Source organism: Uloborus diversus, chromosome 10 (genome assembly GCF_026930045.1).
Source record: "Uloborus diversus isolate 005 chromosome 10, Udiv.v.3.1, whole genome shotgun sequence".
In the NCBI taxonomy this organism is placed as follows: domain Eukaryota; kingdom Metazoa; phylum Arthropoda; class Arachnida; order Araneae; family Uloboridae; genus Uloborus; species Uloborus diversus.
This window is the reverse complement of record NC_072740.1, coordinates 128,405,477-128,549,655: the sequence shown is the minus strand read 5'-3', so window position 1 is coordinate 128,549,655 and position 144,179 is coordinate 128,405,477. Positions and strand designations below refer to the sequence as shown.

General features: G+C 32.5%; 4 protein-coding genes across 4 annotated transcripts in view; 2 read left to right on the top strand and 2 right to left on the bottom strand.

The window, feature by feature from the left end:
• LOC129230973 (uncharacterized) overlaps positions 1 to 17,329 on the top strand; it is a 141,509-nt gene extending 124,180 nt beyond the window's left edge. The window contains exons 12-16 of the mRNA XM_054865211.1: positions 1,790 to 1,982; positions 5,941 to 6,034; positions 6,113 to 6,274; positions 10,145 to 10,391; positions 17,087 to 17,329. Coding sequence (XP_054721186.1) covers positions 1,790 to 1,982; positions 5,941 to 6,034; positions 6,113 to 6,274; positions 10,145 to 10,391; positions 17,087 to 17,236 — 846 coding nt within the window. The 3' untranslated portion in view covers positions 17,237 to 17,329. The remainder of the gene's footprint in view (positions 1 to 1,789; positions 1,983 to 5,940; positions 6,035 to 6,112; positions 6,275 to 10,144; positions 10,392 to 17,086) is intronic.
• An 8,359-nt stretch (positions 17,330 to 25,688) lies between these two features.
• LOC129231176 (mitogen-activated protein kinase kinase kinase 13-A-like) lies at positions 25,689 to 83,699 on the bottom strand. Its single transcript, XM_054865423.1, is given in 15 exon segments — positions 25,689 to 25,720; positions 31,484 to 31,647; positions 31,726 to 31,778; positions 33,167 to 33,770; positions 34,605 to 34,721; positions 37,007 to 37,233; positions 40,691 to 40,799; positions 44,546 to 44,704; positions 50,817 to 50,899; positions 50,901 to 50,976; positions 56,840 to 57,031; positions 60,687 to 60,870; positions 64,760 to 65,058; positions 69,153 to 69,297; positions 83,565 to 83,699. Coding segments are annotated over 14 exon segments (2,424 nt in total). The 5' UTR covers positions 69,278 to 69,297; positions 83,565 to 83,699.
• An 11,597-nt stretch (positions 83,700 to 95,296) lies between these two features.
• Positions 95,297 to 113,319, bottom strand: LOC129231832 (uncharacterized). Its single transcript, XM_054866212.1, has 4 exons — positions 113,262 to 113,319; positions 112,965 to 113,152; positions 107,852 to 108,025; positions 95,297 to 95,485 (listed from the first exon to the last, which is right to left on the bottom strand). Exons 2-4 carry the CDS (start codon positions 113,095 to 113,097, stop codon positions 95,322 to 95,324), a joined length of 471 nt encoding a protein of 156 aa, XP_054722187.1. The 5' UTR covers positions 113,098 to 113,152; positions 113,262 to 113,319; the 3' UTR covers positions 95,297 to 95,321.
• A 9,028-nt stretch (positions 113,320 to 122,347) lies between these two features.
• On the top strand, positions 122,348 to 141,444 carry LOC129231557 (uncharacterized). Its single transcript, XM_054865910.1, has 8 exons — positions 122,348 to 122,420; positions 126,448 to 126,696; positions 127,100 to 127,351; positions 130,300 to 130,741; positions 134,167 to 134,527; positions 137,328 to 137,459; positions 140,967 to 141,039; positions 141,173 to 141,444. Exons 2-8 carry the CDS (start codon positions 126,538 to 126,540, stop codon positions 141,299 to 141,301), a joined length of 1,548 nt encoding a protein of 515 aa, XP_054721885.1. The 5' UTR covers positions 122,348 to 122,420; positions 126,448 to 126,537; the 3' UTR covers positions 141,302 to 141,444.
• Positions 141,445 to 144,179: the final 2,735 nt, after the last annotated feature.

The window sequence follows — 144,179 nt, the reverse complement described above, 5'->3', positions numbered from 1 at the left end:
CCAATGACAACACGAAAGAGGAGGAACTTTGACTAACTTTGCATAATTCATAGAGTTAGACAGTAGTAGAAGTCTCTATCTCTGAACACTACGTGCAAATAATTATTTGTTGAAAAAGCCTGAAAGAAGCTGTGTGGAAAGAGTGTATCTTCAGCCCGGTTCTCGCATGTCCCAATTAGCAATTTCCGTCTCACGCCAATCGTTTCAACGGCGCTTGCGAGCTTTCAATACGCTGATAAATTTGCGCTTGTAAAAAGTCGGTGATACCGTTTCCAAAATTTCAAAATTATCTCACTGTAATCGCAACTACAATCACTGCGGTATTTTAAATCATCACTATCTCTAGCGCATACCTTCAAACAACCATGGATAGAATTTTAATTAAATTGATTCTACGGATAGACTGCTAGGGCTTCATACATAGGGGACATATCTTTTGAACCACCCTATATGTATGAATGTACTTGTAATCGTTTTTAAAAATTTGCTTCAATAACATTTCTTTAAAACCGCTTATGTCTTCAGCACTAATGTAGGGTAGACCGGGCCACGTTTACGCAGTGCCCTTTTTTCAAAAGGAATTATAACTGGGGAGCCAACAGTCATAAGATTGATACTGCTTCCTAGCAAATATCCTCATAAGTTTTTAAAACATCATCTAGCATGCAGAAAGAATAATCTATTTTCTACCAAGTTGAGTAAATTTTGAGTTGAACGTTTGGAAGCTTATTGAGAATAAATAATACTTAGTTAAGAAAGAACAAATATATAAAAATTAGCAGAATTTTATCCTTTTCTGAGAATTGTATTTGTATGAACTGAAATGTTATTAATTTTTTTCGCAAATTAAAAATAAATCCAAGCTTGGCGACAAGGCAAGTTTACGCGTTGGTCTGAGCACCTTAACGCACGTTCTTATTCTTTCTTACTTCTAAACGTGCCCTGACGCTTTTTTCACTCATAACTGTCTCAAATCTTTTTGGTATTATCTGGCTATTTGGTTTTGAAAATCATCATTTAATTTTTTATTGAGTTACAAATTCGTATCTTATAGAATCATGTAATGCTGTCTTCATACCCATTCAACTTTTACTTTATACACTATTCAGTGTGTAAGAAACTTTCTTTATTTTAACGATGGTAAGAAATTGTGTTCAAAACACTAACGGAACCACGTTAGGCGTCAAAATAAATATGCTTAAACGTGGCCTGTGTCCGGGGCAAGTTTATGCAATCGACTTGGACTCAAAAATAACTTTTTTAACGAATAAAAACACAAACTGATCAACAACTGAATATACTAGTTTTGACTACATTAACTGCTTTATAAAACCTCAATGTCTAAAATTTCAAAAGTTAAAACAAAAAATTTAGAAAATTCATTGAAAAAATCCTCGTAAACGTGCCCCGGTCTCCCCTACTGTTGTTTTTGCTTAAATAGAAGTATAAAGGTGTTTACAGCTTTATAACACTGTGTCTTGGATATCAGTCTTAAACTTCCGTTATAAAGCTATTTGCCAAATATACTACAATTGAAAGATTAAGAGGTAGAGAGAGAGAGAGGACTATGTGACTTTTGTTTACATTTTGAGATGATCAGGTAGTGCTCTTTCCGTAAAACAGTACTATCTACTGCATCATACCAAATTTTAAACAAATGTGACATAAAACCATCTTCCACTCACTCCTTCAAATGAGAAAATGTTATAGTATAGAAATATCTCTTATAACTAAACTTTTTTCAAAATTTAGCTTTTTATTTTATTCACAAACCAATAATTTTTTATAGGTTCAGCTTTGCTTACCACGAAGTATAAACGCTGACACTCAGAATGCTTTAATAAAACTTCTATTGGAAGATTTAAAAGTTAAAGCCGTCAGCTTAACAAATCAAGCACTTCTTACGTTATATGCTCATGATGTAAGCACAGCAGTGATAGTTGATGTTGGAAATCGAGTGGATATCTTACCAGTAGTTGATGGTACGTAAAAAAGTTGTGCATAATTTTTAAACTCACATTCAAACCCTTTACCCGCTATTTTATAATTTGAAGACCAATAACATATTTTCTGAAGTATTTAGATTAATAACTTTTCACAAGCCACATTCCTCTTTTTTCAAATCAGGAAAGAATCTCTTGCACAGTGTAATGTTTGTTGCTCAAAAATCTGGAAGAAAAATTGTAAAGAAACTCGAGTTTGGTAGAAATTAAGCGAAAAAGGAAATGGCCTTGAACTTATTTAGTATTGAGATGTTTCATAAAACGTAATTTTAACTGAACTTGTGTAAATAATATTTATTATAAGTAGTATGTTTTATAAGGCTTAAAAATATGCATTGAAAAATATACGTACTTTGAAGCGACTTTGCTTTAAAAAAAGCATTCAGAAGATTAAATCGTAGTTATTAAATTACGGCGATTTTCTAGTAAGACGAGAAATCCCTTCTCGAACATTTAATACATGTATTATTTTGCAAGGAAGGGTCGTAAAAAATCATTAACTTAAGTTTTTTTTTTAGAATTAGTGACTCAAAGAAAGATCTAGATATAGAATGAATTGGAATTATCGTTGAAATAATATAAATTATAATCAAGTTACCAGCTAGCAACGAAAATGTAGTGATTTACTATGTTCCTCTGAAAATCTGGTCTGTACAAAACATTCGCGATAATGCCTTTTCTTGCTGAATGGGAGCTTTACGTAGCCTTCGAAGATATGACGCAACCATGGATCTCAACATGTCACTCCAGCAAGTAAAAGGCTGAACTAAACTGGTGGACAAAAATTAAGAGATGGAAGGCATTTTCCTAAATATCTCGAGAAATACTGGACAAAAATAAATGAAATTTGAAATGGATGTAACTTATTGTATGACAAAACGTGTGTAAAGCAAAAATTCAAATGTCATTCATTGGCAAGAGTTATTGCCAACAATCCAATGTGATCTGAACTTCATGATGAAAGAGGGCGATGAAAGTGAGGTTTGTATGGTGTGTGGTCATCTCTGACAGATAGACAGCATGCACAATGAGCATACATGCTGTTAATAAGAAAGTTAAGGAGTGCTTGTGGAAGACCCTCCCACTCTTCCACCAGAGCAGTTTTTAACTCCGGAATGGTTCTTGATGGGGGTTGGCGCATCGCAATAACCCTCCCAAGAGCATCCCAAGCATGTTCAATGGGGTTAAAGTCAGGAGATCTGAATGACCAATCCATTCAATGAATATCTTCGCTTTCCAGATATTCCTCAACCAGGGCTGCTCTATGTGGCCCTGTGTAGCATTACGTTCATAAAAACGAATTCAGGACCAACAGCACCCCTGAAAAGAAGCACATAGGGTTGTAGGATCTCCTCCCTGTACCTCTGGGCATTCACGGAACCAGTGTCAAATACATGGAGAGGTGTGCGAGTATCTTGCATGATTCTTGCCCAAATCATCACTCCTCCACCAGCATAATGGTCCCTTTCCATGATGTTACTGGGATGGTATCGAGTTCCAGGTTCCCTCCATATGAATATTTGCCGAGAATCGGGTTGTAGACTGAATTTGGATGCATCTGTAAAACGAACATTAGCCCATTGCGTCCAGTTTTGCTGCTGTCTGCACCATTATACACGCTCTCTTTTGTGGGAGTGAGTGAGTGGGGTGCAAATGGCAGGCCTCCTGGCAACTGTCTTCCTTGAAACTAATGTTCCTGTGCTAGCAGCGAGGTCCCTAGACAGTTGTGTCGCTGTAGACGTCCTTTGGCGCTTGGCTGTAAGTAACAAATACTGGTCTTCGATCGTTGGACGTTGTTGCTCTCGGACAACCTTGACCTACACTGTTAAAACTACAGGTTGCATTCGGCACCTTTCAGGGGTGAAACGCTTGTTCACCAGCGGCACCCAATACGGAGCCGAAATTGCACCTCTAACTAGGGTGAAAAACAGGCACCTTTCAAAAAGTAGGCAGCCGGGGTGAAAAGAATGAACCTACGGAGAGAGAAATGGCACCCTTACTGTAGATCCTCCTCCCCCCCCTCCCCCGTATTGTGTGCTTTTTTTGAATATAATTGTGTTTTTTTTTTTTTAATAGTTTTGTTTTGATTCATGATAGTCTACGTTTTGCACACTTTTCACATTGCATGAATTCAGTACTGGAAATGATTAAAACTTGTAATTACAGCATTTGATCATATTTCAGAGTTTTCAACATAGTTAAGGAGTGCTCATTGCTTTAATTCATCTGATCGTTCTCTACATCAGTGTTTCTCAACCTCTTTTGACCCACGGGTCGGTAAAAGCAAATGAAAAACATTGCAGACCTGTGAAATTTTTATCCTTTTCTAAAAAATAAATAATAATTATTATAATAGCTCTCGGGGCGGTAAAAAAAACTTGTGAAAAAACTCTGCGTACTGATAAGTTTTTTTTTTTTTTTTTTTGCAAAGTAATATTAAAAATGAATAAAACAATAAATATCTACAGACTTTATTTAATATCCAAGAATTGTCACAAATATATTTAAAGTTAAAGACGAGTAATTATTTCAATAATCATAGTTAAGTTAATGATTATTTGTGAGAAATAACCGCACCGAAAGTAAAGAGTAGATGTACTTATGGAATTATTTACATGAAGAGCCAAAAATATTCTGGGATATTAAAGTCACGGAAAAACAAAATCCTTTCTCGAACGTTAAAAATTTCAATCAAGAGTAACAATAAAATAAAATGCATATGAAATTTTTCGACAGTTGAAAAACCTAAAGAAATAAGAAATTCCTAACGCTAACGAAACATTATACGCTAACAGGAAATGATTCAAACACTTGAACGAAAAAGAAAAAAAAAAGCTAGACGGAGAGAGATTTCCTTTTTATTTTTTGCACTCGCTGTTGTGTAGTAATCTACGAAGCACAAGAATCATTTTATTTAGGTTCTCACTTGTTGATTAGTGATAAATTGCGGTTATTATTTTGGTGATTAAATGTTGCTTATCGAGTACTCAAGAAAATAATGATAGATATATTTAGTAGCGTTTTTAATGATGGAAATTTCACGACAGTAACGGTCAACTGAAAATCAACAACTAACGGTACTACGATATCGTAACGGACTAACGGTAACTAAAAAGCATTAAACGTACTTTTAACTATGTTTGAAAGCCCTAAAAGCTACGAAGTGATCAAAAGCTGTACTTGTTATTTTAAAGAATTATCCTAGAAAAGTTGAGATTTAATCCAATAGTGTACTTCATTCAATGTGAAAGACATAGAAGCCACGCTTAGATGCAACCTATCATTCGTCCGCCATATTGAAGTGGTTGAATGGTGAATATATGCCGGAAGCGCATGCGCTAGCAAGTCATTTTGCGATTGCTTGCTGTTTTGGCACCCCTGTCTACGATTGTCTGCTGTTTTCGCACCCCTGCTCTACTTCCTGGCTAGTATTGCACCCTTGGGCCTCATGCTTTCACCTTAGGGGGAATATATTCACTCGTCTGGAACCTCTGGTTATAACAGTGTAGTCTTCTAGACATTGTGGAATCAGTTCAAAAATAGTGGGACAGATTCGAAACAACACCATGGCAACCAAATATTCAGATTTTATGTGATATTTTCCGAGAAATACCTTCCATCTCTTAATTTTGTCCACCAGTGTAAATGAAGTAACTTAAAGGAAACTGTTACGATCGAGTTCAGCCTAGGCTAGTGGATCACAGATGCTAGATTCCTATGACGATGGCGAATATTCGACCAGATTGGGGCCGAATATTTCGTATTCGGCCAAATCAGTAGAGCGCAAGCCAAGTAAAATCATGACAAGAAGTTTGCGTGTAAAGTTTTTAATTGCTAACCAAATGTAACGATTTTTTTCGTCGGCACTGTACTGTAAGAATGTGTCTTTGTTTATTCAAACTCCTTCAGCATTTCATTAAATTTTATTTTTCAATAGGTTTTATTGTGGAGAATGGAGTAACAAAATTGCCATATGGAGGTCAAAGAATAATACATCACATGAAGCACGCGTTAGCTTCAAAACATTTGAGGTATAAAAATTCACAATAAATTATTAAATGCTGTATGTTTCATCGCATATTCATACATTTTTGTTACAAAAATTTCAGTCTTTCAAGTGAGATAGATTCTTTTATGGTTCAGTATATCATGGAAAACGCTGCATATGTAGCTCAAGATTTTGACACAGAAGTGCAACTTTCAACTGGAAATACAGATGTGATTAAAAAATCTATTGCTCTTCCGCAATTTGGAAAAGACAGTGCAATGCTGTAAGTACATGTTTTAAATATATTAAAATTCAACCGTGGTCACGTGAGTGATGACCGAGAAGGTTCGAAAAGTCGCTGACTTGACAACAATTGGCGATTTCTTGTCAAAAAGGGAGCCAACCTGACGACACCTTCAATTTCTCACTAATCTCAATTGACTTCAAATACATGAGGCAGTGAGAAGCAAAGGGATGTAAGTGGCAAAATTAAAAATTTGGAGATAACCAGTACATATGGTAGGTGAACCTCTTCTCTGTCTTGGGGCAAGAGATGGTACTAGTAGCCCTGGTAGTTTCTACTATACAGCATGATTGAGAAAAAAAAATTTAATGAAAGCCTATGTAGCATGTTATCTTTAAACGCGTTTTACTCAAAACTTGAAAATGTCCACATTCATCCCTTTGCTTCTCACTGCCTCACATGACATCATCATTATATGAGTCAACGAACCTAGCCGGCGTAGGCGACAAATCATGTTTTACTGGCATTATTGGAAGTATATGAATAAATTGAAAATAACAAAATACTTTTAAAATTTATTTGTAATATGAGTCATTTTTTTGTTTAACAAATGTGTTTTAAAACTTGGGAAAATAATGTAGAATTGAAATAAGGGGGAAACCGGTTTAGGAGGCCGAAATTTTAGTGTTTTTCGTGATTTTTTTCAACAAGAAAGCATTAATCAGAATTTCTTTTAACTTGGAGGATATTTTATTCATCTTTTGAAGTACACCTTGTAATTTGTGAAGTCATTTCCACCAGAATTAGTGGAGATAGAAGTTTCTATCAATGGGCGTTCGCCATCTGAGCTTGTTGCTGGGACGAAGCCACAATTTTTACCCATAATCATTACATTTATTCTTTCTCATAAGAAACATACACTATGTGACCAAAAGTATTGGGACCCTTTCAAAAATTCCCATTTTTTACGAATTTCTCTAGAAATAAACGACCAATTGCTCTGTAATTTTTTCACATAAAAAGTATACTCCAGCTGACATTTTCAACAAAAATTAAGTCTACTCTACATTTAGGTGACGAGCAACAAATTGAGGAATCAAAAAAAGGTTTTTGATCATCCTTCATTGTAAATAGCTGGGAATAAGCTATAAATTTCAGAAATAAGTTAAAAACCTATCTAAGTTTATTTTTATATTTTCGTGAAAGTACCTCTTATGCCTACGGAGATATAAGCATTTCTTTCGAAAATACAAATTGTTTTTGAAGGTTTTCCGCTCATATCACGAGGAATTTCCGTCAAACGCTATTAAACTTTCAGAATATTTGACAGCATATTAGAGAAAATTTTAAGATAAAATATTAAAAATTGAATGAAATATGAACGTTTAAAGCAATTAATTTTTCACTGCTCATGCGCGAAAGATAGCAATTTATAGACTTCATAATCGGAAGCCCAGTTATATTCTACAACTCATCAAAAAATTCCAACTTGATAACTTTAAAATGTAAAAGTGATCAGCTATCTAATGAGTCGAATTTTAATAGTTCTTGGCTAGACGACGAATCGTGAGGGATCATTCGCAAACAATCCGTACTTATCATGAATCACTCTGCAACGAAAACAGGAAGTCTTGCCAGTTTGCGAACGACCCCTTACCATTCGTCGCCTATCCAAGAATTATAGAAATTCTGCTCATTAGATCGCTGATAACTTTCTAAATTTTAAAGATATTGAGGTGTAACTATTTTATGAGTTGTGGGATATATCTGAGCTTTGGATTATAAAAATTATAAATTTCTATCTTTCGAGCATGCGCAGGGAAAAATTAATTGCTTTAAATGTTCATATTTTCTCAAACTTTCAATACTTTAACTTACAATTTCATTATTATGTTTCTCTAACATGCTGTCAAATATTCTGAAAGTTTAGTATCGTTTGATAGAAAACTCTGCGTTATATGAGCCGAAAATCTTCAAAACAAATTTTCATTTATGAAAGAAATGCTTATATCTCCGTGGGTATATGAGATACTTTCACGAAAATATAAAAATAAATTCTTGCTATTTTTATAACTCATTTCTGAAATTTATAGCTTATTCTCAGCTATTTACAATGAAAAATGATCAAAAACCTTTTTCCGTTCCCTCAATTTGTTGCTCGTCCCCTAAATAAAGAGTAGACTTTATTTTTGTTAGAAAATGGCAGCTGAAGTATATTTTTTATGTGAAAAAATTACAAAGCAATTTGTTATTTATCTCTCGAGAAATCCGTAAAAATGTGAATTTTTGAAAATTTTTGGTCATAGTGTACCCTCCTAGAAAATGAACTTAATTGTGATTTAAAAAATTGAAAATTGCACGTTTTTGCGGTGTTTGATTACTATGATATGTTTTTCTACCATATTTTTCACACTTCTTGCAATAAAAAATATTTTTATTTATAAAATCATCAAAGAGTTAGGTTCGCATAGAGTATAATTGAATATAGAATATTCACACAAATTTTCAGAACGATTGGTCAAAAATTCTTTGAGCTAGATAAGAATGCACACCAGTTGAAAAAAGTTGTTTCGAGAAAAATGCGTTTGAAAAAAATGCCGTGCACACGTTTTTGACAGGTCAAAACTGGTTTCCCCTTGAACGGTAAAAGGGGATACAAATTAGACATCTGTCCTTACGATTAATTAAAGACTTCAGTGCAGTGAAAACTCATGTATTTCTCATTCAATTAATCATAATTCCTTTCGATTGTCTTCTCTACTCCCTCAAAAAAAGAATAGGGGGGGGGGGAATTCTCGGAAACATTTTTTTTATCGATCAAGCTAAACACGCAACTGTGTTTTTTACTTCCCTTCATGTGTTTTTTCTTAAAAAACGCGATAATTATAATAAACATTTATCCAAAAAAAAAATAAATAAATAAATCAGCTAAACATGGCTGTAAGCCCATGCAAAATATACATTTGCGCACGCAGACCATTTTATTGTAAGCAAGTCAAAGTTCTTCGTCGATGTGAGAATGGCTTTCCAAGACCAATTCTGTAACATTAATTTTCAACGTATAGTTAAAACAGCTTCAGAAACTTTTGAAGATGCTATGAAGGTGTACAGTGAGTCCACGGTTACGAGATCGAAGGTAAACGAGTGGTATCAGCGTTTTAAAGGTGGATAAGAATCATTTGAAGATGAGCGTATTGTTAAAAGAAAAGACGCAGATAAAATTGAGACACTAAATGCCTGTTAAGATTCTTCGTTGAAATACTCTGGCATCTTCGTTTAGCGAATGGTCAAAGGTTTCGCAACAGTCTTTGTGAAGTTTGTTGCTTTTGGGACACCAACTTAGCATTTCCTTGGTCAGCGAAGCTGCAGTCTGGCTGGAACACTCATCTTCAGAAAGGGATTCATGTCCGTCTTTGAAACGTAAGCCCCATCTGCATATACCATTCGTTCATTCATATACCTTGACTCTCACCATCTTGGAACCATCATAAAAAAAGTTAAATCTAAATTTTCTGAAGGTGTTTTAACCAAAGGCTGAGAAAGCTTAACGTTACAGCGTTGGTTGTGAAAAGTCATGTTTCTCACATCGTCGAAGAGCTAGCTTATAACAAAATCATCTGGGCGAAATCCCATGACATGGATGAAAATATTAACATTGAGGAGAGAGACGATAAAATGCAAATCTCACACACACACACATTCAATTTCTGTTCAACTTGCTTTGGTTGTCATTGGAAACCATTCCCTGAGCTTTTGGAACTTCCTACGTGTAACCTCTACAGTTAAGACTGCTCCATGTTAATCCATCCTGGGACTCTTTTAATTCGTTTTGAGTTGTCAAAACATCATGATGCAAGCTGTATGTAATACCACATTAATATATATATATATATATTTTTTTTTCTTAAGGGAAATATCCCTGGATGATGCCCGCTTCAAGATACCAGAAGGTTTATTTAAGCCTGAGCTTTGGGGTCTTGACAATCAAGGAATACATCAATTAGTGCAAAAAGCAATACAAGCTACAAGTGTTGACGCTCGCAAAAGAATTGCTGAAAGTATCTATGTAAGCGGAGGCGTAACCATGTTGCCTGGTTTTGTTGAAAGGCTAAGTAAAGAGGTATCAAAGCTGAGCAAAACTAAAGTCATGCCAAAAGTAAGTCAATTAGTTTAAATAATTTTGTTAAGTCTGTTATATTATAAAAGATAATTTTATATTTATTACATTCAATCCTTTTATACACTGTCATGCATTATTTTGTACTTTATTTTCAAAATTATTTAATTCGCTCGTAGTTATGATTTCAATAACCATTTAAAGGTAATCTCAAAATATAGAAAAGTATATACGAGAAAGTCCCATATCGCATATTTTTGTAGAAAAGACCAACACGTTTGACATACAAATCTCTCAGATCAAATACGCTTCTACAGTCATGGCAAACCTAATCTGGCCGCATTGTGAAGGCTACGCAAATCCTAGTCACAGCATTGCAATGCTGATCGGTTAGGCTTGCCCCAACTATAGCTCAAGCTCTATGTATAAGGATTGCTAGTCTAGGTCATGTCGTTTTTACTACGGCACCATTAAGATTTCTGGTAATTAACTAACGCTTCAGAGATAATCTGGCTTCGCAGCTAATTATAGTTTACTTAACCCCTTGAGGACCAGCGCGCGGAAAACAAAACGCACTCACGGATCGAACGCTCCGCAATGGAACGTCGCCACGGGCCCACGCATTTTGAGCTGTGAAGCCTAATTTTACCAAAAAATCATATAAAATCAGAATTTCAATATAAAGACTCCAAGTTTATAGGATATGTAAATAATGTATAACTACTTAATATTTATTAACATCCAAGATATAACATTAAAGTAAAAGAATTAAATATGCAAAACACTAACCTTCTTTATGCACACAAAAATAAAGGATACGATACGCAAATAAACAAATACCATTAAAATCAGAATGAAAAAAACCTGTGCTTTACTAGTCTTTATGAACTTAATTTTTAAAATTCTGCTGCGTGGGGTATAGTTCAAAACAAGGATCGACACACAGTCCTACGTTGCATATTTTACACTCATAGTACGAAGTTTGCCTTGACTTTTTGTTTTTTGCGCAAACGACGCATCGTCTTCTAGCTTTGTTACCTTTTCCATCAATGTAAATTTTCGGAAAATGTCTACCGGATAATCGGAAAGGTTGAGTGTCCGGTGATTTTGGAGCTATCTTATGAGTCTTCGGTTTGCTAAACTTATCAGTTATTTGATGAACAATTCTACTTCTGAATTCCAAAGCTGATAGTTTTTCTCCTTTTACTTTCGAGTATATAATGTTTGCATTTAGAAGTGCCATATCTAAAAATCCAAAAAACAGTTTTTTATACCATTTAACTGTTTTTCTGAAAGCAGGATAATGGTGAATGACTGAATCACCACAGTCAACGCCTCCCATGTTTTGATTGTATTCAACAACACACAATGGCTTCGAAATGTCCTCTCCAGTCTTTCTGTCTTTCTTGCCGACTGGCACAATAACATTGTCATGAGCAGTTGACAGCATTAAAACAGTTTTCTATTTGCCCTTAAATGCAAATAAATTCTCACAATTTTTCTGCATCACAACAGTTTCATTTTTTTTTACATCAGGAATGATTTTCGGCATTCCTTTTCTGTTTCGCATGACAGTCCCACACATGTTTGTGTTGTTTTCATGCAGATACGAAGCAAGGTTTGGGGAATACAAAAAATCTGTCTAAATATAAGTTGTATCCTTTTCCCGACAGATCTGACAAAAGTGTTTTCACAACTCTCTCTCACCATAGAGACCTGCGGTCTGAATGATCTCAGTATCCTTTCCAGTGTAAACACAACAGTTCCATATGTATCCTGTCTGCGATTCACACAATTTATATATTTTTATTCCATATCTCGCTCTTTTAGATGATATATACTGACGAAAACTTAAACGTCCTTTCCAACCAGAGTTTCATCAATGCATATGTTTCTTTCAGGCTTCAAATTTTCTATTAGTGCAGTTAGTACTAGCTTGATTTTCTCCAGTTTTTTTCGTTCCGGTAGCGGAATTGAAATGCAGGAATCTCAAAATGTCTAGGAATCTGTTTTTTGCCATAGCCATGCTAAAAAATGGTGTTAAAAGCATTGTATTTGTAGAAAAATGCATTTTTAAGTGTTTTCGGATGATACTCATTAGAATTACTAATGAAAGAAATATCATAAGTTCATCCACTGTTATGTTCTGAAAAGGCTTGATAAGACAGCTAGTTGAGGGTTCAGATTCACTTTGTTTTTCTCGATTATTTTCTGAGCAAAAGCATTTGTTTCATTGACGATGACATCTAAAAGTCTCTCATCAAATAAAAGGTTAAAACAATCCAGTTCAGTCACTGACTGCGCAGTGGTAAAATTTGGTCCAGTTCTCACCGAAAAGGCAATTTGCAGAATTTGTTTTATCTCTGAAGACGAATTAGTGGCAGGCTCAGAGCAAGCATCGCTTGCAAACCTGCTTCATCATAATCTATATCCTTCAGTTTCTGAGGAAGATGAACCTTCTGAACCACTATAATTTTCTATATCACAGTCACTATCTTCGCTAGTTTCGGAATCACTTTCATTCATAATTTTTACTAATTTCACTCTCCGTTAAATATCTCGGTCTTTTAGCCATGAATAAGAAAATTTAACTACATCTCTTGCACATGCCTCAAAAATCCCACAAAATACACCCTGAAGAACCCCTTCTCTCCCATCTTAGCCATCTGGATTCAATAATCGAAGTTCGGCAAATGAAAGAAATGAATAAGAAAGAAGCGAAAGCAGAAAAGAAACCGAAATTAACATGTACTTCCAAATCAAGAGTGCGCTTCTAAAGAGCCATAAATCCTCAGACCTCTGCTAAGCACTTTGATAAATATTCAATTACCTTCCCCTCTCATGTATTAATCAGCTAGATATAGTTATTTCATTATTGCATTCGAAAAAAAGCAAAGCAATAAACAAACGCGCTGGCGTCCTTTTAAACTGTCAGTTTAAAGAGCCAGAATTCCCGGTTTGTTTACATTAATAAATCTATCCTCCTACCCTATCAGACAGTGCGAAAACTAAAACTAACGCCTGTACATGAAGGTCAAATGCCATGTGACTCGAGTATGATGAAAGTTACAACCATTTAGCGCCATCTATTATCATTTAAAAATTCAAATAAATCGTTCCGTTCTGAAAACGCGCTCACGTGCCGTTAGGATGTAAGCGTCGATAAAGCCCTAGTTTCCTAGCGAATCGCCGATCTACGACGTTGCTCCTCGCCGTGACGCTGAAATCAAAGTCAAGTGGATTCCGGCGTGGCCATTCACGACGTCGATTTAGCTTGGGCGCGCATGCGCAGAAGAATCAAGTTTTCGCCTCGGCGAGGAGCGACGCAGACGATCGGCGTGTTTGCTCCTAGGAAACCAAGGCTAAAGAGAGCGTCACGGTAACGTGCCGCTGGGAAAACAAGAGAGGAATCGTTCTGTCACACCGGCGTGCCGCTGGGTTCGAACGGGGTTAACGGACTTTAGTGAAGCTCTTAAAAGCTGTTTCGCATTTTTCCCCATAAGAATTTCTGATGACTTCACAAATCACAAATGTACCTTTCTCTTGGATGCATTATTCTTCATCAAAATGAGTTCATAAAATTGTTTTCACCGATCGTAAATTAAAGTTGCGTGAGATAGCAGAGGAGTTAGTATCAGATTAAATATCAGAAAGTAGTATTCACTATTTTGCATGAAAATTCGTCAGTAAAACTGTGCTCAAAATGGGTATCACGTTTGCTTACAGTCCCTTGTCTATGAATGTTGTTTCCTATGGTTTCAAGAGCCATTTTTAGAGATGGTTTTTTGGATAGTTGATCTTGATGTCGACAACTTTCGTAAAAATGTTAAGATGTGATACATGCTTATGAAGAGAAAAAGTGAAGTCTTCTTTTTTCTTAAATCTGATTCTTGTGTCCTTGAGTAGAGGTCAAAGTTTAAAATTATGAGCTATATAATCATTTTGCTTTTGAAGGAATGAGTGACCATTGCAATTTTTTTTTTTAAATATGAATACAACTTAATACCAGGTAAAAAATATTAGGATAAAAAAATTGGGGGGGGGGGGGGCGAAGGTCAATTGGAAATGCTATATTCTTTGCTTTTGTTGGCTTCTTTCTGTCCGGATATTTGCTAAAGCATGAGTGAATCTTGAAAATATCTATAGAAATAACTAGATACCATATTATAGTACTCAGAGAAACGTAACACAATATGGGTTACTTCTTTTTCTTTTACACTGGACGTTCAAAAGGAAGAAATTTTTGTCAAATTTTTGAAATTTTTATTTTTTTAATTTATTTGAGTATGAGGACAACTTTGAGTTTTGTTTTATTTATTATAGTACAGAGAATGACTTATAATAAGTTTCAGTGTTGTGAAATCAAAATAATTACGCAAGGGACTTTTCAAAGTTTTGTTAATTATTGTTAAGGTTATTTACATTTTTTTTAAATAATTGGTCTTCTAATTAAAATTTTTAAATGAAATTTTATAATTAAGCTTGTACTAGTGTTTAAAGTATATGGTTAAAATTTCATGCAAATCCATCAATAATTAAAAAAGTTTGTTTTCAAGGTTCAGTGTGTCCCCTTAAACGATCTCAAAGTTGGCGATTCTCAAAGAAAAAAAGGGGGGGGGGGTGCAAGTTCCAAGATCAATTACTCTGCAAGCCACGAGTCTATAACTTTTAAACACAGCTGTAAATTTATTTTCATATGGTTAGTTTAAGGTCCAGGTTACAAACCATGGGACCTGATCATCTTTTCTATTAATGAAACTATCTTAAAAGTTGATAATTTTCAAAGAAAAAAAAATTAAGCCAATAACTTTGAAACATTGCTAATTATGATCCTGTAGTTTCAGATTCAGGTCAAAAACCCATGAAATCTAATCAACTTGCTTCATCAAATGGTCTGAAATTTGATGATTTTGAAATAAAAGGTTAAGTTTCAAGATCGATTATACTGTCCAAGGTACAGCTGATCCAAGGATGCCGCTGGAAATTCAAGGAACGGATACAAATTTCTCGCCAAGACGGCTTAAGGTCAGCTTGTGGTGTGTGTGTGGGGGGGGGGGGGGCGGAACATAGTATCATATGGATTTGAAAGAATTCGATGCAGCTGGGAGTGAGGGAAACGTGGCGTCCCTTGGCAGAAAGCGTACTATTAGGCAAGGGTTCAAATAGACTCATTTGGGTAAAATTTTACTGTAATCCAGGAATTTTTACCTTTGACTTTATACTTTTAACCACGTTTCACGCAATGATATTCAAGTTGCCCATTTATTAAATAATATTAATTCTTTTATTAAATTTATGAGTTTTACTGGATTTAGGACTATTTTGTCAATAATTCATCCTTACTCAAATCAAAATAAAACTTAATTGGATTAAGTTATGAGTAAAAAAAAAGTTACTTTTTTTTTAGTTCATAATTTTGTCAAGAAGTGTATTTTAATGTTTGTTATTAATTTTGAAAAATAAAGCAACAAACGATCCTTAATGGCAACATTGTTTCGAATTTGGGCTTTAAATTGTCTTATTTGAACAAAGCTTTACTCCTATTCAGGATTTTTTACCTTTGAGTTAATAACTCTGTCTAGGTTTTCCTGTAATGATTAAATATTAAGGATGCACATTTTTTATTTGCTTTAAGTTTTTAATATAATTGATGAGTCATGCCGAGTGTAGAATTATTCTCACCATTATTTATCTTTATTTTAATGGAAAGAAAAAAAAGGTTCAACTCAGTAAAGTTACGATTAAAACAAAATAAAAAAATTTTGAGTCTAATTTTTTCCACCAATGTATTTTACTTCTCATAAAGAACGTAACTTATTTTCAGTTTCTTTTTATTTTATATGCAATTCACATTCCACTATTAATCATACTTAAGACACATTAATTGCTTTATATCGGTGTATATTAATAATTTAGAATTTTCACATTTACGTTAGTAAATATGAAAATTATAAATGGTGTTGTGGTTGAGAGGGGGGAGGTCTCCAAGATTCACTTTGGAGTATTACTTTTCTCCTACAACATCTACCTTTTAGCTTGACTTCTTCTGGTTTTTCGTAGGTAGGTCCAACGTAGCGCATTTTCAGGAAATTTATTAACAACAATACGCGACACTTCTGATAAAATAACTGCTAATTATTTTACGTGAAAAACGCATAGAATTTGAAAACACGAAAACTTATATATTTTTTCATTATACAGTAAAACCTATCTGCAACGATACTGTTGCAACCTAAAAAAAATATTGTTATGGACAGGATATCGTTAGAGACAGTTTGATTATTTTTAATGGCATTCTGCTGTGACTAAGGAAAATATCGTTATAGACAAGTTTATTGTTATATTCAGTAAGTTACCGCCCTATAGCCAGGGCTAAGGAAGAAATACATGAAATAAACCGCCAGCTCAGTCAATTCCAGCCGAGGACTGCAGTTTCGTGCTTATTAGCACTCATCAGCCCGGCATAGGACTAACTGAGCTGGAGGTGGAAAACCTCTAAAGGAAGCGAAGAGTGCCAAACAAACTGGTAGCTAATATAGAATTAGCACTGACCAGACGAGTGACCGAAGCAATGGTTCGGTTCAACTCGAAGATTGAAGGCAAGGCATGGTATATTCAGTAAGTTACCGCCCTATTACCTAATAGGGTTATTGTTATACACAGTATGTAAGTTTATTGTTATGCAGAGGTTTCACTGTAGAACAAACTAATCTAATCTTTCTTCTCTGCAACAGGTTTTTGCTTCAAAATATAGGTACCACTGTTCTTATATTGGAGCTTGCAAATTTGCAAGTATGAAGGAATTTCCTCAAGTTTGTATAAATTATGATGAATATAGTAAAGACCGTGTTGCATCATTGAAGAAATTTGTATTATGCATTTGAAAACACATCGTCATTATGTATACTTCGACAATTTATTGATTGTAATAATGCAAATGCTGACTGTAAACAAGAAATAAATTATTTTTGTTCGTATTCTTGAATTTGTAAAGCTGCTATTGTTTGTACAAAATGAAGTTTCAAGTACATGAGGGTTGCAAAAAATAGTTTTATGTATTTAGAATGGGTGTGTCAAGAACAAAAAACTTTCGAACTCCCTACCCTTTTCCTCTTGTTGTCAAGGCTACTGCAGTATGAACATTTTTCCGGACGCTGCTTCAGCAACACAAAGTTTTATATGTTGAGGAAGCAAAGCAGGGAAAAAGCTCATAGTGCCGTGACCATGACAACCAGAAAAGGAAAAAGGGAAGGAGCGTTAAAGTTATTTGACCTTGACAAGCCGATTCGAAATACATACTCTACGTAATTGCAATAGAGTGGAGGAAATAAAAACGTAACTTCCTGCTGAATTTCATAAGATCTAATGAAACAACACATTACACAAAAGATAAATATTTATTAACTAAAAATATTACAATTCTTTAAAAAGTACATATGACATTTCGAAACTGTAGTACAAAAATAATTGCCTGAGCGACCTTATATAATATCACAATTCACAACTGAGACACTATATAAACAATTATTACATAGAAATGCACACCAGCTAAGCGTCAAAACAGTATAAACATAGAGATACATAAATGATAAAAATTTCTCACAACCATAACCAACATGAACCCCAATGAATCAATAAAAATAGCAAAACAGAATACACACATACACAAAAAAAAAAAAAAAAAAAATAGCAGTATAAAAAGCAACCTCTTCCTAGAAATAATTTCTTTTCCACTGTTAGGAAGAATATCAAGTTTTGAAACCTAACAATTATTTCTTCAAACACACAGGAACGCTAACTAAAATATTATCAGGCAGTTTCCACATAAATGGGCAAAAATGGAAAACTTTCTTTGCATTTACCGAACAAAAAGAGAGCGGGAATTAGTTTCTTTTACAATTTTCAGATACTTATCTTCATTTTTATTAAAGTTAAAACACCGTTCTTTCAAAGATAAAACTAATTAGAATATAAATTTAGGATTGAAATCATTTTTATTCTACTTTTCGAATTTTGTCTATATAAATACGCCTGGAAAAAAAATTATCTTGAAATACTTATATCTGATTTAGCTATTTGTTATAGCTTCACTTCAAATTATGTAGAAATATACTTTCCCATTTGGCAAAAAGGAATCTGAAAAATAATTTAATCCTGATCATAAAATATAACGTTTTTCAAATTGCATTTCCTTTCCAAAAGATTTTAAAAAATGATTAATAATAAGAGAAACATTTCAATTCTAAACGTTCCTCAACATTCTCATTAGAATTATAAAAATTAGACTCAATGCACACAAGCAGCAAGATTCAATTCACACAATAGGGGATATCTTTGTAGTTTTGAATTCTAGAAATCAAGAAATGTTTCCATAAGTAATTCAGTCGGAGATGACAAAGTAGACAAGGAAAATACATGTTTTTGTACTTATTATACAAATGTATTAGAACTAGAGATAAAAATTGCCTTCATGCATTGTTGATTTGAAGACTGTTACAAGGAGTATTTTCTTTGTTGTATGTAAACTTATGAAACAATGGAAAATCTTGTATTGGCTTGGAAGTACATAATTCAATTTAATAATGTTATAATGCAGTTAACCTTATTCATTTGGTCCTTTTAAAATTCATAATGTGGTGGTTAGGTAGCTCAAGTGCTCAGTTCAGGTTAAAGACCCATTGAGTAACAGTAAGGCTCTTGCACACTCGAACTTGACTAAATTCCTCTCACAATTTTACATTGTGAGAACCCAGGTGTGACTCAATCCCCTCAATCTAGTGTGAAATAGTCAACAAAATTCTCTAGTGCTTAGATATCTATATTTAACCGTGGCACAGGACAGAATGGAATGAAAATCAGAGGTCCTTAATTGGTCTGCAATAGGTTATAGTGCTTAAACGATCCCTTTTGAAAGCAAACATACATTTTTCAGAAAACATATTTTGCTAACTAACTGCTTCCTCATGTTGTTTTTGATGAAATATTTGTACTGCTATAACTTATATTTAAAGAATATTACATTTTTACATAATTTTAAGTGATTTTGAGCAAAAGGGTATCTATGGATACCAAAAAATAGTAAACATAAAAGTACATAGTACCCCAGGGGAACTGAATTATGGTTCTTTTTTCCAGAACAGTAGTATCTTCAGGAGAAAAACCAACTATATATACACTAGCTAAATAAAAAGCTCTTTGTCAAAAAGTCGGCCATTTTCTAGCTAAAAAAATCTGCCTGTGTGAACTGCAAACATTTAAGGTAGTGTACCGCTGAACTCAGAAGCGGTCCAATAGTACTGGCAGGTTAAAAACCGACTGTAGTGAATATATGGTATATGCTAGTAGGCTAATCTAACTATGTACTTCTGACTAGGTCTGCAGAACCACGGTAGCTTTGTACCACCTGTGTGCATTGAACCTGAAAAAGATATGATGAGTACAGTTATTTTAGCATTCAAGATTAGAGCCTTTCTTTTTTCAATTGTCAGCAAACCATATTGTGTATAAAGTGAAAATTAAATAGTAAAGAAAACACAAGTAAATGTAGATAAAATAATTGATTTTTTGCATAAGATTTCTTTTTGAAGTATTTACAGATGCAACAAGCAGAATTTTAGAGCTTAAACAACACATAACAAAATAGAGAAAAATATAAATAAATTTGACACCCACATTTGTACATCAAACAATGAATATGAAAAATGGGATTCATAAATGGCCTAAAGTAACGTCTCATGACAAACATTTAATGAGCATCAATAGAATCAATGAGTATTTAACAGAGAAGAATATTTTGTGTAAAAACCAACAAAATGAGTATATATAGTAATGAAAATCACCATTTGAATAATGATATGCATAATATTTCAGAAGTTCACATAACTTTCTATTCCTCTTTGTTGATGTAGAAAGTTTTTTTTTCTTTTTTTGCAATTATAAAACAATTTTATATTACTTGTTTTATTCCTAACAGCACTTTAAGTTAAAAACCTTAGTAAAAACACCTTTAATTGTACCTCATTTATAAATAAAACCAGCTAAGGCTAAATGTATCATACTTAAGCATCCAAAATCAATTCACAAGGTTTTTTTATATTTTAATGAGTAATTTTACAAAGGAGGAAAAAGGAAATTTTGATAGGTAACGCAGAAGGCTTTGAAATATTGATAAATTTTTATTGATTAAATTAAATTTACCGATGTTTTAATTAAAGAGAGCACTTTGAAAATAATTAAATCCTCAAGACGGGGAACAACTCTTTCCTGTCGATCTTGAGCGAACATTTAGGGCTTAGGAGGCACTCAAAGTTAATCAAATGAAAAAAATTGAATCATAATTTTCAGATAATAAATTTGGATTATGAGCAAATTACAAATATTATTGCATATTGACGTTGGCCGCCAAAAAGCGCCAATATCTGTATTTTATGCTGCAAAATACACTAGGCTTAAAACCTTGCTTTATGGAAGATTTATTAAAAGTTGAAATTGGTAGCGGGAGCTCAAGATTGGGCTGAAATTGAGTTTCCTGATAAATAAGCTTCAATAAATTTCAAAGCTATTGTGCTATCAAATGGAATGCATCTTAAAATATATCATCTACTTATAATTCAAAGTTGTTTTACCTTTTTATAGAAAAATTTGTATTTTTAATCTAATTTTTGAATTGAATAAAAGAATAAGAAACCAATTACTAACATTGACACCTACAGGAAAAACTTTAAAGAAAGGGTATTTAAGTAATTTTTGATTAAACAAAAACAGTACCAGTTAACAAATTATTGAAAACAAAAATACACGTGGATGGAAATTTAAGGTGAAGAAAACAAATCTAAGCAATTTATAACAATTCTCAAGGCATAACACTACCCAAGCTATTCTGTTTTCAAGCTCCTAATTGCTTCCCTTTCTATACATTAGGGCACACATCAAGATGCCAAATAGTTAAAATTCTTACACAGTAAATGTACAACTTAAAGACAACAGCTAAAATAGTAATTAGAAATAAACAGGCTATGATTTACTTCTAACAAATACTACTATTGGTGTTAGATTCTTTTCTGGATATTGATTCATAATGTGTTACAAAACTGATAAGTTATCTTTTATACGGGCCATGTCTAATATGGAGTAAATTTACCAAGAGCAGAAATATTTGCACATTTAATTAAGAATACACAAGCGTGTTCACAAAATTTCAAGACTGGTCAGAGAATACAAAATTTATTTAAAATTTTTGTACAGTCTTTGAAACCTTTGGACATCAACACGCTGCTGTCAGAGGTTTTCTTTATAATGTTCATATACCTGCTTGATAAATAAAATGTAAATATCTCTTTTTACAGCCAATTGATAATTTTAATATTTTGAGCCATTGATTAACCAATTAAAGTGATAATTTCCTACTTTGACAAAATCTGCAAAATCTGATGCATGAAAAATGAAATTTGCACCAAATCACCAAAAACTTGGCACAAGCTGCAGAATGAAACAGCCTTTCCATGTTTTCCCCCTGTCCTTAAAAACCTTATTAAACGTATTATAAATCTTATCCTATGTGCCGTCATAAAAAGAAATGCGCCATCCTCATAGAAACAAGTATGATTCATGAGTGTTACCGGGAATTTCAAACAGATGAAAAAAAAAGAGTAATAATTTTGAAGCAGCATTGTTTCTCATGCAATTCTACCGTAAAAATTGTACAAATTGTACAATTACAAAGAGCCACTTTTGAGAAACTGTCTTAACCAGAAAAAGAGTCTTAGAATAGTATATTTAAATGTGTAAATACTACTAAGATGTCATCCTGGTAAAACATTCTTTGTACTTCATAAGAAAAATATAAATTGATTAATATCTATTTTCATTTTTTAATATATTCACAAAATGTATAATAACACTGCAAAATAATTGATGATTATATAGTTTCATATCAATGTTGCTTAGTTTTTTTTTTCATAAATTACTTAATCTTCATACTTTACAATCATCTATTGAGTGTTAAATAAAATAAATTGCAAAATAAAATAATGTATTTTTGACAACATTTTGTAAGGAACACAAATACAATACACAACGGAGCCAGTATGTAATAGTAAAGCATGATTATGAATGTATATAATAATAGCCAAGCAGTAAAGATTTTTTAAAAAAAATACCATTCTCAAAACAAAATGATCAATACTGTAAGTTAGGATTTTAGTTTTGTTACAATAAAATACAGTCGAACTCCCTTAATATGACCATGCTTAATACAAAATCATACCTAAGATGAAGATTTTATTCGTTAAGTTTGATTTTCTATTGAATTAAATTAAAAATTTCATATATAAAAATGCATTAAATTAAAAGTCTCAGCCAAGACAAAGGAAAAGTTCGGACCTCTTATTGAAACTGTTTGTGATTGAATACTGTACAGTGAACTCCCGCTACAATGCGATTCAAGTTACGCGAAATGGCTATAATTCGAATTTTTCACTAGCAATGAATTTTAGAACTAACGCGAATTCTTCGTCCACAACACGAATTTTTTTGGAAGAAAGTATCAACTTTGTTATTCACAACTTAATATTGATTTTGTGAATGTTATTACATCCCTTTAGAATCACTGACAGCGAAAGTTCTCACATCAAACTAGTCTATGCATTGCGTTGTTAGTGCATCAAACAACCACTCGGCATCTTTCATTTCTTTTTCTTTTCATTCCCAATATTAAAGTTGATGAAATATAATTGCATCTAAGTGCGTTGTTTCATCTAAAGTTTGTGAAGATGGGAAGAAAAAGAAGTTTTCTGTCAAAAAAAAAAAGGTTAAGATTCTTGATATGCTTGAGCAACTACGAAATGTTGCCGGTAGCACAATAATAATTATAAGTGAATCTTTCATATGCAGAATTAGAAGTCAAAAACTTAGTTTCAATATTGAATTTTGCCGAGTCTAAGCAAACCAAATATGAAAATACACGCTGCTCTTGTATTGTGGATTAAGGAGATCAGGAAGAGGAGGTATTGCCATAAATGGAAACGTTGTAAAAGAAAAAGTGAAGCAACCATATTTAAAATAGAATAATAATTTAATAAGAATAATGATCTGGTCATGAAGCATAAATCATCATCTTCATTTATTAACTCATACATCATATTATTACTGTATCTACTGCACACAGTACTATTATATACAGCATTTTATTACTACATAACATGCGTACTGTGTTGTTTTATTTTGTGTCTCTTGTGTGCATCTTAAAGTATTTCGTGTTGAATAAAAAAGCTTTTTTTATATTTTTTTTAATACAGTAAAAGTTCAGTTCTTTATGTGGAAAACTATAATGTATAGTTGAGGAGCGCTTTAAAGTAGTTTGAGGGGTCTTTACAAATGTCTAAAAGAATTTGGAATGTATCTAAAAAAATTGTATACATACATTTTTCCACAACGCAAAATTTCGACTTACGCAAGGAATCTTGGAACGCACCCCACGTGTAAGTCGGGATTCGACTAAATTATTTTTAAGAAATTGTTCCACATTTTTTGAGGTTGTAGAACGCCTATTATGTATTGAGAAGAAAATGTGACATCATTTTCATAGGGAATGAAGTATAAGCACTTGTTAACCTGTGGACATTTCAATTTTCCTGGAGATATTTTCTTTAAAATATAGATAAGCAATTCCTTATTTTTTTCACAGTATCACTTAGTTACGGTTGGGTGCAAATAATTGGTGCACCAATTTGTGAATTTTTGACATTTTGTTTTAACTGAATTTAATTTTATATAACGATTAGTTGGTAAACCTACAAGATATTATAACTGTTTACGTTTTCCCTTTTCAGTTAGCATTAATGTTAAATGTTTAATACTAAAAAATTTATTTCTTTTTCTCACATACAGGTTTGAATTCTAGTTACTTCTCTGATTTGTAACATTATTTATGGCAATTTTTATATCTTTTTCCAAGGTGTCTAAAAAGTTTCATCATCAAGCTTTTTATTATTAGTCTCTCAAGAGGTCATTCTATTAGTTCTTTCAATTTTATTCTACTTCTTCTAAGATAGTATCAAGCACCAATATTTGATAATGAATAAATGCAATTTTATTTGAAAATTTGTGCCAAGTTACTTTGGATTTGTTTATATGCCCTACATGCTCTTAAAGAGACAAGTTAAAGGCACACTATTTATAAAACTAAACATTACTTTTGACTTGTTCTGTTTACAAAAACCTAAATGTTAAACACAAGTATTTCACTCGAGTTTAACATTTCACACTTTCATTATATATTTATCTATCTATAGTACTTATCTATCTATATATTTATCTATAGTGCACAAAAATATATGGCAGGATTCGTAAATATAAGTCAAATCATGGAATATTGGAGAAACTATATGGGTCAACATTAGTCCATTTGTATTACGAAAGCATCTATATTTTTTCCTTTAGAGGGGCGGGGGGTGAGCAAAAAATTTCACATAAACCATTTAAATTGGTTGATTTCAAATTAAACATTAGAATGTAGTTAAGACTCAGCATAAAAAGCTTTTGAAGAATTTAATGAAATTATGTGGGATATAAAGATAAGAAATATAATTAAAATGATCAGTTTTTATAATTAAATGTAATCCTTCAATTACATTTAAAATGCACTCAACAGATTCACCTTGTATGTTCCCATTCAGTGACAGCACAACATAATTATAAAAATATGTACTGTATTGCATTTCTATTATACACTATTGCATCAAAAAATGGTAAAACTGTGCTAACTTTTGAACTTGTTTGCATTTCGGAAATGTAACACATTAAATATTTACAACTTTGAATGCAACAAACTTAAAAATAAGTCTCTATACTGAAATGAGGTAAAACTTCGCAGCTACTTTGAAAGACAATTTGATTTTGGTATAGAATTAAACATAGGACCTTCCTAATTGCATTTTTAAAATTGCAAGTAATAATGATGCCTAAGAATGATAATTTGAATTACATTCTTAGGCATTCTAATACAACAATAAGGATTACTTTTAGAAACCATCACAGAAAATTATGCATCAGTCTATAGAGAGAAATTAATAAAACCATTTTTTTTAAATACCAGTTAAAATTATTCTGTTGCATTTTCTAAACTTAATACAAGGAAAAATGATATTTGAAAATGGCAGGAATTAAAACAGAAAAAAAAAGAAGAAAGAAACAAAATGGAATGAGGTTATCACTATTAAAAAGTTGCTCCGTGCAAAAAAAAAAATGGAATGTTAAAAAATATGTAAAAATATAATGTATAAATTAATAAACAGAATCTTCTGCAGCTAAAATCCTGATAAGAAAGTATGGTCTTCATTATAAAAAAGCTCTTTTCAGGTATTCACCACCTATAACATAGAAAAATTGAATTAACATCAAGACTTCTTTCCATATGCATATGCATATGTTACCATTAAAGTATATAATGCTGTTATTTTTTAGAATACCTAGTTATTCCATGAAATAACTGATTGTGTCCGTTAAAGTGACTTTAAATAGTTATTCAATGAAATAACTAGGTATTCTATAAATTAACTAATGAGAGACAGTTAAAGTGTAAAATAAACAATTTATCTAAAATGAAATAACTAGGTATTCTATAAATAAACTAATGACAAACAATTAAAATGAAAAAGAAGCAATTTTTCTAATTTATGCAGCGTATACATGGTATTTATGGAAACATACCATAAAATCATTTGTTACAACAAGGATTACTAAAATGACACTTGGAATTACAAAGAACATTACAGTCGGACCTCCATATATCCAAGTAGCAAATTGTCGGGAAAAAATTCCATATATAGAAATTTCGATACATAGAAACGATCATTTTTTATCCTAAAAGTCTCTTAAAACATTAAAATTAAAGCTAATTTATGTGTATGAAACTCAATTTCAAATGGATACGAGCATCAGATTAAATAAAAGTTAATTAAAAAAATAACAGAAATTATATTTTTGCACCTTCATACATACATCTTCATTCTTCTTCAATTCAACTTGATCTGCAACATTAGGGGATTTTCGTTTTGACAATGTAATCGAAAGAAAAGTAAAAAATCAATCTACTTAACTTGAATGATTTTTCACTGCAGCTAAAAAGACTAGGAATGATAATCAACAGAAAAAAGGGAGAACTTCAAACTGATTGTACAATGTTACTGGTTACAACTAAAATTTGAAATAAACTTCAGGGAATTTAAGAACTCCAGAAGGAAACAACCTATCTACAAACCCCAGATTCCTTATGAGTTATGTAGCAACCTTAAGTGAACATAATTTTCTCCCCTAACCTTCATTCCTCATTAGACAAACAGTCTAAAGTGGAAAAAAAAATCTACGAATGTCTCGAAAAAAAATTCGATATATGGAGATTTTTTCGATACATAGAAACAAATTTTCTATGTAATGAACATAGAAATTTGCTGGGATTTCGATATATAGGAAATTTCAATATGTGGAAGTTCGATATATGGAGGTTCGACTGTATTTCTAAAACAAAAACCTTTTTTGCTGACACAATGGGTTTTACATGAACATTTTGGGGGTTACACAGGGGTGGAAGGTAAATGTATTTGTCGTGCAAGGTATATGATATAGATTATTTTCAACTTTATTGGGTTGCAGATCATTATTCTATGAAATAACTAGTTAAACCATGAAATACAAGAGAGTTTTACACTTTAATGGACACAATCAGTTATTCCATGAAATAACTAGGTATTCTATAAAATAACGGATTTCATACTTTAACGGTAACACACATATTAATCTATAATACAGCAAATGAGTCAATTTTAAATATATGCATTTATAAGCAATAAATTACTCCCTCCAAAAGTGGTAGCAATGAATTACTTATGTTATATAAATTAAAGTGGTAAAGTTTCAAGTTGCAAAAACATATCCCTGAGGGAGAACTTCACCAAGAAATACCATTACTTGATATGATGACTTGTTTGAAGAACTCTCTGTAAACTAAATAAAAATCTTCAATTCTGCTTTTGACGTACAATAACATATTATCAACTTTGCCCTCAGAATTTCTTTGGTATCTGTATTTGATGACAAGTTTTAAAAAAAAGAAAGATCTGTAATTTTTCAAACATTCTTTTTTCATATGCACAATTGTAAAAACTTGTTAATTTATTATTATTATTAACAATTTTTAGAGTTTTAAATACATGTGCAAGATCAAAAATGTTGGAGATTTTTTCTTCAAATTTTGCTTTTCTATCTATAAAAATTATGTACTCGAGATTTATATGTATCTAATTTACTCCACACTGCAGCAAGAATTTCAAAATTTTTTAATGCATCTTGAGTACGGCATTAAAGATAAAAGTTTCTTCGACGTGTTCACTAAAGGTCTAAATTAAGCCGCTGGTTTATAGAATAAGGAAGAGAGAGAGAGAGCGATTGGTGAACAAGTAGTGCTATATATTTTAAGTTTTTTGTTGCTTTAGAATATGAAAAAGATTTTATGGTAAAATAAAAATGAAAAATTCTAAATATTAAAAAAATATTTCTTTTTTTAAATTTATTCAAAATATACAGCAGAATCATGGGTAAAGATTCATGGATTGAGCAAGAATCATACTTGTATCATGATAGAACACATTAGCAAGAGAGGTGCATCACTTCGAATATATGCCGATTTAAAAATAAGGACTACCCTAATAAAGACCTAAATTTAGAGTATTGAATTTCAGAAAAGCCTAAAATGAAGAATTTTTTCAGTTTTTATCTTTTGAAAAGAAAACAAAATGTTCAAAAAAAAAAAAAGAAGTAAAGATAAAAATGTACTTTTCCATCAAAAAACTACAAAATTTGGCAGAATCTATAATGGGGAATTAATCGTTCTGATGGAGCAGGCAGAATCTCAAAAAGCTTAATATTTCCAAACCACCACTCATCAATGAAACCTCATTCCTTTTACGTGTCAAGTTGCAGCACACATTTCAAGGGTGTGGGAAATAACACGCTTATTAAGGTAGTCAGTCTACTGATAACTTTGTAACACTGAACTCCTTCTAAGGTCCAAGCAGAGAAGAAAAAAAAACTCAATTACATATAAATTCTTGTTCTTACGATCAACAAATTGCATTTGAAAGTCAATGTTCATTATTTTTTTGATTTTGTTGAAGCTTTATCAGTACAGAATAATGCAAATATAAAGATTTAGAATTTGATTTGACAAAACCGAAATCTTCTCTTCAAGGTCATAAATCAATGCATATTTGGAAGTTAGGAAAAAAGGAAATTGAGCTCTTAGTGGTAATTCATGTTTTCTACAAATTAACTATGCTGCAATTATTTTTGCTCTACATTAGCATTTCATTTTCTATTATACCATGAAAGATATTTTCTATTGCTAATCCTACCTCGGCACCTCTTTGTTCTACGTATTAATTTTTCCACTTTTTATGGTTTCCCACCATTTTCTTAACTCAGTAAAAAATAATTTCATTACTCCCAAACACTTAAAAAGACAAATATCAATCACAACAGTTTTAATTTTTTGGTTATTAATTGGCTCCTTCAGTGATACTACAACTTATGACAAAATACATGAATTCCAACTTCAAGATTTTCCCTCAGGCCTTAGTTAAAGTTTTTATTGGCATTATTGCCTTTCAAGCTATCAGAATCAAAAGACTTTAATGCAAACACTGCCTGCAACCAAGAAATTTCTTCGCTTAGAAACAAGCTCATTGAAAACAGCTTTCTAATTAATCTCTGATTTTTTTTAAATAAGTATATCCTTTAATAGACATTTTGCTTCTCTGGAACCGTTCAACTGTTCAAGTTTATGACATAACCACTAGAAACCTGGGGGAAGCTCTGCTGTTTGGATAAAAAATATCATTACTTTACTTAGAAGATATAATCTTTTCGAATTTTTCATAGGAACTTGATTTGAACATATTTTCAATCTCCATTTTCAAATCCATCTGCACAAACAAATACGCACATGCATTATGAACGAAGTGCGTAGAGAAATTGCTGTGAATTTGCTCACGAATCGGTAAGACCCGATTTAGGCCAGCTAAAAGGAAAAGCATAGAGAACACTTTGGGATTTAACTGACTGGGGTCGGTTAGACTTCGTTTTAGCTGGCTAAACAGGAAACATTAAGAGCTCTTCGAGCTTTAGCTACAAAGCGTTGCTAATCCACACTTTAGCTCGTTAAAGCTAGGTTTAACCACTATTATTACTTTAGCCGTAACACACATGCACATACTATATACAGTCAATTCCTGATAACTCAAACATTGCTATAACTTGAAGTTTTTATCAAGTTCTGAATCCTTGGTCTTTAATTCCCTGCTAATTATTCTCAATATCTCAAAGTTAACTTCCATTAACTGAAAGTTTTTTCCAAGATGACTTGAAATTTATTTCGAAAGAATAAGAAAAAAAAAGAAAGACAATAATACATAATTTAATTGACTATGAGAGAAAAATTCATTCACCTTCACTTGCAAGATGGGACTTTTCTTTACTATTACAGATGTCTAAGTGAAAGCTAAAAACTTTGGATTTAGACAGTCAGGTAAATTTTATTTATGACATTGCAAGGGATCCAACAATCAAAAAGAAACATACTGCATTGAAATACGGAATGCCTCAAAATACTTGGTACGAATCAATGAATCCGAATTTGAAACGAATGAAGATGTGCACCTTTCCGGAAATAGAATCAGCTCTATTCAAGTGGTTCCAGCAGTACAGAAATTAAGACCATGCAAATCCTATAAGTGGGTCTTTGCTGATTGAGAAAGCAACGATTTCAGCTATATTACTCAACACAGAAAATTTCCACGCCAGTGCTGGATGGCTAGAAAAGTTCAAAACCAGACACAACTTCGTCTTCAGAACCCTTCACGGAGAAACTGCTCATATTGAGCTTAAAAACTTTTAAGTTCTGTAATTTTGTCTGCTATATATACATATTAAAATATACAATGGTTTTTAATAGTAAAATGTCAAAAACCGAAACTAACGGAAAGTCGAACTTCCGATAAGTCAAAGTTTTTCGTTGGTCCCTTTAGATTCTAGTTATCGGGAATTGACTGTATATATGCATATAACAGAAATATATCTTGAGTCAAAAAAATATACTTCATCACTGCTTTAATGTTACTTCACAAAGAGGGAAATCAATATATTTTCTCTTTTATATATTTCTCTTGTGTATATTTTTTAGGACAGTATCTGGCAAGTAATCTACAACGTTAAATGCAAAATTACTTAATTTTCTTTGCATTTATGCAAAATTTTATTAATTAATTTCAGTACTATTTTTAACTTTTTCTTCACTAAATAGCTGAGTTGCAAATTAAGCTAATGTTTTATCATCTTAAGCTGTACTATGGAAAATCATGAATTTTGCAAGTATTCCTTTTTTTTCTGTTCACCTTGGGAGAATTTTGTCATTATGGCAATTTGATGTTTTTGCAAAGAAAAAAGGTTTGAAAAAAACTACATTTCCCATTTTGCAAATATGCATAGCTATATCATACTTGGAAATGGTATGGTACTTGAAGAATTCTTGCAAAATCATAAAAACCTTGTTCTGTGGCATTTTTATGCAATATATTTGAATCAAGAATACAATTTTAACAATATAATTGCTGGTCATTTGCATTCGGGAATACCAGACTGGTCTCTTGGTCTTTCTATATGTCTCAAATCTTCAGTCACATTAGCCATTTTTATTTTTTTACCATTACCTTGGAACATATTAATTCTTTTTGCCTTTATTTTTAGTTGGTCTCTCAGTGATGTTTCAAGCCCATAACTTCTTAAATTTTTACTTTTAAAAAGTGAAATGCTAATTGTTAACTATATTTTATTACAGAAAAAGAAACACAATACAAAACGTAAGAAACATGGAATGACTGAACCACTACTTCTAAATAGAAAGTATCCACTACATGTTGCTAATGTAGAATTACTAAGCATTAACACATTATTTTACTTCATAGTTTTCAAACTTATTTATGAGTTCTTAATTTCACTTCTAACCATATTAATATGTACAAATACAATAAAAAGATAAATGTATACCTTTGTTTGAAATTTTTTAGCACTGTCTGAATAACAAATGTCTTGAGAAGAATCAACTTCAATACTCAGCGGAATGTCAGGATTAGACAAACTCGATAAAAGTTCACCAGTAGTATACTGACCACTGGAATGTTCACTAGTATTTTCCTCTTCAGAATAGCACCCATCAGAACTGGTAGAGGAACTAAAACGTGATTGCCTAAAACAAAAAGAAAAACTTCATGTGTTTGGCCAGAAATAATGCCAACAAAATAAAAATAAAATAAACTTTCAGTACCTAAATGAGACTTCTTCCTCACTATCACAAGATTCATCAGTGCTACTGATATCCTAAAATATATTTGCAAAGTTATTTTAAAATGTTATTGTCAACATAATGTAAGATACTTCATATGCTTAAAATCTCAGACTCTTTTAAAATAAACTGTAATTTTTAATAAATAAGATTATTTTTAACTAATTTTTCAAATACAGCGAACTATGCATTGCAATATACAGAGAACTATGCAGATTTCTTTCCCAAGGGTAAAAATGACATCCACCGTTTTTCTAGGTACACAAACACTGCCATAATTCTAGTGTAAAGTAGTTGCTGATTGGCCCAGCATCTATTTTGTCTGATTTGTACAATATATTTTTGGTATTCAAATATCAGTTATAGTATATAGATAAAAAAATCAGATAAAATCTATAATATTCCTACTTTTAAATATAGATACAATTGAAATTTATGGATTAATCAAAATAGATAGCCTAGTTTCAAAGCTATTTGTTACGTCTGTAGAGCTCCAAAATAACTAAAGAGAATATTTGCTGGAAGATTTCACGTACATATTTTGAGACAAGGATTTCAAACCAGTGTTGCAGAGTCGGACTGATTTTGAGGTAAAGGAATTGGAGTTGTGCAGTTTTAAATTTCAAGAGTTGGAGTTGGACATTTTCCCTCCGAATCTGCAAGTCTGCCAGTAATATGGAACAATGAAAGGGAGCATTTGCTGGCAGATTTCACATGCATGTTTTGGGTCAGTAAACCAGGGTTGCAAAGTCAGATTGATTTTGAGGTAAAGGAGTTGGAGTTGGGCGCTTTTAAATTTCAAGAGTCAGAGCTACGCATTTTTCATCCAAGTTTGCAGCTCCACCAGTAATTCAGACTCTGATTTGGTGTAAAGAAGTCAGACTATAAAATTCTAGGAGTCTGAGCCAGTCTTTTTCCATCGGACTCGGAAGTTCTGCTTTAAACAGACATCTGTGAAGCTTTTGTTTTTGTGACATACTGTCATTTGCCTCCCAGATGCAGATAAGAATATAACTTCTATAACACATTTCATTAAATCTGAAGTCAAGTAAATCTGCTGTGCTGACATGGTTTGTGGTTACAATTTAAAAATTGAAAAACAATGATTCAAAATAGAAGTCCTATTTTAAATCAGAATTTACTGGACTTGAACCACTTTGATACAGCAGCAGTAAAATACAATAGTGTTAACAAACAAAAGCAGGAACTTGAATCACTATCGCTATGAAAATGCAATTACTAAGCAATAATTTAAAAGAATTTTTTTCACAATTTTGAAGTGGATACATTTTTCCTACGAATGATTAACACATATAAATATTTGTAACTTCTAAGAGATAGTGTTAAACTGCAGACTTCACGGAAACATTACAAAGGGGACGCTCATTTAAATTTGTTTGAAGGAAAAAAATTTGGATCATACCTGAGAGCTACCAAACTTTTTAAGCAGAAACTTTCCTCTGAATGATCCCATGCGGCAAAACTGTTGCCGACATTTTCTTTTGTTTTTGAAGATTCTATAGTCAGAGTTGACTGCATCAGAGGTTTTACCGGAAAGCCCAGTTTCACCCTGAGAATAGGATATGACTTCATAATCAGAAATAACCTCTGAGAAATCTTGTTTAAATTCATTCTCATCATCACTTTCATGCATTTTGTATTTAGTAAAAGAGTTTTGGCTATGATTTGAAGAATGTAACTTAGATATGTTTAAGTCCATTGAGCTTGACAGATGGTTATGAGAATTTTGATGTGATGAAATGGCATTTACAGGTGATTCAGGAATATTAGATAAAGCATCACTTTGAAGTCCTATAGCTTCAACAGTATTTTCTCTAACTGAGCGCACATGACTTCCTAAATTACTAGCTTCAAGATTGGAATGCTCTAGATTAAAAGGCACAGAATAATCGAATTTATCTAATTCTTGGCAAGGAGAACGACTGGACTTCGCACGCCTAATTCTTGCTTTAGCGGAACCATGGTAAGCAGAATAATCCACATCAGAGCTTTTTGTAAAAGCAGTCCTGAAAAAATGGAAAGGAAAATAACTTCATTTTTATTTTGAATACAGGGAGCATTCACTATTTGCAAAATAAAATTAAGAACTTCCAAAAAAATTTCATGGCAAAAAATCAAGGATATGGTATGAATGAAATAAATGGAACCAAATTTAACATGACACTTAACACTTTCATTACTGATACATTGCTTTTTTTCTGATAGGGTTGGCAAACGGAATAATTTATATAAACTTTTTTATAAATAGCAGTTTAGCATTTTGTCCTGGTTCGAGATTGGTAGTGAAAGTGCAAAAAGATTAAAGAGAAAACTGATTTTATGTAAACTTATTCGTAATGAAAAAATAAGATGGGATTTTAAAAACTGGTAACTTTAGCTAGTCATCTGCAAAAATTTGATTTCCAACATTGTGGAAAACTATTAAACACAAAAAACTTCGAATCAAAGTTATATCCTAGATGTATTTGTGAAGAGAAGTCGAGAAAAGCTCAATTGCTCCAAAACTTACATTTTACAGCTAATGAATTTTGTGTCATTACCTTTACTACCTTTCTTGTATGCACTTTTAATGAATGCAAAACGAGATTTTCTTTATACACAGAAGCATACTAAAGAATACTGAATAGTACACTGATCATTTTCTCCTGTAAATCAAGTTTAAGTAATCAAAACAGACATTAAGAAAGGTAGAACTGCTTAGTGGGTTAGGCTGAACCTAATTGAGAGTCAATTCAAGTTTTGCAACACAATTTGCACAGTTGTGAAACTACACAGCTCTAATTTTGAGTTCAAGATTGAAACACAACTCAACTAACTATAAAAGTAAAAATAGAACGTACTTGTCTGCATGTTTTGGTGACCCTTTTCGGTTAAAATGATCATGTTTCAAAAATCTCCTAATATTTTTTTTCCCATATCTCAAATAACTATTTCCAGACTTCAGGCTTAGTTCTCTCCTAAAAAAACAGAAAAGATTGTATAATAATTTATATATTATTATTGTTTTTAAAAGTTCTATTACAGAAAAAGCAAAATAAACCTCGAAAAAAGTTATTTTACAAAATAAAAGCATTTTTTTCCACAACTTTACTAATAACATTTTTCAAATCAACACACTTACTCCATTCATATTTCATGACACAGTTATAACAATTAAACCTTGCAGTGGTAAAAGAAACATTTTGTGGTAATTCTTATTGCTGTATTGAGTGGGAAATTCAGCTCCAAGAGGGTTTATAAGATATTTCAAGTTTATTATTCACAGGTCATTAGTGAAACCAAAAACGTTTTTGATCTGGGTGTCTTATAAGTCAGGACACAAAGTTTAATCAACAGGGCAGCATAGCAATTAAAAAAGAAAATAGAATGCTTGGATTTATCAGTAGATCTAATTCAAATAATTCAAAAACAGTTTGTCTAACTCTATATAAAAGTTTGGTAAGACCTCAATTGGAGTACGTTGTTCAGTTTTAGTCTCCTTGTTTCAGAAAGATGTTTCTTTATTAAAAGAATTCAAATTAGCTCTACTGGGCTAGTAAGGGGATTTTCAGATTTAGATTATGAAATGTGGATACAACTGGAACACAAAATTTTTTTAAATGTATAAACAAAAAATTTTATAATTAGACGGCAAATAAAGTGCACCAGATAAAGTGTATAACTTTATTTCAATTGAGTTGTTAGCATAAAAAGCAACGCCAATTCTTACATGCTTTCTAAGTGGCTAGTAGTCCAGAAACATTGGATGGTACATTATCATGTGATTTCTGTTGTAAAAGTAATAGATTGCTTCAAAACTAATAAATGTGATTTCTTGCAACATTTACGTGAATTGTGCCAAACTAAGCTCAATGATCCTGCTATTTCCTTCTGTGGTAGAATTTGAAATATTCTGTGTACAAAGTAAACCATCACAATTCTTCAAATTTAGGGCCAAGATCATGAACTCAAATTATCATATTTCATAGCAGGGGTGGTGGCCACAGGAAGAGCAAACTTTTTTTCTCTGACTTTTCCTGATAAACTAAAAATTTTCCCAATTCCTCTTAAGGCCTGGGTTTTCATCATCTTATGGCTATACATCTACTCTAGCTTGATACTTAAACACAGACAACCTTTTACAGTATTTCCCCTTCTGCCTAAAGCCTGGATTTTTATCATCTTATGGCTATACATAGATCAACTCTTGCTTGATACTTTGATACCCCTAATTGTTACACTATTTCCCTTATGTGTAAAGTCTACAAAGATAGCTTTAATATAGCAATTCAAAATTTAAAATTTTTTTAGGAGAGAGAGAGAGAGAGAGAGATAAATCCACGAACACTAATTAATTTATGACGAACAATGTCTTGAAACTTTTGTATAAGGTAAGGAAAACGTTACCGAAAACAAAAACAAGTTTCCTTTAAAAAATTGTTTAGTAATATATTTTTTAAATCTTCACCTTTACTCTTCTGCTCTCTGCTGTTCACCCTCCCTCTTTTTACTTAATCATGAAAAATCAAGCCAGTGAGTTCAGCTCACTTAAATTTCTGAAAGAGCAGCATTTCCCTGTAAGTATTAACAAAACAAAAAGTTGTTTTCCCCCTATTCCCTTCGTTACTCATTATCTTTCTCCCCTCCCTTATTTTAGCAAGTCTTTGTTGAACAATAATAGAATTTAGTAATTCACATTCTGGAGCAATATTTAAGAGAAAAAAAAGTGAAAATATGAATACAGTTGCCTATCATTGTTTCAAAAATGGGTCGTAATCTTTCTTGCTTCTTTCATAGATTCCCTGATAAATTCAGTTTGTGGCTACCTAGCACAGATAGCCATAATATTCTCCACTCAGAGCAACAGTATGACATCTAATTCCAGGAATAACAGTAAGATGATCCTACTGTTGTTTTGAGGCGACACTATGTAAAATATTGCATTCCTCATAAGAAACCATTTACATAATTAGTACACTGAATAAAATTCATGTGTTTTTAAAATGAACAAAGCACACCAATCTGAAAATAGTTGCAATCAGAATAAACACAGTCAAAACATTTGTGTAAATATGATAAGATGAAATAGAGAAGCACTGATTGAATATTATAATCTTAACAGTAAAAAAAAAAGCAGATTTTAAAAGTGCAAGAAATTTGCAAGACTAGATAAATGTGAGTTCAACAACAGAAATGTTAAATTAACATTTAAGGTCAAACAAAATGTAATAATAGCAAATATAGATAGCAAATCAAACATTACTGCATTAATTGATGCTCTCTTTGCTCAATTTGCACTAGACAAGTAGTGAGTTCTTTATATAAGCTGTTTGCACGTTCCAACTTTTTTTCATAGTGTTCACGTATGTCTTGAGCATGCTTTAGCTCCTCCTTCCTTTTCTTTATTAAATCTTCTTCAGCATGCAAACCATAGCAAGAATTATTTTTTATTTTTTGCATATAAGATCCAATTTCTTTTTTCCAGGTTGCCTAAAAAAGTAATAATAAATTTTCATTCTTGATGACAGATTATTTTACCTACAAGGTACTAACATGAAACAAGATCACTATCGAGTTTTAAACTGTAATAAATAAATATTGTTCAGAAACTCATTAAAATAGATCACAAAATATAAAAAAGGAGAAAATTAAACTGAAAATAAAAAATTCAAAACAAAATTACACAATATTCATGTTTCTAAATTTAATTTACATACTTATATGAAAGTATAAATCTATAGCAAAGCATGACATTATTATTATTTTTAATATAATTATTAATGGCAGAAATCCTATGGATATATAAATTGATCATACTAAGCATAAGCACATAACAGGTATAATTAAAACACATTAAAAATATTTTAACAGTAGGTTTACCAAGGGGTCATTTTCCGTAGTCAAAGAAAATATTTGGCATAATTTTTCTTCAGTCAAATGTCTTGTCGTATTTTATAAGAAAATTTTATTTAAGTTTAAGTTGCATTTATGAGGTATAACGTCAAATCTAATGTTTCCTGTCTCCAGCTTTCTGAAGAATGTACACAGCATACACACTTTCAGTGAAGGGCTCATTTAAATGAATTTTATTCTATTCAAAAACCCATGTTTAGTTATTTACTTAATTTCCAGTATTCCATAATTCGTTATGTTTGACAATACGCTTATGATTTTTCCTATTTGAATGTGAATAATGCTCCGCAAAAAGTTTTTTCTTTTGGCTGATAAGGTAGATAGGAAGAGAGTAGTTTAAATGCCATCATTTTCTGAGCAGAAATTATTTCTTGACAAGGCATCACATTTACACATATAGCTACCTAATTGGGAACAAAGTAATTGTAAACTTTTCAACATACAAAAGCAAAGCAACCTAAAAAATTTTATTATTCCCGAGCACAATTCCAACAGTGCTGAAAAAAAAAATCATAGCATCAAGCATGATGCTGACATTACAGATCAAATGGATCAAAAATAAACAATAAAATTGTTATTTCTAATATAGCATCTGCAAAAGGGTGGGCTGAAAAACAACTTTTTTTAAAAATTTCGATGATGGGTAGTGCGGATAAAGTGCCGTTGGTGGAGCAAAGTTCACATATAAAGTTCGAACTTTTTCTGACAATCTTTTGATCTGCCGCAATTAGGTTGAAGTTTTAAAAAAATGCTGTTTTTTCCATGTTTTTAGCCAAAATGAGTAAAAACAGTATATTTATATTTTTGATGATGAATTGCGTGGAAAAGGTGCCACCGGTGGCACTTAACTACCATAAAAGTTTTGAGGCTTGTGGTACAGTTCTTTTCTTAGCCACAAATGAGTAGAAGATTTATTAATTTTCAGTTTTTTAACGTTTTCAACAAATTTTCTCAAATAGTACAAATTTTGTTTTCCCCATATTTCTCTACCATTATTATATAGTTTTAACGCATATGTGCTGCATTTTTAGATGTGTGGTGTGTCATGAATTAACTACTTATTGCATATAAAATTTTAAATTTGAAATGTGCTATTCGAAACTTTGTACAGCTGCGTTAAAAATTAAGGTTAAAGCACAGAATTCAACAAACTAAAGATGGTGTGGATGTACAGAAAATTCCCGCTTGTACTTTCATCAGACAATTTATATCTACACTGTTTTAGGTGATAAAGCTTTTTTCGAGTTGAATTTCTGCTTTTTAGCACTTTTACTTAGCTATAATGAAAGCATCTTTTCTTTCATGGCTATCTGCAAATTCCGTGCTATTTTAGAGATATTCTATTTCTTCACACAGCTAGCATAGGACTTCAGGTTCTACAATTTTTTTGGATAATATGTTTATTCTAGTTTCTTGTGACAAAAGACGTTTTGTGATTCGAGGTTGGCTGATATTGGTTGAGAACACAACAGAGCATATTGTCGTATTCAGTTTATTATAAAAACTACTGAATATTTTGAACTTAAATTTTGAATACCCATATAAAATCTCTTCGACATTGTTTTTCCATCAAAATAGAATAGGGATCCACATCATACATTTTTCAAATATTGATTTAATGATTCATAAAAATTAGAATTTCTTTTTGACACAGTATATGATGTCATTATTGTTGGCTTGGTTCATATTTAGTTATAAAATAACAATCTTTGCTGTATTCAAGGTGGTTTTGGTATTATATGCAAAATCATCAAAAATCTTTTAAACATTACAAGATTTTTTCTTTCTTTGTTTTTTTTTTTTTTTCAATTTTATAGTGAAGCAATGGCTGGAGCAAATAAACCAAAATTTGGTATACAAAGTTAAATGATGATGCTGATCACAAATATCTGAAAAAAAAGGGGGTTCTCATGTAATATTATAAAGTTGGTGCAGATTTTAATATGAAGATGGCTCTTAACATCAATTAGGTAATGGAATTATTTAGAATACATTATTTCTGGAGGGAAAAAAACCTCACATGTGTCTCAAGAGTCAATAGTCTTTGAATGTGATTCATTTTTTTTTTTTTTTTTTTTCAATGACTGTATTGTAGGTTAAAATTAAAGTAACTTCAGATCGGAAATATTTACAGGATGCAGAAAGATGAAAGTTTCAAACAAGATTCACATTTTTCTGTTCAGCAAATGCTTTTATTGATATGCTTAAAAAAAGGTTTTTACTCAACCAGAATAGAAATTATGAAAATATTAACAGAAATCTTTGCAATATTTTAAAAAAAATCAATGTTTAAAATACATTAAAACTATGCAGAATAAAAAAGAATACAGTAACAATACTAATTTTCAGAGAGGCATCAAAAACTTATTTCCAACACATAAATAGTTAATTTCTGTGTTTAGTGCAATTTCTCTGCTTAGACTATCACTAAAATATTTGAAAATTGATGGGAAAAGAAAATGAAGGAGTGTGGAAGTTTTAATTAATTGCCAGTGTCTTCCCCCTATAAATTTTGCTACTGATGTGAAGATGCAAAGTTAATGGAAATGAAGTGAGATTCCAATTATGATTGACATCAAGGTGGGTATGGAGGTCCACTAAATGCTCAACATTTCTTAGAGAAGCTTAGTACAATTATACAGTAAAATATAAATATCGTTAAGTACAATATTGAAAGAGGTTCGGAAAAAAATGGAGAATTATTCGCTCTCCATCATTATTTCATCCAACTTTTTCAATAAACTTAGATATCAAAAAAAAAAACATAAAGGGTTTCCTAAAAGCGCATTTCTACACAGCTAAATAAGTACCACATTAAAATGATTGTGAATTTAAAAAATCACCATAGATATTGTTGTTCAATTTATATTAAGATTAACTTTTCCTTGACAAAGAAGCTTTAATTTTTTAACACAATAGCTGAATATTAGACATTTTTAACCAAATTAATAAATCAGTATCAACAAATTTGTAACACAGGACAAACCCCGTTTCAAAGGCATCAAGAATGGTGATCAGAATTTAAAAACATTACCTGTGTCTGGAAGTATTCTTCATCAGGGGTGCTTAAAATTTCTACAGCAGCAATATCAAGATGCATCATGATATGGCGAAAAGAAGGCCTATTTCTTGGTTTCCCACTCCTATGTGTAGCAAAAATCAAAATAATTTAAAAATAAATACAGAAAATGATAGTTTTAGCACATTGACAACCAAATGTTTTTTTTTTTTTTTTTTTAAATTAGAGCATTTTGAAAAAATTAATGTATGCTGTCTACAGAAATTTTTCAATGTTAAACTTTTAAAAGTTGAACTTATTTCTTCCGATAATACTTTTCAACAAAACAGAATAGGGAACGGGGAAAAAAAGTTAGTACATATCGCCGCCTCAGAGCAATAGTAAGATATATATTCCCAGAAAATCCACTTAGATATACTGTTGCTCTGAGACAACAATATGAGTACTAACCAAGCAATAGCAAATAATTTTGCACTGCTCACTTTCCTTTCTTATCATACAACTTCCAAAACTGCAAATTTTAATGGAATGTTCAGATTTCTTTTTGTTAAACTTACATTATAGTTTTATAGGAATCATGTTTGAAGAGCACAAACATGGCACCAATCTTATCCATAAAAATACGCTCTAATGCAATTCCTGAAGGCGCTTTTGCATCAAAACTTATTACAATTAGTTTAAAAGATACATGCAATATGAAAAAAAATCAGAACTAAGCTTATTGTTTGAATTTGAAAAACAAATAAAATGAAAACAAAATATTAAATGCTGTAGTATAGTGATAATTTGATCTCAATCCTTTGTTTAAGATGTTGACACAACAACAATATTTAATAGAACACATGAACTGTGGTATGAGGCAAAAAACTTTAGCCACACAAATAGTGCAATTAAAAATGAGAGATAGGAGAAATAAATTAAGGACCTAAAAAATTTGGTAACTTTAAATTTTAAGTAAAAATATAATCACTTACAATACAGCAAATAATAAGTTAATATTGATACATTGAGGAATCACAACAGGTTTCCATCCTTTTAAATTAAGCAGAACAATTTATTATAGAAGGCAGGGTTGGTATAAAAACCGGTTTTTTGAAAAAAACAAAAAAAAAACTTTTTTTTTTTGGTTTAAACCGGGTTTTTTTTGGTTTAAATACTATTTGTAAGAAAAACAATTTTACTTTAGGAAAAGAATGAAGATTTTATTAATTAACAGTTAAGGAATGTTTAATATTCATAATTGTACCTAATTTCTTGGTAGTTAATAAAATAATTAAGAAAAAATCTCGTAATTTTATTTCCTCATACGTAGATATTTCTATACGAGAACATTGTTTGAAAATCTTTTAACTATTATAAAAAATACAGTATGCAAATAGGCCCTGGTATAAATAATCAAAGAAATAATTTACTGTGATAGTTCAGACATTATGAATTAGAAATAACCAAGGATGAAGTCCTGTAAATTTTTAATTTCCTCATAATCATAGCTATCTACAATAAATAAAAAAAGAAAAGGAAAATTAAAATCACGTATTCTTAAACATGGAAAGTATTTTTCACTATCTACAAATGAATCACAAGTCTGTACATAACAGAACTTTAAAAATCAAAAGATCAAAGCATATTTTGTTTAAAGATTTAAGAAAAGAAGTTACAAATCATGTATTTTATTCACCTAATGTATCAATGACAACAATTATAGGAGCAGGACAAGTATAGGTTTTAAAAAAATCATTATGTTTTCCATTGTAGACACTTTCTCCTGGTTTAATGCATTTAGGAATACATTTTTTTTCGTCAAAGAAAAAAGAATAATTAAAAGGTTTAGTATGAAAATACTCTTAACATATTTTTCTGATGAAAACTCATAAAAATTAATGTTTATTGATTCTTTCGCCAGTCATACATGATAGTTTTTATTATTTTGGGATAAAAAAAAGTTTTTTGAAAAGATAAAATTTGGCATTTTTTTTTATAAGAGCACTTAGTTACAGATATATTTTCTGTTTTCATAATTTTATGTATTTTCTTTTCTTGTTCAAACTGCATCATCTATCGGGAATGCAAAAAGTATGCAAGTAAATTTATAAGCCGAATTTTATGCCCACTGTAAGTGTTTTTGGACTTCTTTAGTCATTTTTTTTTCTCGTCATTTAAATATTCTTTAGCGTTAAAATTTATATATCATATGAAATGCATTGCTTCAATGGTACATAATCAATCTCAATAAATCTTAAGTAATCAAGCAAATTTAGTAAGTTAAGTTTTGGTTGAAATATGCTTTTTGGACTATTTTGAAATGCATAAGTTTGAAAAATAATGATAATTGAATTAATAAAAAAAGAGCTACTTGGATTTTTTCTCAATGTAATTTTAGAAAAATTTAGTTGATCTACCTTGTATATTTATGTACCTGATAGTAAAGCTGCATTGATTTAAAAAGAGAAAAACTATTTAGCAAACTTACATAAACTTAAAAAATATAAGTTTCTAAATTTATTCAATCTGTAATTTATCTATAAAGCTTTGCTGGTTACTTTGCATCAATTAGATTTTACTCTTTGCAATAGCATGTAAAATTTAAGAAAACATTTGGGGGAAAACAATGAAGATTAAAAAAAAAAAAATTTTTTTGGAAAAAAAATCACATGGTTTAAAAAAAACACTTGGTTTAAACCCTGGTTTAAACCAATGTGGTTTAAACCAAACAACCCTGATACAAGGTTTAAAAAAAAAGTGGTATGAAAAGAAAAGAACACATATAAAAAAATACTTTTGAAAAGCATACTTCAATTGGATAAAAATTAAGCCCAAAAGTTATACTAGATGAATTTTACCCTAAACTACCTGACAAAATAATGGGACAGGAAAGCTTTTGTAAAGCATAAAATACCGTCACAACATTTTCTAGTTTTTTGGCTCACAAAATAAAAATGCAACCAATCTGCAAGTATAAATTAAATTTTAAAAAGATTTTCTTTTAAAGACCTACACATAAAAATAAATATTTTATGCCTTGAAAGAATAGAAAAAAAAAACAATAATGGCTACAAATTTTAAACAAGATTATCTGAATGACAGCTGGACATTGTACTCAAAACACAAAAATTTTTTAAAGCTAAAACTAACTAAATTAGTTAAATTAAGACCTTATACATTCTACCAATCATGAATGAGCATATAAGTCATATAGGTGCCCTCAGTAGAGCATTGATAGATAACGCCATGGTCTACTTTCAGTTTTTTTCAAGTTTAGAAATATAGCATCTAAATAAAAATCGGATTAGATCTCATAGTTCAACACATAAAACCTCATTTGCCTGGGTCCCATCACTGCTTTGACACTAGTTTTGAAAAAATTGAGTCATTTGTTCAAAATCCATTACTGAGATCACAGAGGAAAACCTGGAATGAAGTTAGCAAGGTGCCATGATGAATCTCATTTTTAAGCTCCTAAGCAACTATTTTGACAGACATAGGAAAGTTTTTAAGAAAAAACTATAGCATTGATATAAGTTTAACCAACAAAATGCAAGCGAAAAACGCTCCAAGAATTTTTAAGAAAGGATTAGGTAATGTATTGATTTATCTAAGATTTTAACATTTGTTTCTTGGTTTGAATTATTAAAATGCCTTTCTCAAATAATAGCAATATTTTTATTTCAACAATGCATACATCAATATAACACTTAATTTTATTTAGAAATATGAGAATGAAAAATTACTAAATCAAAAATAACATAAAATATAAACTAAAATAACAAATTTGCAGGTTACTTTCCTTTTCTAGTTTGCATAATATCACATTGAAAACATTGTCTTTTTGATTGAGAATGAAAAAAAGGTTTCAACAAAATCCATACTTACCAGCACTGTTTAAGAAGTAATTTAAAACCATCAGGACAAGTTGAAGGAACTGGTAAATGAAGGCTGTTACTTCCAACACCCCATATAACTGCTGAAGAGTCTACTCCTTTATAGGGTGTTTCACATGTTAATAGTTCCCATAATACAACACCAAAGGACCTAAAATGCACAAGACACAGAAAAAAAAAAAGACTTTTAAAAACATAAAATAAAGATTCAACCAAAAAATATTCCATAGAATGATTTTCCAAAATTCATATAAAATATGTCTTCCCAAAAGTATTCCCCTACTTAAGAATGGTAGATGGACATTAAGTCCATTGATAAAACTTAAGTAATTGCAGTACACTACAACCTCAATATCTCGGGAAGAGAATAAATTTCCAAAATATTGAGTTTTGGAGTTATTGAGGGTTCGAAAAAATTACATTAGAAACTTTCACAATAAGATATGTATATGTTATGCATATGAGCTATGGTACCTTTTGGCATGATGATTAATAAGTTAATCTTCAACCTTTTATTGGATTTGAAATTTATTTACATCTTTCTTTTGATGTAACAGGATCTGATATTAAATTTTTGACTGGTTACTAGAAATTGTTAAACTGGATTGTTAGCTGTTTCGGAACAAGCAGATTTCCGATCCTTCATTTTTCAGTAATTCTTTCTGCATAGTTTTTCCCAATAACTTGACTGAACACTTATTATTATAAAAAGTGTACTAGAAAGATTTTTGGAACGAATGGTAATGTCGACTTTTTTTCTATTCTACAAAACTAAAAATCCTAATTTTATCTTTAACCAATAGCACATTCAAAATCTTTTCACTTGAAAACTGATGACCCTCTGTTCTCAAAGTGGGCAACACGTTTGGAAGAAAAGCAAAAAATCTAAACTCTGGGGAAAACACTGATAAAAAAAAACTACAGTACCCCTCTCATACACACTACCCTATTATCTTGGCTCAATCTCCTATTAAAATTTCCAATAAAAAGGACGAAAAAGTGCAAGCAAATGTCTTCGGAACTGTTTCTACTACAAAAATTGTCGAAGAAAAACACTGCAATTGAAGTTGATACTAATACAAATGTGACGACCAGCAGCAGGCTCTGGGCCCAGCTAGGCTGGTCAATTTATAAGTCCTCAATGAAGGTCAATGGCCCTCTAAATGCAACCAACCACCTTTCTCATTACAAACTCGTCCAGTAAGCTGTTCCACGTGGCCACAACCCTACTAATGTGGAAATTTTCCCTTACTTCCAAGTTAGCCTGAGACAATGATCATTTGTCATACTTTCCACGTGAAAATTAACCTATTAACACTTTTCATTTTGATAAATTTAAACAACTACACCATGTCCTCAGACTCCCTTTGCTCTAGGCTATACATATTAAGACTTTTAAGTCTGGTATCATAATCTAAAGATGAAAGTCCAATTACTAGCATAGTAGTCCTTCTTTGAACCCTTTCCAATGAAGAAATATCTTTCTTAAGATAAGGAGACCAAAACTGAACAGCATACTCCAAATGAAGTCTTACCAAACTTTAGCACAAAGGCAGAAAAACCTTTACAGATTTGTCGGAAACAAATCTATTAAAAAATCCAAGCATTCTATTGGTCTTGTTACTTGCAATTCTCCACTGATGATTAAACTTGAAATCTTGATTTATTGAGACACCCAGATGAATAACAATTTCTGTCTCACTAATGACTGAACCCTGTAAATAACAATTGGTATGCTTATTTCGAGGACCTAAATGTAGCACTTGACTTTACCCAACATTAACTATGGGCTAAAAAATAAGTGCAGTATGGCATTAACTGCCATACCCCACTTGTCTGCCAATTTAGTAATTTGATCTAAATCCTTTTGCAGCTGTTTTTTTCATTCTTTATTCTCTACAACCTCCATAACATTGACATCATGAGCAAACAAGTTCAAGAGTTTCCAGAATGAATTTCATGAGTATCATTCATAAAAATATTCAACAGAAATGGCCCTAAAACTGATCTTTAAGGAACCTCACTTAAAGTATCACTCCTTTTAGAATGATTTCCCATAACAAATATTCTTTGTTTCCTTCCAATCAGCCAATATCCTAACCCAAAGTAAAATTTTCCCTCCTATTCCTATATCAGCTAGCTTGCTTGCTTAGTAGAGCAACATGCAATACCTTACCGAAAGCTTTTTGGAAATCAATATAAACAACACCTACACACTTTTTGTTATCTAAAGCCTAGTCATAGAAATGCAATAAATTAGTAGCACACTATTTACTCTTCCTGAAGCCATACTGCAAAATAGTCAAACTATTAATTTCTAAGGAATTCATACTTGTTCTGTGTGAAATTTTTTGACGCATCAAGGGTTTCGAAAATATATTTTGAGATAACTATGGGAAATGCTATGGAAAATGCAGGGGATTTTTTTTTGGGGGGGGGGGGTATCAAGGGTTTTGAGATAAAATAAGTATTTAGGGTTAAAAAAATGCTCTAAAGAATAACAAAAAATAATATCAATTGTCAAAGAACATTAAATCAGTTAGGCAAGCAAAAGCGCTAAGCAAACAAAATGAGTAAGTTGCTGAAATAAAATACATTATCAATTTCTAAACAAAAACAATACCATCAAAGAGTATGCGTGTGCTAAATTTAAAATGTTTATCATCATAGAGTATGCCAAGAGATAAATTTATGTTTCTTCTTGTTATTTTGTTCATATTTTCCTCAACAGGTGGTGCTTGTACAGAGGCGCTAAAAACAGTATGAGGAGATGAGCCTCTGGTTTTTTTATTATTCTGTGGTAACAATATGCTTTCAGTTGTTATAGTGAAACTTAAAAAAAAAAAAAAATCAGAACATTCAAATGGTGTGGTACATATTTATGTCTATGAACACTCTCAATACCCCATCAGATTCAAGAAGAAAAATCAATCTGATCTATGTTCAGACTTAAAAAATAACCTTCTACCTCAGGAGAACAAAAATGTAAAGCATAAAAAAAAAGAAAAATATTTTAAATAGTAAAATCTAGAAAAAATAATTGTCTAAACATAAAATAATTTCTCGGGATTTTCATATTATTCATACTAATTGCTTTTAGAAAATGAAAAATACTGATGAAAAAATAATAGTTTTGTAAATTGATCCAGGAAGTTTTACCAACATTGTCTATTGATATCACTTTGCTTGGAGCTAACCAGCTTTTTAGGATTCATCTTATATTTAAATTTAGGCAAGTTTACTTCTGTTCTGATGACACATTTTCACAGCTTTGAATAAAGAATTTTGTGTCCATGTACCTCTTCTCTGGTTTAAACTTTTCCTCGAAGAAATTCGCTTCTTTTGCACTCAGAAATTGAAGGCATGAGTCATTTCCAAGCATTTTTTTACTTAATGACTCATGCCTTCTTGTTTGCTTACTTAACAAGCATTTTCTTTTACTACCTTGCTTTTTACATTTTATTTTGTATTTCTTCATTTTTGAACTTCCAGATCCTACTTTTATCATAATTTTTGTGTAAGCATTTTTAAGTTATGGTTCTTTATCAAATTATATTACTGTAATTTGCAGTTTGAGTTCTTTTTTTCTGGTTAATGTTCTGCAATATTCTATACAATAATGCTCTTCAAAATATTTGGGTTTTTATAAGGAATAGCCCATCTATATTTACTTTAACTACAAAAAAATATAAATAGATGAATGAAATGTAGATTTTTAGCACTTTCTAAGCACTATCTCAACACTGTTTAATATTTACAGTTTGTAGCAGGGCACTGCAGTCAGTTAAATGTAATTATCTGTATATTATCATTGGTGGTAGTACATACTTTTTCATCCCATCTAAATATTCTTTTTCACATAATGGCTTATAATTAACATGCTTTGAAGTATGGCATCGGCAATATTTCTGATTTATTACAAATTGCATACAACTACTTTGTACAAAACATAGCACAAGTAATTTGCTAAAAACTTAGGGTAAACTAGTTTTTCAGAAAAACGTACCATGGACACAAGGAAGGTCTCAAATAACATGTCAAAACATACTAGTATTCCTAAACATATTAGCATTTTTCTTTACATGTGTATGCCTGAATCTTAAGAGCTTTTTACATTTTAGAGAAGAAGTTTCTGATGACGACTAAAGGAAAACAGAAGTTTAGCTTTAGTTTTCACTTTACTACATCTCCTAGATTATCTTTAGATAATCAAGGAGATATCTGTTCTGTATTACATTGAATATCCTATATCCTCTATATCTTATGTAACAGAAAAATATTAGAGTAGATCACAAATAATTCAAGGTAACAAAACAAACTGCAAAGGCATAAAGTATCATGCTAGAAATTCTTTATTGGTCCTTTATAAGGTGTGAAAAGGCACTTAGAAATATAAAATGGTAGAAATATTTCCCAAATGCAAATTGCAGGTCTAGTAGCTGATGTTGCACAAATAGCTTAACTTAAGCAAAAACACATCCTAATACTTTTCATCAAATGCACTTCTACCGACTAAAATATTGCAAATTTTTCTTAACTAAATTTTTTTATATAATAGGGTGCCTAAATAGGGTTAAACAACTTTGTATTTTACCTGCCATAATCAAAGGGGCAATATTTAAAACTACTGAAAGTCATTTGAGATTTTGTGATTTTTTCGTAACTATAGTCCCTTTTTTCACAACAGAACATACAATTTGAAACAACCATTTGACATTTGGTAATGATCCATACATTGGCAGACTTTACTACTGTTGATGAAAATGATTTGCACCAAGAACTTCTTTAAAATACCACTACTACAAGTCAAGTAGTTTACCAAAACAAATAATTTTTTCGCTCTTCACAGGATGGTTTGTGATTTGATGCAGCATAACAAAGATATAGAGAAGCAGATTTCTTTCTAAAAAAAACCGCAAAAATACAATAAAACAAATATCTTTCATCTTTCAGTTACTTCTGATAAAAAATAATTCACTTTAATGCTAAATGAAGAGAGTTAATGGTCTCAGTTTGATCAGCTTACAAGCTGCAGTATAAAAAGAATTTCTCTTTAACAAGGAACTCTTGTTTGCTCGTGGGAGGAACTGTTATTGAATCCTCTACACACAAAGTTAGAGCATCTGAAATTGAGTCAAACTATCTACAACCCAGTGTGATGATAAATAAAATGCATGCCACATTAAACAAGAAATGAAACAAGTAAGATAAAAGGATATCTTTCCTCAAGCAATACTACACCATATACAACTGTGATGGTTAGCTCAAACCAGTGTGAGCTAAACAGGAACTATTGTGAGGCTTTGAAAAGTTGAGCTCTGACTCTGACAATGTTGACCTCTGTTTCAGAAAATAAGGAGGGGTAATTGGTGCTGAGTTGAGTTGAGAAACTTTCTTAATAGTTTTTCAAAAGTATTCCAACTAAAATCTGAGCCAATAACGCGTCTATTTTTCACTAAACTCTCCTAAAACAGGTAAACATAGTCAAGGTCACAGCTCAACTAACCGGAGCTGCACTATACATGGGCAAGCCAAGATATCATTCTGTTCTTGCAGGCTAACTTATTTTCAAGGCTCAATCTTTAAATTATCAGCAAAAGTTCTTTTTGAAGACATTGTACTTCTTGGGTTGTGATATCAGTTTAGACACCTCGCTAAAATGTTGGGAAGAAAGTGGATGGACTGTGGAATTGAATGGTTAATATAGTCATTGTTTTATTTTCCAACAGGAGTGCTTCAGATTTTAACATAACAAAGGCATGCTCAACTTTATACAACAGTTCTTTTCTTTATTTTGTTTCTTTTTTCCCCCTTAGCAAGAGCAAATTAATCTTGAAAATGGATTTGATAAACTGTAATAATGTAACTCAATATAGTAAAGTAGAACCTGCTTATTATAATATTGGTTTAAAGAATAACCTGCTTCATGTAATACATTTTCAATGTACCAATCCAATGTAATGTGTTATTTTGATTCTGATTAATGGAATATCCCGCTTATTAGTATATTTTTTCGTGTCAAAATGGCTATTCTCCATTTAGAGGATTCGACCGTTATTCAAATAGACAAAACTGCATTTAAAAACTTGCAGAAAAAGTTTTTTAAGTTTTGCTTCAAATTTTGTACAAAACATGACTGCTGAAAAGTTACATAAAACTATGAATTTGGAAAAAAATGTTTTTCTCCTAGTCCAACCTATTTTTAAATAATGCATGAAATAATTTAGGAAGAGCATCCACCATTATTAAGACATTTTACTTACCAAATATCAACTTTTTCAGAGCAAACTTCATTTCTAATGACTTCTGGGGCCATCCATGCAACAGTCCCAGCAAATGACATTTTAAACACTTTTATCATTATACTGCTTACTAGTCCCAAAATCAGATATCTTCAGAACATCATTATAACCAATCAAAATGCTAAAGGAAAAACATTAATATCAAATTATAAAAAGGATTAATATCAAGACAGCAATAATTAAAAAAGATTTAAAAGCAGAGCTGTAACTACAAAAAAAAAAAAAAAAAAACCACTAAGCTTTTTTACAATAATGTATAAACCCTCCAGCCTTTTTTTCAAGTCAACCTTAATATAGTACAACTTTCTCGAATCCCCAGGACAGGAACAAAATTTGGCACATTCAATTATTTAGCTTTACATTAGCCATTTTGTAGGAGTTAAAAACATAGAATGATGAGGAACACATTTTGCTCTCCTTGCTTGAAAACTGGTCAGCTACAAAAAATTAACTCCTGCCCACAAAGTGCGCACATGCTTTGAAGAAAATTGCAAAGAATCCTTTGCAGTGAAACAGATAAAAGGACTTATTAATTTCTCTGAAAACCACATTCCCTATTATTACATCCCAACACCCTATTCTTATACTTTCCAGGAAATAGGGGTCAATAACTACAAGCATGATGTATTGGGAACTGGTTCTACTAGAAGAATTGGAGAGGAAAAACAGCAATTAGAATTTGCTTCTGGGAGAAAATTTCGACCTATGAAGGGTTTTGAAAAATTAATTTTGAGATAACTATAAAAACAGGGCTGTTGAGTCGGTGAGTTGGACTGAATTTGGGGTAAAGGAGTTGGAATCCCAAACTCAGAATTCATTAGAAAACATGCCAAAGCAGACCTCCTTTTTTCTCCAATTTTCACCGACTCTCCTTACATTAAAAAAAAAATCAACTGCAAATTGGTCTAATTTATGTATAAAGACCTACTGATAAGAAAATAACTGCCATTGGAAACTAGCTAGATTCTATATTTATCAAACTTTCTTTCTGTAATAGCTACCTTCGTTAACCCGCTAGTTCACTTGCGTTTATAACTTTCTTAAACTAATAGTAACTGTTCACAAATATTTTGTTCCCTAATATTTTGTAAGTAGAAGAAGTTCTTGAAAAAAAAGTAATCACTTTCAAATAATAATTCTTTTATTTTGATTTCAGTCATAAAATAGTAAAATAAATGTATCCCTGGAGGAAGTTGGGGCTCAAAGCCTGGGTAGAGACTTATAAAGGGCAGCAGAATCAAATAAGTTTTGGTGAGAGAGCACTTATCCAAAAGATGCAATAAAACATAACAAATGCTTTATTAATCTCAAGACTATTCCATAAACTTGGTTCTCATTAAAAGGTATTAAATAAAATCAGTATATGATTTCTTGATTACAATGCTCAATAGAAGTTAATTTTGTTTTTAAATCTTTACATTAAGGTTAATCCTAACGCAGCCAATAAAATTTAAATTCAAAATTGAGAAGAAGAAACATAAGTATAGTTTCAAAGCTATTCGTAAAAAGCTGCATTCTGCCACATTTTGTGTAAAATTTGCTCTACATTCATATCGCTGCCTCAGAGCAACAGCAGGATATTTATATGCTATTCCTGAGATTAGATGTCTATGTGTTGCTCTGATGCAACAGTATGTACCCATTCCCTCCCAGCAACATAGTATTCTATTCTCATTGAAATTTTATAGAGAAAATGTAATTTAAGATTTACGAAGGAAAAATTTTCGAAACGTAAGTATTTATATTTTTTATAAACTCTTAAATTACCTTGGGATGCCCCCCCCCCCCCACTCCCAGATAGGTATCACTCAGAGTTTTTGCAAAAAAGCTTCTTTCTTTCAAAAAATGGGGGTTTTGAGTAATCTTACCTTATAAATCATAACTATTGGAAAAATATAGACTTTCAAATTGAATTTCCAACGTTGTATGCATTTTAGGAACTAATAATTCAATCACTTTTTAGGGTTTTTCTTTCTTTTCCCATGAGGGGGGAAAATTGAAAAAAAGAAGAAAGCCAGAGTCGAAGTTGGAGTTGGACATTTCAAAATCCAGGAATTGGAGTCTACCATCCCCCCCCCCCCCCAAAAAAATACCCTGATAAGAAATGTATAGAAGTTATGTAAAATGGGGGAGATTTTTTTTTTTTTTTTTTTTTGAGACATCTCAAGGGTTTTGAGGTAAGGAGGTTCCAGATATCAAAGTTTGACTTTATATAACATAACAGTTGCAGAAACAAGTATCAAGTATAGTATAGTTTTTAATCCACAATGCTGGGGACCAAAGATTTCTTGAATTATGGGAGTTGTTTTCAGATAAAAGAAAAATACTTGGTTCAAATATTTTATTTATTGGATTATACTTATGCGTCCAGATATTAATGTCATAAGAATTAAAATACTTCATTTGAAGAAAACTTTTAATCCAAATTATATATTATTTCCAATCAAAAAACATTAATTTTTTTTTCATTAAAATTATTTGACAAGGAAGTTATAGTGGTTTATTTCAAAAATTCCAGTTTCAGTTTGTAACTTATTTTGTAACTTGTAAACTGTTTAAATATTTTTGGTCCAAACCAAAATTAAAACTCTTGAGGAATGTCTAACTGCTTTATTCTGCTAACCCCACAGAGCTTATCAATGGACTCACCAACAGCAACACAATCCATTGAGGATTTTTCTCCAGGTGCTTTCACCCTGTTTATTTGAAACAAGATATCATGTAGAAAAACTACAAGAGTCCTTGATATTTTTTAAATACAAACTTTTGGGGAAAAGTTAGAGGAACACACTTTTCTTCTGTTCCATTTATTTATATACACTGCTCGACATTGAAAATGTAACACCAAGAAGAAGTGGTCAGAAACTGATGAAATTTGGAAAAAAGAAGAGACAGCAAGGAATAATAAATGATCTTAATTTCAAAATGATAGGCAGAATACAAAGCGAGAAAGGCGTCGGCTCAGTAGGATGTAGGACCACCGCAGACAGCAATACACGAAGAAACACATCTAGACATAGAGTCAAGAAGGGTGCGGATGGTGTCCAGAGGAATAGCTCTCCATTCCCTTTCAACCATTTGCCACAGTTCGTCTTCTGAGGCAAATGGTTGGCAGGGCAGTCTGCAAACAGTGTCCAATCACATCCCACACATGTTCGATTGGTGACAGGTCAGGAGAGTATGGTGGTCAGGGAAGCATCTGTGTGCCTTGGAGAGCATGTTGGCAGATGCGAACACTGTGTGGACGGGCGTTATCCTGCTGAAAAACTGCATTAGGTAGCCCTTGAAGGTAAGGGATTGCCACCAGTCGGAGTACACTATCCAAGTATCGTTGGGCCTTCATAGTGCCCTGAATACGAACTAGAGGTGATATGGAATTGTACGCAATTGCGCCCCAAACCAATATGCCAAGTTGTCGTGCGGTGGGATGTTCCACAGTTACTGCCGGATTAGATGTCTCCACGTCGACGCCACATACTATCACTGGATAAACAAAAGCGGGATTCATCTGAGAACACGACATTTCGCCATTTTGTCATCCATGTCGCTCTAGTCCGGACCATACTAAATGTTGCTGTCTATGTTGTGGGGTCAATGGCAGTCTTCTTAGCTGACACAGAAACATTCAGGGTATCTTGCACCTGCTGCAGAATCGGGGAACAAGTGACTTGTGGGTCTGCTACAGCTTGTTGGTGAATGCGTCGGTCCACGCGTTATGACGTCACTCTGGCTGCCCCTGCACCCCTCAATCTTGCCATATTTCGTTGTTCCAACCATCTTCGGCACAGCCGATGCACCGTGCTCACATCCATGTGGGTATCAGCTGCGATTTGACGTACAGACCAACCTCCCCTTCTTAGTCCGATCACCATACCCCTCATAAATTCGTCTATCTGCTGGAAGTGCCTTCGTTGATGGCGGCCTGGCATTTTCTCGTGTCACACGTATCCTCCAAGACAAAAACAAAATTTCTTCGTCAATTTTCCAGTCGGAAATAACGACATGAATATTGCCCATTCTGCAAGTTCCTTCCCTTATATCTTACTTCACGTGCGTCGGAGAGCTGCGCATTTTACATCATTTACATAACTCAGTGATGTACGTCTACTCTAAAATTTGCATAAATTTCTGAGCACTCCTTCTTGGTGTTGCATTTTCAGTGTCAAGCAGTGTATTAACTCTAGCCATTTCCTTTATTTATTTGAAATTTTAAATTAAAAAAAGAAGTTATTTTTAAACAGTTTCACTAATGTAAAGCAGACTTGAGAAACCAGTTCCGTCTGCTCACTTGACTACATGGAACATCTTGTGGTAGAAAATTGATTCCTTTTCAATCAATGATGGTCCCTCAACTTGTGGGCAAGAACGTTCAATCACAGCTCCAAATAAGCATTGTATAGTTTTCCTTGTAGGAACTTTGAACTTCTGAATAAATGCTTTTCATGAAACATTTAGTTTTGATAAAATGCGTGCCAAAATCTTTTAGTTCTTCTGAACTGAAATAGTGACAGTTGTAACACAAAAACAGAAAATAAGTTTCATGTCTGCCTAATTTGTAATTTTGCATCATAAGAAACATTAAAATATGGGTTTTATGGATAACTGATAAATCAGTTTGTATCGCTACGAGGCTATGGCTTCTTGCATCATTTCAAAGAAAGGGAATTGAAATTAGCGTGGATATATAAATTGGGTAATGAATTATGAAATGTAAGCAAGCAAAATTGATGTAACATGGGTTTGAAGTCATAATAACAATGATTTAATTACTTGCAGTCAGAATAAATACTTTAAATTATTAATGTACAACTTATGAAATATTTTTACTTTAGCAAAAATGCCATAAAGTACATTGTTTTTGGAAATCCCACAGTCACTTTCTGATCAGAAACAATAAAAATTGCAACGCAGGAAATAATTATCAAATTAATTTCCTATCATATGCATTTTCAATTGCGAAAATTTCCAATGAAAATGTTGGACTAAGCTTAAAGCTTTTATTTTCACAAAAATACAAAGAACATTTTTTACACATAATTGGCTAATAACATTTTTTCTTCTTTTAGTTTTAATTCTTTTGTTTTGCCTAAACTAAAAAATTTTTCAATTTTTTTTTAAATTTTTCATTTGAATTTTAGGTTTGGAATTTTTCTTTTGAACTATATTTTTATATCATGAAGGCACTGATTTTCCCCCCTCAACTGACAACAACTGGACTATTAATATACGTTGAAAATTGTCTACACATGTGAGCTATGAGACAGTAATATAAATTTTAACATTCCTTAATATGCTTTTCCTTTGTTGCAAAATCAGTTTAACATTTCCTTTTAAGAATGATGAACTTCTGCATTTTGATATTAGATATTTAAGCAGCTTCAACTTATATTTTTACTCAGATGTTTGTGTCTTTTTCTCTCTCGCTCTCTCTATCTTCTTGTAGGCTTGAATGTTAAACATGAAGTTGTTATACTTGAGTTTTGTCTCTGAGATACAAAGGGAGTGCTACTCCAATGCTGAAATCTTTGCCCAGAAAATAACGGCAGAGTCTAATTCAATTTAGAATCACTTTCCCATGTGCACGTCCGTAGGATGATCCATCTGGTAAGTGAGTGGCAGCGAACCGGTTTCTTATGTCTATGATGCAAACAAATTAATATTTCAATGGTTCTAGTAGTATCTTAACATAGCATTTTGATTTTAACACACAAAAAATTGCTTTATAGAAACAAAGTTATTAAAGTAAGAACTGAACATTTTAAAAAATACTATAAAACCACTTGAATAACATTAATTACTAAGCAAGCAATAAGCTGACTTAGTTTGTCAATATTGAGGGCTTTGTTTACCTTCTGTGAACATTATGAAGAATATACACCATTATTGAATTTAGGATCATGTATTAGAGAAACTCAAACTCTATAACATCTAGAAAATACTTTTTTTCAAATGAAGAATTATAAATTAAATAACTCAATAATTACTTTTCTGACTTCAAATCCCGATGAATAATTTTATGGGTATGTAAATAATTCATCCCATTTGCAACTTGTTTAGACCATTCCATAACTTTCTTAGGTGGAATTTCAGTACCACGACGTAATAAGTCGTGCAAGGTTCCAGATGGACAAAACTCCATGACAATGCAAAAACATGGTGGTTGAACACACACTCCCCTAGAAAACAATAACTAATGAATTTCAAGGCATAAACATCTTATTTTGGATAACAATGAAATATTCTTAATAAAACAGCAGTAATATACTGCATCAATGTATTATATAATAAAAAGTAACCAGCCTTATTGGTTTTCAAATATTAAACATACAACAACAAAATGACATTGGACAAGAAAGCAATTTTTGGCTAAAAACTTCATATTGAAGGTATAAATGGATTAAGTTTATATTTTAGCAAGACAAGAAAAAATATTTTAAAGTAATAAAATCCAATATTATACTTTTGTTTGAGTAGCAACAATATCCTGTAATTAATCAAAACACAAACTTTAATTTAAAGTTAAAAACTGTACATTGGATTTCACGGGTTAAATACTCAACAAAATCACTCAATTTAATTGAAAATATAAAGTAATTTTTTAAAAAATTAAAGTGAAAATAAATGAAAAGTACATTGAGGAGAAATATATTTGTAAGAAAGTTTAAAAAATTAACATTACTAAGTTGAAAAAGATTATATTAGATGTATTAAAAAAAAAGAAAAAAAAAGGTTCAGTGAAAGAGTAGAAAACATTGATACTGAAATATCAAAAAATAAAAATGACCAGCAGAATAAAGCTTTCCATATACAGTAGGTGCTGCTTAATGTGATCACAATTAATGTTATCTTTCACTTAATGTTATCAGAATCGCCCAGTCCCGGAACACTTGTATGTTAACACACGTTAAAAAAGTCGGATATTGTAATCAGCATCTTCGTTTATTGTTATCACTTTTTCATAAACTTTCAATTTTTTCAACGTTTTTGTTCCTCAATTTTTTCTAAAATAATTTCAAGAAATTAAAATACTATTGAAATGATGAATAAAATAAGCAGATATAAGGCAGCATTTAGTTAAAAACCATCCAACATAAAAAATGAGTGAAATACTCACAGGATGCAAAAAGATTAAAACCTCAAATGAGGCATACACTTTTTGGCGTTTGACCTCATTGGCATGATTTCAAAACATATGATTTTGTCAGATATCGCAGAGGATGAAGATTTGAGGGGGGAAATTAGAAAAAATAAGAAAACGGACCGAGAATCAAGAAAAAACGGAATCTTTTTAGATTTTTGAGGAAAAAAAGAGCGCTATGAGGCCTGAAAGAGGCAAAAAGAGGAGGAAAGTTTCAAAAAGCCAACAGAAAAAGCTGTAACTCAGCAAAAGCCAGAGAAATCTCATCTCTGATTATAGTAAATGAAAAATTGAATATCAATGTTTTGAGAATTGGCCAAGCAAATTTTTGTCGGACCAGGGTTCATACACTTTTGGTTAAAAAAAGTTCCCTGACTTTTCCAGGTTTTCCAGGTTGTTTTTTAGAAAATTCCAGGTTACTCGCTTCATTCAAAATTTAAGTTTAAATAGTAATATTTTCAAAATAATTAAAATTGTTTAAAGTAGCGATGCAGAAGAACTAAAACTTCTCCCCTTAGAAAAAAAACTTGTTTTTTTTTTCGTTTGTTTTCTCTGGCAAAATTTTAAGTTTTTTTTAAAAATTTTGTTCAAAATTGTTTTATTTTGTTTACTATTTGTTGAAAACAGAGTACGTTCAACTTATTTTAGCATTTCTTTGATGTCACGTGTAACATTATAGCATTTTGCTGTAGTCCTGCAGCAACCTTTTAGCATACGCTTTTGGTTTACAATACTTTTTATTTTCTTATAAGTAGGTTACACGAAACATATTGAGCAAAATGCAATGCTAAATTTCAGTGTAAATATGATTAACTTGTTGCATCAATCGGCATACCATGTAATGCATAGTAACAAAAATCAACTCCGCCAATCATAGGCCAATGCCAATAATCTTTTTTTTTTTTTCACATATTAAAGGATGCTTACATTAAAATTTCAAACTTTCTTTTCCAGAAAGTAATAGTTAATTTTCAAAAATTCATAACTTTTTGCACATTTAATGTTATCTTCAATATTACACATTGATATAAACGTCCAATTCTGTTTCTGGAAGTTTAAGTCTACTTCCATTGTGCAAACGATCAAATATGGCGACAAAGTGAAAAATTTAAAATAATAAGTAGATTTTTGGATTTGTAGTATAAAAGTAGTAATAAATAATTAATAATCCTTAAAAAACTACAATAAAAGCAAAATAGTCAGTATTTAGCACAAAAGAGTCTAAATCAATTAAAACAAAAAAAACGGTATGAAGATTAAATTTTGCATTTTTCCAGAAAATAATTACAAATTATCTGGAAAAAAGGGCACAATTTGTGTTGTTTTCAATAGTTTGCATTGCAATTAACATCCAATGCCGTTTTCGGGAACTTAGGCACTTGAAAAAGTCTTGTGTACTTCCATCTTGGGAATGACCAAATATGGCGGCTATACCCAAAAATAAGAAATAACTTTTTTTTAATTTGTTGCATGAAGACAATTAAAAAATAATAAATCTTCATGATACTACAATTCATTGAAAAGTTTTTATCACATTTACGTCGGAGGCAGTGAGGATAAGATTAAGTTTTAAGAACAAAATTTTTCATTTCTCAAGAAAATTATTACAAATAATAATAGAAAAACAATTTGCAGACCATTTTTTGTTGTTTTCATCAGTTTTCAATTGAAGAAAACATCCAATTCTGCTTTGTTTTTAGAAACTTATGCATTTTTGGAGCGTATCTACTTCCATCTTGTGAATGACCAAAGATGGCGACTACGTTTCACACGTAGCTGAAATGGTTTTCCGATCAAAAAAAAAACGATTTCCCCCCGATCGACCCTCCCATCTACAGGTTGTGCTTCCGAAGCAGTAAATTGTCTTCTTTCCTGTTGAGTTTGCATAATTGCTGTTCACCTGATTTTTTTTTCCCTTTGGGAACTACTGAGAGCCAAAAATGGCAGCTGCTGAAGATTTTTTGGGTCGCCACTTTTTTCATTGCTTTAAAATTGTTACAATTTTTTTTTAATACATCGATAAAAATGAAGATTAGATCTTATAAAACGAAATTCCCTGGGAAAAAAATTGGGAAAAGAAAAATTTTGGGGACATATTTGGAAAATTCCTTGACATTTTTGACTAAGTCATTTTCCCTGATAATTCCAAGTTTTCCCGGAGCGTACGAACCCTGAACCGAACAGAATGTTGTGGCAACCCATCTAAAACTTTAGGCAGTAGAAAGAAATGCGTTCCCCTCACTGACTCCATGTAAGAAAATCTTCGCTCTTTTGGCGCATTTTTCGTTGTGAAAAAAACGTTCATTTTTCGATTGCAGTTTTTAAGTGTCAGCGTCGGTTTAGATAAAAATTTACAATTTTTTTCGTGAAATCACAATAAAAACGAAGACTAGATCTCATAGTACTTAATTCCTTGGGAAAAAAAATGGAAAAAAATTTTTTGGAGGACAAAATTTGAAAACTCCCTGACTTTTCCCTGACATTTCTGACAGTGTTATTTTCCCTGACAATTCCCGGTTTTCCCGGAATTCCCGGAGCGTACGAACCCTGTCGGACTTTACAAAAATGATTACAATCACATGTTTCTGAGTTATAAAAATTTGCCTTCACTAGTTTTGGTTCTTATTCAAATTTAGACTTAAAATTATTTTTAAATTATCACATTAAATATCAAAAATACATACTATACTTACTTAAAAGAAACAACATTCGGATGAGATAACTTCTTTAAGTGTTTTATGTCTGTTTCATTCTTCTCCCGCACTTTCTTCACAGCTACAAATTCATTATCTAATGTTCCACAAAATACAGCTCCTTGTGCACCACTACCCAGAAATTGTAGATCTCTTATGCTTTCAAAAAGAATTTCCCAGTTATCTAGAAATATAAAAATTGAAAATATTATGAGAAATGTAAAACTAGGAATCTTTTATTCACTTTAGCCACTGTACTAGTATATCACAAGTGGTACAGAAAATTTTTTATACTTGGATAGAATACACAGAAATCTTTGTAGAAATTAAAAAGAGCAGCGCATTTCTACATAAAAGAGGGCAACTTCAGTTTTGCATGGCACTAAAAGGCATCAAAAAGGTGCACCAAAAAGGAATGGGACACTGTATGATGCCAAAAAAAAAGAAGCAACTATTATGAAGGGGAATGTGGGGCAAAGTGAAATAGTAACAATAACTTACTTTTTTCAATATGAATATGGAAAATTTGATTTTTTTTTCTGAAAATTACAGTACGTAAAAAAACAATAATATATTTTATGATAGAACTTGCATGGAAACATTAGTTTCTATTTTTGGTGGTAAATTTGTACCTCCAAAAAAGGTAAAAAATTTTCACTTCTTTTTTTTCATTGGACAAAGTGAAAAATAAAATATGTTTCGAATTAAATATTTTCTATTCAATTATTACAGGTATTTTCTATCAAATAAATGAGCAAATAAAACAATGAATGAATAAATGAATAGGAAACAAAACAATAAATAAATGAATAAGTTAATAAATGAGAAAATATAAATTAGTCAATAAAATAGTGAATGAATGAGAAAATAAGTAAATGAAGGAAGAAATAAGGGAATTATTAAATGCAGGAATGTTAATAAAATAACTAGTAAAGGAATTGAATGTAAGTGATGTGATAAAACAATTGAATAAGTAAATTAAATGAACTGTTTCTGAATTTTATCCTGCATGCACTTGACTAACCCTACAAAGCATTTAAAATACAAATAAACTTAATATAAAACAAAATGAAACCTTTTGACTCTCATTTATATGGCACTATTCTCTAATCAAGAACTTATGTTTTAATGAATGAATACAGTATTTTAACTATAAAACATAACTAAAATATTTAGTACTTAGGTACACAAGGTAACTTAATTTCAAATAACTTCATTATTTATGGGGAAAAAATCTCTTAGTCCTTTTTGTAACATGCAGCTTTGAAACTCAAAAAAGATTAATTTCAAAACATATTTGTATGCAACTTTGGTTTTAAAAGAAAAGAATTTTTAAAGTCTGAAGAAAAACAAAACCCTTCCTATGATTTGCGGAGCAAATAATACAATAGCAAAAAGAAAAGTAAATTTTAATTTAAGATTCAATTGTATTAATTAAATTAAAAATGGGAAGAAGCAATCATTTTTAAGCTTTGATCAAAATTAATCTAAAAAAATAAAGATTTTGTCTTAAAATTCTGATTATAGTATGCTAATTACTTTAAGACAATAAGTAAAGGCAAGGGCACTAAGACAGGGGTTCCCAAACTTTTCCGATTCACGACACCTTTTGAAGAATTTGGTTTTTCTTATGGCTCCCTAACCAATCTCTATTATATACACACTATTGTTACCACATACACTTTGTGGCACCCCTCTCCTCTTCCTGAGGTACCCCGAGGTGCCACAGCAGAAAGTTTGAGATCCCCTGCGCTAAGGCAATAATGAGGGTTTCTTCTTTGCCTATAGGGTTGTTTATTTTATGTAGCATGGAATGTGTGAAACGAAAATTTAAGCTACATAAAGTAAACAACCCTACAGGCACAGAAGCAGTCTTTGGAAGTTAATCCTGGTTTACAAAACAAAATTCAGTACTTAGACGTTAAGGGGAAAAGATGCACAAAGCATATAATCTGCACCTCATTAATTTTATTTTTTTTAGCTAGATAATTGGCGAATAATGCACAGGGAGTAACGGTAGATGTCCTCACTAACCCCTTGTCCATACTAGAAGGGGGCTAGTATGGACAAGGGGTTAGTGAGGACATCTGGAATAATTCTGTTATTTATTTTTCGAAAATTTCTCTGTTAATTTAGGCAGAATGACAATACCAAAATGCACCTCCTTATGCACTTTTATGACAACACACTTGGCAGCTCAGTAGCAATTTACAAAAGGATATCTTAGTGTTATTCTTGGGATTAGATATCTTAGTGTAGCTCTGAAGCAATGATATATATATATATATATATATATATATATATATATATATATATATATATATATATATATATATATATATATATATATATAAGACTATTTTAATTTATTATTTCAAGTAAAAAGGGATTATATATTACAAATAAATGTATTGAATATATTTTTTGATAATCAGTTCAACTGTGGATAATTTTCATTAATAATTAAAGGCTTAAAAGAAAAAAATTGCTTCATGGGGTAAGAGTGGACACATAGGTGGTGGGGCTACTATGAACACATGCACGTTACACCAACTAATGCCTTGCAGCTTTGAGTGGAGAAAAAAACTGTGTTAGTGAAAATATATTTTAGGTTATTTGCCTAATTAGATTAATTTTGTTAAGTATGGGTTCAATTACAAAGGATTCTATGTCTTGTTTCTTCACATTTTGGGTTTCATTTATAAAATAAGATTGCTTCTTGCAAAGTGACGAGTTATTTTACAAATGACTGTATTTATTTATCATAATAGATTATGTGAGTTTTCTGTTTACAATTGCTTCATAAAGTGACAGATACATTTGGAAAGGATTCATTGTGTGTGCTTTTGCACATTTTCAAGTTTTATTTTTGTTTTTCTTTACTGAATAAACTTGATTATTGAAAGGAAATTTTCAATTTACAAGAAATTCTATCATTTTCACACATAAGTATTATTCTTTCAATACAAATTACCAATGACATAAGCCTTAATAACTTTGTATTGGTCAAGTTTATAAAATAAAAAAAAAATGTATTTTGCACTATGTTGACGAGTGGAAGCTATATACGGATGAACTGATTTCAGTTTACAATTCTTACGGAAAAAGGGTGGACAAAATGGTTCTTTGAAGCATAGAAAATTTTATTTTTTGGCCAATCTAAAAGATAAGTCCCAAATATCGTGAACTGAAATTGTAGCAAAACTACTGCCACCAGATGTTACCGGTAGTATATTTCACTCTGTATTTTACATAAAGTTTAACAATGATTTTTTAATTATAATGTAAAGTAGAAAAAGAATTCTCTTCAGCATTAAAATAACCTTTTTTTAACTGAATAAAAGCGAATAGCTTTCAAACATGTTAATTTGTTTTTGAAAAAATGTCTTTATTATAAAACAATTCATAGCTACAAATTAATATATTAACTTTTTACTATTAATTACAATAATTTATTAAGGATAGCATTGACTAAGGAATTCACTATTTAGGTTTAAATTTATTTATTTATGTTTTTAAATTCACTCTTTACATTGTTTAATTAGTATTCTAGCTTGTCCACACGAGCCCCATGTCATGGGGCTAATGTGGACAAAAACAACCCTTTTTAAAAAAAAAATTATTAAATGACTATTATGCCAAATGTTGTAATATATTATTTTAAATAAGTTCAAAAGTGCAAATTATTGTAAAGAATGCCATAGGTTAAAAACAGTATTTGGTATATGTTTTTGCCAAAAATGTAAATTTGTCCACACTATCCCCCCCCCCCTTTTCCCAAGCTAATTTTGCAAAGCAAAGTCAAATGTTTCATTTTCATTTGATCAATTTTCCCTGAATTTGTTATTTTTTAAAAATTTCCTGATATTTTCCTGATTAATAAAGTTCCCTCACTTTTTCCTGATTTCCCGGTTCTGTCACCACACTGATCTTAGTTTAGGTAACTAATTTAAATGCAGAAAATAAAGTTTAATTTTATGTGTTATAATAATGCAGTACATTTAATTAGCATATAAACTATTTGTTTATTTTCTTTTTCTATTATTATTATTGAATTAGATATTAATATCTACCTTCTTTTAGTTCATGAGCTGTAGTTTTTCCCAAAACAGTCCACACTGGTCTTAAACAACGCAATAGTCCATCAAACCATCTTTGTCCACTGTCTTTTGATGATTTTTGTCCAGTATCACTGTGGTTTACATCCAAATCTTTATGTTGAGACAAAGAAACAATTTGATTTCCAGGTGATTGAAGCATAGTGGACGAACCAAAGATAGCATTTGACACTCGCATTACAGTGTCGGATGCTGTCAGGTCAGTGCAAGCAATATCCTTTTCATTTGATGAAGTTACAGGTAAATGTAGTAAGCTAGAAAAGTAAAGGTAAAGTCATTAGGCCACAAATATCAGAAATTCTAAAAATGACAACATAGATAAAATTGTTCTTTTTTAAGAGTCCAGATACATTTTGGTTCATCATTGGATATAAATTCTCTGACCGTAACAGGACAACTACAGACCTCATTTAGTAAATTTGGTGATTTTTAAGGGACATAGTAAGTTAGTTATTCAGAGTATTTTTATACTTTTTTAAAACTAGTGAACTTAAAAAATGATAAACTTCAAAAAAAAAAAAAAAAGATTTAAAATTCTGTTACGTGGAGTCTTTTTTAGAGCTTTTAAAACATGTTATAAAATTAAAACCAGTTTAAGGGAGTCAAGAGGCTCAATTTTGAGGCGATTTTGTGGGGGTAATAAAAAAAACACTATTACCATTTTTGTATCAATTTTTTGTCAGTTTTGTATTGATACTTGAGAAGTATAAAAATGTATATAATAGTGGGGAAAAAAATTCAAAATTGAAATCAGTAGAGGCCAGCAAAGTGGGGACTCAGAAAAAAAAAAGGTGTCTTCTGGTTGACAAGATTTCAACCCTCCTGGTGATTTGAAACATGAAATTAAGATCGACTCTTATTAAACAAGAACATAAAATCCAATTGTCTAGACATAACCGATTTGGGCAGAAAAAAAAATGAATAAAATGGTGTCATTTTTGCCTCATTTTTTTCTACATTAGTAATTTTCTAAAAATAGTAAAAAAACAAAAATACAGAAACCCCTATGTGGAGACAGAATTGACAGTATTAAGAAAGCCTGTACCAAATTTCAAATAAATCGTTGCATTAGAATTTGAGATACCTTGTCAACCGTATTGAAAAAAAGTTTTGAGAAAAACGGGTTTCAAGTTTGCAGTCGCATTTCGGTCAGTCTGAGTGATTCCATAGTAGGCAATACTTATATTTTTTTGAACAGCCAACCCTGCCTCATACATTGTTTCTTCCTACACCTCAAAAGCTACATTTTTTGGCAGATCTTTCAGCCATAAGAGCAGTTCTGCCTTCTTTTGAAGTTTCGGAAGCTCGAACCTCGGAGCATTTGTCACTCTGTTGATCTTGTTTGCTGGCTTTTTCTTTATCTTAAAAAAAAATAACTATAACTCTGAAAATAATTCAGATTTCCGTAAGTTCTCTTAGAGGCAGTTTCTTAAAGGTCTAAACTTTGAAAATATAAAGAGAAAATTATTTTTATTTTTTTTTTTTAATTTCTAGACTAGAATACCCCTTTTAGTTTTTTTTTCTTTTTTAATTTTACAGGAAACACCAATACAACAAAACCACACAAAGAAAATAAGTTTATTTTATCACATCGCATTAACACATATGCAATGAACTCACTGTATGCAGCGATGCTTAAGACAACTTTCTGTGCATTATAGGATTTTGCAAATTATAGGAAATACTTTGATTACATAATATTTCAGTTAAGTTTGTTAAGAAAATCTACAACAGAACTAAAAAAATTAATAAAAATGAACATAAAAGCATCTTAATCTTTAAAATCTTTATTTATTTGAAACTTTATACTAATTTTCATAAAAAAATTATTTAAAAAAATAAATATTCAGACATGAAAGTGTCAGGAAAAAAAACCTGAACTCTACAGGTTTGGAAAATTATTACAAGAATAATGAGAATTGTTTGATACATACATAATGACATTCTTAAATGCTTTATAAAACAATTTAATTAAAATAAAAACCCCTTTCCCATTCCTACAGAAAATAAAATTTTAGTAAAGAGCTCATTATAATTAGAGAAATATTAGAATAACACTCCAAATACAGAAGTTAAACAGAGCTCTTAATAAATACACTTGTAACAAAATTATTTTAAAAAAATGCTTCAAAGTCCTCCCCTAAAGACTAAACTAATTTGTACCAAATTTCACAGCTATAGGTCCTAAGGGGCTCCTGAACATAGCAAAACGGCCATTTTCAATGTTTGAAAAGTAGTTTTCAAATTCGTGTGCTGTAGTAACAATTTGCTTTTCAACTCTGCACATGAAATGAGTTTATCCTAGGAGTTTCACTTAATTAGAAACTCTTATATTTGATGCTTTAATAAATTGAGAAAATTGAAAGAAACTTAATCTCTAAAAAAGCTCTTCTGAATGACATAGAATATTTAGGGGTGTGGGAAATCTTTCAAATCTTTTAATAAGCTATTTTAGCTAAAGATTAGTTTAAAAAAATAATTTACACACATTATTATTGTACCTACAAAAAAAAAAAAAAAAAAAAACTATTTCATTTTTTTAAATATTAAATTTCATTATTGTAGCCTTATTAAAATGCAATGCTCAAATTATTTTACTTATCGAGTTTTTTCATTTTTGTACTGTCATTCCACCTGAATTGAAACCACAACATGTTTTTTTTAACTGAAGCAATTCCCTTATGTTGGATATTATCTTGAAGGAAATTTATTGAAGTTTCTGGATTGAGTGTGTTTTTGACAGACATGCATAGTTATGTTTAAAATTTGAGATGAATAAAAAACATTTCTAATTTTAATTTTTCACTTTAAAAATGCTGTTTTTTAAAACAGCAATAACTGTTTAAAATATAATGATTTTTAACATAGTTTTTTGAGTATATGCGTGCAGTGATTTTCTTCATTAAATGAATATTTTTATTTTTTTAAAATCAAAACCTTTCCAGAAATTGATTTTTTACTAATTAGAAGAAATATAGCCCTAACACAGTGGACATGGATGTGTAACAGAAGGGACAAAGCTGGAATGTCCTTTCTTGGTACAACTCGATATTACATTTTAATAAAATCTCACTTGTTGATACTGTTCATGGAGGATTCTGGGAAAGTATAAATGGGTAGTAGCATCATGTTTAAACCAGTTTCCTTGGTGTTTGATCATATCAGGGTTCATATGCTCTTTCCAAACTCTTGCTTTTGAAGATAAGGGCCCTAAAACTCACGAGTTTTACTATTATCTCCTCACAAGTTCCTTATTTTTATTCTATAAATCAGTGGCCCTAAAGTTTTTTCTCTACCTTAAAATTATCTTTCCTTTCTTTCCTTCAGGTTCTGTTAAATCTGAGGACAATAGAACAAATGAATCTATGGAGGGGTTTTGTGGGTAGAAAAACTGACATTCTCATTCTAACAGCTTATCACCCCCTTTTTACCATCAGGATTTTGACGCCACAGTCCATACGGACGGCCTGTCTGCTTCAATCTAATTACAAAAACCTAAAATTTTGCTCCAAATGAATTTCTTGATTTTTAAAAATTTAACGTACCGTTTTATGTATTTTTAAGAAATATTTTTGGGCAAATCTCATCACTTTACAATTATGACCTTTGGCACTTTACTATGCGAGTAAATGATATTTGAGTTCTTTTACCCATGTAATGATTAATGCATTCATCACAATTCTTATATTGTTAAATTTCTCTTTAATTTGAACCATAAAAATGCATGTTTTCTAGAATTTTCTAGTCTTACTAATATTTTTCAGTCTGTGAAATTTTGATCTATTTTGAAGATAAAAACAACTTTTATGATTTAAAAAAAAAAAAAAATCCTTATTATTGGGAATGATTTTTCTCTAGTTTTACCTTGACTGAGTAAAAACTCGATTTAAAAATATGCAAAATTGGAACATGTGCTTCACAAAATATAGCTTGCTCCATTTGCTTGTTGTATTTTCTGTTTTGAAGAAGCATTACATAAAGAAAAAAAAAGAAAAGAGCATGTAAGGTAACTAAAAGCAACTGTTGAGCTGGTAGACAAAGACACTTGCTATCCGAAATCTGGTTTCTGGGAAAATCACTATCTGGTGCATCCCTAATTCTAGCCCAGTCTTTTAAAGCAAAGCAAATACATGCAAAAAAGTTATGAGTTGCATGCTGGCCTAGCCATGAGGAAAATATTAAATTTATTTAGATACAACTCCTTTAACGGCAGCACATTTTTGTTTCAACTTAAGTATCAAAGTATAGGTTTATTTACCTGATCTACTCTAAAACCAACTGAAGCTAATAACTTTCCATAAAATCATCCCATTTGGAGATTAGTAAAGATCGATTTTTAACAACTTACCTTCCTCCAAAACCTGTTTTATTGCCATTGCGATATATAGTAAGGCACTGAGTCTTTTCATTCAAGTTCAAACTTTGAAGGAACTTAGCACTTCTGAGGTCAGATATGCTAAATGATGTGCGCATTTTATTGCTTCAAGATGAACCTAAACAAAAGAAAAATATCTTTAAAATATTGACAGCAAAACATTTAAGAAAGTAAAAAAACTCCCCCCAAAGGGAGAAAGATATCTTTGACTTAATAAAACAATAAAAAAAAATAATTCAATGAGAACTAGAGAACATTTAAAATGACTGCCAATATAATACAGTAAACTAACGATTCGAATAGGGTAGCATGGCAACCATGGATAAGCAAATTCTTGGATAATCCCAAGTAAGTAAAAAACTATATTATTAGTGTATGCAATAGCATTAGAAAGATCCACAACACTTGCATACATTTAAACTAGATGGGTAACAGGGTATAAAAAATTACACATAAAACAATTTTGATTTTATCTTGTTAAATGATTGGTTAATTTTTCCAAAAATTCACTTGGGAAAACACTATTTTCCTGTGTCACATTTTTTTTTATTCTTTAAATTTCATTTGCAGTGATGAAACAGTGTTTGTGAAATTAATGGAAACTTTCATTCTAGAATATTTATACACAAGTTATTAAGCATTAACTGCCAGGGGCGTAGCTAAGGGGGGGTTTTTTGGGGACAACCCCCCCCCCGAAACGTTAGTCTCAAAAAAAAAAGGAGAAAAAGAAGAGAGAAGAGAAAGAAAAAAAAAAAGAAAAGGAAAAAATTCCAAGCGATTATATATATATATATATATATATATATATATATATATATATATATATATATATATATTATATATTATATATATATATATATATATATATATTATATATATATAAAAGAAGTAACCCCCCCCCCGAAAGTCGGGTCTAGCTACGCCACTGTTAACTGCTAATGTACAATTAAAAATACCAATTGAAATTATTGCATCATTCGAAGGACAAATATCTTACATTGAGAGGAACACATGTGAATTTTAACAATCTTAAAAAATAAAGTTAAATATCTACTAACAATTTTAAAAATTTTAAAGTCAGAATACCAGAAGTTTTGTTATATTATATTACATATCATACTCTATAGTTTTATTGACCATCCTGTACTTTGTCTTTCAATTCAATAGGAAATATACATGTCTTAAGGATGTAACGTTACTACCTTTTTTATGTCTGAAACAAAATCTTACATCTGTAATGCCATTTTTTCAAAAACAAAAGATGTTGCAATGTTTTAAACTATGTAAACAATTACTCTGATGAATTGCTAAAAGGACCATAAAGGGTTTCTTTTAATTCGGATTTTTTAGGAAGTAATTGAAACCTCTGCTAAATATTTGTTACGGATATAACACTTAAAATATTCATCTTTTCTAAATTCGGTACCAGATGTGATATATCCCCCCCCCCCCCCCCCATTTGGTGACATCCGATTTTTTGCACAAAATTGAAATATTTTTCTCGCGAATGAAGCGACAATTTTTTAAGCATGGCATCCCTGCAGAAACTAACCTGTGTTTGGCAACCCGAAGATAATCTTAGATCTGTTCAAACTTGTTTACTTGTTATCGGTTTCACGCAGGAAAGATTTTTGTTTTTTCGTGCAATATACCTTACAAGAAAGCTTATTTTGTGTTAGTTTAAATTCAGTAGTTGTCTTTTGATGAATAAATAATAGAAAATGCCAGTTTTTTCAAACTTGAACGTTAATTAAAAGTAAACTCCAACTTAGTGAGTATCTGTAAGGTGCCATAGTCATATGTTGTTTTGTTTCAGACCGAGTATAAGGATTTATACCATAAAAAGGCAAGTTTTTTTTTTATATAATTTAAAAAAAAAGTTCTCACTTCCGAAATTCTTTGTCTTTACAAAATCTTGAGGGTTTCTTGTAGTTTTAACATTATTTTTACTGTATGTAAACAAATTATTTAGACATATTCTATAAACGTGCCTCCTTTAGGTACTGAATTTCTGAAAATAAGTTGACTCTAGCATTTTATAAAAATATGCAGGTGTTATTTTATGTAAAATATAATAAATATCTTGAATGCATGTCTGGATAGCAAATTAATGTATGGTATTTTTGTATTGTTTATGTTTGGGATGTTCTGTTGAGACATTTCTACTTTTCATACATTGAAATTTGTGTAACTAAGCTTTTTTTGGCTGAAGTAGTTATTGATTTTGGGTTGTTTTCCACTTTAAACATTGCAATTTGAATCGCTTTGCTCTTTTTTAGCAGAGTATGAGAAAAGTTTTTGTTCGATGAAATGTATGTTGGAAAATGGTTTTTATTTCTATTGGTACATTTTTCGTTGGTGAGCTGTTATAGTAATTTGTTGATTTAAACATTTTAAATACTTTCTGCTAATTTTTCTTTGTGTACAAAAACTTTCTAGTTTCTGGTATTTTTGAAGCATATATTCGCGATTTTTTTTTTGCTGTGGTTTTATGTTGTTTTTATATAGATTGTGTTCTGACGTGCTTTGATCATGTTTTTTCATCTGAATTTTTCCTGTTGGCGATAAAAAAGCATCGCTAAGAAGGATGTACGACATATGTCGTCATACATCGTTTTCTTAGTGATGCTTTCTTGGCGCCAACAGGAAAAAGTCGCCAAGGGTGGGGTATTTGATATTAGTTCTCTAAATTCAAATTGCATAATTTTATTTTGAAAAAAGTTTAAAATAAATGTGTTATTGCATATCATGTTAATACAGTGAAAAACATTTAACACAAAGCTTGAGGGACCAAAATAATTTTTCACGTTAAAAGATTTGTATTAAATCGCAGTTAGACTATAAGGACCACTATATATCACTTTGCGCTAACCGATTTTTCATGTTCATCGTTTACGTGTTAAACCTATTTCACTATGATAAATACTTTTGTGCTTGAAAATTAAATGAATGAATTACTTATATTTTGATGCACAAAATAGCAAATTACTGCAGACACGTGTTTCAGTATTACAAGGAACATCTTTTTCAATGCCAAGAAATGTGAGCTTTTGGATGACAAGTCATCCGAATAAAGGAGCAATTTGTAATTTTTCTGCATCAAAACTTTGGTAATTCATTCCCCATTTAATGCTTCACTGAACTGCAATTAATTTTGTTTGTTTTTATTTTGCTGTTAGAAATAAGCATTGAAAAATGTGGTATTTTTTTCTCATTGTTATGAAAACCTGAATATCATACTTCCAACTAGGGGAAATAAGATACTATATAACTTTTATTAGAAAACCAATGCAAAAGGTATTCTGAAAATAAAGATTTTAAGCTTTAAAATGATGCATAATACAGCAACATGAAATTTCGACTTTGGTTTCACTTTAGATAGAATTACAAAAAAAAACGAACTAAATTGGCCAACTTACCCTATATTCAACTATTCAATGAGCTATTAACCAGTAAGTCATGGCCCTTAAACCAAGACTAAAGCAGACTACACTGCCGTGTGCAGGTAAACGGCAGTATCTACAAAAATGAGTTTTTGAGATATTCGGAGAAACACGTTTTTGATTTCCCACAAACATCAATTAAATATTGAAATTTGATTTTAGGCTATTCTATATTTTTATATAGAAATATTTTTTGGGTAGTTTGTTTCATTTTAATAGTGCAATCAAAATTTTGATTAAAGCAGATACTGCCGTTTACCTGCTCTTCGCAGTAGTAATTTTCATGTACTTTTGACTGGTAATCAGAAGTAACTGCACAATGTACTACTGAATGACCAATAATTAAAAATTCAACATAGTACGGAGTAGATATGTCATTACAAAGTATATTTATTGCAAAGTAAATAATATATTTTATTTCAAAATATAAATAAATACCGTGTATACACTTGGAATAAATTTAATATAAATAAATGAAATGTAACTTAAAAATGAAATAAAAATTTATTTTTTTACAAATGTTTTTATGCCATTATAAAAATAAATTAATAAATATATATGTATATATATATATGTTGGTTATAAATTTATTATTAAAGAAGACAATTTAAATAGGGTATTGACCTACATCTACTTGATATAAATTTAATCCAAAATACATTTATGTACCTCCTCAGATACCAAATACACTTGCTGATTTAAACAGCCCTTGCTACAACGAACTCATTGTTGTGTTTTACCTTTTTAAACACTGAATAGAAAAAAACTTTGGTAGATGTTTTATTTTTTGCGTATCTACTAAATCTTCTGTCATGTTTCTTCTTAATTGGAATTCCTCAAAGTAGCGGATGAATGGGGGAGGGGGGACAGTTATAGAAGTCTTCAGCTGAAAATTATTTTTTTAGGAAATCAAATTCCTTGAACTGATTATGTTCATGATCCACTTTGTAAAAGAAATTCTGAGAACCTTGGCAAACTCAACTTTGACGATGTCCTCTATGTACGGTCATGACATGGATTTCAGTTTACACTGAGATTGTCCTGCAGGGAAACCACGGAAGTCATTTGTAATCATGCTGATGACTGTCATTTTGTTGTTGGCGGAAGTCACAACATGTTCAAAATCGTGAAGATCAAATACATTTACTCAAAATTCAAATACTGACAACGAATAGTCGACAAGGCATACGTTTTGATTGCTTACGGCATTGTCGAAAATTCTTTTATGTTCCTGCGTTGTCACTTGGCAACCAGAATTCTTTAGGCATTTGTAAAACTACCACAAATCGCTTAATGTTCCACACTTTGCAATAAAGCAATAAATCTTCATGAAAATTAAGGCAAAAGAAATGCTTCGTGTGTTAACAACGGCTCTTATCGAACTACTAAAAGTGCAGCAGCTTAGTAATTAAAAATTGAGAAAAATATCGTATGCGCCAGAACAAAACAAATGGAACAGAATCGTTCTGTTGCTACATGTTTATTTATCGTATGCCAAGCATTACTTGTGTTTACTCGTATGTTATCTTCTATAGCTGTATATTAGCAAAAAGTAATTTTGTTTTATTGTTTTTAGAACACGGATATGAAGAATCGAAGTTTTTTTTTTAAATGTTTGAGGGCAGTGAAATTACAAAACGTTTTCTTCGACTTCATTTGAAATAAAGTGATTACAGTGAAACTTCGATAAGTCGAACTTCGATGAGTCGAAAACTTCGACAAGCCGAAGTGGTTATTAATTCCCGTCCAACTGAACGGAGAATGCATGTTAATTATTTTCGATAAACCGAATTTCGTTGAGTCGAAATATTCGATGAGCCGAATTTTTCCCCCTGACCTTGTCAAATTTTCCATGCTAATGTAACTCTATAAGTCGAAATCGTTTTTTTTCTTCTAGTATGAACAAAAAGAAAAAAGCTGGCGCCACTGCATTGCATCAAAAGGCGTCTAGACCAAGTAGATCTAATAAATAGGAATTCGATATTTTGTAGGTAACCTTGTAAATGTTTTATCTTTTTTTTCCTAAAGGTATTGTTTGCTTCATTTTTTTTTTCTTAAAAAGAAAAATCTGCACAGGGGGAAACCAAAGCTCTGACTTTGCGGAGCCCGAGACAGAAAAAAATAGAGAAAGGGGGGGGGGGTACATTTAGGACTGAAATATCCACTTTTGGGGAAAAAAGGTCGGGCGGGGACTGTTGTCTCGACAGAAGGGATTCTTTCTCGAATTAGCGTTTTGTTCTACAAAGCTGTAAGGTCGTTCTAAATTTGCTGTTTTTCTTTATGTGTTAAAGAAAGCGTTTGATTGAGGGGCTGTCTCGCTTATCCCTCAAAGTTTAGACCTTAAAAAAAAATGGCTAAGAGAAAACTTAAAATTTTAAATTTGCAAGAAAAAGTTGAGCTGATCAAAGAAGTCGATTTAGGCATAGCAAAAAAGAAGGACATTGCATTGAAGTTTGGTGTGCCTCCAAGTACGCTTTCAACAATTTTAAAAAACCGAAATGTCTACCTCCAAGCGGTTGCTGACGAAAAATTTAATGCAAAAAGAAAACGCCTTAAGGATGGAAGGTATCCAGAGCTTGAAGAGGCCTTAGTAAAGTGGATGCTAGTAGCGAGAGAGAAAAATGTTCCGTTATCTGGACCAATCATACGTGAAAAAGCAGAAACTTTCGCAAAAAATATCGGCATTTCAAATTTTGAAGCTAGCGCAGGTTGGCTAGACAAATTTAAAACTCGACACAACATTGTGTACCGAACCATTTGTGGCGAAAGCGCAGTAGTGGATGAAAAAATTTGCGAAGAATGGAAAGAAAAAGTATTAAAAACTATTCTAATGGAGTACAATGAAAATGATATTTTTAATGCAGATGAGACGGGACTTTTTTTCAAATGTCTCCCTGACAAAACTTTTACTATAAAAGGTGACACATGTTCGGGTGGAAAGCGGAGCAAAGAACGCATAACTGTTATGGTAGCAAGCAATATGTCAGGCACGGAGAAGCTGCCTTTGCTTGTAATAGGTAAGGCTAAGAAGCCGAGATGCTTTAACAGCGTCAAGTCTTTGCCAGTCGATTACACAAGCAATAGTAAAGCCTGGATGTCTTCAGAGGTGTTCAATTCTTGGCTTAAAAAAATAGATAATAAATTTATCTCAGCTGGAAGAAAAATTGTAATGTTTATTGATAATTGCCCTGCACATCCCAAGGCAGCGGCAAATAACTTAACTGCAATTAAATTGGAATTTCTTCCTCCGAACACAACTTCTATCATGCAGCCTATGGATCAGGGCATCATAAAAAATTTAAAGGTTCACTACAGAAAACGTGTTGTATTAAAAATTCTACAGTGTCTGGAAGAGAATTCGGTTCCTTGCATTACTCTGCTCGACAGTCTCCGGGAACTGCGGAAAGCATGGAGTGATGTTACACAACAGACAATTGTTAACTGTTTTAAAAAGGCTGGTTTTGTAAAAGATACATCTTGTTTGGAGCTAGATAATGAATACGAAGAAGACGAAAATATGGACGATATAAATTTTCAAAGTGAATGGAGCGTTTTACAAAATAAAATGAACATTCCTACCGACAGAGATTTTATGGATTTTGTGTCAGTTGATGACGGAGTTTTAGTGACTGAATACCCGACAGATGAAGAAATTTTATCAAGCATAACGGAAAAAAGCGAAAAAGATTCTGGTGATGAAGAGGTAGAAGTATTTGAGCCAGTGATAAAATTACCTTCGATTCAAGATGCAAAACGAGCAGCAGATATATTGCGCGTTTTTGTAGAATCGCGTCCGAATGTTCCAGACTCTCTCTTTGACGCATTAAAAGTATCCGAAGATTATTTAGTGAAAGAACAAATATCCGCGCAAAAGCAATGTTTGATTACAGATTTTTTAAAAAAATGATACCTATGTATCTTTTGGTAAGTTAAAAAGTTGTTCATTATGCATACAAATTTAAATTTGTTTTCCAACCTACATAAATTCTTTAATTCTTACAATTATATGTTAATTATGTCATGTATGTATATAGTATCACTGGTACATTATTTTATCACTTTTTTGAGCATGTTATAAATTTTTTGAGTTTTAGTGGTATCATTTTCTTTTTCTTCTATAGTTTTGGTTTTGTTTTCGATAAGTCAAATTTTCGATAACTCGAATTTTTTTCGCGTTCCCTGCAAGTTCGAGTTATCGAAGTTTCACTGTATTTTCCCCAAGTATCTCCCACTTTTAAGTATCTCTTGCGCTCAAGGACGAGAGGCGGTAATTCCCAAATTTTGCCGACTGATAAAATACGACCTGGAACGGAATGCAAACCTACGTCTAATGAGAAGCCACTAGGAATCATTTTAAAAAATACAATATTTTCTCTAAATTTCCCGAATCAAGGAAATTTTTGAGAGGTCACACAATGATCTCCCATCGGGGCATTACTGCTAGTGCTTAGTTGAGCTAAAAAGCAATCGCGAAAACTGTTTATGCATCTTGGTTCAAGTTTTGGCGGCGATTCATTTATGTTCCATTCCCCGGACAATGGTTATAGGCAGGTACAGAGCAGTAAGTACCTGCATAATGTAGCGATAATATCAGTTATTGCTGATCACCATTGACAAAAAAAATGCTTTTAATTTAGCGCTAACCAAATAAACATGTTTGCACCATAAAACTAAAGAAATAGATTTTAAAAATGCCAAAAAAAAGGAAAATTTGCAGTTACTGCCATTTACCCTCCTGCGGCAGAACGATCATGGGCAAAAAATTTCATGAAAACCAAAAAATTTGCAGTTACTGCCATTTACCTGCCCACGGGAGAAAGTTTCCGTTCTGACGTGGGCAGGTAAAGAGCAATAAGTACATTCTGCCAATTACTTGCAAAATGTAGCGACAAAAGCAGTTATTGCCGTTTACCAGATCACAGGAGAAAGTTTCCTTTCTTCCGTGGGCAGGTAAAGAGCAGTAAGTATATACTGCCGACTTCCTGCAAAATATTGCTAAAAAAGAAGTTACTGCTAATTACCACTGATAAAAAAATGCTTTTTTTTCTGCGGCAACAAAATAAAAATTTTTGTACCATAAAACTATAGTAATAAAGATTTCAAAAATGCAAAAAAAATAAAAATCAAAAAATCTGCTGTTACTGCCATTTACCTGCACACGGCAGTACATGCAAATATACCAACAGCATAATTATTATATCCAGAGTCCCTGTTATGGAGTCATGGGGTTGAACGATGTAGGAGTTTCCACATCGTGATGCATCGCCCACCTTACATTGCAATGTAGCGATACATCATGATTGTGCGTTTCTTTCTTTCTAACACCAACAAGGGCAGGACAGCAATGAATATTACAGACATGTGTTTTGAGGTTGCAATGAACCTATTTTTTTATTGCAAAAAGAAGTGAGCCCCCCCCCCCTAATGGAAGTAATCGCTCCATGCATTTAAAAAGGTGTTCCTTGAAACACCAAAATACGAGCATGCAATTTTTTTTTTGCTATTTTGGATTAAAAGTTTTTTTTTTTTGATAAATGTTTATGGGTCATTTTCCCTAAACAGCGCAATTTGGACAGGGCAAGGAATGGCATTCACTGTGCCAGGGGAATGACACTTAGAGGAAATAATGTGTTTTACTGACGATATTATAATTTATGTGGAAAAAGAAAACACTACTTTTATAAAATTGAAAAAGATCCAATGTCGTGGTGTCCAAAAAGTAGTTATTGTGGTTATTTGTTTCCCTTACGTTTTACAGGGGAAGGACGACAGGGGAATGACAAAAATTAAAGTTAACTTATATATTGTCATAACTGCAAACAACAAATATCAATGTCACTTAAAGTAAGGGGCGGAAACTCTATACAAACAAAAGTCAACAGGGGTCTGCCCAGGATTTTTCACAGGGTCCGTTTTTTGTGAAAAATCAAATAATTTTGTGAAAAATGAATTAATTTTGTGAAAAATGAATTAATTTTGTGAAAAATCAAAAAAAATTCTCAAAAAAAAAAATTTTTTTTTTGTTAAAACGAAATTTTAGAATTTAGAGATGGCACAAACTGCATCAAATAAACTTAAAATTGAGTGTTTTCCTCTTCTACGTCGAGAAAATCATTCTGGTTTTTTTTTTCTGATATTTGGCGTGGGGGGGGGGGGGGGGGGGGGGGCATCGCTCTTTCAAGAAACAATATTTATCTACCATTCTGCATTATGTTAAATTAGACTAGATATATTTCTGTACAGTACTTAAAATAATTGTAACAAAAATATAAATAAATAAAAGAAAATTCAGAATAGGGTTCAGCATTCAACTTTTTGACCCAAGACACTCTTAAAAAGCACAGAATTTTGTTTAAAACTTATAAATTCCATGATTTGAACAAAAATAAAAAGATATTTCAATTCTTTACCTCTAAACAAAGCTTAATAATCATTAAAAATTCGAAAAATCGGATTCCCATAGCGGATGCAAAGAGATCGCAATTCGCAAAGTGAAGGCATCAAAAGTATATAAAAGGCTTGTAAAAGAAATATTTTTGATAAAATTATATGATAAACATATCATTAATATCTGTGGACACAGTTGACCCAAAAAATAAAATCAACCATCTATTTAGCATTTTAATTTTTGACTCATAACAGAAAATGGAATTTTGCTTTAAAAACTTGAAATGAGAGTTCTAACAGAAATAAAGAGACTTTTCATTTATTTCAATCCTAATAAAGCGAAGTTAGCTTGAAAAAAGAACAAAATATGATTCTCATATCAGATGTTAAAAGATTGCATTTTTCAAAAACGTAGACATCTAAAGAAAAAAAAACTGTAATTAAAAGAGTTTATTTAAAGTTAATCATCCTTGTGTCAGCATCGAAAAATCAAAACCCATATAATTTTCTCCCAAAATAACAATTAAACATCGCCCGTAAAAACGCAAATACTGACAAGCTGGCAAAATGATGAGAATATTTTCTAATCAAGTCATTATAAAGGTTCAACGCCAGACGCTAAGTGGTGATAATTTTGAAGTTTGTAACACTATCTGAAGCGATCATATTTTTTGCTCACTCTTACTATCCCTTTGCAGTTCTAAGTTCATTTCGCAGATATATATTATTATTGTTTATTAAATCATGAGCAGAGAAATGATAAAACAAACAACCATTATATTTATTTGGCAGTAGCACTTATTTATCGCTTGCAGGAGCATCCCAAGAATGCCAATTTTTTTTTTTTTTTTTCAAAATTAGCCGATTTTGTATAAGCTGATCCCTCTAATTTGACTTAAAAAAAGGTTCCAAAAATTATCAGTTTATACACAGAAATATGCGTTATTTTGCTTTCATATTTGCTCTTTCAATAAACAATTTGACAGATCCGATCTTGTTTATCAGAATTTTGTGAAGGGTCCGTTTTGTTTGATCGGGATTTTGTGAAAGGTCCGTTTTGTTTGATCGGGATTTGTGAAAGGTCCGTTTTGGTTGATCGGATTTTTGTGAAGGGTCCGTTAACGGACCCAAATATCCTCTGGCCAGACCCCTGGTCAATCATTCATTGAGCGATTATTACAAAATTAAATGAATTATCAAAGACAGGGTAATGTAAGTCATTAAAAATACTTATCAAGATTTAACTTGTGATCACCCGAATAAACTCGACACCGTGTATTTATTCAAAAAGAACTAATTAAGATTATTTCTATGATGAGACTGGAATTCAAAGATTAAATTATGAGTTAATACAACTATTACCAGGTTTGAGAAACATTCATTCCATTCCTCGACAGGGGAATGACAAAAAATCAAAGGACATTTTTTACTATCTTTTTTTAAATAGTGCAAACCTTGAAAAAATTTTATTTTTCTATTTTACAACATTGCATAACACTTGTTAAGAGGTTAAACAACAATTTCTGTACAAATATGCATGGTTTCCTGAATCTTTCGAGCTGATTTTGCTTTAAGGTGGAGGTAGGGACACACAGGGGAATGACATTTATCATACAAAAAAAATTATTAAAATGTACAATAATAATAATCGAGTGTTTGTTTTAACTTATTTTACAAACATAAAAACATGTTGTTAAAGCATTCTAGCGTCAGTTTTATTTCTATACTAGTTAGTTATTTTTGGAGCAAGGACAAGAATTTAACAGTTTAGAGAAAATGACCCTTATAGGATAAACGTTGTTCATACAGTTTTGGCGAAAGTGAAGGTCTTTGTTTGCAAACGATCTTCTGCACAGAGACGCCTAAAACATTTTTAATTTGCCCAATAATACTCTGAATTTTACTGAATGAAAACATACGAGCATGAACACAAACATGTATCTAATGAGAAGAGACATTAAACATCATTATATTTTAAAAAGACAATTTCTCAATGCTGCTTCCAAATTTACCGAATCGTTAGAAAAAGTTGTCGAATGGGACATTTTTGGTAGGTCACAGTGAACTCCCGTTGGGGCGTCTCTGCTTCCACCAGCGTTTTGAAACAATTAAGAGATTAAAACGGAAACGATAGTGAACCAGTGTCTGTACATCGGTGCTTGGATTTTGGTGTTGCGTATTGGTGCATCGGTTTTAGAGAAAAATTCTAAACCAGTTTAATGATTGGGGGAAGTACACCGTTTTCTCGCGATGCATCGGCCAGGCCCCATAGACTCATCAGTCTAAAATGATGAATAATTGAGAAAGAGGCAGATGTCATCTTGTTGAAGCTGAGAGGGCCAGAATACTGGTACTAGCCAGTTTTGCATAAGATAGACGAACGGTGCGAACGAACGGCCGTTCGCAGAAAATTTTTGACCTCTGCAGAATTTTTTTTTAAACAGCTAACGTTGATTTAAAAAAGAAAAAAAATTTAAAGGGAGTTTTAAAGAAAATCCCAGTTTATTTCTGCTAAAGCCTTTCTCCCAAAAGCCTTTTAAAGCACATGTGTAAAAAAAAATAACGATTTTGGCAGTTTTCTTCAGTTGATGAAAAAATAAGCAAACTATATGTTATTGTAAAAAAAAAAAAATTTAAAGCACCTGTTTTTTTTTTCTCTTTCATATCCGAATATAAAATTAATTTTTTATTCAAGGGTGAGTTAGGCAAAATAATTATTTGCAGAAAATTTTCCAGTTAGGATTGTGTTCGCAGAAAGCTTTTCATTTTATCTAAGTCTGCTGGTAGCTACCAGCGAGAGCTACCAGTTTGTTGGTATGTAGGCCTTTAACGCTGGTTGGTTTAAAGACAGTAACTTACTGCTCTATTTCCAAGCTTTGCCTTTAATTTACAGGTTGAACCACACCATGCTACAAACAGTTGCTGGTGAGCTAAATTTCTTACCAATTTGTTGGCACTCTCAACTTCAACGAGATAAGATCTGCCTGTTATTCACCATTCCTGATTGACAAGTTCATAACAAGGACGAAACTGCAATCTCCGGATGTGATAACCAGACTGTCGGTATGTTGCATGTAATTCAATAAGCTGTTTGCAAAATGAAAATGCAACTTTCCTCTGATGTTACTTGCAAAAAGAAAAGGCATCGTTGTGGAGCTATCAGCTATAAGGCGAAAACGGTTGGCGAGCAGAAAAAAAAAACAAATGAAATGAAATTACCGCCAGAACAAACTTTTTGTTCAATAAATTTGGTTTCCTATTTAGTTATAGAGTATAATGCCATAATATGCATATTAAAATGGAAGTTTCAGCGAAGATTTACAAAAATTGATGACCACTTCACTAAAAATTTTGTGATTTGAACACTGTAAATTTCTGCTACTTTTAGAAATTATTATATGAGGTTGAAGAAAGCAAATTATGTATCGGGAAAAATATGTTGAATCTTTTACATTGAGAATAAAGCCCATAACACTAGTTCAAATGTCGACATTTCAAATTTGCTTGGAGATTAAACTATCTATCTTCCATTTTTAATTACAACCTGTTGCCCAATTGTAGATTTATCATCGTAAAATTGTAAGTTTTAACAAGGGATAACAAGAAGTGAGACTTCACATATTTTGGTTGAAATAAAACATTTTATACAACAATATATTTATATAATTAGCATGACATGTGACAGGGGAGGGGGTAAGACCAATTGTGACAAAAGGGGAACGGAGGTCCAACATGTTGAAAAAAGTAACATCTTTGCACAGCCCCTAAACCACTGGTTAAGTCATTATAACTGATTCAGATATATTAGGTATGTACAAATGACATGCTATAAGACTTCATGATGAAAGCTTGCCTCATTAAAAGGTGGGCTTACATAAAAATATTTAAGTGTTTCCTAAAGATCCAAGTTTATTCTCAGCAGATTGTGATGATTTTTAAAACTGGAACAACATTAAATAAGTACCATCATGCTACCAGCTCTTTAAGTATTAACTATAGCAAATGGTAGGATAATGCACGTTTGAGCCGGATTTTATAGCCTAATAGTGTTACCTTAATGTCACAACACACTACAACAAAACTTATATGAGGGATTTTTCTCAAAAAGATAGTAAACTTCGAACAATTCTGGTCTTTTTTTAAATTTTTGTTTCATTTGTTTATTTGTAACAATTCAACCAAATAAAGCATGACGCTATCGTACAACAGTCGATACATACAAATGAAATTACCTTTCTCTTCGAAAAAAAATATGAACTATAATTCATAAGGCAACGCAACACTATGGAATTCTGAAATTAAGTGCTTTTTGCAAACAATTCCAGCAAATACTCTTCACAAGTGTGAAATGCATTTCTACGTCAAAGTGAGCCATTTCTCATTTATGTCAGTAATAGCAGTTCAGAACACACATTTGAAATGAATTTGATTACATTCCCATTAAAATAAGTATTCAAAGAAAAAAAGAAGACCAATTTTGAAGAAAACAACAAAAGTCTCACTGAAGTAAAACCTGTTCAGTAACTGTGAAAAGAAGTTCAAGACAACTACTTACAACTTTGAGATGAGAATTGTCAATAAATAGTAAATATTATGAAGGCTTTTTACTCCACATTTCTCTAATCCATCAATCCAACAGCAATATAGATAATCATATTTCAAAAATAAGAATTTAGAAGTTACGAATTATAAACTTTCCGCACCATTGAACACCAATTAAAAACAGTTTACACACACAACGAAAACATTTCAAGAATTTCCGATTGCTAACTTTGACTTTCACTGTTCAAGCAGTTAAATGGCAAAGCCACGAAGTAAAAAAGAATTAAAATTCACTGGTTAAAACATTAAACCGCTTTTATATGAACATATAAATGTAAGGAATGATACTTTTAACAGAATTTTGTTCTGTGAATTCTGTGCGGTAGCTCCCAAAAGAAATTTTAAGTTAAGGAAGAAGAACACTCGTAACAGCATCTGAAAAATGAAAACAAATTCACTTGCTTACATTAAAAGTATCCTAGACCATAGACCAAACTATTTTGATGTAGTATTTTGTTGTTTTCAATTCAAAAATGCCATCTAAGCTGTTTTGCATACAGTTGTGGCAATCATTGATTATTAAGCAAAGACCGTAAAAACTGACTGTGGGTAAAAATACTTTCTTACACACTCATTCAAATCCGGAGCTTATGGAGGAGTGGCTAAGGAAAATCAAAAGAAATTTTTACACCACCCACGCTTCATGAGAAGGGATGTAGATACCCCTCCCCTTGCTCATACCCTTCGGCACCCCCTATATTCAGGGTTTTAGAACATAAACTCAAACACATTTTCGCGGGAGAGTCCCCGATTCCACCTCGCCCAAGCATCATCCTAAATCGTCAGAGATTTTGCTTTTCGAACTTCAGTTTCGAAAACTTTTCAGGAGAGAATCTCTGAACTTGATCCGTTCCACAGCATCATCAAATGTAGCCTACAACTGCGTTTTTTTGGATTTAGATTTCAGATAAATTGCGAGGAAGTGCATACTTATACCTCCTCTACATCAAACATCATTAAAGATCATCTAAAATTTTGTTTTTGGAATTTTAATCTCAAAACATTTCTGGAGAAAAACCTCCGAACCTATACCCTTTCCTCAATGGCCAATAATTTCGTTTTTAGGAATTACAAGCATCACCAGAAATTATTTTGTCTAAAATGCACTTTGAGACTTTAGACAAGCTTACATTGTTAAAATAAAACATTATGCAACACCGGGGACCACATGCCTGCTAATAGTAGGCATATGCTCCTTGCGAAGGCTTTGCTTGAGCCTTCGCAAATATCCGTTCTATCATTATCGCGGTCAGGTCCATTGTTTCAAAGTTTTTCAGAGGGGTAGGTAAGGGGTGTCTCAATGGATTTTGTAGGAAAAAAACACACACAATTTTTCAATCCGTCAATGGACAACATAACAGTTCAATTTTTTTAGAAAGTAGTTTCAACTTTAATGTTACATTTGCTGTTGGAATAATTACTCAGTATATTTCTCTCCAAAAAGAATATTCAGTTTTATAATAAAAATATTCAATAAAGATTAATTATATAAATGAATAGTTTAGCACAGAGCCGTGTCCAAGGGGAGGGTTTTAGGGGTTAAACCCCTCCCATAGTGAAAACATAATAAAAACCAAAGAAATGTGTAAATTTGACTTAAAATTAACTTTAATGTTGAAGTTTGTTTATGGTATTTAAAAAAACAAAACATTCTCATTGAAGTTTCCCAGCATTTTTTTCCCCTTTTTTCCAGTTTGTCTGAAAATAATGAAATCTTCTTCAAAATGCTACTCCTACGAACCCCCCCCCCCCCCCCGTGCCAATAGCATTACGGAGCATTTCAAACTTTGATTTCCAGATCTTCAGTTTCGCAAAATTTCCAGAAAAAGCCCCCAAACAACATCGCTTATTCTATCAACATTGCTTAAAATTGCGTCGCCGAAACTCGGGTTTGGTTTTGTTTCAGTTTTAAAAGAGCCCTAATTTTACCAAATATGGTCGTACAACTGCATTTTTGAGACTCCAGTTTCAGAAAAAATGCGAGCAAGAATCCTCAAATCGCCTTCCTTTAATATCATAAAAAATTAGGTTCTTCAAACAAAACTAACTAAAAATTTAAGTAGAATAACCTCTGAACCCCTCCTCCTAATATCTTAGAATACTGCTTAAAGTTTTAGAACTTTTTAGGAAAATCCAGGGGTTAGCATCAGAATCCCCTCCTCGTAAAAATCTTCAAAGTTAATCTGCAATTGCATTTTTGGAACTTCAATTTCAAATATTTGAAAGGGAGATTTAAAATAAATTTTAATCTATTTTTCAAGAAAAAAAAACGATTAGGGAGAGTCTCTGAGCCGCATTCCTTGCCATAACATCAATAAATATGGCCTATAATCGCGTTCCACGCCTTTAATTTCTACAAATTTCCGCGGAGCCAAAGACCGTCTAAAATTCCGTTTTCAGTACTAAAAATTTCAAAATTTTCCGGGGGAGGAACCCCGGCACCCTTATCAGATTAGATTATTTTTCAACATGTCTCCCTTAAAACTTATTTTCTAGTTGCAGCACTGTTTTGCACTCACAGTTTTAAATTATTATTTAAGTAAATATATATTTTTTAACTATACAAGTTTGATCCGGATAAACATGAGCCGAATAAAAACTAGGAATGTCTACTGTATATAAAATATACAATAATAGAATTGGTAAGATCACTTGAAAACACATCTTCCGATATTTTGGATCCTCCCCCCCCCACTTCCCACACACACTGCTATGCCCCTCATTGTAGCCGTTAAACAGAAATGAATTATTTGAGCCACTGTTGTGTGTTTCTGACAGTGCAGGTAAGAACGAAAAAACATTGAAACCAAAACCCCTCCCTTTATGAAATTCTGGACACGGGCCTGGTTTAGCATGTGGTCCACTCATGGTAACCAGTTGCCATGGATGGACCATCTAGTTTCGACGATGGACCTAAAGCTCTAGACTAGGATTTCTGAATGGTAGCCACTGGCGACTATACTCACAAAATATGAAAAACACTTTTGGTAGCCGTTTTTGATAAAGTATGTCCGTAGCGCAAAAAGTGAGTAACTTTATTCGTTGTTTGTAATAATATTAATAAACAAATTTAGGGATTATGATGCTGTACAAAAACATTAAATAAAATTTTAATGGATTCCTTTTAAACATAAATATAAAAAAATACAACGAAAACTAATATTTCTCAAATTTCCAAATACAGTACAAATTTAGGACAGAAAGTTTCTGGGCTTTTAGTCAGAAAATTTCTGTCACCTGCCATAAATATTTTGCAGCGAATGAGAAAACGGCTCCACAAAAATCTTGTATTGAAAAACCGTCTATATTGCGCTTCATGCACACACTTTTCAATCCAATGATATCCTTCATGTCACTCCAGTCTCTTTTCATTTTCTCCATTGCTAACAGGAATGCATAAAAAATGTCTAATCAAGGCTTCATTAGAGATAAATTAATACTTCAGGGCTTCGTTCTCTAACACTTTCCCCAACCTCCACAAATCTGTAGGCTTATAAAATGGGATCGAGTAAGACATTTCATTGCTTCCCATTCTGCATCCACAGCACTGTTAATGAATCCAAACATCTCCCAAATAGCTTAAGGACTGCAACTTTTACTGCTTAAACCGGTAATAGCTTGCAATTCGTTGATTAAAGAATTTGCAGCTCGGCAAGTCTTGATTTTTAGATTAAAATAAAACTGAGGCAGTGGTATAAATTAATATTTTTTTTTTTTTTTGAAAAAAAAAAAAAAAAACAGAAACATTGTGCTTATGCAATGATTTCCCCCTTTAAAAATCATCTCCGTTTTTTCTACACCTCATATGTTCAAAAATGTTTCTAAAATACCCCCAATCCCTCTCTCGAGCTCTTTTCCTTTTTTTAAGTTTCGGTAATAACGTTGTCTTTTCTCTCACAAGCTAATAATTACATTTTTTTTCTTTTAAATATTGCTTTGTATGGACCAAATAATCTCTCTATATTAAAAAAAAGCTAGGTAAAAGAAATTGTAAAAGGAAATCTGGTCTGCGTCCAGAAGATCCCATAACACTTACAGCCTCGAAATTTTGTACAAGGTGACTTCGATCCTCGAGGGCTTGCACCTGGGGTTTTAAACCTCGAATTACTTTTTTTTTTGTAATTATTTTTTAAGCTAAAATTTCACGTAAATTGCTTACTACATGAAAGAAAGATTTCTTTCCCCACACCCTTAACATTCTATGTCGTTCGAAAGAGATTATTTTTCTTCATCAAATAATGTTTTTTCCAATTTTCTCCATTAATTAGAACAGTAGATATAAGGGTTTCAATTTAAGTGAAAAGGCGCTGGCCTTCTACGCCTCGCCTGTGGACCCGGACTCCTGCCCATCTGAGGTGGCCAGTCGGTGGATTTTCGAGATGCAGAAAATCATCAGCGCCCATTTCGTATGATTATGCAGTATGTAAAAGATCCCTAGGCAAAATTAAAATTAATTGTGCAATTTCGCATCAAATGAGAGCCCATGTGCCTCCATCTGGTGGAAACTGGACGTCAAAATCAGCGCCTTAATGGTGACACAAGAAAGACTGATGATTGTAGGGGAGCGCACTAAATCTGGTTATGGGCCAGACGCCTCTTGAGGTGGGTCTTTTATACAGCCCCATTGGAAACAAAAATTTTTGTGAAAAGTCTTAATCTCAATTCAGTTCAAGCATGGAGTTAAAAAGCAAAATATATTACTAGAGACCGCGAATTTGAAGGCGACTTTTCAAGCGTCCAAAACTGCCGTTTTGCAAAAGACTCGGAGCCCCATACACCTATAGCTGTGTTGGTACAAGTTAGTTCGGAACCTGGGAAAGGGGTGCTTTTCAAAGAGCATTACTTTTTTTTTTTAATACCTCGGTTATGCATATTTCTATCAAGTTCTTTTTGTCTTTGTATGGGAGCAGGATTGTGTTCTAATAATAAGCTTTATACTTAAATTCCATTTTCTACGGCAGGGAGAATTCCTTTTTGTTCGAAACGGAACTCGTAACGCGTTTCTTGTCTGATTATTTCTAACTGACCTTTTACATCTGTGAAAATCAAATAAGATTGCGGAGCAATCTTCGGGGTTGGTGAGCGCCAGCGAGTAGGGGGCGGAGTCTCCTAGTAATATTAAAAAAATAGTTGAAACATGTAGTCATTACTTTGAACAAAACCATTTTGATTAGTTAGTGTTTGAAATCTACCACATGTGTTTTTGTTCGTGCTTAACAATTGTCCACAGTTTTGTCAATCAAAATTATCTATTTTTATCTTTCGACTATTAAAGAATAAGGTGTCTGAAAATCTATTCCGTTCCCCAGAAATAAAATGAAGGGAGGAAGAACACTGCAAGATAATATTTATTTACATTTACCTTATACACGGAGATGGGAGAGGTTCTAAGAAATGTTCCATCCCTTGTTGACTAAATAATGGGGATTGAACAAAATTTATATAAATGAGTAAAATAAAATATATAATTGTTAAAGAAAGTGTTCATCTATTTTACATTACCAAAGATCTTCTAAACCTGCGTTTTCAGAACTTAATTTCGGAAAAATTCCGGGAAAGAACCCCCTATGGTGCCTTCTAAGTTTTCATGTTCGAGTAAACACACATCCTTGCATAAACCAGAAGTTATGAAAAATTAAACGCACCCCCCTCCAAAAAAAAAAAGGTACTTTCTCGTTGCGCCACTGCCGTAGCCGTCCCCAGAACAAAATCGTAGATACGCCATTACATTGTGTAAAAATCTTTGCAACATATTTTAATCAAATTATTTTTCAGCTTTTATGGCTTTTTTTTGTATTTAAATTTATTAATAAAAATTTTAATTAATTAAATAAATTAGTTTTCAAAAATTCAAATAAATTATGTATTAAAAATATCAGTACTATGTATCTCTTTAGAGTATTAAAAAATAACGTCAAAGATAGTGTGAAAAGATATCTGTGACAAGCTTGCATCTAGAAGACCTTATAGCACCTACAGCCTTGAAATATGGTCCAAAACTACTTCGAGCCTCGGAGGTTAAAACCTTGGGGCGTTTATTTTTTAAATTTCGAATCAGTTTTTCGAAATTAGTTTTTCAGCTAAAATTTCACATAAATTGCCTATTAAAGAAATGAAAGTTTTCCCAAACCCCTTAACATTCGAAATATTTTTTTTCTGTATCAGATGAAACTTGTTCCAATTTTCTCAATTAATTAGTGCAGCAGATATAAGGGTTTCCATTTTAGAGAAAGTTCGATGTTAAACTCAATTCAAGCATGGAACTAAAGTTAAATCCAAAAAGATGGAAGAAGGAGCAAGAAAGCTTGCTCGTTCTTCCATCGCTCAGCATTGTTGGACTTCTGGCCACTGTTTTGTTTTTTCATATGACAGAAAATTTTGTAAATGTTCTTCGTCTATAATCTCGATTTTTGGGAAACTTACTATATTTGGAAAAATTCTCATCCTCTAGTCAATGATTTTTCCATCACTTCATTTTTACCTGACATTTGGAAGCAGTTTTTATAATGTGCTTCTTCGGGTTGTTCGTTTTCTCCCATTCCTTTTTTTTTTTCAGGCTTCTGATTGGTTGTTCCCCCCCCCCCTTGCTACGAGCCTCGGGGGTGATTTGTTGTTCGTTGTCTCTTGTCGTGAATTCTTATTAGTTGACCTATTTGGTATTCATGATGTCTACGTGGTTGACGTTCAGTTTTCCCACGACTTTCTGGTTGTGTGCTGAATTTTTTGCACTGATGAAGAAGCTCCATTGTAGCCTTGAAGTGTTATTTTGAGGTTTATTTGCATTGGTTTTTCAATTTAATCATGGAACTAAAGTGAAAAATGTTTCTAGCAAGTTGGTACAAAGTTAGTTTGCAACCCGGGAAAGGGATGCTCTTCAAAGCGGTTTTTTTTTTTTTCAAATTTTTAATAACTTGGTTATGCGCATTTCTATCGGGTTGTTTTTGTCCTTGAGTTTCTTCCAGATTTTATTACTGTTATAATAAAATAAGCTGAAATTCTATTTTCTACAGGGGGTGGGGGGGGGGGTTCATTTTGATATAATCGCCATGCTTATTTTTATCCGATTCTTCCTAATAGACGATTTAAATCTTTGCTAGCCAAATAAGGTAGCAAAGCAATCTTTGATGGTTGCTGAGCGTCAGCGAGCAAGTGGCGGAACTGCCTAGTAATACAAAAATTATATTGAAAAAAATATTCCCGTTACAATTTCATTTATCTCCCTTTATGAAATAAACTCTTAAATGTGCATTTTATGTGTAAGTGTAATTTAACCTAATACCCATTATACCTATTCCACTGTAATATCGAGGAAAACGAGAGGCTGAGAGTGATTGCTTATCAAAAAACGGATCTCTTTTCCTTCGGAAACCTCTTCCTGACTTCTACGTTTCAGTTCGGCTAGAGTGAAAATTTCAAGGATTTAAGCTGCTTTTTCAGTGATATGGCTTTATGTCAATCGAATGATAAATCCTAGAATGTACTCTTCTCTGAGGCACAAGATGTTCCTATACCTGTTCTCTTTGCGCTGCTGGGCAAGATATGACTGCTTCAGGCGAATGCCCTGCACTATCAGCTCTTTTCTGTCACGTGGAGAAATACTGTACAGCATGTAGTTTCATGGCCTAGCGGCCAAACGATTGTCAATGGTCTAAAAAGTACTGAAGAGTTTGACCAATGAAAAAACTTGAAGAACATGTTTTTCATGATCAAAGCCTTCGTGGAAAAAAGTGAATAACAATCAAAAAAAGATATCTCATTAAAAGTGGTCATTTAAAGTTCGAGGTCTGGAACTACACATTTTTGCCCCCCCCCCTTCAAACAATAACTAGGGCCCTTTACCGCTCAATGGATTGGATCGTTGGTCCCTCAGTGCTGTGGCACCTCCCCCTCCCGCACTTCAGGGTCTGCAAGTACACAGATCTGGGCCTAATGTCAACCAAAACTTTGTATCTTCCCACATATCTACTAAAGATTTGGACAAAAAGAGATATCGTCGTTTTAATGCTGGATGGTACGCTGAATATCCGATGCTAGAATATAGCACTGCAAAAGCATTTTGTTTCGTTTGTTCCCTTTTCCCTGGAGGAGTTGGGCACGGAAAACAAAATACTACTTGGATTTCAAGTGGAGTGAGAAGTTGGAGCAAAATGTAACAAAATTTTTCATGTTCTTCTCACAAAGCTGCACTAACTACTGTCATCCTATAAATGGCAAAGGACACTTGAAGGCCCTGTTTATGCAGTTGGATTCAACCCGGCGTCAACCCGTATTCACGGAATAAGGCCGTTTTATGCATCCAACCCGCCTTCAAGCCGTGTTCAATGCAGGAGGGAATTCCCTCCACCTACATTGAAGGATTATTGGCGGATTTTTCCCACAGTGCATTGCGTGGTCACGTGTCTCCTCCTCGTGTGTATTTATTTTGGTGTTGTTGTGCGTGTTCTTTTTGCGTTCGTGATTTTGTTTCGAAACTAATTTCTTCTAATTATGGAAAAATCCAACTGCAGCATTCGATGGGATAGCACCGAAACGAAAGCGTAAGGGAACGTAAAGGAGAATCCACGATTTGACAAAAACGGCTCTTCCCATCAACCCGGCTGCAACCCCCCTTTTATCCACCTTCCGCTTCAACCCGGGGTGAAGCCGGAGTGTGCATAAACAGGGCCTTGGATATTTTGTTGAATAAAGAACGTCGTATGCAGATTGTGCATGAAAAACGTGATTTGCTTTCAACACCGAAAGAATCCACATTCTAATCGATGTAGTAAGCACATTAGGTCGACGAGGAATAGCTTTCCGAGGCAAAGGTTTTGAAAGTGGAAATTTTTATCAAATTGTGCAAATACTAGCTAGATATTCAGGTATTTTAAAGAGATGGACAGAGAACTCTAAAAATAGGTCGTATCATTCGATACACTTGAGCAGCAGGTCACAAAATGAGATGCTCACTTTAGTTGCGGAAAGCACTGAAAAAGCTATAATAGATCTAGTTAAGTCAGCTGAATTTTTCGGTGCAATGGCTGATACTACACCTGCTGCTTCTCTTCGGGACAAACTGGTGATTTGTCTTCGATTTGATTCCGAAGCAGGGCTAGAAGTGCCTCTTGGAAGTAAAAAAAGAGAGACAAAACGTTCTGGAATTGCAGGTGAAGTGGTAAAATCTCTCATTGAAAAAAAGACTTGGCATCAAAAAAATTGGATTTTCAATCATATGATGTTATTTCGTCCATTAAGTCAATAATTTTTAATATACGTATATAATAGTAATTGATCTTGTAGGTTGTAGGACATGAAGTGCTTTTATATGCCGTACCAAGCTCATAGAAAGAACATATTCCTGAAGCACAGTTCTGAGTCAAATCTCCTGATCACTGAAGTGTTCGATGTACAAGAGATGTACTTTTTCTTCATGAATAGTGCAAACGATATGCTCTTCTAAATGAAAAGTTATCAGAAGTTGATAAGTAGTTTAAACTATGAAACTTGCAAAACACTATGGGCAGTATCTGCGGCATTAGTAGCTAGTTTGTGGTTCTCGATACAGCAAGTTTTAGATGCTACTTAGACCCGAAATTTCATATTTTTTGCGATTTTATAATGATTTGCCGATTAAACCCATAATGTGCACTGATAACCTTGTTTTTACTACTTTTCAGACGTTTTGCTACCACCTTAAGCCTCTTTGAAATAACAATTTTAACCCTTTATATATTTTATTCTATTTTTAGAAATTGGGTTCAAGTAAACCCGCGCTGGGGCTCAAGGCCCAACTCAGAAAATTCATTAGAAAAGGCTGTAAAACAGGTGGTGGGATCACGAATGACCAATGATTTTGAAAAAAAAAAAACTCAAAACGTACCTTCTAGTGAGTAAACTATTTATATAAATTAAGATAAAATCAACGTATACATAAAAAAAAATATTTTTAGGCGAACAATAATTTCTCAAACAGGAATCAAACTATAACTACAACTAATTGAAATGCTAAATGTTCAAACATTAGAATGAAAATTGCTCTCTTCAATAGCATGGGTGGATTTATTTTCTCTAATATTATTTAATGCCTACTCTTACTCGCTATTAAATACTACAGGATGCACAGGCTTGGTTTGTGAACGATCATTTAATTTCCTAGTTAGAGTTGATATACTTAAGTCAAAATGGGCTGATGCCACTCTCTGAGACATTTCATCGAAGTTAATTGAATCTAGATGCAATTACAATTTTTCTGCCGAATAATCTGCATATTTCCTACTTCCTGGGGTTCTCTTTTACTTTCGGACCCTTTTTATCCCCAGATCTGCAAATAAACGGGTATAAATAGTAAACTCTTTTTTTAAAAAAATATTACAAACCTTACTTAACATAATTTAGTGATTAAGTGTGGTCGAGGGTTACTTGAACCCTGGTTCAAATTCAAGTAGCCCCATTTCAAAGGTGCCATCCGGGGGGGGGAGGGGGGGGAGGTCACGGCGCAAGCTGCGCCATTGAAATTTTTAGAGGGGGAGGGGTGTTTTGAGGGGTATTTTTCTCATTTGGGAGGGCTCTTGCTTTTGAGGGGGGGGGGCCTTACAATCTTTACGGGGGGTTGCGCCCTTGCTCTAAGGGAACACCCCAGCCCATTTTAAGGCAACCAGTGCACTCTTACTAACTTATATTAGTTACTGTGTTAATTATCTAGCTATATACTTTTAAACACTGTTATTTTATTAAGAAATAGTATGCAAACAGAAAAGTATCTTTACCTTGATGATATCAGATGTTTCCATGAACTTACATGTGGAGGTTTGCAGACACTAAAAACAACTGTTTAAACAACTTGCAATCATAACCTCAATCAGAAAAAGGTGGGAATAGCAGAAACTTTGATTTATGCACCAGGTTCTGCCTTGTACTGCTACCTGTCAGGGAGAAGGTCAACTAAGTCATTGAGTTTTATAGGACCAGGACGGATTTTAACCACATTTATCTCCGTGTTTCAAATAGCGCCTGGAGGCTCAAGTGGCCTTGGTTTACGGTACCCTTAAATCTTTTTGCTTGAATGTTGATAGCACTAAATTTAATTTAAAGAAAATACAATAGACTCTACTCAGGCATTATGTAAACAACTAAGACGTAGACTTTATTATCATTTTAATGGTTTTAAATAACGCCATACCAAAAACGAAAACACTGGAAGAATGTTTAGAAAACGTTGATCTACACATTTTGAATGCCTTCAATTTCACTACTGATGTATTATTGAACCCATTGAAAAAAAAAAATTTTCATTTTATTTTACTTATTTATTTATTTATATATTTTTGCGTGATTTAATGATGACTTCTTACTGGACAAGTAGGAGTTCAACCAGAGTGAAATGATTCTGATATTCAATAAGTATTTCTTCATTTATTTATGATGAAAAAGTTCAAGAATTTTTTTACTATTTAAGAAGTGCAAAGCATATTGCAGTGTAAAAGCTTTGCACTTCTAAACTATGTACTAAACTATGTCTAAGTCTACTCATCTATGTACAGAAATGGAAATGAATAAAGGAAAATATTAGATGAAAAATAAAGACTCGACATCAACGTTTAGTGACTATAGAAAACTGATAATTTTACTTTGATATTTTTTCATAATAAATGAGACAATAATACATAAGTCAAAACTTTTTTAAACTTTTTTTTTTATCAACGTTGATATATACAAGATGTGCTTAAAATGTTCATGAATAACGTCGATTTGTTTTGTCGTCTTCAAGTAAAGGGGGGTACTGCAACATTCTTTTTCTAAAAACCAATGCAGAAATAAATAGAACAAAAGACCATAGAAGAGTATGAGCAGCACACGTAGCAGCTGGATAATAACTCCAACCTTCCAATACGTAAGCTGAAAAGACATTAACAGGCGAAAAGTATTAGCATCAAGCTGGATGGCATTTCACACATACACTGGCCTCAAAAAGTTAAGGTACAACATGTTTTTCGAAGCTCACCATAAAAAAATGGCAGTAACAATAAAATGCATATTTTGCATGAATGATAATAACGAACTTTAAATCCATTTATAAAAAAAATGATCGCAACCACTTTTATTCTATAGAAAAGAACTTAGCTTTATGAGTGAGAAAAAAATTTGCAAATATCAAGCTTTCGTAATTTTGTGTGTAAGTTGTGTTGATTTTCAACTGTTGTTGGCAGTTGCGGTGACCATAGTCAATAGAATTTAGAAAATGTCTCAGAGACGTCGTTTACCTAATTCATTAAAGTGGCGAGCAACTGGATGGATGGAAATGGGATTGTAACAAGCTAATGCTGCAAGACGTTTGAATATGCCTCGTAGTATTGTGCAGCGACTTTGGAATCGAATGCAATTCAAACATACTGTGTCCAGAAGACCTGTTACAGGCCGGCCACGGGCTACAACACCTGCAGAAGACCGTTTTCTAGTTCTTTCGGTCCGAAGGAAGGACTACTATGCCGCAGCTCGTTGCAGACCACTTTGTTGCATCAGGAAGAAAAATCTCTGTTACTACTATGCGAAATCGTCTTCACAATGCAGGTCTCTATGCAAGACGACCAGTTGTGTGTGTTCCCTTCAATGGACCACAGCGAAGGATCCGCTTATGCTGGGCAAGAGAACATGTTTCCTGGACCCAGCAGCAATGAGCTTCTGTGCTGTTCACAGACGAATCTAGATTTACGTTAGAGAGTAATTCAGGGCATCTACTGAGCTGGAAGAAGCAGCGCACCAGATACCGTCAATGCAACACTGTTGAAAGACACAGTTATAGAAGTGGTAGAATCATGGTTTGGGCAGGGATCTCACTCGGCGGTCACACTGACCTGCATGTGTTCCAGGGAAGAACTCTGACTGGTCTGAGATATCGGGGTGAGATCCTTGATCCATTTGTACGCCCATATGCTGATGCTATTGGTAATAACTGAATTCTGATGGATGGTAACGCACGACTTCACCGAGCTCGGATTGTTGAGCAGTATCTTAAGGATCACGGTTTGGAACGAATGGAACAGTCAGCTCGATTTCCGGACCTGACTCCGATAGAACATCTTTGAAACTGTCTTGGAAGACAGGTTGCGGCTTTAAATCCTTCTCCAAGGTCGTTACATGAGCTGGAACAATGCTTGTGTCTGGTCTTCGTTTCATATTCCAGTGTCCGAAAACTTAATAAACATCACGGAAAATCCATGTCGCCAATGCATTCAAGTTAGGGGGCGAGACATTCCTTATTAGAACCCATTTTTGTATTGTTTCTATGACATGTTACTACAAACACTGTGATGTTCTGCTTTCTTCAAGAATGGACTTTTAAGCAAATATTGCTTATTTTTTTTGCTATAAATCGTTTTTGGAATACACTTATACAAACTTCTATGATGCATTTAATAAAAACCTATTTAATGCATATATCCTCCAAATTTTTTGTTTCTACATTCATTCATTTGCAAATTAGACGCAAAAAACCGGTTGTACCTAAACTTTTTGAGGTCAGTGTACTATAACACAAAGATTCTCAACTTCAACAACCTCGTCCGGCGAACCGGCACCGGACTGGATTAAACTCTTCCCTTTACCTCCAGCATACAAAGCAAAGCTTCTACCACAGAGCCACGGAGGCTCTTACTTTACTCTTAACGATTTTCGCTATTGTAAAAAGGCGAGGTTTTTTTTTTTTTTTTTTTGCAAAATTTAATATCTATGGTGACAGACCATAAATAATTCCCACGAGCTACAGACAGAAAAATCAAAGTCAAATGAAGCCTGGCAAGATTTGGTCAATAATTTTGGGACATGAAAGTACAAACGCGGACAATTGGCGGACGACGTACTCCCCAACAAATCACATATGTACTTTCTAAATCAACAAAAGCTACTCGATTAAACTAGAAGTTGCTTTTTAAACGTTGTATACTCTAGGTGGGTGATTCTCCATAAAATTTATTTTTTGTTCACCATTATAACAATGTTTAGAGCAATTAATATTTCGATAAATAAAATATTCTTCTGTAAAGTTTTTTTACTTCTAAAAATAATTCATCACGGATTAAATTAGAGAGTAACTAAAATATAGCTTATAAGTGGGGCAACAAAGAAATTTATTTCTAAATGTGTGATAAAGGCAAAGGGGACTATAATAAAAAATAGTAATCATTAACGGAAAAACAATTCATTTTGCCAAGAGAAGCAATTACTTCAAAAAAAAAAAAAAAAAGAGAAACTAGCTGTCTGGTGAGAAAAAGCATTTGCTCTCTACAAAAGGAATTAAAAAACCCAGTTTTTAAAGAAATTTTTGAATGCTTGTTCGTTTATTTTTCGTTAGTAGAGATGAAAAAAAAAAAAAAAAGATATCTTACTTTTGAAGTTTGATGAAGTATTAAGGAAATAACCACTGGAAATAATATGTACGATACTGCGATTCATCATTTCAAAATAAACGTTTTTTTTTTCATTTCTTTCTGATTTTAATGTAACAACACAACTGTGGTCTAGAATCCCACCCCCCAGAAAACTGTTTTATTTTCATTGAAATTAGGGTCAGATTTCTGCTGAAGAAAATAATTCAATAAAACTATTCTTTTTTCCCTTGAGGATTTGAAATCATGATCACGACACTCGCATCATTAGCACGACGCTCTAACCAACTAAAGCAATGGGACTCCATTTCGAGAGCTATGTATTGAAGCAATGCGTGATAAAAAAAAATCTTTTTTTTTCTCAAAGCAACCAAATTGTGAATTGTCTTTTTTTTTTGCCGAAAGTGGAGGAAAAAAATCTTTGAAATGATGCCTTTCTTGTTATGCTTGGCAAAGTATTGAAAAAGCTTTGGTGCTTCCATTAAAAAAGAACATTTTTGAGAAATAATATATATGATATTAACACTGTGTGACAAAATTTTACTTTTTTTCTATAACTTTGAGAAAAGCACCTGATTTAGGTCAAATTGGGCTTACTGAACATGAATATATAAAATAAATTCTTGTAACACGTACCATTTTAAAGTTTTGAAAATTTTAATTTCCATAAGTAGCTAAAAATCGAAATTTTAAAATGTGGTCTAAACATGTTTATCTACTTAAATTTTGAATCTTAATGCCATATACATTGTGAGGAGAAATAGCACAGGTTTTATCACTGAGTAGAAAAATAAGCCACATGCTATAAATGAAGATGATGAAAATTTAACTTTTCCTCTTGTGTGAATAGTGAAATACTCTTGAATTTGAAACCAACAGTAATTTCCCAACATTTTTCCATTTCATTTCCCTTGGTAACGTTGTTCTATTCGTTTAATATCTTGAATAAAGCGTTCACCTTGCTCATCACTCATCATTGCAAGATTAAAAGGAAAAGAATCGAATTGAGAATGCAAGAAATGTAAACGACATTTTGCACTCCATCGTTTCATATTTTTGCAACAAGTTTTTCACTAAAATTTTGGAATTTTTAGCTTAATGACTGACTAAAAATTCTCCAGTTACCTCCTTTAGAGACAAACAAACCGCCAGTTCATTTTGGGTGAGATTTTCATCAAGGCCCCCCATTGTTCTTTCATAAGCGTTCTTATTTGTGAACCGCCAAAAATGCCTTCTTTTAATTTAGCATCACTCAATTTGGAGAAAATACTTTTCAATTGCGAAAATTCTTTGCCATTTTTATCCATAGGTTTGACAAAATGTTTCGTCAAACCAATTTTTATATGTAAGGGTGGAAAAATCATTTTCTTGCGGAATAAGAGGTAAATTAAAAAAATAAATGTTGCCACTTCAAAAACTTACAGCACATATTTCTAATTCAAATAAAATATTCTATTAAACAATAACTGTTTCAGATGACAATTTGCCTAGTATATACTAATAGGCTGTTTTATTTTTCTAATTATTGAAATATGTATGGAATTAAATTCTTTTTATGACACTATAAGCGAGGGTGCATGAAAATGTTATAGAATTTATAACAAAAAAACGTGACGAGTTGGACACCCATATCATTTGGCAATTTTGGTTACAAATAAAGAAGGAACTCAATACACGTGATAGTACTCATGTTAGAAAAATCATGTCACACAGTGTAATTCTTTCCTCAAACGCCAATAAACGTTTGAGAGACATTTATTTTGAGAAGGTGGTGTACCTTGAGCAAGCTTGTACCTTGAGCCACTTTGTCTTGTTAGTCTCTCTAAAACAGGGTCGTGGAGTGAAAAAAAAATCTAAAATCAAATAAACGCTAAGTAATAGTGCGGAAAAGTTTCATGTCGCTTGTCAATACTGGGAGGGTAGACCGCCGTATTCGGTATTTGGCTGTGGCGCAACGTACTTCGTCTATGGCAGAAATTCAAACTGCAGTTGGTACCACAGAGACACAACGAACTGAAAGAAATCGATTACTTCACGGGCAGCTCTAAGCCAGTTGTCCTGTAGCATGTGTTCCACTAACGCCAAGACATTGCCGTTTGCGATGCCATTGGTGTCAAACCAGAACTCATTGGAAGACGGAATGGAGATCCGTTGTCCCTCTGATGAAAGCAGATTCTGCCTCAGTGCCAGTGATTGCCGATTGTTGGTTAGGCCAGGGGAACACCTACACATGCAACCAAATTGTCTGTGGCCTCGACTAACTGGGCCTACACCTGGAGTCATGGCCTGAGGAGCAATTTCCTATGAGCACTCTCGTGGTTGTAAACGCACTGGTAGCAAATTCGTACGTCATACTTCATCCTGTAGTATTTCCATTCATGAACAGCACTCAAGAGGGAATTTTTCATCAGGATAACGATCGCTCTCACACCTCTGTAGTAACGTAACGTGTTCTACAGAGTGTTGACATGTTACCTTAGCTTGCGAGATCACCAGATCTGTCTCCAATTGAGCACGTAGGGGACTCTTTGGACGACAACTCCAGCATCATCCACAGCCAGCACTGACCGTTCCAGTATTGACATAACGAGTTCAACAAGCACAGAACTCCATATCACAAATTGACATTCGGCACCAGCACGACAAATGCATGCACGCTTGCAGGTTTGCATTCAAAATTGTGGATGTTACACCGGCTGTTAATGTAACAGTAGTTCACATTTGAAATGCATTTTCTTGAGCTTAAATTAACCTGTGGTCTTGAATATTTAATCAACTAAACATGAAAACTAGAAAAATACACCGTCTAAATCCCCCCCCCCCATTAGTCTATAATACATTTTTCTTGGTATAGGGATTTCTTTTTCCGTCACAGGATTCAAGCAATGCAATGCAAAGTACATCATGAGCATTTATTAAACAACAGCTAAAATTGTTCCTACTCTTCTAGGCAACAAGTGAGCTTTTAAGGGGGAGTCAAAAAGGTCTGATCCTCGCCCGAAGTAAAGTAAAAATTGCTCATGATGAAAAAGGATTTTAATATTTTTAAACTTAAATTTGGAAAGTTCTCATAATGTCGGCTTTGGTCTTTCCCGAAATAAATTCTTATATACGCTCTTTCAAGACAGAAATATTTTATCGTATAGTAAAATATTTCAAAACAGAAAAGTTACCATGATCTGACAAGCTTTAGGACCTTTGGAGAGTTTTCATTCAAGCGAAGGCTTTTATGGACGATGCGCAGTATTACGATTATTTATTTTAAGTATTGTTTGTGGCTATAAAGTAACTCAAGGTTTAAAAATGCTATGGGGCACCTTGAATCCTTTCACATAGTTTTATAAAACCTGTTGTCTTGCTCTCAAAATTTCTGGCTTGATTTGGAAAGCATTGGACATAGATCTTTAAAAGGGATAGATAGGCCTTTCTCCTACAGCGCAGCGTATTTCGCCCGGAGAAAGTGGGGTCATCATGATTCTGCCGAGAATCACGTGATCAAGGGACATCGTGTATCCCTCTTCTCGGGCAGCAGTGATATAACAATGCGAAGCGTCGTTAAAAGTCTAGGACTGTGTGAAGATTTTCATTATACTTATGGGAGAAATCTCTATATGTGTGAATCTGAGATTTTCTAGCGAAAGAGGGCTTGATGAATGCGATGCTAGTGCCAATTTTATTAAAAAATAAAGACATAGTGGACTTTCTGAGTAACAGAAATCTTTCTTTCTGCTGAAGGCAAAAAAAGTCCCCTGCAGAGTCGAAATTAAGAATATTTTAAGCAATTTATTGTAGATGCCGAGCATTATATTAAACCACTAAAAACAGGCGATGGAAAATTAGTTATAGTATGTCCTCGAAAAACTGGATTTTTAAGTTTCCTAATTTCTATGAAAAGTGTGCTGGGAACATATGAAAAGTATGTAGGTGCCCGAATTCCGTTTCTAAACTGCGTAATGACTTATAAGCTTACTCAGGATCACCTTGAAACTTTTTTTAGTGCGATCAGGTTGTGAGGGGGGATTCAACAATAATCGTCGGACAATTTCGAAGTGCGAAAAAAAGATTATTCATTCATACGGAAATTTAAGGAGTTCAGTTCTTTAAATTGCGCTGATTTTGACAACCTTCAAATGCTAAGATTAAATTTGAAGCGTAACAAAAATGCTTTGAAAGAAAGCCTTTTCTTCCGATTCCTTTGACGACGATTTGGAAAATTCAGAAATCATCTCAATTAACATGACGCAGTATATTCATGATGTTTCTGACTACGCTGGATTTTTTGTCCGGTAAGTGCACTCTGTTGTGAACTGCGACGACTGCAACGCAGTCTTAACTACAATAAACCAAAAATAGGCATAATAAAATTTAAGAATTTTGAGACACATTCAAGTATGATAACTTATTGCAAGATTGCAACCATTGAAATATGTACATTTGTGAAGAACAACTGAGCGAGAATGTGAAAAAGTTTTGGGAGTAAAACACAAAAATATAATGTTACTCATGAAGCCACAAGAGTTATGAGAAAAATTTCTAATTCCGTTTTTCTAAGTTTAAATAAGCATATGTTGGAAACAGAAGCAGCAGATTTTCTCGTTAACAAGTTTATAAAATTAATCGTTACTAAATATTGAAGCATTAGAATGTATCGCGCAGTCAATTCAAACAATGAAAATAATTCACAAAGACCAATAAGTAGGAAAGTGACAAAATTAATATTGTTGAGGGACAATAATCACTAGTTTTCTTCACCCTCGAGTTTAAACTGTCAAAATTATCATATCCTGTAGGACGAAAAAAAAAAAAAAAATTGGGGAGGGGGCGGAAGTCAAATGACCATTTATGCAGTTTATAATTGCAAATGAATTTATTTTCTGAGTACTTAAAAAAAAAAAAAAATACTGAAGTTGCTTAAAAATCAGGAACAAACCAAAGTTATTTGTTTGGCTAATAGAGTGTTGGTGCAAAACGCATGCGAATCTTAGAATATTATTTAATTGAGTTAATTAATATTCGATACTATTTACATTTGTATTTCTAATTGGTTTATGGTTTTAGATAGGGTTTTATGTTAAATTGTTGCACTGGCTTCAAAAGTTGTGGGAAAAAGCAAGCATTGAAACCATTTATCTGTATTTGAAAAATTTGATTGAAATAAAAGAAAATTTACAAGGTCAATTTTTGTTTAAGATTTTTGAAGACGTCTATTTCTGCTCAGTATTTAAAGCACTTGAAAAAAGGTTTAAATTGATTGTGCGCCTGCTTCAAAAGGCTTAATTGGGAAAATATCTAATGGACCATTCCATGAAAAAGCTGTCATTTTGTCCCGCATTTCATTAAAAAGTAGTAACTTAAAAAGTAACAAAGGACATTTTTTGCAAAAGTACAACAAATACATTTGCGATTTCTTAATGAAAAAAAAATTGTTACCTTTTTTAATTATTACTTTTAGTGAAAAATATGAGGTGTTACGTGAGGGACAGAGCGTTCCCTTTTTCTTTAATAATGGGTTAAATGCTTTAATTTAACCCATGCTTAAAGGGAAGTTTAACCCATGCTTAAACCAATTAACCCATGGGTTAAATGCTTTAATTTCCCTTAATTGTGCAAATGATCGCGGCGCAAAGTGATTCTCTTCGATAGGGGAAACAGTTTCTTGTGAGAGGTGTCCCTTGATCACGTGAGGTCCAATGGGGGATGTTGACGCGCGCTCTGAGGAGAAAAGTGGGGAGAAGGCACATCTATTCTATTTTAAGATCTATGGCATTGGATAGCAGTGGCGTAGCCAGGGGGGGGCTCACCGGGCCCCCCCCCCCGAAGTTTTCGTTTTCGACATAGTAATATTTCATGCAAAAATGATTTTTTTAAGCAACTTTTTCGTGGCGAAAAAGTTGGTTTAAAAAAAATTGGTTGTATGACAGCAGTGGTGTAGACGGGGGGGGGGGGGAGGATGCAAAAAAAAAAAAAAAAAACTAGTACCAAACACGAACAAAGTACAGTATGTTTCTGTAAGTCAAGGAGAGAGGAGGCAATTATTCCCACCTAAAGTCTCGTTGACCCCCCCCCCCGTGTCTAATGATGGGGATTCTTAACCGGTCTGGTCTGGTGTACTACCAGTCGAGTGAAGAAGGGCCCCCTAAAGCGGATTCTTCAGTCTTCTATTGTAAACAACGGGGCCCTTTATGCAATGTATTCTCCAGGAATGACGGCGTCTAAATTGATAATGGCCCAGTTTTACTTAACCGGTCTGGTCTGGTGTACTACCAGTCGAGTGAAGAAGGGCCCCCTAAAGCGGATTCTTCAGTCTTCTATTGTAAACAACGGGGCCCTTTATGCAATGTATTCTCCAGGAATGACGGCGTCTAAATTGATAATGGCCCAGTTTTACTGCCCAGTTATCTGTCAGATAAATAGTCTGCGCCACCCGCACTGTCCTCGAGCTGGACAATACTAAACAGATTGCACTAATCACCAGACCACAATACGGACCCTGCCCCTGCCACGGAAGTGCTTTCGGCTCGTATGAAAGCGCAAATTACCCAAATCGACAACAACTTGTCACAGAAATCCATTGACACTTTCCCTTGAAGATTGATGCCTAATACAACTTCCAAATTGTTCCTTCTTGGCTCGGTGCTCGGTCTTTTTTTCCTGAAGCATCTACAAAAAGTATCCAGTGGAGAGGGATCGTTTTTCAGAAAACATTAGTTAAATCACTTTACAATAACGGAAGGGAGAAATTTATTTGGATGCAGTGGGATAAGAATCAGTCCGTTTTCAGTTCTCTACCCATACACAAGTTTTATTTTTCGATTCCGCTGTACGTTAAAGTTCTCTTTCAGTTCAGAAGGAAGAGTGTACAAAGAGAAATTTTTGATGGATTCTACAAATAAATGAGGTAAATTATCCTGCAATATTTTATGAACTGCTAACTTTTTATTTCATATTTCATTGCTGTTATTCTTAAAAGAGAAGGGGGTAGGGGGGATTTGGTTTCAAGAAAAAATCATATGTTAAATTTCGAGAGGAGATTTATTGTTTTAGCTACTTTTACATTGAAAAATGCATATCCCATCAAGATTGTCACGAATAAAACATTTTGTACTTATGCTTGAGGATAAGGAAAGAGATTCTTTAATTTAAAAAAAAAAACGACTGTTTATAATTATTAAGCTTTTTATTTATTTATTTTGAATTTAATTATTTTATGATATTTCATTCTTAAGAATGAGAGTTTGGTTTTGTCCCTCTAAGTTCCCAATTTTTGTACTCCTTATTTGCAAATAGTCGACGAAATGACTTTTTTTTTTTAAGTATCGTTTTAACAAGTAACGAATTTTGCTACTGCCGATACAGCATTATTCGAAATTTATATAAATTTAAAAAAAAAAAAGAAGTAAAAAAAATTGGTTGATTGACACAAAATTTATTTTCTGGCAGATGTGAAGCCATACAATAGTTTAACGTACCAAAAATGAAAATTAGGTTTAGCAAATAATTCTAGTTAGCTTTACTCTTCAATGATTGAATTACCTTTCAGATTTAAAAACAAATAGATTTTTTTTTTTTTTACAAACCATACGACAGTTCAAATAATTGTATTTTTATTTAAATTGTATTATTTAAATTGTATTTTTTTCAACTCCCTCTCTCCTTTAAGGGAAAGGGGGAAAACCTCTTAACAGAGATGGAAATATTAATTCCTTTTTATGAAAATTTCGAATTTTGTTTTTTATTGTAAACCCAAGACGCATACAACGTTGGAAATTCAATTTTAAAATCAAATTTTAAAATAGTTACGAGTTAAAAAGTGAGATAACTTAAAAATCCCTTTTAAAAAATTTGAAAAGGATTATCTGTAATTTTTTCCCCCCTTTAATGTTTAACAGATAGATATTGATCAAATCGTGTACTTTAAATTTTTGAAAGCTGTAACTTGAGAGGAAAAAAGCTTTTTTCTAAATCCAAGTTCTTGAGAGGGGGTGGTTTGCCCCGGGCTACACCCATCTGATAGATGAGACTCAAAATTAATTTCAGAGTTTATAAAAAATATAAATATTTTAATTCTGAAAATTTTCGCGACTATATTTTAAATTATCTTTACTAATATTATAAAGAGAAAGGACGGATTTTTGTGTGTTTATATGTTCGAGGTAATCTCCGGAACCACTGCACCAATTTGAAAAATTCTTTCTCTGTATGAAAGGTACTTTCTTACTGAGTAACATAGGCTATAATTCGAAAAAAAAAACCCCAGATAAATAGTTCTTTTTTTATACCAATGTAGGCTCAAATTTCACGTAAATTGCTTATTATTGGCTATTAAAGGGGGTGAAAAATTACTTGCATATATTAATATTATATATCGTTGAAAAGGGTAGAATTTTCCGCGTTCTAAGCAATTTGTTTCTATGCTCTAATTTCATTACGACGGGAGCAATTTGTGTTTTTAGCTCGAACTTTTTTAGGCTAAGCTGAAATTTAGGCACTACTTTCTTCATTAAATCTATCAATAAAAAGTGAAGGAATTGTCCCACAGTTTTCTTTGACACCATTGAAATAAGCGACGTTTTTTACTCCAGAAATATCTCGACCCATGGTCGAAAAAATTAGCTTCTATCTTCAAAGGAAAAAAGTTACAAGCGTTTTTAAATCAGTTTCGAAATATGTCATTTTGATTCAGGTTGTCAAACCATTTTATTTTTACGTTTGAAACATATTATTTGATGACCTTTTTTTTGTTTTTTTTTTTTTGTTTTTTTATTTGGCGAAATATTTTAAATTGCAGTAAAAATCGCTTCACTCGCTAAATAGAGTTTTAAAGCAACGACGAATGCGATAAGCATTCAAGCTAGCTGATTGCCATAATGGCAGTTATTTTCTCATTGGTATCTTTTTATACATGTAATCGAACCAATTGGTAGTCAGTTTTTAAAAAATGCAAGGAGAGTCAGTGAAAAGGAAAGATAAAAAGAAGCTCGGAGTCGGAGTCGGCATGTTTTCTAACGACTCCGACTCCTTTACCCCAAAATCAGTCCGACTCCGACTTCACAGTCCTGGTGGAGGCACTAGCACACTGTGAGAAAACAGTTTTCCCAAACGTCCATATTCTTCTTTTAATACTGCCCACTCTTCCCGTCTCTACGGCAGCAGTAGAAAGGACATTTTTGACCCTTAAAAGAGTAAAAACCTATCTAAGGAGCACTACTGGCGAAGAACGTCTAAATAGACTTGCCCTGATGTCAGTACACAGAGAACTCAAAATTTCAGATGAAGAAATAGCGGAAGAATTTTTAAAAAATAAAAGACGACTAAATTTTTAATACAAGATAATTTTTATGTACTTTTAAACAGCTAATTAACATTATGGTAAATACATTTCATTATTTTGATTACAAATTAAAAGCATTTGCATTTTTTAGCATATTACTGGTGAATTAATCTTGATGTTATTTATCATCGAAAATATCCAGCACCACAAATATGGGTGCAATTATTTTTTATTGATTTTTAATGAATTATTAGTAATAATTTATAATGCACATAATGCATGATGAAATCTATTTTTAATAACGTAATTCGCGATTTAACGAAAAATAGTTAATTTAGTAGTACATTGATAAAATCGCCTGGCCCCCCCCCCCCCCCCCCCCGAATCAGAATCCTGGCTACGCCACTGTTGGATAGAGAAACTATTGTAGTAGACTAGAATCGTCATAAATTATCGAATATGGTAAGTAATTAGTAATCGTTTGCCAAAATTCGTATCAATGTACATCAATTTCCTCTACATGTTCATTACAGAAAACCAGTGTGCATTTTGTTTTTGAAAAATAGTGATGCATCTTATCTTTAAAAACAGATTTCTTAAGAAACTCACTTTGCTCTTTTTCAATTGCGAGAGCTATATACGCTCCAAAAACAGCTGCAGATAAGATGAATATTATCAAACCAAAAATCACGATCCCTTTCAACTCTTTAGGACTATACCAGTCATATAAACGTCTGATGTAGTACAGTAAGTGAATATGAAGTGCGGCAAGGGCAATAACACCTGAAAATAAAACAGATACGTCTGTTGAAAATAAAACTTTGAAAGACCAAAAAACTTTCTTTGATTCTTTGAAATAAGTAAATCATGTAAAACCATGTGCACATTAGTAAAAACATTCGAAGCGAACGATTCTGTGCTATTTAACTTAACGCACCGGAGTGGTCTGAGACATTCTTGGCACATGCGGTGAGAAATTGCGTTCAGACTTGGCACATGCGGTGAGAAATTGCGTTCAGACTAAAGCAAATGCATAATCCGAGCCAATATTCAGCGTATGCTTGTGAAAATGTGCACGAGGCAAAATATAGAAATATGCAATCCTAAAATATATTTACAGCATGTGACACTAAGTAGGGTTTAATTCATTGAGAAGAGATAAAATGGAGGGAGTGAAGACTTTCATTCAAGAAACCAAGATCCCAAGTCACGTGATGGATTTCAAAGCAAAGCATTGGAAGAAATCAGGTTTCTTTCGCTTGTTTCACGCAAAACTTGCCAACCATTCGTCGTTGTTGAGTTACGTGACTTGGGGTCTTTGGGTCAGCTTTTACTAAGCCAATGATTGAACTTGCTCCATTTTAATTTCTGCTCAAAGGCTTAATTTCCAACAAAAGAAACGCGAGAGCCTTATTAGGAAACGGAGATCGGGGCACGCTGACTACAGAGGTAAGTAGGCGCAGTCCTTTTTCTGATTTTGTGCATATGGTACAACCAGTCTCAGAGTATATTTTTTTTTGTTCTGTTCTCCAATCGCCATTTTAGTTTGAAAATGTTACTCACATACAGTGGTCATTTACAACTAATTATCCCTAGGAAAATTACCACTAATTTTCCTTTTTTCTTGCATTGATAAGTAATTTTTACAGCGTCATTCTTTCACTAATTTCAATACTAATCCTAATAATTGCGACTTAACTTGAGCAATTTTCTATCTACAATGTGAGTACATACAAAACCCTTGTTGTCTCAATGAACTTAGCTTTAAATGTAGTACAATATAGCTGTGACTTTTAACTGTACTAACCAGGCACTAATGAAACATGGTCTAGTAAAACTTGATCTGTGCGCAACGCTGCCAATTTATTAATCGCTTCCTAGCCCTCCTATGATATTGAGTCTACATAACCTTGAAGTTAACTGTATAAATGTCTCTTCCTACTCCATATGTGCTTTATTAGGATGTTGTATACAGGGTGATTCAAAATTGTTTTTACAAATACAAATGTGACGACCAGCAACAGGCTTTGGGCCCAGCTAGGCTGGTCCTAGTCAATTAATTAGTCCCCAATGAAGATCAATGGCCCTCTTAAAGCTATCCACTCCCTTGCTCATTACCGCCTCTTCCGGTAAGCTATTCCAAGTGCCCACGACCCTGCTAAAGTAGTAGTTTTTCCTGATTTCCAAGTTAGCCTGAGATTTAAATAGCTTAAAACAATGACCCCTTGTCCTGCTTTCCCCGCAAAAATTTAATCCATTTACATCTTTCACTTTGATAAATTTAAATAATTGAATCATGTCCCCTCTGACTCTCCTTTGCTCCAGGCTATACATATTAAGCCTATTAAGTCTGGTATCATAGTCTAAATCTGAGAGTCCCCTTACTAATTTAGTTACCCTTCTTTGAACCCTTTCCAATACAAAAATATCTTTCTTCAGATAAGGCGACCAAAACTGAACAGCATACTCCAAATGAGGTCTTACTAAACTCCTATATAAAGGCAGAAGAACTTTCTTAGATTTGTTTGAAATAGATCTATTGATGAACCCAAGCATTTTGTTGGCTTTGTTACTAGCAATACTGCACTGTTGACTAAACTTGAAGTCCTGATTTATAAAGACACCCAGATCCATAACATTTTCTGCCTGATTTATCACTGAGCCCTGTAAACGATATCTCATACGCTTATTTCCATGACCTAAGTGTAGCACTTGACATTTCCCTACATTAACTGCCATACCCCATTTATCTGCCCACTTAGTAATATGATCTAAATCCTCTTGCAGCTGCTTTACTTGTTCTTCATTTTCGACAATCCCCATAACTTTTACATCGTCAGCAAAACAATTCATGCTTCCAGAAATATTTTCATTGATGTCATTCATAAATATAATAAACAAAAGAGGCCCTAAAACTGATCCCTGAGGAACCCCACTTAAAACATCACTCCAATTAGAATGATTTCCCCTCGCAACTACTCTTTGCTTCCTACCAGTAAGCCAATTTCTAACCCAAATAAATTGCCAATTCCAAATTAAGTGGGGTGATAGTACCTATACAGACGACCAAAAAATACATAGGAACGTTGGATCGCATTGCATAGCATAAAAGAGGAATATATCAAATCCCAATTTTAACCTACAACAATGTTGGGAAAGCAAACGAACAATACCAAAAGTTGCACAATCAGATTTATTACTTAGTGAGAAACTACTAGTAAGTGCTGAAAATGCCAACCACGCTTGTCGTTGCTCAGGTGACACCGGTGATGGAACGACAGGAGCACCCTCTCGAAGATTGCATAATGCTGCTTCTTCTCAGTGGAGATTTACATATGGTAAACTCTTGATGCTACGTAGGCAGGTACAAAATGACGTCAGAGATGATCACCTGAATGGCTTCACCTCGAAGGATCCGTTTCTACTTTCCTCTCTTCTGCCTCTCAGAACGGAAAGCGACTCTATGTTCCTAGGAAATTAATGATCGTCTGGATAGGTAGTATCACTACTCTTAATTTGCAGAAACAATTTAGAATCACCCTGTACTCAGAAGGTAGTATTTCTCATTTTGTCACGAAAAGGACAAGGTCTCCGAAAAGTCCTTGACACATTTTAAAAATTCATAGATAAGCGATAAAGTGCCGAATAAATATGCTGTTTGCAACATAATATTTCACAGGTTCAAGAATTTTTTATGACATCGTAAAAAAAAAAATTAAAAAAAAAATGAAAAGAGAAAAAGAAAAAAAGTGATTGCAGCTCCTATAAATGTTTTGGCCAGAAAATCCATGAAACGGCAAGCTAACGCCTATTAATAACAATGACTGCATGTTTAGAGCTTAAAAAAAATCCAAAGAGAAATTAATTTTAATTTTGATTTATAAAATTACTTTTCTGAACGGTGACGCGAAATTTTACATTTCGCCCCCTTTTATTCAAGCTTTATTGCTGAACGTGGGTCGCTTGACACAACTCTTATTTTCGAGGTAAACCGTGTGATACCGGGCAACGCAGCTAGCATTCTATAAATATTCATTCTGTCAACCAAAAAAAAGGGGCATTTATCAGCAGGTATTTTAGAGTTATCGCGCGCTTTCAGTATCATCAAAACAAGTTTATCTAAAATCACTCAGTGTGCTACATGCTACGAGCTTTTTTCACATTTTGATAAAATAAAACTTAGTAACGAAAATTTAAAAAAGATCGTAATAATTTATAAACGTTATCTCTCACTTTCAATCTTGTTAAATAAAACTTTGAAAATATGATTTTATTTTAAATTTTGAAAATGTTGACCACGCTCTCCGACACCATAAGCGTATTCCTTCCTCTATCTCCAACAATTATAGAAATTAATTTTAAATCTTAACCATGAAAGGGTACTCCGATGGGAGGTTACGGGAGGTTAATCTAGTATTACTTAGGCCCAGGAAAATATTTCCATACTTTTTGATCTTTTATGTAGTAAAATAAGCGACTCTTTTTTTTTTTTTTGTTCACGAACTTTTAAGTTACATAAAAAAAAAAAACCTGTTGCACGACAGCCCTTGAGGGCCAAAGCCTCCTGGTGTCCAACTCAGTGTTCCTGACCAGGTGATGTGGGGCACAGGGCAGATGTTTTGGTTAGGTGGTCAGTCTAACGCAGAATCCCCAGTATTTGGATCCCAAGTACGTTTTGTACTCATTCTATGGACCCGCTGAAGGGATGAACGGCAGAGTCAACCATGCTCAACCCGGGAATAGAACCCGGGCCTGTAGCGTTCTGCAGGGCTTCAATTTCCATAAAAGTCGATATTAACTTATTTCCTTAAAAGACCTTTCTTTTACGACCCTCTGAATTCATAAAAGATTAATTATGTTAAATTATTTATTTATCTTACAAAAACTCTGAAACATATTGCAATGCTAAATAAAAAAGACGAGGGTATTGAAATAAGAGAAATAAGTATTTAGAAAAAATTTTGTTATTATAAACGTTATTATGAAATTCTCAACTGAAGTTTGCAGAAGTTACGAGCTAACCACGTTTAAAACATGTATGAGTTTTTTATTTTGATAAAAGTTAATGTATGTTTTCAAATTTCAAATATAAGTTAACCCTTTGAAGTTGAGGTACGGTTTCTTCGTTTAAGGCCACCATTTTTTTTTCTTTTCTTCTGTTTTCAGTGAATTGTTGAAGTCCCCGTGTCAGTTGGCTGAAAAATAATAATTAAAAAACAATAGTTTCCTTAAACGAAGAAACCATACCTCAAACCCCAAAGGTTTAACTAACGTTTGCAGACATGTATTAACGTTTAAAAAAATAGAAAAGTTCATACATGTAGCACACTATGGAGGAAGTCTCATATTTTTTTGGTGTATGAAATGTCATTCCATTATCTAAGAACACAAAATACTTGCATCACAAAGGTAGTACATTTGAAAAGTGTTCAAACAAAATTTCGTCATTTAAACGGAGAATGTCAACTACATTTGGCAACATTATTTGATTTTTGAGGGCATTAGATTTTTCCTTTCTTTTCTTTCCTTCTTTCTTTCTTCTTCTTCTTTTTTTTTTTTTGGAGTAGTATACAGTTTTTCTTATTTTTGACTTCAGAATCCGATTCAGTCCAACTATTTTTGACTTCGGTCCTATTAAACGCTTTTTCATATTTCATGCGAACATTAGTAGAAACAAAATTTGGTTTAAAGCATACATGCTTTTATTTATTCAGCTACTTACCCGAAATCAAAGCAAATATAGATGCGTTGATATTATTTGCCCCAAACAAGAAGTAAACAAAAGTACCTACTCCAGCAAGCAATCCGAGAAACGACAAGAGGATAATCAAAAGAGAACAACCGCGATCCATCATTAGACATATCCATACAGCAGCAAGTACTTTGTCCACAGGTGCTCACACTCAATTACTGAAACAGATTAAAAAAGTAAATGAATAAAAACATAAGAAAAATTATTCAGTTTGGTTTTGATCGCGGCATTAGATACGAATCAAAATTATCGAAAAAAGATATCAACCGTTCAAAGTCACGTCATCTACTCCAGATAGTGTTGGGAAATGTCCTCAAAAACTTCTCATTTCAACTGTTCTTATAAACGCTGAAGGAATCACTTCCCCACCCTTTTGTTTTCCCCCCTTTCTTTTATTTAAATTGCTTTATTTCATTTCATCTTCAAAATAAATACGAATCTTCATTTTTTCTTTTAATATGAGTAGTTAAACTTCGTAAATCTATAATTGTTTTCTTTTTATTTACATTGTGGCTTCAAATCCCTTAACCTTATGCAGACCTAGTGCGATCCCTCGATAAGCAGTCCCGTCATTTAAGGGGTCAGTTGCCCCTTAGAGGTTCCATCTCCCCAAGAATTAGGGCGCACTCCCCAAATACCATGAAGATCCCCCCCCCAAGATCAGCGAGAATCACGCCCCAAAGAAAGAGAGAAATACCCTCAAAGACAACGCCCCAAAATATTCCAATGGTGCAGTTTGCTGTATGACCCCTTTTTTCTTGGTGTGCACCCTTGTCCCCCTGGTTTGAAAAATTTATTTTTTTTTTTACGCATAAGAGGGCATAGATTTCTCCCCCCGATAAAATTTGCATTGAATCCCCCCCCCCCCACTCCCCTGAAAACGTTTGAATGACGGACTTGCCGATATGGCTTCCAGTATTTTATGTGAAACGGAGGAAATGGATTAAGGAATGTATGTCAATGGCACTGGGAATTCAGCAGCTCATTTTCTCAACAGATGGTGGACACCTGGTTTTCCACGATGTGAAATCGCACTATTAATATGGTTTGACTTTGAGTGCCTAAGCCAAATTAGCGCTCAATGGATCTGTAACATGCTGCGTACTCATGTGACGTGGGTATCAAAAGTTTCCTTCACCTCGAAAAGTCACCGACCGACCACTTGAACCTTGAATTCAAAACCCACGACCAAAGGTTTACGAGGGCCTGCGTCAGCGCCTAACCACTGCGTCAATCAACTGAGAAATGCATTAATATATAAGTAATGTTAAAGTATACCGAAGTTAACGCCACTAAAAAAAATATGTCTTCAAAAGGCCTCAAAAATATGTGCGCAAGCCAGAATAATAATAATAATGACAAACAATTTTTCTGATACACTGATTTCATCTCACACCAGGGGCGGACTGCTCCGCCGGCCCATCGGCTCGTGAGCCGATGCGCCTTCTGCACTTTCGGTTTTTGTTTCGCTTTCGCTTTTTTTTTTTTTTCTTTTTTTTTTTTTTTTTTCGCCCTTGAAACTGAGAGCCTTTTTTTAAGTCCTCAAACCTGTTTGCCTTAGTTTTTATTTTTGCGCCCTGAAACCTATGCGCCCTCAAGCTTGTGTGACTTTGTTTTCTTCTTATACTTCTCTCAACCCGGAGCAACTTCGGTTATTTTGTGCCCTCGAACCTGTGCGCTTTTTTTTTTTTTTTTTTGCTCGTATGAAAATGTTCATCTTTATTTTGTTTAATTTGAGCTCTCAAACCTGTGCACCTTTGTTTCTGCACCTTCAAACCTGTGCGACTTCGTTTTCCCCCCCCCCCCCTAGAACCTGAACATTTTTTTTTTTTTTTTTTTTTTTTTGTATTCTGTACACCTGTGCAATCCTTTTCTCTTTTGCACCTTTAAACCCGAGCTCCTTCTGTTCTTCTTTTGCGCTCTCAAGCGTGCGCCTTGTGTTTTCTCTTCCCCCCGCTCTGGAACCTTTTTTTTTTTTAATTCTATTTTATTTACTTTATTTCCTCGAACGTGTGGGTCTCCATTTTTTTTTTTTTTTTTTTTTGAAGTGAAAACTTTTTAGGCGCGTTAAGCACTTTTGATGTGGGAAAAAACCATCCGTTTTACGACACCCGAAAAGTCGTCACCTTACCAACACCGGAATACAGCGCATGCGCGGCTTCTCTCTGCTCCTTTATGTACTATTTTTTTCGTTAAGATTACGAAGCTCAGAGGCACGATCGGCAGCGTATCCTTCTCAAGAATCGAACAGGATGCTCATCGTGAGTTCGGTCTTCACCCTCATATATTATTTCTGAAGTGAAAACTTCTTTTGGCACTGGGTATTTTTTGAGATGAGAAAAAACAACGTTTTTGATATCGGTGAGATATTCAGTTTGCGTTGCCACTCTGAAAATGGACAGCTAATTGTTATGGTTGCGGTTTATATTTCACCGGATGTCTTCAAGCGCAATACCAGAATTTCTGAATGAAATTTATCGGGGGGCACGGCAGTGCCCCCCTATCGGGGAGCGCGAATCAAACACTGCCGTACCATCCTTTACTTTAACCATTCCGCCGCATTTTCAGGCTCCTATTTGAGAACCTTCTAGTGAGACCAGAACGCAGAAATTTTCGTCATCCAGTAAGCTATAATCACATACTTAAAATCCAAAATTTCAAGTCTGTAGGTCATTTAGCTCCGAAGTTAAGCGAAAGCAAACTTTCGCATTTATGACACTCACTCACTCATGATCATCAAAATAGAACTAGTACTTCCCATAAATTCAGAGAGGTGAAATTTGGTACAGAGTTAGGGTTTAATGGCCACATAAAGGGAAAACTATAAAAACTAGGCTAATCGAAGATCTGGAGCGACCCTGATTAGAAAACACAAGAGCCCAACCAAACTATTAGAGATCGACATACCGCCTTTACAAAAAATATTTAACTTGGTGGGCCTCTTCATTTGATGTCAAAAATCGAAAGTCTGAAGTATCTAATGAAGAAACCTCAGCTGGTCTTAGCTGTATTAGAGATATGGTAATACCCCCTTCTACTATTGGTACATAAAAAATCGACTGTCATTGCAAAAGTCCAGCGTAGTGGGACACATCTTCTAATTTAATCTAGCCTAACTTTAGTCTACTCGAACATTACACATATTAAATGTTTCTACAAAAAGAAGTGAAATCCCACCAAAAACATTCTGTAAAAAACTAGCCAAGTCTCGATGGAGCTGCTTGTTTATCTCTAAAAAGTAATGAAATCTAGACAAAGTCATGACAAGTCTAAGGTTCCTTACTGCGATTTCTTTATTATTATAGTTAATGTTGTGTGACTTGGCCGTTAAAGAGTACACAATGGTACAAAACCAGGTGCTCCATGACACCATTGCACCAATCTGTCGCCAGAACCGCTACCCATTGACGATGGAAAATTGCCACTTGGAAAACGTGTAAACAAAATTGACTTGTACCCACTAACGTATAAAGAATGTTTAACGGCCAAGTCACACAACATTAACTATAATAATAAAGAAATCGCAGTAAGGAACCTTAGACTTGTCATGACTTTGTCTAGATTTCATTACTTTTTAGAGATAAACAAGCAGCTCCATCGAGACTTGGCTAGTTTTTTACAGAATGTTTTTAGTGGGATTTATTTTTTCTAAAGACGCTTTTGCATTATTTCAAGATAAAACTGGGAAGAACTTTAATGATTCGCCATTAATTTTGAGTGGGGATTTCAACATCAACTTTGCAGATCTTAAAAATATACCAATAATTGAATTCTTAAATGGAGATTTTAATTTAACGATGTTCGATGATTTCAATCTTAGCACAACGAAATATAAAAGTGTAGTTGATGCTGTCTTTAAACGATATTTAAACAGATTCGAATCAAAGTTTTTTATTTCCTATTTCGGTTGCCAGAAACCTATAGTATCAGTTTTGGAATATAATAATGATGATGATCATGGCGTAAAAAAGTCATGATATTGAAAATGAGTGATATGTATTAATTTGAAAAAATTGGAATTTTTTTGTTTAAATCATATTTAAAAAAATTAAGTCCGATTTTTTTTTTTTTTTTTTTTGAAATGAACCCTGAATTATCTGCCATGCATCAAAATTCGGATTTTCCGGCATGCTGGTCTATCTCATGGCATATCGGCTTTTCCGCCAGTCAGCTAAAGAGGGTTAATGCAGTAAATTGATTGCGTTGAAAGTTCAGTATGTGTATTTTTTGTTATTTTTATGCATGGAAAACTGAATAACACAAACTAAGAATTTATTTTCTAATATTTCCTATATTTGCATCAATATTTACTTTATAAACGAACAGAAATAGACCAAACAAAATGTATATAATTGATGTTCGCATTGCTGATAAACGATAAAACTAAACTGTAGCTGATATTTTGAATCTACAAATCAGAAAACTTCTTGAAACTACAATAATTAGTTTTAAATGAAAATTAAACACACACCCGCTCGCGTGCGCGTACAAACATTCCAAAATTTTTTTGTATAAGTTCTCACTTCTGTCAGCAGTTTCATGATTGCCTTTTTTTTTTTTTTTTTTTTTTTTTTTTTTTTGCGCCGTTTGGGAGTCAAGGTTGGCGTCCTCTTGGAGGACCCAGTCCGCCCCTGTCATACACTTCAAACTCGTTAGATAGTTCTCAAGAATACTTAAGATGTATGTTAGGGTGATAGCAAAAAATTGAATTTCTTTGATTGAAATAGGTAAAAAGTAACTATTTGGTGCAAAAAAAATGAAATTGTCTAAAGTCTAAACAAGTCAGTCATTGTCATTATTGAAGCCTAAATAATTCAGTTCCCAAAAGTTTTGGAAAATTTGCAGAAATTTGATTAAAAAAACTTGAATTTTGAAATGATTCAGGCATCATAAATTTCGGAAAAAATTGCTGTAGTCTGATAAAAATCGCTAAAAACCTAAAACAGATTGGTAGAATCGGGGAAAATTCTGTATAAAACCGTAAAAAACTGAAGAATTTTCGTAAAAAATACGAAAGATCGAACAAAAATGAGCAGGTATGTATGAATTACGACAAATGTTGCTCAAAAAGAAAAAGTCTGCGTCCCCCCCCCCCCTCCGGAACTCAGCCCTTAATCCGACTATGCTTAATGCGTCAGATTTTAGCGGCGGCTAATTTCATGATGACAAAAAGTAAGGAGGAAAAAAAAAGGGGGGGGGGGGGGAATAAAAAATTCGAATTTGTACCGCAAGTTTTTTTTTTCCTTGCAGCTCAAATTCAGCAATACGTGAGAGTATTATCGATGATTTAAAAAAGAAAAATTAAACTAGGGGGGCGGCACTTTTCAACATCGCCTCCCTGGGGCGGCAAAAATACTAGAGCCGGCTCTGATTATATCTGTAATGTGGTTAGGAGAAGGGATATGTAAATCGAAACTCCGCTTCGAAATTTAAAAATAATCTTTAAAAAAAATCGAAATCTAATATATATATATATATATATATATATATATATATATATATATATATATATATATATATACTATATTTGGTAAAGTCAGGGAAAGGGAAATTTTGGGGGCTGTTCACGGAAATGTTTCACAATCTAAGTGTTTAAAAAGACATTTACAAAGCATCTTTGGAAACGTTAGGTGAAGCTATGGGTTCAGGAACTTTTCAAGAGTTTTTTTCTTTTTTTGGAACTGAATTTCGAAACTCACAACTTCAGATGATTTTCGACGGTGTTAGGTGAAGAGGGGGGGGGGGGCTCTCCCCCGGAATTTTTTTGAAATCGCAATCCTGAAAGTGCAATTGTTGGGTACGTTGTATTGATGACGTTTGGCGGAAATATAGAAATCGGAATATTTCTGAAATTCAAGTTCTGATTCTCAATTGTGGCTAACGTTAGAGGAAGAGGAGGTTTGGACCTCTCCCGCGGAAATTGAAATTAGAGGCCCTAAAAATGCGATTGTGGGTCACTTTTGTTCACGTTAGGGCAGTGATTCTCAACCTGTGGGGTGCACCCCTATGGGGGCGCGAGCACACTCGAGGGGAGGTGGGACGCGAAAATATCCAAAAGAAAATATTATTTAAAAGAATTGATTAATTGACTGAAAGGAAAAGCAGACATACAAATAGAAAAGGAAATGCATTTCAACATATTTGATAATTATCTTATTAAAGTAAACAACTTCTGAATGAAAACTTAATAAAAACATACCAAATAAAAGAGAAATTTCGTAATTATTAGTGACTTCCTTGGGCCTGTCTTGAAGAACACAATTTTTCGAAGGGAGGCTTACTGCTAGAAACAGCCACTCTCACTTCTGTTTCTATACTTAGCAAAGATCTATATAATATCTCTAAAGAAACTACAGCAGAAAACCCAGTTTCACAAAGGTTGGATGATGAAAATGGTAATAGAATGAGAAATGCCCTTGTTTTTAGTGCGGAAAAGAATCATCTACTCCTAACCAAATTCGAATAGTGATATATTATTAAATTGTCTTTTGGTTTGGCCACTTGTCGTAAAGTCTATGAATTTTTCTTCCTCATCAATAACGAATCAATGGAATCTTATGAAATTCATCTCGAGCCCACTCGTAACTTGCTATCAGTTTGTCGTCAGTAAGAAAATATTTTTTAAAATTCTTTGCCAGCATAGCTAAGTGGTTTTCAATGGTTACAAAAACAAGTTTTATATGTTCTTCTTCAGCTTTGTAAATTTTAGTACTGTTAGAGGTTGATAATCAACCTCATCAAGGTTCTAGATTGCTTCCAATTTATTTGATTCAGTTTATTTCCTATGCTCTAATGACACTATGCTCAAGACTAAGTTATGGGTAGTAATATTAAATTTGTTTACGAAATTATCAATATTTTTTGTTTAATAACCTGCTTCAGCTATCCCAACTAGCTTCAGTTTCAAATTTTGACTGTGCCCTCGTACTAACAGGGGAGGGGCACGTGAGCTCCCGTCAGTGTTCTAACGGGAGAGCAGAGCCTAAAAGGTTGAGAACCCCTGCGTTAAAGAGAGGGATGAAGTTCAGTTCTCTCCTCCCGCATTTTTTAGAAATTGAAGTTCCTGAAACGCAATGAAAAGGATATTTGTTGATGTTATAGGAAGGGAGTTCTTTTTTGGGACTTTACTCCAGAATTTTCCTCCTTTTTGCATGTAGTTTTAATAATAGGGCATCAGTCACAAAATTTAGAGCGTTGCCCCTTATGCCATCCACAGTGTACTTTAGCATAATTTCTTAGCAAGATCGGATGGTCCAATTAGAATACATGAGCTGGCTGAAACCATATATATATATATATAGAGAGAGAGAGAGAGAGAATATATATATGTATGTATAGGGGAGGGTGGCCCAAAGCGGGTAGGCATTCGTGTGCCGTCGCATGGTGTGCTAGCTGCGATGCACGCGTATGTCGGGTTTACCCGAACATCCCCGAGTTTCAATCAGTCACAACGAAGCAGCAGTGAAACAGCAGTGAAGCAGCATGGCGTAACCAAGCCTTAATTATGGAAAATGATACGTATCTAAAAGAAACTTAAGGTACGTTACTTGTGTTTAGTCGAAGACCAGGTAATTTTTTTAAATATCAGTAATATTACGTTTTTCTGACACCATCCACCTACAAACTACGCTAGTCATTTCGATTGTTTCTTTCTTAAATTTAAGGTTATAATTATTGAAATGATAAAAACGTGACTTCAGGCAAAGCGAATATGAGATTTAATCATATATTTATTTATAATTTCTTGACACATGTGCTTACTTAGACTTTCTAGTTCAATAGGATATATGTACAACTTTAAAACGTTATTTTTTTTTTGATAGAATGTGCTGACTTAGATTTTTCAATTTAAATTAGATAAGTATAACTTTTTTATACATTTTTTTATAATGGCAGTTAGCTAGCCGATTAACTTAATCATTTATAACTTCATATTTGATTGGCAAATGTACCAAATTACAATTAGTTAAGCTTACCCGCTTTACCTGAACGGCTTACTCGCTTTAGGTCCCCTGGAGGGCAAAGCGGGTTTTTCAAGTGCTTGTAATGCTTGATAGTAAATAAATATTCGGTTTGCAATAATGCAAAAATTACTTTTATTTTGAAGTTCAAGAACCCTTCTAAGAAAAAACCGAAATCCAAAAACTACAACTTACGAGCGTTCTTCGTTAACCTACTCGCTTTGGACCACCCACTCCTATATGTATGTTGCCTATAAAATTCCACAATTTGCGTTGGATCTCGATAAAATTCGGTAGGGTGTTACTGTAGCACCAAGCAATGCAGGAGGGTTTTCGAAAGACAACTAAGTAAGTTGGTACTAAGTACCAAACCGTTCGAATTTCAATTTTAGGAAACGAAATTGGCATTAAATGACTCTTTCTACCCGAAATAATTACCCGATTATCTTGATTTCAGTCTTGTTCCAAAGCCCGTGATAAATACCCCTGAAGTAGATTTACTTCATTCAGATTTCAAAACCACCAAAGCTGTAAATTCACCAGGGGAAAAGTTATAAGCATTTTCAACGACGGTGAACAACTAAAATTCTTCCCTTTATATTGAGCGGCTTTTCTTGTTATCGGGAGATTTAAAAATTTTCCTTTTTGGTTATTTTTTCGTTATCAGGAAATGTTACAGATTTATTTTCTCATTCAAGCCCAATTGTTGCACACGCGTCGCTTTTCACATAACTTTTTTTTTTTTTGGTAGATCATGCAAAGGCGGACGACGCAGCTAGTATTGATTAGGGAACCACGAACGAACATTACAATACATTTTGAATGGAAAATGTTACATATTTATTTTTTGTTACAAAACTTGGTAGTTATTTTATACTTATACTGCAGTTATTACTGTTATTTTTAATATATATCTGAATGTCAACCAAATCCTTAATTATGTTTAAAATAAAACTTTGTGAAAATTTTTTTCGAAAACTTTTTTTTTCTTTGACAAAATGACAATTGCGAAAATAAAGATGATATCACTTTTTCATTTAGCAACATAAAATATGAATCTGTTGTTAGTCGCAGATTTACAGATTTGGTAGCAGGAAAACCTAGTCCTTCAAAAACTAAAATTAATGCCTAGAATTTGTAACGAAATCACAAACGCATTACGAAACTGAATGTAAATATGCTTTTGTATGCTTTCAAGGAAAAAATAACATAATAACAAGCCAGATGGTAGAGTACACTAGAGTCCCTATATGAAAACGTAGTTTTCAGCATCCATTCCGACTACAGCGCTTCCTAGCGCCACAGAAATTCTGTTGCGAAACTTCTGCACTCCATGCTTCTACATTAGGAAGTTATCACCTTTTGTTTACTCCCTACTCACAAGACACTGTAGGAAATGTTTATTAAAAATGGCAACATTGAAGTAATATTTTGTGTTTACATTTCTGAAGCAAGTTAACTGATGGTAAATAAACAAATAGTTAAAATTTTTAATGTCATTAAGGTAACTGATCCTTGATTTTTTTCTGAAAGCTTGGTCTGGGAATAACAGCATTATTATCTTCATCTTAAGATAATTTCATCACCATAATTATTATTAATTTTTATTATAATGGGCGGGGTTCTTTCATTGTTTGAAGATCTTGACATTATACGTTGTTTGTACATCGAAGCTTTTATACGATCTGTATAGATATTTATGATTATGATGTTACTTTAAACATTTAATGCTACATGAATCGCTATAAAAAAATTAAAATAATAATGGAAAATAAAATTGCTTCAAACAAATAAAGTTGCAGCTGGTTTTGATGTTCTGTTTTGTAATTTTTGATTCTTTTTTCTTTCGAATTTGTTTGCTCAATACTTGATTACTGTCTAAGAGTTAAAATTTTGCATAACACTCAGTCTGTCTTTTCAGATTTTTTATTCATACAAAATATCATACTGCAAAAACACTATTTAATTTATAATTTCATAATTATATCCTAATCAGCGGTTAGAAGTAGTGAGCAACAAGTAGATGCTACCGTAGTATCTACATTTTTTAGTAGTTTCTAGTGAACGCACTATTTAAAAAAAAGAGTAGTGAGTAGTTAGATACAAAAAATAGTAGTTTGTAGTGATTTCTGGAAACTACTTTTAAATAAAGCTACAAAAGAAAAAAAAAAAAAGGTTAAAACAAATCTGACAGGCACAAATCTTACGCAAATAAATCATCTGCTGTAATGAGAAAAAAGACTCGTAAAAATCCAAGTTAACCTTGGACCATATGTTGACGCCATACCTTCTGCGTCTTTAACACCATCAGAGTTCGAAAATATCATGATATTTTCAAAAATTTGGAAAATATCATATTTTTATATATATGGGATATTTTAATACGTATCCAATATTTTCAATCGGCACAAACTAACCATCAAAATAGTAAATACATCCTCAAATCTCACTCTTTATTTTCTAATATTATTACAATATATATGAACTTAAGTTGTTTTTTAATCATTTATATCCAATATTTCATTTTAATCAATTTTAAAGGAGTTAATTTAGCATTAGCTGCTTTACTCATTTTTCTTCTGTTAGCTACTTTTACAGTTATATGATTAAAAAAAAAACATATGCATTAGTCACACAGTCATAATGCATTTTCTTTAGATCTGACCACCCTTTAATATTTAATTCGGCACTTTTAATGTGAATAAAATTGTTACATTACTCATAATTTTATGAATATAAAATACAAGTAAAAAAGGAATATTATATTAGTTTGTTATATTAATAATGTATTAATACATCATAAAAATATAGTACATAACTTTTTGGTTATTTTTAATAACAAATGAGCATCATTACTGTGATTAATATAATTTTTATGTTGAAGATACGGTTGTTGAAAAAATAAATATTGAAAATATCATGATATTTTCAAAATAAATATCGGATATATATCCTGATATATATCATGATATATATTGACCAGTATATATCGAGAAACCCTGAACACCATTATTTTGTTTTTCATCGAAATTTTCATACTTCGCTAATATTTGCCTTGAATAGAGCGTGGCTTAGAAAAAAAAATGCATTTAGTACCACGTACCACATTTTCGTTTATGTAGCAACCCAGAATGTCCTGTGGATGAATGTTTTAGCTTTCAATGAGATTATTGTTTCAATATTCACCTAATGTGGAATCTGCTGTAATTGTTCTAGAAGAGAATGATATCGACTTGTCTCGGCGAACTAACAATAAATATTATACAGTGCTATAAAATAATATAGCAATGAAATTTTTTTGTTTCATGCAAACTGTGCTCTTTAAGCAAAGTTTTCGGTATCCATGTGTTCTGCATATAATTTAAAATTGCACATTGAAATAAGTAAAGCACTCTTAGTTTGGTTTTATATTTTGGATGACTACTTTATTAATATTTAAATGAAAACTAGTACCGTTTGGAATATTTTCCACATTTCTTTATTTTCGGGTTTTTATTGGTTGAGTGTTGAACGATATAACAATCAGTTTTTAATATTTGTAAGTTTTTAATATTATTTAGTAGGATTGAAAACACTTTTTATTTCATTTCATTAGTGGTGTAAGAAAGGGAATGGTGTCTAGGTCCAGACCCCTAGCTTGAAGCTTAAAAGTAACTAGTTTATAAAAAATATAATTTCCTATAAAATTAAATCCTATAATGAAAATTAGTTCCCTCTTCTGTTTAAAAGATGTTTTCCATAATCCAATAAATTTTATGTATATGTAAAACTTAAATCAAATTATGACTGCATCTATATACATTTTTAAGTAGCCGAGTTGCACTTCTTGAATTATATATTCGCTGATAAGAAAGGACTAAATATTTGAAGGTTGAATTCTGAAAATTTATAATCTTTGGAAAATTTGAAAATATTAATGCAGATTTTTTTTTCCATGCCTATAATATTCTTATTGGATTTAGGTTTGTGTGCATGATCACATTTTATTATTTAGTCAAATCTGAAATTTGTCAAATTGAGAATTTACCCCTTCCAAAAAATTACAGTCACCCCAAACTTTTCCCTGGGGAAAGGGCAAGTTTGGGGTGACCCTGACCAAAAGTAATAAAATATGGCAAATAACAGTGTATTTTTTTTTTTTGCAAATAACCCTTGATAGAAGGACATTGTACCCAGAGCCATTATCCAAATACTAGGTTTGAAATTGTCATGAATGGGAAACAACCACACATGTATTTTATCAATATTAGCAAATAGCTTTGGTTTGTCACTTAGTAACTACTTAAATTATAATGTGGTGAAATAATAGTGAAATTTAAAGTATTATCTTTAAATTATTCACAATACATAGATTTTTTATTTGTAAATAGTGAAATTTTGAATGGAAAGTTGATTTTTTTTTCTTCTTTTAAAAGTTTGTTACATACATGTTCCACACATAATAATTGAAAACATATTAAAATTTTATTTAAAATATTTCTACTAATTGATTCAGTCCTGTGTTAAGTTATAGTGAGAAAAGTAACAAATATTAATCCTACTTTTGTCTACAGGAAAATTAAATTACCCTACAGGTTGCATTGTCAAAGCATTTTCATGTCGATACCGAACCGATAAAAATATTTACAGAAAAAAGCTGCAGAATGTGAACCTTAAATTTCTGAATACATTATTTTGTGCTAGAATTTTCAATTTTTCCCGCTTGAAACCTTTTTGAAAAGACCTTGGGGGAAAAAACTTTCTGTCTCGCAAAAATTTGCCTTTTTTCCCCTCTATTGATCCAATCTCCTGTAAATACTATTGGTAAGACTAACCTTATTCTCGACTCTGTCCATGAAACCCTAAAGTTTATTTTTTGCATAGTTTTGTCAATTCAAATTTATATAAGCTTAAAAAAATTACCTTTATTCCATAAGAGTATGATATATTTTATTTTAAAATAAATCTAAGGCAACAAATTAACACTTAAATATACTCAAAGGTTTTCAGTAATATATATGTGAAAACAGATTCTTTACATAGTTGTATTTAATTTTATTTAACTAGATAAAGAGCAAACATGTGTATTAATTAAGTTTAGTTCAAGAGTTATAATAAGAGGCAGAAACTATATCTGATAAGCATAACTCTAAATTAAGACCATCTTTAATGACTTCAAAAATTTACCAAATTTGGTAAACATTATATGTAAAGGTTGTCCAAAAAAGGAGATACATTTTGAAAATAAATAGACAAAAAATGGAACATGATGAAAATATATAGTTCGCTGCCTTATGCTTGGGAAACCAGGGAACTTTATCCAAACAAATAACGTTTAGTTACCATTTCTGACAACAGGTAACAGTGCAAATATGCAAGAACTGCAGAGAAATTGAATCCATGCCTTCTTCATCCAATATTTTGATATATAAACTTAAATTTTGTATTCAAAAATTTTTATTTGCTGATAATAGTATGTTTCTCAAACTCATTATCATTTTCTTACCTTTTAGAAATAAATTTCCTGTTGAAGTCATCTGAATCAATACATGATTTTCAATCACATTTGATACTTCACCACTGTCCAACATTTGAGAAGAAGCATGGCAAATTTACGCAGACACTTTCACTTTAGTGCTAAATCATCTCAAGAACCATTTTCTTTCCCTCATTTCAGTAAAATTTCCCAAAATCATTTTGATAAACATAGCTTCATGAATGACATTTGCACCTGTCTGGACCTTTGCTGCTCCTATATTCAGGTATGTAACATTTTCATTTTGTATGAAAGATTTGTAATAAATTAACTTTTGTATTTTCCATAAAGCAAAACTGTTGACTTCTATAATCATCTTGTTTGTTTCTTGAGAGTTACGATCAGTAAAACTTCATTTATTCAGTTGTATAATCACAATCCGAACATTGCACAAGCATATGCCTTAGTGTAATTGTTGTCAAACTTAAAATTTATGTTTTACATTCTTTAAATTTGTTTTACATTAACGATTTAGAATGTAATAATACATTGCAACATCTTAGTCATCATTTTTCCGTAGTAGATTGTAAATTTAATAATGTATCTATTTCAATATGCATTTATAAAACGAATTTTTTTGTTTTTAATTTGCATTACAAATAATAATGTTCATTTGTATTTACTTTCAGGCCCTTAACTCTTTATGTGTCGCTGGATCCAATTTGGCCAGAAATCTTTATCACACAGTGCAAGCAGTACCAGCATACCATACTATTTCACAGCAGTTTCTATCTATATGGGAGGATATAAGTAAAGTGACTGCTAGTGCCAGTGCTGCTGTGAAAACAGAAACACTGATGATGCTACAAGAAATCTTAAATTCATTAGAAGTTTCCTCAGATGAAACAGATATGGACCATACAGTTTCTGAAAGTTTTCAGGTTCATTTCTTAAATATGTTATTTTTTACCAAAGCAGCTTAAAAACTACAGCAAACCACGATTAATCCAAACTGTATTAAATCAGACTTCCCTTAATCTGGACTGCCATTTTGATGTGCATACTATCAAAATATAAGGCGAATTAGCGCATGCATTTTTGTTATTTTCACTTATGCAGTTTAATATTTTTACTGTGTACAGTAGTTTCTTTGTGCATCTTGGCTCAATTTATAGGTTATATTGTTAAATCCAAACTTTTATTAATTCAGAGGATCTGTATTCCCTATTAGTGTGGATTAATGAGGTTCTACTTTATTCTTGTTTCTTTCTAAAACTTTTCAACTGTGTTGTTCATTTACGAAATTGTTTGCATCACAACAGTATTAATGTTAAAGCATTTCCTACTTACAATGCTAATCATGTGCAGTTTCAATCTATTTTTTAGAGTCTGCTTTATTATTATTTTATTCTTTGAGTGATTTTGTGGGACCTTGTTTGGAAAACATGACTAGAAAAATGAGAAACATTCCTAGATTGTCTATAATTTCCCAAAACCTTTATGCTTTTCCTTAGCAGTGTACTCTACTTTTTTCTTTCTGAAATTACATATACAAGACAGCTACAGATTAAAACGGGCCGATGTGTGCATGACGTGACTTCCTTTTACTCCAATTTAATGATAATAGTGCCTCAGAGTAAGCAAAGAAACACTTTAAATATTTTCACCCCAAGTTTGTTGCAAACCGTAGCAAAGAAAACATTTTATAGAGATAAATTTTCCCAATGTTGGCAGTTTTAATGTGGTGCAATGGTTAACTCATAGACTAATAATAAGAGTAGACCGAGCTTTCTCATTCTTGCTGATAAAGAAAATTGGTTCATAGATGTATCATGTGACTAGTGGAAGGGCTTGGCGAAGACTTTGGCAGCATGGTTGCTAGATGGCAGCATTATCTATAGTTTGGCACTCGACATGTATTTTAAGACAATGTGTTTTCATTAAAAAAAACTTCCAGGTGCAGAGATTGAACTGTTTTTCTTTTAGTTATGCATTATTTTGACATTGGTAATAGTTTTTGATCAGTTTTCGGTAACTTTTATTTCATTTGGAGCTGTCAGCGTTGGCGTGAACGAAATGGCGTAAACGTTTTGCGTTAACGCAAAAATGTACTAATCGGTATCTTAAATTGAAACTGTACGTAAAAATCTTACCGTTTGCTGATTCCTCTTGGTCGCTTGCATCTTTTATTGCTTAGAGAATTATTAAAATTGACTAAAGAAAATGCACAATACCATCTAAACGAAAAACTCACTATATTAACAAAATATTTACAACTTAGAATAACAAATTTACAAATCGGACTCCATAAAAGATCATTCTTCCGTGTTCCATCAATTCTATTTATTTTATTTCGCACTGGCGTGGATCGTCTGCTACGATCAACGCCTGCTGTTGCTAGGATATCCACCAGTCACATGGTTTGTTTTATGAGCAGCAAAAGGGTTGCCATAGCTTGGTCTACTCTTATTATTAGTCTATGGGTTAACTCTCTAAATATGGCCATATTGAAACTAGATTTAAAAAAAAAAAAAAAAAAAAAAAAAACGCCAAATTTGTCGCCAAGTTGGAGACAAAACTTGGCAACCAAAAGCGTGGCCATATTTTGCCAAACTATAACACCATTTGAGTTTCATTGAAATTAACAATGATTTTACTACAAAAAGGTGTAAAAGACCCTGCTTGGAACATCTAAATGCAACCAAAAGAGGAGGTGCACAACTAGAACCCACTAAGAGTCTATGTACGAAATTTCAACTTTCTAGGACAAGCCGTTTTTGAGTTATGCAAGATACTTGCACACATACCATATGGACGTCACAAGAAAACTCGTTACTGCGGGTGTCTATACGTTCTTAGGCATATATCCAGGTGTGGTCGGGTTAAAAAAAAACTCAATATTCATTTGAGGGCAAGTAAAATGGAAATTAAGGCCAATTTTTTAGTGAAATTTTTTTTGCGTATACAATACTTCCTTTTTTGTAAAAGGAAGTATAAATATGATACTTGTTGAATTGTTTGACTACCTTTAGGAATCCACTTACAAAAGTGTGGTGATGGGTCACAGTTTGAGCATTGCTTTCAGGGACAGATATAGGTTAAAATTTTAAGGGGGGTATGCTGAAAATTATTGAATTTTGGTTATGAAAACTTTCTGGAACTGCTTGGGTGTCAATAAAAAGTGCCAAATCGGCCAGAACTAAAGTGCCCAGTGGAGCATAAATTTTAACTAATTTCAAAAACTATGAAAGGAAGTATTATTTCAAATATATTTACTTAAACAGACTAATTTCAAAAACCATGAAAAGAAGTATTATTTGAATTATTTGAACTATATTTACTTAAATAAAAATTTAATAAATTAAAAAGGTTACAGAAAATACTTACATTGCATTGCCCCCTGTGTGCTTTTGTGCATATTTTCTTCTTTTTCTTCCATTTTACTATCTTCAAAATATAATTTTCATTTTGTAGAACGGAAAGTTTTTCTAATGTGCATCCATTTTATTCTAAAACAGTGGTTCTTTGAACTTTTATAATCCTGAACGATGTTCAACTGTACATAATGAGCAGGCTTGAAATATTTATTGTATTTGAATGAAAAAAGAAGCCAAGTGCGTGAAGCAGAGAAATAAAGTTTAAATTCTATAAGTATTCCTAATGTTATTCAAAACTCCAAGCCAAACTTCTGTCTGCTGTGTATTCAACTTGGACATATTTATAATTTCTATATTCAAATGTTGAATGTATAAAAATGTTTTCTACAATCAAAATTTTTATTTTTATAAGTTCAAAACTAATTTCTTTTCTTAATGTGTCTTAATTACTAAAAGATTGTCTTAGTATTTCTTGTTTCAGCTTTGAAGTAATATCATCTTTTCGTTTGCAGGTAATTGGAACTTGCCTATATTCATTTATAGAGTTACAAGCTCAGTTTTCATGGAGTACTTGGAAATCCTTATCTAAGTTAACCAAACATTGTTCAAATGACTCTCTTAGGCAAAGCTCACAATGGAGATCAATGGACAGACATTCATCAAAAATGTTTATGAATAATCATTTAAACTCGAATATAAAAAAGCATTTTTCACAACTATTTGGCAAAGTTGGACTTTCTAAAATGAGTGAATCAGCAGAAACTAATCAAATCCATTTTAATTCTTCTGCATCATCCCAGAGTCCAGAAGATGCTGCAGCTTACTCTCCTTTTAGATCTGAAGACATTTCTGATGACAAAGATGCTAATTGTGTCTGGTCTACATCATCCGCATTATGGGCAACATCTGATCAATCTTCGGACCAATTTGGTAGTTCTGAATCTACGGAGAAAAGTACGAAATCAATTTAGCTTTTTTATAAGTTAATTTTCTTCACTCATCTAATTTTTAATTTGCTGTTTGAAAACATTGCATTCCTACCAAATGTTCTAATATGCTTGTGATAAGTATTTTATTTCTGTTAAAGTAGTATAATAGTTTGATCCATTTGAAATAATCACATTGAATGTTATTGCATGAATTTTATTGTTAGTTATTTTATAATTTACTATGTAATGAATAAATGTACATACTATTTCACTGATTAAAAAAGTAAAGGTATAATTATACTGCATTGGTATCAAATGTTTTCAAAATTATGAAAAAAAAAAAACACCCTCAAAATCAGGATTTGTGTTTTTTTTCTCTTCTAAGAATTGTTAATTTTTTTTGAAATATATTGTACTGAAACTAGTTTTTGCATGAAAACATAGCCTGGTTTTTGTAAATATTTTTATGATACATAAATTTACTCTATTGTTGCTATTTTTAAACAAAATAGTTACATTCAAGTAATCTTACTTTGAAAATTCAAGAAAGGAGAAAAAAACATTGCTACTAAACTATAATTAGTAATAACGTCTTTCCCTGTCAACTGACCCGATTTTTTAAATCATCCCATCTCGACTATATACAAATACAGTGATCTATCCCTTATACACGACCAAAGGGGACAATGAAATGTTCGCGCGCAAGTAAGATTCGCGCGTAAGTGAAAAACCCAAAAAATAAGCCTAAATGCAATAAGTTAACATCAGTTATTGTAATACTAATAGTACATTACTAATATTAATGAATAAATAAGCACATAATTTCCGTTTATGCATTGTAATTTAATAAAAGTATAAAATTTGAAGTTGTGCATTTCATCATTTTTTATACAATGTACAGTACGTAAGCGAATTCCCCTGAACGTAAAAAATGTAGCGTAATCAGAGCTGTAGTCTACGACCTTGCAAAAGATCCTCGACAGGCTACGTCAACACTTACCACTTTAGCATGACTTTTTGTAACTTGTTGCGAGTTTAGTAAAGGGTTATATTCTTTTCGTATATAACCCTTTCTCCCTTCTTGATGTCAATCACAACAGTAACTCCTCCCTCAATTGCACACTTGTGTGAAAAAGAATGCGTTATTGGAAGAATCCGAACAATGAAATAAAGGTGTGTGAATACATTCCAAAGCATAGAACAAGAAGGGTACAAATCCTCCGATAAGCAAAGCGTGAATACTTGCTTTAACTAAAACTTTCAAAAAATTTATTGCGCATAAGTGAAAGGTGCATTTTTGGTTTCGCATATAAATGAACAAGAGTCAACATTGTCTTCCTATATCGCTGGCCGGGCCTGTGAGAAAAACGCACATAAGTGAAAAACGCATGTAACAGAGGTCGCGTATAAGCGAGAGATCACCGTATGTTGAAATTTTATAGAGGTGTAAGGATTCCTTTTAAACTAACCCATGCAAATTTTCAGCTTCAAGATTCATATACTTAGGATGTAGGTTCTCCCAAAACAAGCTCAAAAATGATGGATCAGCTTTGTGAGACCAATTGCCATGTTTAGATTAAGATTGCAAAAAAAAAACACGAAAAGCCTGAAATTTAGGGAGCTTAAAGTATGCTTAGCTTTACTACATTCTAATTTTTTTGTGATTTTGAGCTCAATCGATTTGTGTAGCATGCATGTAAACTCCTGAAGAAGCATGGTGGGTAACTTTTCCTGAAATACTGTCTTTCGTAATAAATCACCATGTTAAGGCTAAAGTTGCAGACAATTTTATTACACTTGAAGCCTGAAATTTTGGGAAATTTCTTCAGAAATCAGTATTTCTGGTTGCCAATACTTCTAATTATTTTTGTGAGTTTAATGTCATTAATTTTTGTATTTCATGCATATAGACTCTTGGCAAAGCAATTTCTTCCTGGATTTTTGGATATCATACATTTTGAACAAAAATATTTCTGAAGATTGTTCTTTGTAATTCTATTGTAAAAATACTTCTTTTTAATTTGCTCTAGCTACAGAGTGTAAATATTGATTTTCTGAAAAACATCCTCATTCAAGTTGACTATCAAAATCCTGCACATAAAAAATAGCCCGTTTTCAGTGCGAGGTAGCTCAGGTTTGTCACCTTTACTATTCTTTTTGTAAGTACCATTAGAAAGAACTGATTTTTTGCTAACAAAATAGATTTTTTTATGTTCTTTCAAATAAGCATAAAAAATGAACTTAAAAAACTATCTTTCATGAGAAAAGCCCATTCTACAATGTATATCAAATAGTGATTGCCATGGAAACCAATTTGTAGTGATTTTACTACTGTTATTAGTCAGAAAAAGTATTTTAGTTTTTGTTTAAAAAGTTAGTTTGCAAATTAATTATGGTAGAAACAAAAAAATATCTTGTTCTGGAAACAGACTGATACAATAGACAGAACAAGAAGTTATCTGTTTCTCAGAGCTTTAGTTTGCAATCTAACTTTCTAAAAGAAAAATAAAAAACTATTCCTGGCTAATAACAGTTGTAAGATTGCTATAAACTGGTTTACATTGTAAAACAAGTTTTACTCGTGATCGACTGACAGAATTTCAAGTTCATTTTCATCTTTATCCTAAAGAACACAATCGAAAAAAAAAACCTATTTTGGTAGGAAAAAATCTGCTCCTTCTAATGGTACTAACAAAATGAAGACCCAAGGTGACAAACTTGAGCTACAAAGCATTGAAAACAGGCTACTTAAAATGTGAATGATTTTGGTAGCTGCTTTGGATGATGACACTATCTTTTAGAAAATCAATATTTACTCTCTGAATTTATAACGCATTCGAAACAAGCATTTTAACAATCAAATTACGAAGTACGAGCTTGAGAATTTTTTTTCTTCAAATCTTATGACAACCTAAAATCTAGAAAAATATGTCCCCAATGTGCTTTTTTTTTATGAGTTCATATGCACGGTGCACAAAATCTTAAAGAGCTCAAAAATACTAAAACGTATATTGCCAAATGTTCTCTAGAGCCAAATGTTCTATAAGCTCCAAAAATTTCAGGCTTCCATTGTGATAAAACTTTCTGCAACCTTATCCTAAACATTTCGGTGTGTTTCAGAAAGCTGATTTGCCCTTTTGGAGAACTTTTATGGGATATCCTATATCCTCTGTATTTGGATCTCAGAAGCTCAAAGTTTGCATAGGTTAGTTTCAAAAGCATCTCTGCATCTCTATGAGATTTCATCCAAATTGGAGATGGTTGAGCTGGGAGGACTAGGACATTTGACATCAAATGACTCTCTATTGCATGTACCTTTTTCAAGCAATTAGTGCACTTTTTTTCTTCTGATCTTTATATTTTGCCTTTTCTATATTATAATTAGCATTCTATGTATTGTATCTTTGTGAATCATCACTTTTTTAATGTTTCTTTTTTTCCCCTTTGTAGTACATTCCCAAGCCACCCCAATGCCTTCTGATTTAGATGAAGTTATAAATCTTCTGTCATGCACTCCTAGTCAACAGTCATCAAGTAACTTAAACCATGAAAACCGTAATTACATTCCTTACTCTTCAAACAGCACTCCAATGTATCATTTATTACGCGACAGTGTTGGTCTAACTCACTCAAGAGCGTTGGGTCCACATGTTTCTTGGGCTAAAGAAAATAAAGACATCAACTTTGGCCATGATTCTTGGATTTGGAGAACTGATAATATGAACTGTTCTGGGTTGCCATCTACTTCAGAACCTTTAAAATTGTTGAATGGAAATAAAGATTATCACTGGGAAAACAAGGAACTGCAGAGGTAATGAATATTTTCTATAATTACTTTTTTTAAGTGTAGGTGTTACAGACATAGCTTTCAATTTAAACATTTACGGCATTGTGTATAAATGTTTTTCTTGAACATTTGTGATTAGTCTCAATTATCTTCTGCCATGTGATTATCCTGATGATAATCATATGGTCTCATGCTAAAATGTAGGAATGGTGGATTAAAGTAGTCTCCTGGTTCAATTTAGGTTATAATGGAAGTCAATGTTACATGTTAAGGTTTCGGAGAATGACTGGATTTAAAAATCTATTCAGTATGCTGTGCATAATAAGTGAACCTTTAAAGTAAATGGAGACATTCACAGGAGAAGAGTGCAACTAAAGTGATAAAGAAAGAGACATTCCACTCCTTTTAATGATCAAATTCAGCAGATGCATGAAACACAGTTACTCACTTTCTTGAATTATTTCAAATTAATACTCATCAAATGAAAAGTTATACTTTGTTCTTTGATAAATCTGTATCAATGAAAAATTTCTTAACTGAAATAAATAAATTCACAACAGATTCACAATCTAATTTGAATCATAGTTTGAAATATTGTAGCCTGACATTTTTTTTAATCACTGCACTTACCTTTGGAGTTCTTTGGCTCAGGTAATTCTTTGGTTCATGTGCAATATGATTCATTGGAGTTCTTTTCGGTTCATGCTGCATCTTTCTTAATTTTAATCACTCAAAAGATAGTGAAGTTCATAAGGTTTCATGTTCAAAAGTGCATTGAAGATCTGTAGTTACAGAAAATATGAATACCCAAAGTGAAATAATAGTAGATAAGAATAACAATAAAAGAACAAACCGAGTAGTGATCTCATATGAAAAATTTTACTTCATTTCAAGCAAAAATGCATTACAATTGGAGGCAAAGAAGTAATTGGACCAGTTGTATGGTAGAAATGAAAATGGAAGACATTGAAGACTGATAAAAATGAAATACATATAAGAACATAAAATTCTGGAAAATATTTTTGATTCTTTGGCCTGAAGAACTTGAACATATTAAAAACTTCTGATTATTTACATATTTATGATACATCATAAAATATTAAATTTGTTGATTAGGATGATTATAATATCTGCAAGGACTGAGCCATTAGTAAGAGAAATTTCTGACAGCAAAACTCATGGACTAAAGATACTGAGAAAAGATTGCTTTTCAAAGAAAAGATTGTTAATGTGAACATTATTACTGAAAAATAATTTAAATGTTTTTTGCTGAAATATGAATAGAATGGAAAAGAAAGATACTGTCAAGAAAATGTTGCATATAGCTATTTCAAGGCTACAATTGGGCCTTTCATCAGTGCAAAACACGCTCAACACACAAGAAAGTTGTGTTATTAAATAATTTCAGTAATAAAATATGTTTGTCATGGAAAGTTTCTTTTGGAAATGTTTATGTTTTCTTTCAAAATATGCAATCAAGAACATTTAATCCTTCTCAACAAATTAAAACCTAATGCAGCAGTACTTGAACTAATATTAATTATTATTTCAGGAGAAATTATTTTTTAGAAATTAAGTTCCTTGTGGTTCTTGAGGAGATATCTGGTCTATTTAATACACTCATGTTTGTGAAAATTGCAACACCAAGAAGGAATGATGCAAATGAACTGAAATTCACAGGAAATGTATAGCAGGATAAGATATGCAAATGATTAGAAATACAGAGACCTCGTGCATGCGTTGACCGAGTTAGGCCCTCTGAACTGCGGCATAGGCTGCGTATATAAAAGGCTGTAAAGGTTTTTTGGAATCATTGTATGATTATCTGCTGATGGTAGATGTCACTAGTACTCAATATGTCTCGTCCAAAACGCAGAGCGTCATACGAACGAGTAACCGAGTTCGAATGGGGCCGCATGATCTGCACGCGTGAGGGTGAACTCATACATAGTGAAATCAGTGCCCACACGTGGCGTAATGCCTTCACTGTGATGCGTATTTGTAAAAGATGGACAGAGGACGATGAAATTAGCCAAAGGACTCGCACCAGCTCACTCAGCTGAACGATGCCACGAGATTATTGACACCTCACCTGCCTAGCTGTGATGGATTTTATAGCGTCCTTTCGTATGCTAGAACAATGTTGGAGTATGACTACAGGTGCCACACTTGCAGCATCCACAGTTCATTGACGTCTGTAGCCCAGGGTCTGCATGCAAGGATTCCCCTTTACCCTCAAGCATTGTCACTTTCGGCTTCGATGGGCCCACCAATACACCCAATGCTGTGCGAATTAGCAACAGGTCATCTTCTCAGATGAGTCCAGGTTTAATCTGCACTATAACGATGGATGTGTTTGCGTCAGATGTTACAAATGGGAACGTCACCACCCAGAGTGTGTAATCCAACGTCATACTGGCATAACGCCAGGTGTCATGGTCCTGAGCGCCATTGAATATAAAGGTCAGTCCCATCTAGTCCGAGTAATATGTGCAATAAATTTTATTCCTTTCCATTGAGTCCTTCATGTTGTTGCAATTTTCACAAACATGATTGTATGTAACTCGAGACTGACAGGGTGGTTAATATTGTTTTCATCGAGTGAAGAACTCAATATTGTCTTATTAAATAAAGGTCCAAGTAAATAAATAAGCAAAAAATCTCACTTTATCAGTGCTCATTAATTTTATTCTCCTGAATTAATTCTTTAAAAAATAAATTATGTTTTTTTTCTCATGTTGTGTAAAAGTTCAATGAAAATATTCATGCTAAAATTTATACTCTTTATGTATTTTTCTTATCTTTCTTTTTTTCATTGCATCAGGTGGAATTCTTATATGTATGAGACTGGAAGCTCCAGCGATGATGGATCATCAGCTCATGGTCAGGATGCTGAAGCATTAAGTTATGGGAATAATTTCTTTGCACAACATTTATTGTCGCAACTATCTCATAAGTAAGCATATTGTGTGGTATCAATCCTAACTCTTACTTTTTTTAAACATTATTTTTCTGTAGCCTATTTAGTGCTATATTTATTTAATTATTATTATTATTGTTTTTATATTTTTGTTGAAAATAGAATTTGAGCATTAAAGATATTTTGATAAGTAATTTAGTTTTATAAAGAGTTTCACTTGTTAGTATGCTAGAAGTTAATTTTTAAAACCAATAATGTTAGTTTTCAAGTTGTTGTATAACTTCAGTTTTGACTCATCTTTTTCCTCTGAATGAAATAAGTCAGGGGCCATTCATTAATTACGTAAGGGTCCCAAGGGGGAGTAGGGGTTGGAAAAATCTCTATATACCCTTATTTTGAGGGGGGGGGGTTATACTATTTTATACTTTTTACTATTCTTACGTAATATTTCCCAAATCATAAATTAGAAATCGTGCTGCCAAATGCTTTGACAGGGATTATATTTCATTTCTTCTGGAAGGTAAAAAACGTATTAGGATGAGCTTTTTTAATTTGTTTTACAAAGAGTGAATAGTGTGAAATATAATAAACACTATGTATGGCAAGTTTTATTTTTAATTAGTATCACACCATGTACATAAAAAAAAATGTTGAAAAAGTCAGTCTAAATTGCAACTTTTTAGTAAATATTTCTTTACACAAAAAGGTTAAATTTAATGATAGTGAATTTAATTTTGATTCCAGTGATGTAAGATTCGTTATTCTATTATTGGAGGAATGAAATGGAATCTTAAGTAAGAATAGGGAGAGGGGTTTGAAAAACACCCCCTTACATGGGAGAGAGGGGTCAAAATTAGCCAAATCATCCTACATAATTAATGAATGTCCCCTTATCTGAGTTGTGATGAGTGAAGTTTTACTTAGGGGAGGGGGCAGCCATATACTTATTTATCTTCATTATTTTTTTGGTTTCATTGTTGGAAATTCACTATTCTGCATTATTTTTGAGAACAAAAAAATTAAAAAGGAGAAAAAGTTATCATTAAATCTTTTAAATTTTTAATTGTAATTTTCATTTCAAGCAAGTAAACAATGTCATATTGCTGATAATATGCCCAAAGATAGTCTTTTTAGTACATCTGCCCTAAACTAAGAGGCATAGTAACATATGTTGAACAGTGTTGCAAAGTTTTCGCAATCTAGTTTGCTTTTTAATACAGTTATTAAATCAATAAAACTTTGTAGAATACAAAGATTTCCTAGCACACATATTCAGTCAGGCATGTTTTTTAACTCTTGGAATTTAAAGTGCTAAATATCTTCATTTAAACTAAATTGTAGCAAAATTGGCCAACCATGAAGTTTGCTGCCATAGGCAATAGAATAACTCGCCACCACCACTTACCTTGTTCTCATGACAGAGCTTATCTAAAAACTAATCAATTTAGAATATTTTCTTAGTATTAACTGGGGTTAACTAGATCGCTCCAGAAGTTGAAGCAATTGTGTAGTCATTTGGTCCAAGCTGCTATGAGATGAGTAAAAGGAAAGCAGTAAGAAGTGAACCTTCCCATTTTTTAAAATTTTTTCTTTGTTTATGTGTCTTATGAGCCATAATTGAAAAAAAAAAAATCTTACAACTCTGTTTTCCAATGTAGAGCATAAGTAACAAATACCCAAGGAGCAAATACGCAAAGGAGAGCTCAGTGTTAATTTGTATAGTTTTCTCTCATTTGTTCAAGTATCTTCACATCATTTGCAGCTCAACTGGTCCGATAAATTCTAATTGTTTTGAAACTTTTGTGCTTTTAGAAACATGTAGAATGAGAAATAAATATTGCATGCTCTTAAACCAGCAATATTCTTTTAGGCTGTTTGGTTCACTGAATAATGGAGATTGGAAGTATTAGTATTTCAAACATGATGATCTTCTACCATGCTTATTAGAATGCTTACCTATAGTGATACTGGTGATGTTTGCATATTTTTGGTAATGCACTAAGCGAAAGAGACTATCACGTGTGAGGACTGGGAGTCAAATCACATCACATCATGCAGGGTTATTTACTTCTATTAAAACTGAATGCTGTTGTGTCCAGTGAATGAAAGATCCATTTAACTCCTAGTTGCATCTTAAAAAAACTGGGAAATTGCCCCATATCACCATTTTTTTAAGGCTTTTAGTTGGTTGTTGGAGTTACCGAAATTTCACTGAAATCTTTGCTGTTTAAATATAATAATACGTTTTGAAAATTAGAATTAATTTTAGGCGTACATGCATAATTCTTAAACCCTGGTTCTACAGAAAAGATGCTTTAACAAAATAAAAAACACCTTAGTGCAAGACCAAACTCTTAATTTTATTTTCTTCGAACAACACTTAGAATGGCAGATGTTAAGTCTTCATGTTCATATATATTTTCATATCACGTATGCATTCACTAATAACATTACCGTTATTTAAATTGTTTAAATGTAATTATCTTTTAAGAAGTTTTCAACCATTGTTGCCCACTTTTAATCTATCAAACATAACAATTGTTTTAAAGAAAATTTGAATTTGTCTCTAACAAATGAAAGTCTCCACAATCAAGGATTGTAGTTCTAAATCACTAGTACTTTTTTTACATCAAATATGTGGAAGAAGGAATTGGACTCAGAAAAATTTTGGAGCTACAACAAATTGAAATGTTTTGAGGCATGCTGAATCTATTTTGACCAGTTTTGGAAAATCGCTCTGTCTGTATGACCATTTCTTGTGACCACTTTATCTCATTAGCTACTGCATGAAATCGAATGAAATTTGGTATTTACTCTCATACGAATTAAGGGTTATTTATTTTGGCCCCACTTCCACCAAGGCATACCACAAATCTAACGTTTCCTTCACTATGTGTAACTGCTATATCTCAAGAAGTAATGCATGAATTCAGGCAAAAATTGGTCATATGCAGACCTTAAATGAACACGATTTGATATTGATCAAAATTCAATAAATTCTTCAGTTTTGTTTAAACCATACCAACCTATGTATACATAAACATATTCAATGTTAATGTAAAAAAGTAAAAAATAAATAAAATGGAAACTTTATAACATATAGAAGCATTAGCTTTTCAACAGCCAAATATTTGTAATCTAAAATACATTTGTTATGTTTGAAAACAGCATTTTGTTGCACCATCAATTTTGGACATAAGCAGTTACTGTGCCTTTTTAAAAAATTAAATAGCGAGTAAATGCTGTTCTTTTTTTTTTTTTTTTATAAAGGAGCATTGTTTGAAGGCGTTATTTTCTCTTTATGTGAAGTTACAACTTTGTTTTAAATTTGGGATCAAGAAGTAAAAAGGAATATTAAATAGAAGAGGTATTAAATGATATAGTTAATTTTGTTGAACGTCTAAAGGAAAAATGTGTGAAGTACTTAATTATTGGATTAAATTTTTGAATATGTTTGATTTTCTTCATTTCTAACTCCCAAAACACTTGCTAACTTTGCATTCTTAGCTGGAAAGTTATAAATTTTAATTAAATTACTTTCAGGCGACATAACAGTGGAGAAAGTATGCCAGGAGGGCTGGAGAATGTTTCTGAAGTTAAGAAGGAAAATTTCATGGTATGCCAAAAGGAGTCATTTATTTCTCTTTTCATTAACAACATTACAATCATTATGTTTAAAGTAAATTTTTTGTAATACATTTTTTGTAGTGTATTTATCTTTATGATGTTATATTAGGATTTCTTTTTAGGGAACATGCTCAAAGATTAGCACATGGCCATTGAAGCAGTCAGCATTTAAACATACTGAAAATCAAAGTCTGGAATCAGAAGAAAGTTCAAAACTTTCAAATTTTCAGTTTCCATCTTCATATGCTTAGATTTAAAAACACATTTATTATGTATACATATATATATATATTTTATTAGATGCACAGAAATGTATATTTTTATAGATTATATCTGTAAATGGTTTTATATGAGAAGAAACACAGAGTTTAATTTTGTGCCATATCAAGATATATTAATAAATTAAAAGACTTATATGAAAGTGTTTTTATTCTTGTAATAATTTTAAAAACAAAGTTTTTACTTTAAAAAGTACACACTACAGCTTTAATTTAAACTTTCTGAGGACTTCATCCAAACCATACAACAATATGTGATAGGTTAGCTGCCATATCGGCTACCGTATTTTGATATTGTAACCAACCATACTTCCTAGCCTTTATTTCGTATGAAGTTAAGGCTTCATATGAAATGATGGGGAGCTGAGAAAAAAATTAAGTTATGTAATCAGCATATTACACAACACGAAACATCAAAATGCAGTTCACTCTGGTGGAGTAGGTGACAGCAGACTTCATAGTTGTCCTGATTTTCATGATGAAAAACATTTTGCCTTGATTTGTGTTAATTTCAGCATTTTGTCCTCCTGATACTTTGTCCTGATCAAAAAAAACTTATTTTACTGTATTTTTTCCATGCAGTAGTGCTAAATGCAAGCCAAAAACAATTTCTTTTGACAAAAAAGGAACCAACCCTAATTTGGAATGCCCGGGGAAGCATTTATTGCTTCTCTTTATTGTCAGGGTAAATTACCTAGACATGTTTGGGATTTCGATCCTTTTGTTTCCTTAAAATGTTTTGAATATTTTGAAAAATTGAAAATATTTCAATATTTGCAATGCTAAATTAATTAATTTTATTTGTTATTTTAATTATAAATTTGAGCAATTATCAAATTATTGATAGTTAACAGTTTTAAAAGAAAATGCTAAATTTTAATTGAATTAGCATTTGTTTAATTTTCTAGTTCTGTTTAGTACAAAATGCACAAATGTAAACAGAAGCAAACTTTTTTTTTTCATCATATTTTAACTTTAGCAAACATCAAAATAAAGTTTATAGTGCAGTAGTATGTATTTGAAACTGGGAGGGGGACCTTTTTATGTTTAATTCCAACTGGGATATTTGTAATACAAATTTTATTTGAAAAAAAACATGCATAATTTTATCTCAGTTGCATCTTTCAGTTTTTTACATGCGGGATGGAACATCTTTATGCATATTATTTCACACAAGAATGTTTGAAATACAAATTTTGATTAAAAAGAAATGCATAATTTTGTTTCAGTTGCAGATGATATCTTCTTAGAGATTCATCATATTGGTAACATGGCTCTATGGATTAAAACCTAACCATTTTGGGTGTTTAACAAACTACATTGATATCTTTTTTTTCCTTTTAATGATTGTTTCGTTTTTTCTTTAAAAAACGAAAAAGAAAAGAAAAGCAGTTTATTACAGCATGTTGTGATTCAGCACGTAATTTTTCTTACTGCTTCTATAAATATATAAATCTTCTTCTTAGCGAACACCCACCCTTGGTTGAACCATTAGGTGACTTGCTGCTCAGTAAATATGGGCCTTCCTGAAAAGTTTGTCAAATAATTTTTTACTATGGTTCAGAGCAGAGCAAGCCTGCAGGAGTTCAGTGTTTATGGTTCTGTAGCCGCATAGCTGGCACTCTGGTGATGTCAGGACACCGATACAGTGGAGGTGTGCAGCAAAATAATCACGCCCTATCCTTATTCTGAAAGCTGTTACTCTGACTGTGTGGGTAGGCTGGTCAGGGGATGGGGGATAGAGATCGCTTGCTCTTGGTGCCCCCACTATATCTAAACGATCTGTACTGGGTTTCTCCTTTGTTACCTGCTGACTAGAAAATGGTAATCAACACCTTTCACCCGTACACCAAGAAAAAAAAGTCTTGTCAGATCTCTGACACAGACCACAGCATCATCAATTGCTAAATGTTTATTGCTTTTTTATTGAAGTACTAGAAACTTTTCTGTTCCTGCATTAGTTTGCAGCAGTTAACATCCTATTTTGCATTACAGGAAAGCATTACTTTTATTAAAATAGGAACGTGCATAGTAGTAGTCAAAGCAAAAAAAAAAAATAAACATTTCTCAGAACCGAAGGATTTGCTGCAAAAAAGGAGGTTGCTCCAAATTTCAATTTTTAAAATGTCTGTATTAAAGCTTAAAATGCCTAATCCCATTCTATTAAAAAAAAAAAAAAAATATGACTTCTCATGTATAACTGGATGGAGAGGTGTAGAAGGGGAGTTATTAAAACATGAAAAAGAAAAATGGTGTTTTAAGCTTTAATGCAGACCTTTCGAAAATATTGAAAATGGAGCTACCTTCTTTTCGCAGCAGACCCTACAATTGCTTTCTTTACCCCCTCTTAACTTTTTTTTACTGAATTTGAAGTTTCATCGAACTGAGATAAGACAGATGTTTCAAATCGCTTCAGAGGAAAGTTTTGTATAGTAAGGTAAAATAAATTCCTATCAAGTTTTCAGGAAAATTTAATATCAGGTTTTTAAAAATTGTACTTTTAAAAAATATTTTGTTAGGTTTTATTTAATTATTTTTAAAAATTATTATTTTGCGATAGTTAGATTGTGTTAAAAGGATTATTTTATTTTGTTGATGAAGCAATATTGCCCCCATGAACTCATATTGCCAATTTTCTCTTTACTTACATAATTTAAGATGTAGTATTTCCAATACCTTTTTTTAACTCTAGGAATAATTATTAAATTAGTCAGACAGCATTATTAAGACCTTTCATTGATATATGAAGTTAATACTAAGTCCTATACATATACACAAGTTATTTGTGCGAGTTTTTTTTTTTTTTTTTTCTTACATGTTTTGCATGATATCCCCACAGCCTTGGGAGCAG

Bases quoted from the DNA above. Each gene is read 5' to 3' on its own strand.
- LOC129231832 (XM_054866212.1), bottom strand. From the start codon at position 113,097: ATGATGGATCGCGGTTGTTCTCTTTTGATTATCCTCTTGTCGTTTCTC. The intron at 108,026-112,964 runs GTAAGTAGCTGA...TTTTATTTTCAG, and splicing joins TATATTTGCTTTGATTTCGG to GTGTTATTGCCCTTGCCGCA. The intron at 95,486-107,851 runs GTGAGTTTCTTA...ATGTCTTTTCAG, and splicing joins CGCAATTGAAAAAGAGCAAA to CTTACGTATTGGAAGGTTGG.
- LOC129231557 (XM_054865910.1), top strand. From the start codon at position 126,538: ATGGCAAATTTACGCAGACACTTTCACTTTAGTGCTAAATCATCTCAA. The intron at 126,697-127,099 runs GTATGTAACATT...ATTTACTTTCAG, and splicing joins TTTGCTGCTCCTATATTCAG to GCCCTTAACTCTTTATGTGT. The intron at 134,528-137,327 runs GTAATGAATATT...TCATTGCATCAG, and splicing joins GAAAACAAGGAACTGCAGAG to GTGGAATTCTTATATGTATG.